At 44.0% G+C, this 144,179-nt stretch overlaps 1 protein-coding gene, 1 long non-coding RNA gene and 1 pseudogene across 3 annotated transcripts; all 3 read right to left on the reverse strand.

Annotated features, from left to right (window-relative positions):
- Window positions 1-22,297: 22,297 nt before the first annotated feature.
- LOC118969886 (protein FAM240B-like) lies at window positions 22,298-43,609 on the reverse strand. Of its 2 annotated transcripts, XM_073228833.1 has the most exons (3): window positions 43,093-43,609; window positions 30,703-30,852; window positions 22,298-22,980 (listed from the first exon to the last, which is right to left on the reverse strand). In XM_073228833.1, the coding sequence occupies exons 2-3, from the start codon at window positions 30,843-30,845 to the stop codon at window positions 22,794-22,796; spliced, it is 330 nt and encodes a 109-aa protein (XP_073084934.1). In that variant the 5' UTR covers window positions 30,846-30,852; window positions 43,093-43,609; the 3' UTR covers window positions 22,298-22,793. The 2 variants fall into 2 exon arrangements, 1 of the variants encoding a protein (XP_073084934.1); XR_012127839.1 differs by lacking the exon at window positions 30,703-30,852 and having other exon boundaries at window positions 22,846-22,980.
- Window positions 43,610-72,704: 29,095 nt separating this feature from the next.
- On the reverse strand, window positions 72,705-75,667 carry LOC140845555 (ski-like protein pseudogene; annotated as a pseudogene).
- Window positions 75,668-96,302: 20,635 nt separating this feature from the next.
- On the reverse strand, window positions 96,303-112,352 carry LOC140847734 (uncharacterized). Its single transcript, XR_012127842.1, has 2 exons — window positions 111,116-112,352; window positions 96,303-102,268 (listed from the first exon to the last, which is right to left on the reverse strand). It is a non-coding gene; the product is annotated as an uncharacterized lncRNA (long non-coding RNA).
- Between the last annotated feature and the right edge of the window lie 31,827 nt (window positions 112,353-144,179).

Here is a 144,179-nt window from a genome sequence, read left to right on the forward strand (position 1 = left end):
TCTCGGACCCTAACAGTGTTTTTCCGGGGCCATAGAGGATGAGTAGGACCCCAGAACCACCAGTTAAATTCGTAATATTTCCAGTCTCTAGCAGCTTCTTTACTTAAAAAAAACACAAATTAAAAAAATAAGCAAGGAGAGGAAAACAATTTACCCATGCTAATCTCTGTGTCATTCCAATTTTAGCACATATGCCATCAGTGTGAGCACCGGGTGTTTTCCTTTTTTCAGGCAAAGACAAGTAAAGTCTGAATTAATAATTCTTCTGCTTGAGAAAAGGAAAAAAAGTCTTCACTCTTGGTTTCAGTTTCCCATAGGTGAAGCAATTCCTACTCTGGAATGCAGAACTGCACGGTTTTCTGCAATCATGCTAGAGGCGATCTTCTCGCAGGTAGAACCGCATTTCTTCCTCCAGCCATTCAGCCAGCATTTACCTGGAATGCGCGGAGCTCCTACCGTGTGCCTAGCACTCCCCCAGGCCCTGAGTGCTACCCCGGGAGCTCACAGTCTGATGAGGCAGACTGATACCAGGCAAATGGTCACGTCACTGATGCTGGGCGCTGTGCAGCCAAGGGGATGTGTGACAGGGTCTGTCTGCTCTTGGAAGGCTTCCCTCAGTAAGTGGCTTTTAAACTGAGGTCTGCAGGACACATCAGACATTATAGTCAAAGGAGGGCGTGCTCGCTTCAGCAGCACGGAGTCTAGCATTGAAACAGTACAGAGATTAGCATAGTCCCTGTGCAAATTCATGAAGGGTTCTTCACTTCTACACAATAATGTGAAGGTATTTAATGCCACTGAACTGTGTACTGAAAGTGGTGAAAATGGGAAATTCCATGTTTTGTGTATTTTATCAGAATAAAAAAAAGGGGTGGCGTTGGAAAGTCCTAGGCAGGCAGAGGCAAGAGCAGGGACGCCATCCAGAGGGAAGAGGGGCACGAAGAGGGGAGAGCCAGCAGGGCTGGTTGGTCAGGGTCCAGGGGATGGTGGCCGGAGGCGCAGGTGGGGCCAGAGCTCAGGCCTGAGCCCAGGTGTGGGTCTGTTTCCTGGGCCAGAGGGGTTTGTTGGAGGGCTTTCTTCAGGGTGCTGACATGATTTGTGTTTAAAAAATCACCCTGGACTAGTGTGGCGGTCAGGTGGGGCAGTGGATGTGACAGGCCAGCCAGGAGAATGGCTTCCTCAGGAGAGAGATGTTGCTGTTTGGACGAGGGCACTGGGATGGAGAGAGGCGGAGAGAGCTGAGGAAGGTCAGTGGGCAGAGGGCCGAGCTTGTTGATGGGCTGCTGGGGGCTGAGGCAGGACGCCCTTCAAGTAAGGTCTCCATGCTTCCTGGGTGGACAGTGGCGCCAGCACTGGAAGCACAGAGATGGGGCGTTTGTAGAGGTGGCTCGAGATTCCTGTTCTGGATGTGCTGAGTCTGTGTGGGCCTCAGGAGGGCTGCGGCTGCCAGGGCAGAGGATCTGCACATAGGGTGTTGGCTCAGGGCTCCCTGAGGCCCACACTGATTTCTGTCACAGTCTCCGATGATGCTACCAGGCTCACAGCACATTGCTGTCCTCTGAGGCATGTCTGTCACAGGACAGGTGAGGGCTCAGGGCCATCCCAAGAGAAACCATGGAACACCCAGGCTGCCTCCTGCAGCAGGCTGGACTGCTCCACAGGCAGCTGGCCAACACACCTTCTCCCTTGGAATGGCAGCTCCCAAGGACGGCTGCTGGCTCTGTGGCAGAATCTTGACTAAACTGTGTGGTGTGGGTGGCGGATAAAATGCGGCTGGGTGCAGGCTGCTGGGACGCCATCTGTGTGTCCGATGCCACCCTGTGGACTTAGAGCGAGCCGTCATTGGAGCGCTTCTGAAATGCCAGCTTAGCAGGCAGGTGCTGGGTGCTGAGTGACTGAAGTTAAGTGCCCCATCCAGCCTCAGGCTGGAGTCACGGCAACAGCTGTCGTTTCATTTAAAGATCTTGGAAAATCAAAGACATACACGTCACTATCAGTCCAAGGCAGGAGAAGCAGTGTGTTTGAGCTCTCCTCCCTGGCCCTGGCCTCTCTGTGGTCCCCAGGCCTATTCTGAAGTAATCCCATTCTTTACTCATGTCCCACTGATGAAAGACATGCAAAGGCTTCAACTGAAGAATCAAATGTCAAGAAACCACGTTTTAAAAGGCTCTGGCTTTGGGACATACCATCCAGGCAGCTAATCATGTAGTAAATGCCTGCCATTAGTCACACATGCCTCCAGAAGTGCACACTGGCTTCTTTTAATGGCAACTGTTAATCATGCCCATGGACTGAGTTCTCCCACAGGGCGCAAAGATATAAGGCCAGAAATATGATGCTCTGGAATGGGCTGGTTACAATCAACTTACAATTGAATAAGAGTATGAGATAAACCCTCAGGTGTGATGGTAAATATTACAGAGGAAAATTGCTAAATCTTGGTCAACAAAGGTCAACCAAGATGACCTGAACATATCCTCACAAGGATACAATGTGATGTAAGTGAGGCTACCTATAGACAGGTAAATATGATGAGCAGTCTAAGGAATGCATACTATTATGAAAATACAGGGGTGGTGGTATATCTGGAATGCAGAGAAAAGGTCAAAAAGCAGGACTGTAGCATTTTGCTGCTGGTTCCATGGTCACCATATGCTGTTCCCTTATTCATTTGGTCTGGATGCTGGCTTTACGGCAGGTGGAGAGAGCAACCACCAAGCTGGCACAAGGATTCTGAACCAACTAATCAAAACATTTTATTTCTTATTGTACATCACTACATTATTTTTCAGATTTACATAAACTCTGCTAGATTTGCTTGGGCCAGTTAGTTTCACAGCCTCGAAACTGCTGTGATCTTCCTCAATCTTCCTCATGAGTAAGTCTGTGGGACGGTAGGACACTTTAGACCTGCCAGTGAACAGTTATTTTTAATTTGAGCGTTTGGTCTATTTGAAGTCTCATCCAGCAACAGGGCTGGTTTAAACATTCTCTTCTGTATGGTCTTAGACAACAGCTCAGTCGCTGAGATGTCACCCTCCTCCCTTTCCTCTCCTACAGCATGGTGTCCCAGAGTATGAAGCTTGTTGGATAATGAAGCATTTGCCTGGCCTTTGTCTCAGGTTCCTGGGAGGGAGACTAACCCCTAGGAATTTCCGGAGTGATCAGAGTGTGTCTGTTGCTCCTGAGCCCCTTGACTCACACCAGTTCATCCTAACAAGCTGACTCAACATGGAGGCTGGTCCCCAGGAAGACCCCGTGTGTGACTGGAAGGTTGGGGCTCTGAGCCAGCCTGGCCTCGGGGAGAGGAGGGGAGCTGCTGATTGAGCTCAGTCATGTGGCCGATAATTCCATCAACCATGACTGCATAAGGAAACTCCAATAAAAACTCTGGACAGAGCTTCGCAGAGCTTCCTGGCTGGTGACCAAGCTAGTGTCAGCCGGTCAGGCAATGCACCCTGATTCCATGGGGAGAGGGCATGGCAGCCCTGTGCTCATGACTCTTCAGAACCTGCCCTGTGGACACCTTCATTTGTCTGGTCCTGATTTAAATCCTTTACTGTAAAACTACATTTATAAGTATAGTGCTTTCCAGAGATCTGGAAGTCGTTCTAGTGAATTATTGAAACTAAGTGGCGGGGGAGGGGATGTGTCATGGGAACCTCCTGAACTGGTAGCTATTTGGTCAGAAGTGTAGGTGGCCTGGTGGTCCCCAAACTTGTGGCTGGCATCTCAAGTGGGGACAGCCTTGTTGCGGATGGTGCCCTCTAACCTCTGGAGGCTGTTGCTAACTCCAAGAGTACTGAACTGTGTTGTACAAAAATTGTATTTATACACAAAGGCTGCACTGAGGGTAGGGAGAAGATGGACCTGCCCTGGTTTGGTGGCCTCTGGATTCTTGCTGGGCCACTTCTCCCAGGTGAGTTAGCTTCTCTTAACTTCATTTCCTTCCATGTCCTGGGTGCCCAGAGGCCCATGCATCTTGGGCACTTTTGGTTACTGTTATGCATTGAGAGAGCCTGTAGCTTTTCTAAGTAGTTAAAAAGTCAAAACTTTTCAAATAAAAAATTATATTTTCTGAAAAAATATATTTCCAACTTGTGGTGTTCTATGCATCCAGTGTTGGGTGGTTATTGGATGATACTGAGCTAAGAGATGCCAGTGCCCTTCTCTGAGAAACTAATTCCAGGATCGAGCATTGAAGGGGGCAGAGAAAGCGCCCATGGATGCAGAAGCTCTGCTGCCTTAAGAAACAAACTCCTCCCAGCTCGTCACTCAGAGAAGGTAGAGGGCAGGACCGGTCGTCCACACCACTGTTGCTCTGTCTGTTCTACAAGACTCCTTGGGCACATGGGATCTGCTGAGGGCTCTTCTGCTCCACCTCTGGGGCATCTGTTCTCCTTGGGAGCAGCAGATGCTCTTGGGCAGCAGTGGTCAGCCTCAACCTCAGCACAGGTGCAGCTTCAAACCTAGCTACAGGTGACAGTCACCAGGGGAGGTTGGATAAAAGGCCCACAGCTGTCCCTGCCTTCAGACTCTTGCTCACCCCGGTGAGGTAACTCTCATGGGCTCTGCAGGGCATGGTCCTGCAAGGCCCTGTGTCCTGCTCTTGCCCTTGCCTGCTGGCTTGGTTGAGACACCAGGGAGAGAATTCCTCGCCCTGGCTGTGTCTCCTGATGCACTCTCAGGCCAGGCAAATTTCATCTCCCTCTGAGCTTTTTCAACTAGAGGGTCATCTGCCTGAAATGCTTCACTGAGTTTTGCAGTTCCAATTAAGCATCTTCAAATTAATAACAAAGCCAACAACTACCATACTGAATGAGAACTTACATGTGCTAAAGGTTTTGTATGCATTTTCTTTTTCTTACCCTTCTTATTATATAAAAAAGACAAACACACAGAGTCTAAAAAGCAAAAGTATATATCTGGGAGAATTACCCCAAAGCAAACACTCATGTAACCATTGCTTAAGTTCAAAAAGACATAACATGGCTAGCACCCCAGAAACTACCCCATTGCCCCTTTTCCCACTAAGCCATCATTCCCCATAAAGGTAGCCTCCACCCTGACATTTAAGGTGATCTCTTCCCTGTCGCTGTCCATCACCAAATGTATATATCTTCAAAGTTGAGTTTTGTCTTGCTGTTCGTGCATTTCACACACACGAAATCTCACTGTGTGTGTTTTTGTGTGTCCAACTTTTGTTCAACATCACGTTGAGATTCACCCATGCTGCTGTATGTAGCTGCAATCCATTCATCTTCATTGCCCTGTAACATTCCATTGCATGAAAAAATCTATTTATCTGCTCTTTTGCTAAATAGCACCAAAGCCAATTCCAGGTTATGGTCATGGCTGCAGTGCTACCATGAACATACCAGCACACGTCTCCTGATGCACCAGAAAGTGCCAGGCCCTGGGCCACATGCCTCCTCCACTCTAGTAGACGGTGCTGAGTCATCTTCCACAGCGGCTGTATCAGTTGACACTCCTGTACTCCGTACGCTTGCCAGTCCTTGGTATTGCCAGTCATTTTCCGTCAGCTGTGCTGGTGAGTGTGGGCTGGCTTGGCATTCCCCTGTGCAGTGAGGCTGCACACCCACCCTCTTACACATTCTTTGGCCACCTTGGTTTCTTCCCCTGAAAAATGTCTACTTGGCTCTTTTGCTCATTCCTCCATTGGATTATTTCTCATCTCTGAGGGTTCTCAGGATGTTCTGGATGCAAGCCCTCTTTGTTACAGACAACAAAACATCCCTCCACTCAAGGCCTGACTCCTCCTCCCAAATGATGCATCCCATGCACCGAGGCTCCAATTTAAAAGTAGACCATGTATTGTTCTCATGCAACCCTTCCAAATTCCTGTGAAGTGGAATTACTGCCTGTCCTGAGGGCAGGAATCTGGTGCTCACAGAAGGTGGCCAGTGTGCTTAGTAAGAAGCAGACCTGAGATTAGACATCAGCCTGCCTGACTCCAGAGCTCCTGCACTTAATCCCTGGGCTCTGTGAATGACTTCATGTTTGAGTCTCAGCCCCAGTCCCAGCAGGCAACCCTTGAAAGCCAGATTTCTCCATTTCTGTTCCCTTGTTGACTGTGCTCCCGAACACTGCTCGACACTGCACAGAGGCACTTGAACTGTCCACTGTTAGTTACTATTTTAAAAACACTGTGAATTTAATCCTGGGAAGAGTTGTGGAAGAGGAATATTAGGACACCCTTGGGAAAAAGTTAGCACTAGTTACCTCTTTTATATACTTTTAGCCAAGTTTTAACACTCAAACTCAGACTTGGCAGGGCCGTCCTCATCATAAGACCGGGCTGGGGAAAGATCAAACATGACAATTGAAGTGACTTCTGGGCCTCCCCCATGTCTGCTCAGCACCACAGTGTCCTTGTCATGCCACATCTGTGGGTCCTTAGGTGGCCGCACCCCACCTGCCAGCCACAGTGCTCTCACTCCCTGGCACCCACTCAGAGGAGGAGTCTCTGCATTCTAATTTATTTTCAAATGGTCTTACAAGAAGGCTTAAGGTTCTTCCCTTTTGCTTCTGGGTAAAGGAGGGCCGAGCTTGACGGTGACACTCTGCTAGTGTGAGGTCAAGGAGAGAAGGTTCAGCTTGGACCTGACCTTGAGGTGTTGTCATTGATTCTGAGGTTTTGCACCAAGATTCATTTCTCTCGGGACCCTGCTCTGTTCTGAGATCCTCAGAGTCAGATTCTTATGTGTTAAATTAAACTCCAGAGGTGAAGCCAGGATGGCGGCGTGAGTAGAGCAGCGGAAATCTCCTCCCAAAACCACATATATCTATGAAAATATAACAAAGACAACTCTTCCTAAAACAGAGACCAGAGGACACAGGACAACATCCAGACCACATCTACACCTGTGAGAACCCAGCGCCTCGCAAAGGGGGTAAGATACAAGCCCCGGCCCAGCGGGTCCCGAGTGCCCCTCCCCCCAGCTCCCGGCAGTAGGAGAGAGGTCTGAGCGGGAGGGAGAAGGAGCCCAGGACTGCTGAACACGCAGCCCCAGCCATCTGGACCAGAGCGCAGACACAGTGCATGCATGGGGCTCTTGATACTAGGGAAACAGGGCAGCAAGAATGGTGAGCAGGTACCAGAGGCTGGCACCGGAGGACAAAAGAAAAGCGAGCGGCCATCTTTTTTTTTTGTTGTTGTTTTTGTTGCGGTTGTTTTCTTGCAATGAGTACGCTTTGGAAGTCTTAAAGGGACAGGGACCCAAATATGAGGCAAACAGGGCAGCAAGACCGGCGAGCGGGTATCGGAGACCGGCGCCAGAGAACAAAAGAAATGCGAGCGGCCACCTTTTTCTCTTTTTTACTTTTTTTTGTTGTTGTTGTTTTGTTTCGGCGAGCACTTTCTGGAAGTTTTAAAGGGATAGGGACCCCAATACTAGGGAAACAGGGCAGCAAGTCTGGTGAGTGGGTGCCCAAGGCTGGTGCCAGAGAATAAAGAAAAACGAGCAGCCATTTATTTATTTATTTTTTGTGGTCGTTGTTTCCTTTTGGTGGGTGCTTTTTGGAAGTTTTAAAGGGGCAGGGCAGGACACTTAGTCCAGAGGTAGGGAATCCCGGGATCTCTGGGCACTCTAATCCCCTGGGCTGCAGGGAGCATGGAGGCCCCTTACAGAGATAAATAGCCTCCCGGTCGCTCCCCCTCCAACTGCAAATCCACCACTTTGGAGCAGCAGCCCAAACCAGGCCACGCCCACAGCAACAGCAGAGATAAACTCCATAGAAGCCAGGCAGGAAGAAGAAGCCCTGTCTGTGTTCAGCTACCCAGCACAAGCCACTAGAGGTCGCTATTCTCCCAGGAGAGGAAGGCCACAAACCAACAAGAAGGAACGTTCTTCCAGCCGTCACTAGTCCCAGCTCTGCAAACTATTCCTATCACCATGAAAAGACAAAATTACAGGCAAACCAAGATCACAGAGACAATAGAGAAGGAGACAGACCTAGCCAGTCTTCCTGACAAAAAATTCAAAATAAAAATCATAAACATGCTGACAGAGATGCAGAGAAATATGCAAGAGAAATGGGATGAAGTCTGGAGGGAGATCACAGATGCCAGAAAGCAGATCACAGAAATGAAACAAACTCTGGAAGGATTTATAAGCAGAATGGATAAGATGCAAGAGGCCATTGATGGAATTGAAACCAGAGAACAGGAACGCATAGAAGCTGACATAGAGAGAGATAAAAGGATCTCCAGGAATGAAACAATATTAAGAGAACTGTGTGACCAATCCAAAAGGAACAATATCCGTATTATAGGGGTACCAGAAGAAAAAGAGAGAGGAAAAGAGACGGAAAGTATCTTGGAAGAAATAATTGCTGAAAACTTCCCCAAACTGGGGGAGGAAATAATCGAACAGACCATGGAAATACACAGAACTCCCAACAGAAAGATTCCAAGGAGGACATCACCAAGACACATAATAATTAAAATGGCAAAGATCAAGGACAAGGAAAGAGTTTTAAAGGCAGCTAGAGAGAAAAAGGTCACCTATAAAGGAAAACCCATCAGGCTATCATCAGACTTCTCGACAGAAACCCTACAGGCCAGAAGAAAATGGCATGATATATTTAATGCAATGAAACAGAAGGGCCTTGAACCAAGGACACTGTATCCAGCACGACTATCATTTAAATATGATGGTGGGATTAAACAGTTCCCAGACAAGCAAAAGCTGAGGGAATTTGCTTCCCACAAACCATCTCTACAGGGCATCTTATAGGGACTGCTCTAGATGGGAGCACTCTTAGAAAGAGCACAGAACAAAACACCCAACATATGAAGAAGGGAGAAGGAGGAATAAGAACGGAGAGAAGAAAAGAATCTCCAGACAGTGTATATAACAGCTCAATAAGTGAGCTAAGTTAGGTGGTAAGATACTAAAGGGGCCAAAGCTTGAACCTTTAGTAACCACGAATTTAAAGCCTGCAATGGCAATAAGTACATATCTTTCAATAGTCACATAAATGTAAATGGACTGAATGCACCAATCAAAAGACACAGAGTAATAGAATGGATAAAAAAGCAAGACCCATCTATATGCTGCTTACAAGAAACTCACCTCAAACCCAAAGACATGTACAGACTAAAAGTCAAGGGATGGAAAAACATATTTCAGGCAAACAACAGCGAGAAGAAAGCAGGGGTTGCAGTACTAATATCAGACAAAATAGACTTCAAAACAAAGAAAGTAACAAGACATAAAGAAGGACACTATATAATGATAAAGGGCTCAGTCCAACAAGAGGATATAACCATTCTAAATATATATGTACCCAACAGAGGAGTACCAGCATATGTGAAACAAATACTAACAGAACTAAAGGGGGAAATAGACTGCAATGCATTCATCTTAGGAGACTTCAACACACCACTCTCCCGAAAAGAGAGATCCACCGGGAAGAAAATAAGTAAGGACACAGAAGCACTGAACAACACCGTAGAGCAGATGGACCTAATAGACATCTATAGAACTCTACATCCAAAAGCAACAGGATATAAATTCTTCTCAAGTGCACATGGAACATTCTCCAGAATAGACCACATACTAGCCCACAAAAAGAGCCTCAGCAAAATCCAAAATATTGAAATTCTACCAAGCAATTTTTCAGACCACAAAGGTATAAAAGTAGAAATAAATTCTACAAAGAAAACAAAAAGGCTCAAAACATGGAGGCTTAACAACATGCTCCTAAATAATCAGTGGATCAATGAACAAATTAAAATAGAGATCAAGAAATATATAGAAACAAATTACAACAACAACACAAAGCTCCAACTTCTGTGGGACGCAGTGAAAGCAGTCCTAAGAGGAAAGTATATAGCGATCCAGGCACACTTGAAGAAGGAAGAACAATCCCAAATGAATAGTCTAACATCACAATGATCAAAATTGGAAAAAGAAGAACAAATGAGGTCTAAAGTCAGCAGGAGGGACATAATAAAGATCAGAGAAGAAATAAACAAAATTGAGAAGAATAAAACACTAGCAAAAATCAATGGAACCAAGAGCTGGTTCTTTGAGAAAATAGACAAAATAGATAAGCCTCTAGCGAAACTTATTAAGAGAAAAAGAGATCAACACAAATCAACAGAATCAGAAATGAGAATGGAAAAATCACGACAGACTCCACAGAAATACAAAGAATTATTAAAGACTACTATGAAAACCTATATGCCAACAAGCTGGAAAACATAGAAGAAATGGACAACTTCCTAGAAAAATACAACCTTCCAAGACTGACCAAGGAAGAAACACAAAAGTTAAACAAACCAATTACGAGCAAAGAAATTGAAATGGTAATCAAAAACTACCCAAGAACAAAGCACCCAGGCTGGACAGACTTACCTCGGATTTTTATCAGACACACAAAGAAGACATAATACCCATTCTCCTTAACGTTTTCCAAAAAATAGAAGAGGAGGGAATACTCCCAAACTCATTCTATGAAGCCAACATCACCCTAATACCAAAACCAGGCAAAGACCCCACCAAAAAAGAAAACTACAGACCAATATCCCTGATGAATGTAGACGCAAAAATACTTCATAAAATATTAGCAAACCGAATTCAAAAGTATATCAAAAGGATTATACACCATGACCAAGTGGGATTCATCCCAGGGATGCAAGGATGGTACAACATTCGAAAATCCATCAACATCATCCACCACATCAACAAAAAGAAAGACAAAAACCACATGATCATCTCCATAGATGCTGAAAAAGCATTTGACAAACTTCAACATCCATTCATGATAAAAACTCTCAGCAAAATGGGAATAGAGGGCAAGTACCTCAACATAATAAAGGCCATATATCATAAACCCACAGCCAACATTATACTGAACAGCAAGAAGCTGAAAGCTTTTCCTCTGAGATCGGGAACTAGACAGGGATGCCCACTCTCCCCACTGCTATTTAACATAGTACTGGAGGTCCTAGCCACGGCAATCAGACAAAACAAAGAAATACAAGGAATCCAGATTGGTAAAGAAGTTAAACTGTCACTATTTGCAGCTGACATGATATTGTACATAAAAAACCCTAAAGACTCCACCCCAAAACTACTAGAACTGATATCAGAATACAGCAAAGTTGCAGGATACAAAATTAACACACAGAAATCTGTAGCTTTCCTATACACTAACAATGAACCAATAGAAAGAGAAATCAGGAAAACAATTCCATTCACAATTGCATCAAAAAGAATAAAATATCTAGGAATAAACCTAACCAAAGAAGTGAAAGACTTATACTCTGAAAACTACAAGTCACTCTTAAGAGAAATTAAAGGGGACACTAACAAATGGAAACTCATCCCATGCTCATGGCTAGGAAGCATTAATATTGTCAAAATGGCCATCCTGCCCAAAGCAATATACAGATTTGATGCAATCCCTCTCAAATTACCAGCAACATTCTTCAATGAACTGGAACAAATAATTCAAAAATTCTTATGGAAACACCAAAGACCCCGAATAGCCAAAGCAATCCTGAGAAAGAAGAATAAAGTAGGGGGGATCTCACTCCCCAACTTCAAGCTCTAGTATAAAGCCATAGTAATCAAGACAATTTGGTACTGGCACAAGAACAGAGCCACAGACCAGTGGAACAGACTAGAGACTCCAGACATTAACCCAAATATATATGGTCAATTAATATTTGATAAAGGAGCCATGGACATACAATGGGGAAATGACAGTCTCTTCAACAGATGGTGCTGGCAAAACTGGACAGCTACATGTAGGAGAATGAAACTGGACCATTGTCTAACCCCATATACAAAAGTAAATTCAAAATGGATCAAAGACCTGAATGTAAGTCATGAAACCATTAAACTCAAGGAAAAAAACACAGGCGAAAACCTCTTAGACATAAACATCAGTGACCTCTTCTTGAACATATCTCCCTGGGCAAGGAAAACAAGAGCAAAAATGAACAAGTGGGACTACATTAAGCTGAAAAGCTTCTGTACAGCAAAAGACATCATCAATAGAACAAAAAGGAACCCTACGGTATGGGAGAATATATTTTTAAATGACAGATCCGATAAAGGCTTGATGTCCAAAATATATAAAGAACTGACACACCTCAACAAACAAAAAGACAGATGCACCCCTATGTTTATCACAGCACTATTTGCAATAGCCAAGAATTGGAAGCAACCTAAATGTCCATTTGTAGATGAATGAATAAAGGAGATGTGGTACATATACAGAATGGAATACTACTCAGCCATAAGAAGAGGCCAAATCCTACCATTTGCAGCAACATGGATGGACCTGGAGGGTATTATGCTCAGTGAAATAAGCCAAGTAGAGAAAGAGAAATACCAAATGATTTCACTCATCTGTGTAGTATAAGAACAAAGAAAAACTGAAGGAACAAAACAGCAGCAGAATCACAGAACCCAAGAATGGACTAACAGGTACCAAAGGGAAAGGGACTGGGGAGGATGGGTGGGTAGGGAGGGATAAGGGGGGGAAGAAAAAGAGGGGTATTAAGATTAGCATGCATGGGGGGGTGGCAGAAAGGAGAGGGCTATACAAGACAGAGAAGACAAGTAGTGATTCTCCATTTTGCTATGCTGATGGACAGTGACTGTAAAGGGGCTTATAGGGGAGACCTGGTATAGGGGAGAGCCTAGTAAACATAATATTCTTCATGTAAGTGTATATTAAAGATAACAAAAAAAAGAAAGAAAGAAAAGGGGGATTACTCCCTGATAGGATAAAACTAACTGTAAATTAATGATTAATGCATGCTTTAAATATCCTTAATTTTGATCACTTAAAGGGTGTCAGAGGATTGGCTATGGATGTACACTTTTCTGATAATATTCCTTTCTCTACACAATGGTATAAAGGGCATATCAAAGTGTGGGCAAAGGGTCTGTTTGTGTTTATACAGAGGATCAAAGCCTAATTTGACTACCTAGAAAATGAACTAAGATACGATATGAAGAAGAACTTCCAACTTCAGCACTCTCTGGAAGAGACATACCAAAAGATGATCATCAAAAAACCTCAACAAAGATCCAAGTGATGCTGCAGGTGTAGCTGCATTCACTCCACTGGTTCCTGGACTGGCCATTGGAATGAAGGAGATATCTAAGCTGGCCTGTGCATACAGTAAAACAACAAATTTGACTGGATCTATACTGTTGGAACTCAACCAAGAATTAGGAGAAGTGCAAGTTGTAGTGCTCCAAAATCTTACAACTACAGACTATCTACTGTTAAAAGAACATATGGGATGTGAACAGTTCCCAGGAATGGGTTGTTTCACTTTGTCTGATTTCTCTCAGACTGTTCAAGTACGGTTGGACAATATCCATTATATCATAGACAAATTTTCACAAATGCCTAGGGTGCCTAACTGGTTTTCTTGGCTTCACTGGAGATAGCTTGTAATTATAGATCTGCTTTGGTTATGTAACTGTATTCCTATTATGTTAATGTGTGTGTGCAATATAATTAGGAGTTTAAAACCTATACATGCTTAAGTTACTCTACAAGAAGATATGTCAAAGAAATAATCAATCTTCCCATGGTTTCTTCCGCCTGCTACCTCTATAGCTTTTCTTCTTCCTTCCTAATTACATCCCTTAAATAGAATTCATGCCTCATATCAAATTCACTGAGTATCATAACTCCTCCAAGTGGTAAAGATACCTCAAGACAAATGCTGGGCATAGAAGCCACAGGGCATAAATCTGCAAAGAAGTAAAAAGCTAACCTTTTCAAACAATATGGCTTCTCTCTCACTTACCAACTTTACATTTCCCTGTATGGCCCCAGAAGATGACTGGTTAGCCAGAGACGGGTAAGATTCCTCAAGGGAGGAACAACCTAAGACAGGCACAGTCGCAGGGGGGCCATCAGGTGAGAAATTGGGGATCAACAGATGTGAGGCTTAGAACCTCACCCTCCCTGTTTTGAGAGAAATCTTCTGCATCCGTGGATGTATTATTGCCCTTGTCTAGCTTGGATTAACACATAGTCTACAGGCACACACCTGATCATCTACATTTGCTCTCTTACAACACTAAACTATGTTTTCTACCTTTATCTTGCATCTACCTACCACTTCAGCATTTATTATTAATAATAATAATAATAAAGGGAGAAATGTGGGATTCACATATAAATCAAGTATAAAAATCAGACGAATATTCATATTTGACCTGATTGTTTATAGTTCATAATGAGTGATCAAAACGAAAGTTTCTGTGATGACTGCCCTTGTACTGTTCACCATGTAAGAACTTATTCACTATGTAAGAATTTGTTCACCATGTAAGAACTTGTTTGTTATGCTTCAGAAGATTGGAGACTGACGAGAATTAGGCTGGGGTGGATTAATGATTGTGCATTTAGCATTGACTCCCCTATACAGAATTTTATTGTTGTTAACAACCATTTGGTCAATAAATATGAGAGATGCCCTCTCAAAAAAAAAATTAAACTCCAGAGGGCAGAGGGGCCTGTATCTGTTGACCTGGAGACAGAGATGGACCAGCCTGGAGGCTCCTCCCTGACGAGGGCAGACTGGCTGGGACCCAGGACCAGAGGCAGCCAGGGCCCCTCTGGGTGGGCTGCCTGCAGGAAGGGAATCCAGCTGAGAAAAGTTAGCTGCTGGGCCTAAAAAGTTGAGCCTGCTCCTCCTCTACTTCTCAGCTCAACTAGAGAAAGGCAAAAAGCGAGAGTACAGAAAAAGAGAGGAAGAGCAGGGAGGGAGGAAAAATCATCGAAGTGCTGATCTTTGGGGGAAGTGGGGTGGGCGTGCGCCTCCCCTCCGCTCCCCCAGCTCCACATGGCAGGCCCGGGAGGGGCTCTGTGTGGAGCCCCATTTGGCGGCACCTTCCTGGGAACACTTCGGACTTTTCCCATGGTACATGCTACTATTTGAATTTGTAAGATGCTGAAATGAATGTGCAACTGCCCAACACTTGTTCAGAGCTCCTGAGCGACAAGGACACCTAAGACACTGATGGGCCCAGAGCGAGGGGACACTGCCCTCCTGTCCTTGCGTAGACTGGGCTCCTAAACCCCTGCTTTTCCAGCACCATAGACCCGAGTCTGACTTGTCTGTACACCATCTCTGTTGGTATTTGCTAAATAATTTTTTTAAATGCTTACTTTCTTTTACTTCAGTAAATGTACTTTAAAAAAAAACCCTTTAAGTAGCTCAGTCAGGTTTTACCTATATGTGAATATGTAGACACGTCAATTAAGCATTTTTAAAAAGACTTTGACCACCATTGGGGCATAAACACTAGTACAAATAGAAAGCAAGGCACCTACCTTCATTTGGGAAAGAAGACCAGAGGCCTCAGGCGAAGCAATAATGCAGAAAGTACCCTGCAGACTTTAACGCTGAAATGTTAAGAGCTAACATCTACTGCGCACTTCTGATGTTTCAGGCACTGTTCAGGTCCTTTGCTTACATAATCATCGCCCAGACCTATGAGGCAGGCACTTTAGGGGTGAGGGCACTGAGGCTCAGAGAAGTCACGTGACTTGCCTAGGGTGACTATTGGGAAGGTGCACCAAGGATTCTTCCCAGGCCGCCTGGGGGCTGGCTGACCCCAGGCACCATCTGCCACTACCTTTGGAGAGTCCTGACATCTATTAGCATGCCAAGGAGTCTGGGAAGTTCAGTGTGAGTTCTTTAAAGTGGCGTTGCTTATAGTTCTCCAGTCCAGAGTTTCTCAGGGTGAATTGACAATGAGGGCCTCCCTCCCTGACCACCTTGTACATTGAGGTTATTCCCCAGAATGGGGAAGGGAGACAGTCAGGCCTCTGGGGGCAGCTCTGGGCAGGTGTGGGAGGAGTCCCTCTTTCCAGCTCCACCATCGGCCTGTTTCCCAGCACTGCTGTCTGTGGCCAGCCTGGCTCCAGGAGGCATGAGGCCTGGGACCAAACACTGAGGCCAGACATGGCCAGGCCTGATGACCAGATGTCACCTAGCCAGGGCCCTGGGGCAGTGTCTGAACTGGGGGGCAGGCCCAGGGAAGGACATTTTCCCCTGCTCAGGACTGTTTTAATTATAAGAGAGAAGAAAGACAACCACAGTGATTTAAGAGGAAAAAAATGAAGGAATATATATATATATATGTGTGTGTGTGTGTGTTGTGTGTGTGTGTGTGTGTGTGTGTGTGTGTGTGTGTGTGTGTGTGTGTGTATCAGCTCAAAAAATCAAGAGATTGGGTGGTAAAGCTGGCTCCAGGTCTGCCCGGGTCCAGAGAGAAAACTAACATCTCTCTGTCTGTCTCCCTCTCCCATCTCTCAGCTTTGCCTTCCTGCACGCTGGCTTCATACTTGGACAGCGCCCTCCCTGGGAGGACTGACAGCAGCCCCAGACTCTGTCGGCTTTACTGCTGGCAGACCTTTCAGCTCAGCCAGGGCCCTGCTGCTCCCTATTTGGGTACTGGGCTCCCTGAGCCAATCTCTGGCACTCCTTGGATTGGCCAGGCTTGTGCCACATATCTAGGAGTGCGGCCAGTGCCCCCTTTATCACATGGAAGGTGAGCTGGGCATGGGCATCTCCCCTCAGCCTGTTTAATAAGGCAAGTGTGAACCGACGTGCTCAGCCCAAACCAAGGGCTCCAGGATGGGGGTCCTTGTGGGCTAGGACTTGTCTACTCTGTGGCTCACCATCTGATAGAGCGATTCTGTTTCTCAGAGTTTATCCTGAGTGGATAACTGGACAATGAAAAAAAATGGATGTCCAAATGCACACATATATATATAATGTTCACTGAAATGTTGCTCATTGTAGTGAAAAACTAGAAAGTCTGCCAAAAGGTAAATATTTAAATTAATTATTCACTTCCAAATATCATGCAGAAGACAGAAAGATGATGTTGATCTGTAATTCTAAACTTCTAAATGTCTGAAACATAGTGTTGCTGAAACAGTTTACACAAATCATTTGTGGTAATGAGACAGGGAAGGTGGGCTTAGAGTAGGGTGAGGACCTCCGGAAAAAAAACCAAAGCAAAATAATCCATTGTGGAATTTGCTTTGGCCTCCTGGGGGGCCCAGCTTATTTTTTTACTTTACCTGGTGCTGCTTTTCCTCCTCCAGCCCTAATCAAGTGATTTGCAATTAGGCCAATTGATTTAGCAAGCAAGACCAAAACAACATAGTAAAAACAGGAAGGATTCCATCTCGAAGACAAGATTGTATTTTAAAACCTAATTAGTTAAAAAGTAAGTTTCCTAAAATACTCTTTTAACAAACAGACAATAACGCAGCCTACCTTGGGAGCAAAGCAGGCAGCCTTGAGTGATATGCTCCCAGACCAGGAAGCTGCTATCCTGGGAGGAAATCAGAGCAGTAAATTTCTTGAAAATAACTGGGAAGACTAAAAAGAAACTTAATGTCTCTTCAAAGATTTGGGACCAATCAGCAGGTGTGCATCCCTAGTCATTTGTCCCTCAACAGCCTGTAAACCCCCTAGACAACGCACCACCCCCGGGCTCTCTTGTCCCCTCCTGGCCTGAGCCAGGAGCTCTGTCCTCTCGCTTTCTCTCTAAATAAAGCCTCTCCTTTGCTCTCCTACCTTGAGTGTTTGCCAAGTTCATTCTTCAACTCCCCAAATAAGAACCCCAGCATCAGTAAGATTAATTTTCAGAATATTGGCCATGTTTATTGCTGGCTGGTGGACTTTTTTCTTTCCTGAATTTATACCACAAACACATATATTTTTGTAACCAGGAAAAGACAATTATTCATTGTTTTCAAAGAGGACTCTTCTTATTTTCTAAGCTGAGGTAAGAGGCATGGTGTGGGAAGACCCAGATGCTCCCCTTGGGTGGCTGTGTGGTCTCCGCGGAGCGGAGGCTCAGCCATGGCCCTGAGCTCCCTGTTCTCTGTCCTTGTCATGGTCGTCCAGGAGGCCTGGCTCTGTGCCGTGCTTGCACTTTAGCAGTGCTTAGTGCCACGGAATTTGGGTGAGGTGGCCAGTGCTGTGAGTGATCCTCTGATTTACGCAGTGGTCTCTGGGTGCTGCCATCTAGTCTGAATGCCTGAGACAGTAAGTCTTTCCTAACCAGCGCTGTCCTCCCTCTCCCTCCTCCCTCCCCATCTAAGATGTCTCTGCAGCAAAGCCCCTATGTGCCATTGTGTCTCCTGGCTGGGCACGAGCAATGCAGCTGGTCTGCATCCCAAGGGCTTGGGCACGGGTCTGGAAGCCTGGAGCTCTTCCCAATTTTAGTAGTAAATTGGCTTGTGGAAAGAAACCCTTTCTACTTTGACTGCATCATTTGTCTAGGCAAAAGGACCTTCTGTTGCTACTAACTCTCAAATATAAATAAAGCTGTGGATGAAGATTTTCCTATTTTCCCATCTACATGTCACACGAGATTATTAGAGGAAAAGTGCTCATTCATTTTAAAATAAAAAGCTGGAAGTTTAAAGTGTTTCCCCTGAGTCACAGATAAGGCAAATGTACCCTGTGCTTCCCTATATCCACCCCTAGACCACACTCCTATTTGTACTTCACTCACCTTGAACAGAGTGGAGGACCACACAGTGGCCACAATTGTCAAATCGGGCTGTTTGAATAGTCAGATGATCCCTGCCATCCGTAGAGTGCATTCTGTACCCTGCTGCCAGGGTGGTTCTATTCAGGTCCCAAGACAGGTTCTTAGCAAGTCACTGTCCCACTTAAAAACCTTCAATGACTCTCCATTGCCTTTGTGATAAAGTCCAAACTCCTTAGGCAGCATTTCAAAGCCCCCTCCCTCTGCCAAAGCCCACCCTGCCTCTCCTTTCCCTCCCTCCACTCCCCATGCTGACTGCACAGCTGAGTCCCTCTTTCAAGGCCTCAGCTGGCCCTGCTGTGAGACCTCCTCGCATCCCAGCAGACTCCACAGCCTCTGACATGCCCTTGCTACACCTGTGCTGTATGGACTCAGTTTCCCCCTCCTTACTGAAGGTTAATGACAAATAAAAATGGTGTATATTCAATATATTCAAGGGTACAGGGTGATGCTTTGACTCACATATACTTTGTGACATGATTACCACAATCAAGCTAATTAGCGTTTCCATCAGCTCTCATGGTTACCTTGTTGTGTGTGTGTGTGGTAAGAAGGCTTTAAGATCTACTCTCTTAGCAAATGTCATGCATACAAAACAGTGTTAGAAACTACAGTGGTGGCCAAGGGCTGGGCTTGGGGAAATGTGGAGATGGTGGCCAAAGGGCATAGTTCCGGCTGTGCCAGATGCCTGGGTTCTGGAGAGCACATGCACAGCCCGGCGACTGGCTCAGTTCCCTTGTCTGTCTTCCCCACAAGGTCCTGTGCTGTCTGGGAAAGCTGTCCCCAAGTCTGGCTACACATCAGGATCTTGTGGGCAGCTTGGTAAAAATAGAGAAATTCCTGAGCCCCACCCATGCCAGGCCAGTAGAAGTAGAATTTCTGGAAGTGGAGCCCAGGGATCCATGACTTTTAAAAAGTTTTCCAGGTGATTCTGACCAGCAAGCAGTGTGGTAACCACTAACCACTGCCCAGGAGGATGGGACAAGGCAGAGGCTGAGGTTCGTGGAGGCCTGGCTTTGGACCAGAGGCTTTGCATCTGCTCATTTAACCTCAGTCATCCGGAAAAACAGATGATGGTGCCAAAGAACCATACAGCTCAGGGGACAGGCCCTTGTCTGGAGCCTCCCCTGGTAGCACAACCAGCTCCGCTGTCTCTCTGGGCGTATATTCTTCCTACTCAAGTCTCATCAATTAAATGTTAGTTAAAATGCATTGACATCTATACTTTCAGAGTCTCCATGCCTTGCTCCCCGGGGTTCAATCCTCCTGCAAGACCTATCCACCCTGTCTGCTCCTCTCCACTCTGCCACGCAGACCTCAGAAATGACCTCCTAATTCATCTCTCATCATCTCCCACCATCTCCCCTCTAATCCATTTTCTCACCTCAACTGATGGATCATTTAAACTTTCAAATCTGCCGAGACCACTGCTTAGGGTGCCTTTCATCATGTAGAGCTTTTCATTCTTACACACACAGATATGTCTATGTTTTTCCTTTATAGCTTCCGGGGTTTCAGACTTGATAATGGTTGTTTAAGCAAGACATGGGTGTACCCTGTGCTTCCCTATATCCACCCCTAGACCACACTCCTATTTGTACTTCACTCACCTTGAACAGAGTGGAGGACCACACAGTGGCCACAATTGTCAAATCGGGCTGTTTGAATAGTCAGATGATCCCTGCCATCCGTAGAGTGCATTCTGTACCCTGCTGCCAGGGTGGTTCTATTCAGGTCCCATGTGCTCTAGATTTCTGTTGCAGAGGACAATCTAGGGGTTCTTTATAATGTATAAGAGGTTTATGCACATGACACAGAAGGGCCAACCTTAGTAAAACAGGCAATAGTAAGCGACTCACAGATGAGGACATTAAACTGATAAACAAACAAATGAAAAGAAAGCCCCCATCACTAGTGGTCAAAAAAACAAAGTAATGTCACTCTACGCCCATCATATTAGAAAAAATTAAAAACAGCTATGACACTTATTGATGGCAGGGAGGTGGAGAGAAGGGTGCTCTAGTGAATTACTGGTTCAAGTGGGAATTTGCCAGCCTTTTTGAAAGCATTCTAGTAACATTTTAAAAGTAGGAGCTGCAATACTGTTTGTTCTCACTTCCCATTCCTCAGAGTCTATTTTCCAGCACAAAACATAGACTAAAGGACCTTGGACAAAAGAATTCACCACTACAGTGTTTGAATGGCAAACTCCTGGAAATTACATGACCGTCTCAAACAAATTATTGACTTTATTATGGAACATCCACATAGGGGTGCAATATGATTCCATTAAAAATGTGATTCAGAGCTTAATTGACCCAAAAACATTTGTATGAGGAATGGCTGAGTGAGGAAAGCAGGATGCAGAAAGATATGATATGGTTATACCTTGTAAAGCTTTACAACACAACAAAACAAAAACTTTACTACACAAACAAAAGCTCTTCAGATGTAGTGTGTATGAGTGTGTGTGTGTCTGTGCACGGCTCTGTGGACTCCAGGAGGACCCTCACTAGGTCAGTAACCCTGGGTCAGGGACCGGCATTGCTGCTGGTGGGGTGGGCAGAAGAAAGGGAGCAAGCAAGCCAGGAGAGCAAGGACCAGTAAGAAACTGTGATAAAAAAGTGTCATAAAATCACATCAGCATGTATGATACAGTCACATTTATGCACTTAAAATTAAATACATGTGTGTATGTATTATTATGAAATACATAGGAAACAATTAAAAATGCAAATCGAATCACTTCATTCTTCTACCTACCATCTGTCAGTGGCTCCCAGTTTCCCTGTGGATCATTCCAGAGCCTGTAGGCTGAGCTCCAGAGGCCACTGCTCACCTCTCCTCCTCCTGTCAGACAGCGCCCCTCACTCTGTGTCACAGACACCGTGTTCTGGTTCTTGCCCCCCCCGGCTCCAGGCCCTCTCCGCCATGAAGTCCTCCTGTCCTCTCAGGCTCTTCACATAGGTTTTTCCCTCTGCCCCAGACAGGACACCCTTCATATTTTCCTGGATGACTTAATAATTTTTCTAAGAGGTCTCAGCTTAAACATCAGTTTCTCAGGGGCTTCCCTGACTCCTGGTGTTGTTAGGTATCCCGATATATAACCCCATGGTTCTCTGTCCTTACTAAAATTATATTTTATTACTATCCTCCTTTCCCAAACTTTGCTCAGATTTTCCCAGCTGTAGTTTACTGCTTACGTATTGTATCTGAATTGGATAAGAGGCCGCAGCAGAAGTCTGAGCACAGTACCTGGGATCTCAGAACTGTGGGGGTGTGGATGGACTCGCCTCTCCAACCCCCTTGCCACCCAAGGCTCTCTCAGCTGTGAGGAGCCCTTTTAGTTTCCCAAGGGAAGCAGTTTATGCCAGCACATGGCACCCAGGAGGGCTGGGCACTGCCAGATTATCTCCCACCTTCTCCCAGGTCCCCTGGCCATCTGTGTTCCTCGGTGCCCACGGCTCCCCTCTCCACTTCTGTCCCCAGGGAGGAATCCTGAGGCTGAGAAGCCCTAGTTACTGTAACTGATAGAGTACCTGCTGCCCTGCAACTGTGCGTTAGGTCTGAGACGAGGCCACAGTGAGGGTGGCTTTAAATTCCAGAACGTGTCTGGGGGCAGGTGGAGCTGACACTTGCATAGCACCAAGAAGGAACCCGGGCGGGTGTGAGGAGTTAACGCAGAACACACACCAGTGAAGGCGCAAGTTTATTGAGCATTATCTTGCTTTCAGTGCATGTTTCCAATTAAATGTTTATGAAAAAAATTACATGAAGAGAAAAAATTTATTTCAGTTAATTTCAAACCATATTGCTAATAAATTATTCTTTTCATATTAACAGCTTTATTTTTGTAAGTAGTTGCCAAAGAGCAGGGACAAGAAGAAAAGATTGTATGACTTTGTTTTTCCAGAAGATCCAGGGGGCCAGAGTCTGTCCAGGTCATTACCCTTGGTAAGCTCAGACAGAACATTCAGATTTCAAAATGAGAAGAAAATATGGCAGTAGAGTACACTACATGGATAATTGAAAGCTCTGGTGTGCTAATTCCAAGAGCTTTTGCATTAAATACCTGGGCTTCCTGTCCCATTGGCAGTCACCCCTCCCTGTGCAGAAAGGACTGGGCTGGATAATAACTCCCCAGCCCTGGGGGAGGTTCGTAGGCAAACCCCCTCACGTACGGCAGAGAAGGGAGTGTCCTGCTTAGTAAGTCAGTGAAACTTTGGCGTTAGTTTTTTCTCCTAGAAGAGTGCCCTTGGCAGCTCCTTTCCACCGAGTGGATTGGGCAGGAGGCTGACAGCCCGTGGTGCTTGACTGCGTGTCCTGCTCGTCAGCCTTGTCCGTCATCTGCAGCCTTTTGTCTAGGTGTTGCTTCCATTCTTCTCTGAGCCTGAGGAGCAAAGTAATGCTCAAGATTAGTGCATTGTTTCCACATCTGCCGGCCCAGTGACATTTCTTCTTCCTCCTTCTCAGGAATATTTTAAAGTGAAACCCATGGCTTTTGCAAATTAGTGAAAAAAAGTCATAGACAAATTAAGCAAAGTCTATGAATATGCATTTCTCCCCCAAATTTATTCCTTCCTAAATTGATATATGGGTTCAATGTAATCTCAGTCAAAACTTCAGCCAGACCTTTCAGTAGATACCAACAAGTTCATTCTGAATTGTATATGGAAAGGAAAAAGAACTAGATTAGACAAAACAATTTTAAAGAAGAAAGTTGGTCCTGGCGTGTGTCCTCATCTCCTGTTCCTATAAGGACACCACTCAGATTGGATGGATTAAAGCCCACCCAATGGTCTTCTTTAACTCAATCACCTCTTGTAAAGGCCCTGTCCCCAAACTGTCCCGTTCTGACCTGCTGGGGCTTAGGACTTCAATATATGATTTTGGGAGAACACGATTCAGCTCAAAAAGGTGCTAATGAGAAGTAATGCATGGTATTACAGGAAAATTAGAGTATTTTCTATAAATAAGAATTAAATAAAGAATAAAGAAAAATTGGATTCAACCTTACTTTTTCACTCTTATAAACAACCCTAAAATGAACATGGTAATACTTAACGCTTTTTCCACATACCAGTCTCCATTCCTTGCAGAACTTTCCAGAGGGTATAAATATTTTGAAGAGTCAAGGCACCTATTCCAAATTGGCTCCAGGAAACTTCTTACTTAAACTCTGCTTGGTTATGGGCCCCAGAAAGAACGGAAAGAATCTGGTGGCCTGTTGCGTGGTGGTGGTTTTGTTTAAGCACATTAGCAACCAAGGATTGAAAGTTCAAATACTGAGAGAAGAATTAGGGACATGAGGGAATGACTTTGAGACTTTGGTTATCATCCTCTTTCTACCTTGACTTTAATTAAAGTGAATGACCAAAAAATATAGTTTGCCTGTATGAAGAGAAAGAAAACATTGAAACTGTAGCTCTCTTGTTAGTAGGCAGCTGCCCCCACAGTCCTTGCAAATTCTACATAAGCAGTTGGATCTACTGAGCTTATATGAATATACATCCATTGATACCCACCTATTAGTGATTTTCATAGCCATATTTCTTTATTATGGTTGTCAGGCATTCATCCTGTATTTTAATTTGTAACCAGCCTCTCCAGTCTGGAGAAGTCCAAGCTCACATGCTCCTCTGGTTGAGCATTTCTGAAAGGTTCTGTGGCTAACTGCCCGCAAATGCAATGACTTGTCCCCTGAGATCTTTTAAGGTGCAGTAATCAGCGCTGCTGCCTGTGTGTTTCACTGAATCTGATGGATGTCTTAGTATGATGTGTGCTCACTCATGAATTAGAGCGGCTCTCACGTGCCTTCCCTGGTGGACACGAAAAGTGTGCAAAGATCCTGCTCTGGGGAGCATCACCGACTTCCCATTTGCCGTCTGCCCCAAGCATCCCATTGAAGCCAAGCTTTTCTTGGGCTCAGCTGGGGACTGAGCCTGTCAGAGGCGCTACTACAGGCCCGTCTCTGCAGGGGGAAGAGCTTCTTTACCAGTTCACCTGGGCTCAAGGACCCCCCACCAGTCTGGCCAGACTATTATTAAGCTGCCCTGCTGCCCACCCACCCCACTTCCTTCCCTTCCCATGTGGAGCTCAAGACCTGCACTGCCTGTCTGATGATGATCCTTAATTTCTCTGGTGACCTCCTAGTGATGTGCTATTGCTTGTGAGGGCAATTATTAACTTCTTAGAATATTGTGCGCTACATTTGTGGTCATTACATAAGGACATTATTAACAGTAAATTATAGAAGTATATAATTAAATTACATTAATAACAAAGTCATAACTATGCTAAATGCATCACTTCCTAATTATTTTACTACATGTTACAATGGTCTGTGCTCTGCATGTTCCTTAGGCCTCTAATGTCTGTGGTGAAAGGACTCTAAGGGAGGCCCTGCCATCCCTGCCTTCTCAACTCACCTTCAGTGATGTCACAGGGGTAGTCTGCAGTAGACCATGGTGGGAATATTTACACTGGGGAAGCTGGCAAACAACATAAACCATGGCTTGATTCAGTGTTCTGTTCCCTGTTTGCTTGTTGTCTGGATGAAGGATTGGCTCTCCGGCAAATCTGGTCAGTTGCCTGTTCTTTGCAAATAAAGTTTTATTGGAATGCAGCTCTCCCCATTTGTTTACACATTCTATGCCTGTTTTCACAGTACAATGGCAGAGCTGAGTAGTTGCAATATAGACCACAGGCCCCCTGAAACATTTGCTGTCTCATCATTTACAGGAAATGTTTCTCAACCCGTGGGCAAGAATTCAGAAAGTGATGGAGAAGATATTACTAAGGCAGACGCCTTAGAAGTGTGCTGTGTCTGTTCGATTATATTGTGAAAAGCAAAAACATTTTTATTTTGGAAATATTCTTTCCAGTACTAGAAAACTAGTATCCTTAATGATCTAACTTGTTTGCTGAATTGGACAGTAATCAAGCATTTATTTGTTGTCTAATTCTGTCAAACCATGATTGAATTGAAGCCATAGATTGGCCACAGATAAGAGATTGGCAAACACCAATAAAAATATAGTATGAGAACCAGCTGGTTATATGGAATTTATTATAAAAAGCATTGTATATTTTCTTATAAATTTTAAATTGTGTGTTACACATCCTTTATAGCAGTACCATTTATGAGAAACTTCTGTACGTGTATATATGTATACATTTTTCCACAGAGGATAGTTGTTAAACATTTATCAGCACACCACAACTTCCCCCCTATTTTTTCCCTCTCAGGTGCACCCCCTTACTAAATCTCATACCCATCTAATCTTGCCTTGTGCTCTGCTTCCTGGAGGACCCAGATTAACATATTTGCAACTTTGAATTTATTCTAGGAGTGAGATTTAGGAATCTGGGGTTTATGACACATTTATTCACTTTTTGTAGAAACTATTTCACTATTTATGGCCAGACAGCGAAGGATTCAGGGCTCCATCTACCCAAGTTCCCTTCAAATCCTGTTTTATGAGTATTTAGACTCTTAGCTGCCCTTTTCTGATCAATCTCTCTCATCACTGTGTCACTTCCATTTCTCTTTGGGCTCTCAGTAAACTGGTGAATACAAGTGCATATATGGACCTTTCACTTTGCAGTAAGGAAGGGCAGTGGGAGGAAGATAATGCTGGAAAATTGGTGCACAGGCTCGCATACTGCAGAGGAGCAGTACAACCTGCATTAAAGCTTGAAGAGAACATTTTTTCCTTCAGCCTAGAAATACTGACCTCACTTTTCAAATGGAGACCAAATCACGTTTCCTTTTTACTGTTTGAGATTGATATGATGTGTGGAAGAGCTGTAGTTAATATCCAGGAACACAGATTCTCCTTTGTAAGTATGGGATTTATCTAGAAAGCAGGATTCTTAAACCAGAATCATATTGTTCTTACTGGGAACCAGTGGAGGACAGTCGGGCCCATGATTAGGTTTTTTTCTATCATGTTCTAGGCACTAAATCTATGCATCGGTTTGGGGCCTCCAGATTCAGAGGAGTAGCCCATAAGACACAGAGGGGGAGGGAACTGAGGTGGCTGGGGATAGACTTCAGACTTCCCTTGGCCCGACACCTGTGAAGGGAGACAGGGAAGGAAGGAAGGACTGGATCCCACCCGTCAGCGCAATGCTGAGGCAGCTCAGGCTGGGCTGACGGGCCCCTGAGCACAAGCTGCCTCCCCGAGGAGCCCCATTCTGGGTGATCCGATCGTCCAAGCCTAGTTCCTTCTGCCATGCTCAGTCACTGGCTGGGAGCCGTGGGGTACGTGTGGCCTCAGCTCAAACACCACAGCAGACCCAGAAGGCGGCAGGTAGCGCTCTCGGTCCGCTGTGCCCCTCAGTAACTGACCTGACCAGCTCGATTCACCAGTCACATTCCCACCCCTTCAGTTTGAATAAAGTTAAACTGAATTTTTTCTCATTGGTTGTCCCTTGTAGATTCAATCTTATTTTATAAAAAGTTTGAAGAAATGCTTTCATCTGGCTAGGAGATCATGAGTTGGATACTCTGTTACCTGCAGATCCCGACTTAGACGGTTGATAAGCAGGAATGAGCGCAGCGGGAGGCAAGTGGTCCTGAGATGAGGCTTGGTAAGCCGTCCCCCGCTCAAGCGTAGGAGATTTAATGTCTATCTGGTACTGTGAGTTCTGCCAAATTCTGAAAAGGTGTTGTGAAGACTGTACTTACTGCATTAAACCATTATTTTCTTCATATAAGAACTGGACAATGTCTCAGATATAGTTACAGGCTGGTGATTTAGAATTAGGTATCCACATAATTATTGTCTAAAGTGAGATATTTTTGAAAACACAAGGAAGGCAAATCCCTAATTAAAATGGGTGGAGGCATCCACCTGGCTTGTCCCACTACACTGGGAGTTTTGGTCAGCGCACCTGCATGGCCCTGACCTCTCAACTTGCTCCAAACAGGTGTTTGCAAATAGCTTTTACTACCTCCAGGGGACTAATCCCATCCCTGTTGTGCTGCTTCTTTCTAACAAGACTCTGGGAGAGGAGGGGGCTTCCAGCGCTGGGGCCTCGCATGCTGCCTGCCATTGCACCGCCAGGGCCTTTGCCAGACCCATTAGTTTCCAGGTAAATGGATTCTCTGCAACTCTGACCCCACTGCTTTCAGCGAGTCAGGGAACCTGCAGAAATCTGATAATGAGCATGTTCATGGCAAAACACCTGTTTACATTCCCCAGCAAAACGTGAGAGGAACAGAAGGCAATATTGGCTTCGCTTATCAGCAAAGAGGTGATGGAAACCTTTGAGGTTTTTGTCTTCCACCGTTTCCTTAAAACATTTATTTGTTGTGCAGTAGCTTAAATTTTCTTTTGGCCAATGGAGGGTGGGACTCAAAAAATTGTCATGTCTGACTGTGTGTCAGGAGGGTGCACTTAGATATAGCAGAGTTCAGAAGACATGAGCCCCAGGGCTGGAATTGTGCCTTTTCATTGGTCAGCAAGTATATGCAGGGAGGCACAGTGTTATTCTGTTAGGACACTGTTTTTAATTGTTTACTCAGATCAGCAGGATTTATATACATTTTCTGACATTCTGGATTTTGGTTTGAAAATATTCATCTGGGATATATGTGGGTGTGTTCATTGTTTTCTTTTTGGGTTTTTGGCAAAAATACTAACAAAAACCACTGTTTTTCATTCACTGTTTACCAAATTAAGAAGGCTTTTGGGTGTTCTATTCACAGTTGATAAGGGTAACAGCTCTTGTAAGTGAGACTCAAGAACAGAGGAGGGGACCAAGTGCCTGCACCCCTCGACTCCTGATAACCTTCGGTGCAGAGGCTCAGTCCACATTATTAAGCATTTATTCAGGGGCACAATGATGAGAAGTTTCATGATGAGCACATTTGGAAGGCTTATTCTCTTGGCTACAAGAGAGGAAACTGCCCCAAACTTTGAAGGAGCACATGGCAGCCTACAAAATTATTTGTTTAATGCATTTATTTTAAACAAATAATTGTTTAATTATTTGTAAATGCATCAGCTGCATCAGTAAATGGATCCGCTGCAATCGCTTGCCTTTTCTAACCCTCCCCCCTAATGACAAATGGGCACAATACTGTTGTAGAAACTTTGGAGAAAATAGGAGGGCTCACATACACAAAATCTGCCATTCCACTGGTCAAGAATAATCACTTTTATTTTCTTCTAATCTTTTAGAAGAAGTGTGTTTTCTTCTAATCTTTTTCCTCTATGTACATTTGGTCTACATATATATTTTGACAAGAATCAGATCATATTGCCAACTTGCTTTCAATCCCATTTCCCAGGGCCTCTGGAAGGGAAGATGTAGCACAAGGCTTAGGCTGGGACTGGCTCCCAGGGAGCTTCTGGGCCAGGACTTGTGGAGCAAGATGACAGGGAGCACACAACTGACTTTCCTCATTGCCCTGGAGTCTCCAGGACTGGATGCTCTAAAGTGTGGCTTTTCTACTGTGTAGGGAAGACTGGGCTTGCTTGCTGGGTATACAGATATGTAGCTGCAATGGGGTGGCAAAGCTCTGTTCTGGGTGTGGGGAGAGCCTACTTCCCCTCAGGGTCTTCAGAAAGGTTTTCAGAAGTTAATGTTGGTTCAACACTTGTGAATTACATGTGTTTTCAGGTCAGCATGCTCAGAAACATGGAGGCATGGTGCTGTGCTGGCCAGCAGAACGTCCAGCTACCACTCTACTTGCAAGTGGGCTTCTTGGCAAACAGGCAGCCTGGCTGGGCTCTTGCTGTTTCAGGGACAGGGAGTTCAGTCTCGAAGAGTTGAGCTGGTCTGTCTGGTCTAAGGTGCTGCACGTGTGAGGGCAGGTGCTGGCCTTTTATTCCAAGATGTTGACATGTGTGACACACGTCTTCTGACATACGCATGTGCTCCCCTCAGCAGATTCCTTTTGCTGGAACTCCAAGATCACTTGCCAAAGAGGGGAAGACCGCATTGTCCTTCCCCCAGGAATTGTAATGGATCCATGGGCTTCTTGGTCCAGGACTTGGGGGAGGAACAGGCAAGGACCACACATACTAGAGGGGGTGGATGTATTCACTGATTTCATCCCAGACATGGCACTTTTCATACATGTACATATCTGTTGACTTAACCCTGAAATTTCCTAGATTCTCATGTGCAGGAGGTTGCAACACAGGTGGGGCAGGGAAGAGACTTTTTTTGGTTCATCAAGATGTAAGTAATAGAACCTCATTTTTGCTTATATATAAAAGGTTCATGCTTACCTATAAGTCACTGGTGCTCAGTCTAGGTGACTTTGGCCTCCAGAGGCCATTTGGTAACAAGAGGAGATAGTTTTGGTCATCACAGTGGGGGAGGAAGTCCTGTTGGAATCGAAGGCATTGTAGGGAGCTGCTAAGCATCCCATAAGGCCCAGGACAGCCCCACAACAGGGAGCTGCCTGGCCCTGAATGTCAGCAGTGGGAAGGTAGAGAGACCTGCTATACACGGCGCCAAGACTAAATGAGTGGGTGAAGCACTCATGTCTTGAGTGTTCTATGTTTGGTGGTGGTGTGATGTCTTGAAAGCTTGCTGGCCACAGAGAGACTACCCTTCGCAGGACCAGCCCTTTCTTAGAGATGGCAAAGGCCTTGGCCGCTGGCTTGTCAGCCAATCCCGAGTCTGTGGCCCCAGCTAGCTCCTCATCTAACTCTTGACATGCAACAATATTTCCCTGCCCTAAGTCATCCCAGGGCCACGTACCAGACAGCTAGGGACTGCATCTCTAGCCCAAAGCCCTCTGGAAAACTGACTAGCCAGTCCTAAGCTGTTTATTCTGCTTGACCCAGCCTTTCCTTAGAAACCCCAACAGGCTCTGGCTTACATTTTTCCCTTGCTTCTGTCTTCTGCCCCCTGAGCACAACCCCATGGCCCTACACAGCATGTGGCAGCTCCCTCTGAGACCTGTGAGCAAAATCATCTCCAAGTCTCATTCCTTTCTTCTTGGGGCTACACCAACTTTCCCAACCATACCCAACATTTGCCTTCTTAGAACATTGGACAATGAAAACAACACAGCCTCCCCAGCTTCCTATCTGCTGTATTTCTGGGGAAATCTACTTTAAAAGTAGTAGGGAAAGAATCCACATACTTCCCGAGGGCGCTCCTTCCCTGACGATCTTCCTCCAGTTCCCGGTAACAAGTCTGTTTGCTAATTTCTTTTTCCCAGAAGCTTTTGAGCTCACGACAAGTTTCACAGCAGAAGACTTCCCGACGGACGTACTGATTGTTCATCCCCTCCCTGAAAGATAAGAGAAAAGCCAAAGCCCAGTCCTCAACATAAAGCCACTCTACCTTTGGAGCAATGAAAGATGGGTTTGAATCCGGGCACTGCCATTTACACTTCAGTGACTGTGGACAATTCACACTGTGAATTTTGTTTTCTGAAATGGAGGTGAGGATAGTAACGGTTCTGTCAGATAATACTGTGAAAAACTTTGAAGGGAGCACAAAAAAAAAGTGAGCTCCTCCCAATGCCTCCGATTCCAGCAGGACTCCCTCCCCCACCCATGATAACCGAAACTATCTCCTCCTGTTACCAAAGGCCTCTGGAGGCCAAAGTCACTCGGATTGAGCGCCAGTGACTTATTTCAGAGTATCTGATGCTGCAAGGGCCTGCCCCTTTCACTGTCTCTGCACTATGTTTCAAGTCTGTAAATCACAGAAAAAAATAGTAATGCAAGTAATGCTTGACCACAGAGAATCATCTGGTCGTTTCTGGAGCCACAACTGCCACAACTGGCAAAGCTGTGCCAGGAGCACGGGGAGGCCTTGTGAGAAGGCCAGAGGCCGGCAGGTCGTGGGGGCTCCCCAAGGGCCTGTCATCTGCTCAGGCTCTAGGGCTTCTCACGTATTGTTGCACGGCTCTGTGAGGGCCACTGTATTCTTTTTGCCCATAAGTCAGCTGGTTTCTGAAGCATGAACAGGCCTTGGTGCTATGGCGTAGCCACCAGGGTCCGTGCCGCCCCGGCCGCCGCCTGGGAGGAGGAGGCTGCCTCGGGCTCTCGCTCCGCTCTGGAGGTGCTCCGCGGCCTCGCCTCCCCGCTGCCGGCCACCCCGAGGGGCGCTGGGGCCCAGCAGGGCAATGTTTCTAGAAGAGGGGGCGAGTCTTGCTTTGTCGCTGTCGTTTCGGGTATCTTGATGTGTACAATAGGTGCTCAGTTACGCCTCATTCAATGAAATGAAGTGACTCCTTTCCGAGTTAGTATTTTCCTAAAAGGAGCTGGCTTGGCAATGGTAACGGCCTCTTCGAAGCATCTCAAACAGAGGGAAGCTTTGAGTGGGCATTTTGTGCTTCCTGGGAAGGGGTGTGCTCATTCCACCGGCCCTGGGATGTGCCCCAGGCTGGCGCTGGCGCCTGTGGCCCCCCTGATTCTGCCTGAGCCCTGCTGCGGCTCTGAAGAGCAGAGCAGGGCCCACCCTCTGCTTGGGGGAGCTCATGCTCCATCTTCTAAGGGCACATTTACCACCTCATTTCTCTCTTAGGCTAATGGGTTCATGCACAGAATTCAAACAATTCCTCATGTGACACTGAAAGTGTTGCTAAAAATATATATCAGATTTTACATTTTCATTCATACAATTAGAGGTCGGGATGGGTGCTCCTCTGCAGCAATTATGTTCCCTGCAGGGGTTTCTAAGGCCTCTCCTTCTCCTCGTAGGACCCCTGCCTCTGTAAATGTTAGATAAGAAAATACCACTCGCTTCAGACAGGGAGGAATGTGTAAATGCAGACTTGCAACTTATATGAACAGAAGGACATGTGTGACTGATTCACACATTCCTTTACTACCAAATGCTCCTAAAACTTCAAGTTCATATTAGGTATCTGTTATTCAGAGATAGGATAGTTTGGGTGAATAAGTACTCACTGGAATTTTTTTCTGTTCTTGAAATTTCAAATTAATATTTTATTCTGAAGAGCTTTCTGTTGAACAACCCAACCAAAGAATGTATGAGGCCTCTGCAGGAACAGACTGCCCACACCATGGTGTCATTTCACCCTTGCTCCCTTTGGGCAAAGGTGTGGTGTGGCTGTGGAGGGAGGAGTTATTCTAGCAACCTGTAGTTGCATAATTAAAAGCCAGGTTAAGAGAAACAGCTAAAGCAGGGTGCTGTCCCCACATGCACAGATTCCATGAAATCAGGCAAGCCGGAGGAAATCAGGCAAAGGGCTGTGTAGTAAATTGCAGAACTTCCAGAATCTCCCGCCTAGCCTTGGTTCATTTACATATAAATAGGTGTTTACCGCTGCAGAGCCTCCCAGTGATCTGGGGCAAGGGGTGGAGAGATGGTGGACATTCTCTCCTGTCCTCCATTCCCGGTGAGTAATTGGACTGGCACCTGCCAGTCACCAAGGACCGGCTGCTGGAGTTCCTCCCAGAAAGGGCCCCTGGGAAGTGGAGAGCACACTGTGGGGGCAGAGGGAGAGCAATGGCCAGAGGAGACAGACAGGGCCAGGCCTACCTAGTCAATTCAAGCAAGATGTGAGCAATAAAAAAAGTTTCTCCCAAGCTACCCTTTCACTTGACTTATTTCAGTTTCACCGGTTTCATAGGGGGATTCACCAGGCTGGGGACACTCTCCCCCTGGAGCTACAGGGCTCTGAAGGACTGACACATGCGGGCTCTGCTGTCTGTTCCCTTTGGGCCAGGAGGCACTTCTGGGGCTGTGACCTTCAGGAGGGGTCATGGACTCATACGCTCTTGGCTTTACCTACCAACATAGTACTTGTTTGCCTTCTGGGAGTTCACAGTCTGTTATCTCATCCCTGGTAAGGATCAAAAATGTTGACTGAATTTGAACTACCTCCCCGTCCTTAGTTTGTACCTGATAGTAAATGCTTGGCTCCTTATTGAGTCAGCCCCAGGGCTGGACTGCATACAGAGACACCTTTAGGAAAAGCTCCTGGTGATGAGTCTCATCCTTAACTAATATGCCATGTTATATTTGGAGATCTCTGTGGTCTGACTCTATAACCACATTCACTGAGTGATGCCCAACATATTTAAGAAGTGACTATGGTACTGAAGTTGGCAGTTGCCACTCTGCTAAGAATTAGACTCAATCCCCCCATGTTATTTCACACGTGAACTGTCTTGCAGAACCTGCTGGGAAATTGAACTTCTGCATTTAGCATCCTGACAGCTTGTAAGACCTTCTATAAGGGGAGGCACATTTTGTCTTAGACAAGCTATGCCATCACCCACTCCCTGTTGTTTTTTTCTTGTTTTACATCTGTTGCCCCATTTCCTATCTCACTGCATCAAGGTAGTAACTCGTGTTGTCTGCTTTATACCTTCAAGAAACAGAATCGAAGGCAATTCTAGAAGAGCATTTTTAGGAAACCAGCAAAATAAGGCAGAGAGCAAGAATTGAAAGGGCCCAGTGTCCTTTGGGGCTAAGAGCCGACAGTTACTGTCGCTGTCTACACCTACACCAGGTCCAGCAGAGAAAATCCTCATCTGTAGACCCAACGGGGTGGCACTGCCCTACAGGGCCCCGAGGAGAAGCAGATTACTCTCCTAAGTCATTCACGTGGTGTCATCAGGAGGAAGGGAAAGCTGCTGTGGCCTCCATGGAACAGATGGGTGGGGCTTTTGTGGTCCCAGAAATAGGAAATACTAAGGAATTGTGCAGACATGTAAACCACCCGGTATCTGAAACCTCCTGATTCACTTTTAAAGATCTTTGAAACAGCTCCCATCTCCTATTGAAGAACTTTTCAAACTCCCGTGTCTCCATTCTGTTCTTGTGCAGTTGGTTTCCTTGTAAACCCTAGTTTAGGTCTGGCCCTTGTCCCTTCTGAAACCCACCTTGGGTCCCTCTCACCCTGGTGTCCACAGGGCCAGGGGAACGGATGGCTCAGGAGCGGGTGGTGATTTTGAGGTCTTTTTTTCATTTGTTCTAATCCTGAGATACTCAGAGAGTAGAGGATAACTTCCTTTTCTTGACACCCAGACATCTGTGTTGCCCTTTGCAGATAAAATGAGAGTTCCTGTGGCCAGGATTCTCACCTGGCTGTGGTTGACTAGCTCACTGCACACCTGTGAGCACTACATGGCTGTTGACTCTATAAAAAGAGCTCTGCCCAGTGCTCTGGGTGCAACAGTGTGGCAGGGCCGCAAGGCTGCAGGAGAGCAGAGGCTGGAGTGGTGGCAGTGCCAAGGACAGAGGCCCAGAGGACGGCTGTGTGGTATGACTGTGCAGAGAGGCCCAGAGGACAGCTGTGCAGACAGAGGGGCCCAGAGGCAAAGACCAGCTTGCTGCATACAGACTCACTCTGAGTGAGTGGGGTTCTAGTGACTGACCTGCCACCTGGAAATAAAGTTCGGTATAACCCTTTCACCCCAAAGAGCGTTCTGCTGTCAATTTTCTTTGGTCACATTGAATCCATAGCGAACTTGCCCGGGGCTGGAACCCATTGGAAAGACACCCTTCACCTCCAAAGGCTTAAAACTTAGGAGCAGCATATTTAAATAATTACAGTGGCCAGAAGTTCACAAGAGCAAGTGATTCTGGTGATTTTCATCATGAACACTTATGAATAGTCTCTGCTTCCCCTTCTTCAAATATATCTATCAGATTCACTGCATTCATGTTTTTGTATCCCCAGTTTTGATGAAAACATGGGTGCAGAGATATATGTCTCCTCTTTAAGCAGGACAGCAGGGTACAATTCATCAGCACCAGCAAATGACCAGCATGGTGGGACAACAAGGTGGGCGTGAGCTCAGGGAGGGAGCGGGCTGCCTCCACTAACCGGCCAGGGAAACCTGCTCCCCCTACTGGCTGGTGGGCTGCTGCTCTGCAGCCTCTGGCTTACTTTCATGCTCTCTTGTGAGTACTTACTGAATACTCTTCACTCCTGAAAGCGCGTTCCAATCCACATGTATCAGAGGAGATACAAAGAGGAAGCCATTGCCTGAGGTTTCAGCAGTGGTGGTGGGGCTGGGATTCAGGTCCTGCCCAGCCCCAAGCCTGTGCTCGTCACTGTCCCACCCGGCCCACCAGAAATATGGTGGATCTTGCAAAGAGCCGGTGACTCGAGAAGCACAGGTCCTGGTTAAATTTGTACTGAGCAATGTGCAAATCATCAATTCTTTAAGAAGGCACAACTGGATTACCTTTTTTCCAGGTTATTGCATGTGTATTGCATTGAGACAAACTTCCCCTTCCCTCTCCGCTACTGCGCTCCAAGGCGCCCATTGCTATCAGGTGATGTGTGTCATGACGAGGACCAGCACGCACACACCCAGGCTCTGAGTCCTCCTGCACCAGCTCTTTGTGAAATGTACCCCTCTTCCTGCACACATGCTGGTCCCACTGCCCGGACCTTCTGCCTCTGCAGGGGCCGGGGATACAGCGTCTGTTTCGTCTCAGGTGGACTTTTCACCGGCATTGGAACCACCTGTAGGCAGGCTCTGTCCAGGCCTGCTTGCCAGGAGCTAACCGACTGGGGCCTGAGGCATTTGGATGGTTTCTCCTCCTGACTTCGTGTCCTCCTCTCCTTCCCCCTCCACAATTGGAAGCTGGGCATCGCATGGATGCGGCTCTCCTCAGCTTCCCACTTTCCAGAAACCATTTCTTTTTAAACTCTTCTCTGAAATTCAGTCAGGCTATTTGAATTTGAGACTTGAGCCCCCCCTCCATGGTTTTCCCTCCAAGTGATATCCTACAAAGCCACCTCAGATTTTGCCCAGGGTGTATTTGGGTCTCACTGTACAGGTGAGGTCAGAGTCCGCCTGGGGCAAGCCTAGGGACTTCTTAGGTAGCTGGAAATTTTAACTAGAGGAAGATGTATAAGAAAAAAAAGCTCACATTGAACAAGTCAATAGATTGACTTTGAATAATAATTCAGCCCTGTTGCTTCCTCTGGGGTTTATCTGCATTAACTGGGGTGACACCAGCTCAGGCAGGAGGGACACCAACAATTATCAGGCAAGTGGCTAATAACCCATGGAGTTAAGAAGCTTCGAGTCCATGTGACCTTAAGAAACGTATATAACCTTTCTAAAGTTTAAGCTTCTCATATAAAAAGATGGATTGTTCTGAGAATTAAGTGACATTAGCATCCAGAGTACTGGCACAGTGTCTGGCCTGTGGAAAGCCTCTGTCATCGGTATGGCCACTTATCTCATTAGCTACCTGCATCGGGTGCTGTATCAAATGTTATTCATTTAGCTCTCAGCACCTTGGGGGAAGCTTTACTCTTCCCATATTTGTGGGTGAGGACATGAGCCTGCGTGGGTTAAGTCCCTGAGCTAACAAGGGGAAGAGCCTGGGCTCTAGCTGACTCACCATCTCTCCTCTGCTCCCCACTGGGGGCTGACACCACACACACGTGGCAGTGAGTGAGAGGTCAGGTGTTGCAGTTGTTAACGAGAGCTTGAAACTTATTTAATGGTATCAAGAGATCTGGGAAGTGGGTGTTATCCAGACAAGAGGCCAGGCTGAGGAGGGTAAAGTGCTTATCAAAATCCCAGAACCAGTCGCTGAACTCTGAACCTGTGCTGTCTGATTGCAGAGGCCCTGTCATCCCCTTCTAGAGCCCAAACTATTCTCTCTATTCACAGGCAAAAATTCACCTACCCTAGAGAAAATAAGAACTAGCTAGTATCTGCCTGCAGATAACGTAATTATCCAAGATGTCTGCAGGGGCATTATTCTGACTCATCCAGGTCAAGCCACACTGGCAGCAGGGTGAGGGGCTCTGTGGCTTGGCCTGGGAGCCCTGCTCTCTGTGGCAGACGGCAGCCTTGTGCAGGAGAGGAGCTCCCAGCTGGGGATGAGGAGCAGTAAGGTCAGGAGCTTTCATCCAGGTAGTTTCTCTACTGAAAAATTACATTTCCAAATGTTATAAAGGTCAGTATCAACAAAGGACAAAACTGGAATATGGACAATAACAGGATCGTATCGTTGTCAGATGTCCTAGAGCTGACAGCTGTACTGAGATTGTGGAAGAGATGGGACATGGACACCACGGACATGCTTAGAGGTGAAGGCTCCCGATGAGGCAACTTAGTCTTAGAATAAAACATGTAGTAGAGCAAATAAAACAAAGAGGGTGGTGACAAATGCATCTGGGTTAACAGTATATATGAACTGTTATTGTAATACTTCACTGTCTTGAAATGATGTCCAAATAAAAAGTTAGAGGAATAAAAATTGCTTCTCTCTCCTTTACCCTGCTTTTCTACCATATACCCTGTAACCTCTTATTCAGACCACCAGCCTCTGAAAATAAACCTGCACACACTTTCTCTTTGAAAGTCCTTTGTACCGAGCATTTCTGTACTGCCAGAAAGTTTAAGAAAGAGCGTAAAAATAGATGGGGACATTGCAGAAAGACAAAGTAGCCAACTTGAAAGAGCTCCCAACAGCCAAAGCTGGAGACAGTTTGCACCTCAAAACAAATAACATGATTTTAGTTACAACCCAAAGACCGAATCCAGACTGATAGGCGTATTGAGAGAAATGAACAAAGAGAAGGGACAATATTCCTTTCAGAAGCATTCTGGCAAGCAAGCGTAGAGGAAGAGGGGAGCAGACAGTCCTTGAGAACACCAGGTAATTGCTGCAGGCAGGACCCACTGATGAATGATAAAATTACTGGGTGAAACCTTCAGGAGAAACGGGTTATTTACACAGCCTCAAAAACCTCCCTCCAAAAATTGACTAACTACCGTGGCGGTTTTAACATACGATCACAAGTTCTTGGATAATGTCCCCTCCCCAGGAGGTGGAGCTGAGCCCCCTACCCACCAGCATCTAGGCTGACCTGGTGTCTGAGGGGGAAAATAGTACCTTCACAGGAGAAGCAGACACCACCTTAACCACATCTAGGTTCACAGCACTGGTAATAAATGTTGACATCATGTGGCCCAATATGATGGGACAGAGGGGCACGTGGCCTCTGTGGTATACATCCTCTAACACCAGAAAGGCCAGTCTATTCATGAGAGCGCTGTAGACAAATTCAAGAACATTCTACAGAACACTTGACCACTACTCATTAACAGTGTCAAGGTCAGGAAAGACTGAAAAATGGTCACAGACTGAAGAGTCTGAGGAGGCACGACACATGTCTGTCACACACACCACATAACCATGTAACTGCAGCGTGGTACCCAGATTGGACCCTGGAACAGAGAAAAGGACACCGGAGGAAAGACTGGAGGAATCCGAATAAAGTCTGCAGTGCAATTTATTGTACCAATATTAATTTCATAGTTTTGATAAATGTACCTGGTTAGGTAAGGTGCTAACATTAGAGAAAAGTGGATGACAGATTTGCAACTTCGTCTAAATCTAAGACAGTTTTAAAATGTAAAGGAAATCTTTATAGCAAGTGTGTGCACGCTCCTGACCCCATTGACAGCTGTGAATTATGAACCGGTCTCTACTGAGGGATGTTTTCAAAGTGCAGAGAGACGTCCCATCCTGGAGCCAGCAGCGTCACGGAGCACAGCCCCAGGGGGTTGTGTCTGGAACTCAGAGCCCTGGTCTGGGAGTCAGGAGACCTCCGCATCCCCTAGGGGCAAGTTACATGCTCAACAAGACAACTAAATCTCTGTTTTCTCATCTGTGAAATGGAGCAATATGTACTTTCACAAGGTTATGAGTTTTCAGCTGAGAAAGCTGCTGTGCTAAATGTTTAGCACCTTACTCAGTAAGTGCTTAATGAAATCCCGGTTTGTCTAATTTATATCCATAACATTGATTACCTACAAACCAAGGGCCATAGACTCAGAAGCCTCACATCCAGGTGTGTTTAGGAGGCTCTGTGGCACATTCTAGAATGCATGCCCCTGATATGCAGGCACTGCCACTCACTTAGCTCCAACTAGCTGTGGCCCACGGAGTATGTCGCAGTGTTTCCAAATATTCAAGCTTTTCAAGAGAGTCTAGAAATTCTGATTTTCAGAAATGTGTAATCTCCGTATTTTTAAAATGTTGATAATGAAGTTAAGACATGTTAAAGCATTGTATGGAACATCAGATCATGTCTGTTAGCCAGTTGTGGCCTTCACTAGTTTTTGATCCCTGCATGGACTAATGGGGAAAACCTCCATGCTTCCCGTGGACCATGTAGCTATGCCTTAGATACCACGAGAAACACACCAGGCACATACAAAGTTAAAATACAACACCACGAGTCAAAGCAAGTTGAGGTCAGCCTTCTCCACCTCCCAGGTCGCTGCTGACCCCTGCGGGTTTGTATTGGTCACATACAGGCAATTCCGTTTGATGTCTAGTCTGCCTGACTGGGGCTGGGAGGGAGCTGGGAGGCCATCGGACCATCCTGCTCTGTACAGAGAAGCCCTAGGCCTGCATCTGCCCAACTCTGTCAGAGCACAGAGAGCCTCCTTGCCTGGCCGACTGGGGCCCAGGAGCCAGGTCTCCACAGTTGTCCCATTAACTGGACTCTAAATTACTGCCCCATTAAAAAGACTCTAAACGACCTTGCTTGATAGAGGCCCCTTTACACAGCGTATCACAGACCTGCTTGTCCAATGGACGAAGTGCCTATGATTCCTTCCTGCAGACACCCCTCATTTGGTCAGTGAAAATTCCCCAAGGAAGACTGAGCTAAGAGTGACAACTTCTGCAGCAGATTTTGTAGTCTACTCCTATTAGAAACTTTTAAAGGTAAGTTAACTAAAATACAAAATTTGGCTAAAATAGTTTCTCCCCATTCCCCACTAAAGTCCCAGCCCAGTGACTATTTGACTGTCATTGATCAACATTATTTTTTCCTGAGCAGAAAATGAGCTGCATGTCTTTTAGAAGTGTGGGATCTAGCCAGTGTCTGATTTCCCCAAGTAGTTGTGTTTTCCAGAAACACCTTTTTTTTTTTCTTTTAGAAACTGAGATATCTGGAACAGAGATTCCTTAATCATGTCTCTGGCACTGTTGAGTGGGAATAAAATCATGGTGGTTGTTCCACGGACATGTTTTCTAAATGAGTTGGATCATTGTAATCAATACAGCATGATTCCTTAGAAACTCAAGAAGTGTGAGCTGCAGCTGGGCTAAATGCACAAATGCAGTTTGCCTGGGAGGAGGGAGCCGTGAGCAGGGCTGACGAGGACCCCAGACACAGGGCGGTATTGAAGGAAATGAAACCCTGAGAGCACAACACGGGACGTAGAGCGGCGTTCACATTCCTTCCCCCACTCTGACTGTTGCAAGACAATGTTTTTGTTGCGATGGTCCACATTTTTGGCGATGCGAATGAAGATTACTGCATGCTGTGATTTACACAGCTTTCTCATCAGAAAAGCCCCCAAATAATTTGCTCAACAGGTTATAAGATTTTACACTATTATTAAAGATGCCCTTTAAGGCTGTATTTCAAAAAATTTGAATATAGTATATGTACACAACAAAATATTCCAAAAAGTACTCAAGAGTATAAAACTAAAACCAAAGGTCTTTCTCCTCCTCCCTGCCACTGTCAGCTATCCTTCCCAGATTTCTACTGTTAATGTCTTATTTACATTTCCATTACAATTAGAACATTTGTGTGTATTATATACGTGGTATCACATTTTCTTTCCCCCAAGCAGGACCCTTCTATATACAATTGCTCTGCATTTTTGCTTTTCTTCTCTTATGAAAACACTTTCCTTACCAGCCCACATTGTTTTTCATGTTGCTATTTTCTATGGCTATGCCAAAGTTTATTTAACCATTCTCATGTGGATGGACATTTAAATTACTTACTGTTCGGGTATATTACAAAAAATTGCAGAGGAACTCATACATTTTGCTCACATCTCCATGTGTTTCTGTGGCATTAACTCCTAGAAGTACAACTGGAGGGCAAAGACCATGTACTGAGAAATAATATATGATTCCTTATGGCCCTCAGCAGTTACACGGGTGTTCACATTTACAGACTCAAACCCTCTTCTATAGAGGGACTTCCTGTATCCACGAGGGCAGAATTCAGCAGACTGTCAGTGTATTCGGCTCCCAGCGAAAAGACACAAGCAAGCCTCTTGGCTTTGTCCTCAGGAGAGAACATACTGGAATGAGCCACCCCAAGACAGACCCTGGAGAGTAGGTGGCACTCTAAAAATATTTGTTGAATTAATGAATAAACAAATCATGGCAGTGCCAATACAGACTGAGTATGTGTTTTAATTCAATTATGCTTTAAACACAAGAAGAATGCATCATTTAAAGAAATTAACATAAACTTTAACCAGTTTTATTGGCTTCTAAAGTGGATAGGACAGATATGGAGTGTGAGGTGAGCAAAAGAAATGCTGAAAATTCTAACAGTAGAGAGATATTCTAAATGCCCAGTTATTCCTATTTCTCTTATTTTCTTTGGATGATACTTGGCTTATGTTATTTCAACCATATTATTATAAACAGTTATTTCTTAAGAATGTGTTCAGATGCTTTTTATTTTGTGAGTTTCATTTACTTCATTTAAAAGGTTTCTTTTGTAGATTATGGCAAAGATATTTGATTTCAAGCTTATCTGTGAACTGAGGTGCTTGATTTAGAGATTCGTGGAGGCTGCCTCTGGCTCTAATACCCAGGGAACCCATCAGCATCAAGGTCAAGGGGCTGCTCTGTACCTTCAACATTACAGGGCCTTTGTGTCTCAGTTTCACTTCCAAAGGAGGGTATCTGCTTGCCCTGCACATAGATGAAGGCCAGATATCAATAATGAGGCAGGCCTTTAGCAAAAGGGGACTGTTTGTTGATAAATGGGCAGTGCTATTTCTCTGCATCCCCCATAGCAAAAGCATTTTTTTATACTAGAGTTTATATCTAGTGAAAGAATTAGTATTATTTGCAGTAATTCATTTCCAATTTGGAAATATCACAGTTCCAATGGCAACTCTTCCATGTACTAATTAACTTACACTTAAAGAGTCCTAAAACTCCCTTTCAAATAAATAATATAAATTCAATCAAAGAACATTTATTGAACCTTGGTTCATGTGTAAGGCTCATGTACTTATGTCTGCCTAGCAAGGGCTAGATAATGGTCAATTCTATAAACTAAAACAAAATTTTACAGTTAAATTTCTCGAGTTCCAGGTTACTCTGTGAAATAAATACCCCAAATTAAAGATGAATGCTGACCATCAGCTTTCTGAGAAGCTTCCACAGTTCCGGCACCTTTCATGAATGTTTCCTTGGGACTAACATCTGTCAAACAATGTAGGATATAGTTTGTATTATATTTACTCTTAAGAGGGTCTTGCTCAGTGTTATCAACACTAGTTCACACTCTTTGAGGCTCATACATATTTGACACGTAGAAATCAGAGATAGCAAAACTCTTTAAGCCTATGTACTGCTATTCCCAAACTGGAGCAGGTTACGGTGTTCAAAGTGAAGAGAAAATGAGTCCAAGTGGCCAACAAGGACCCAGGTGCAAGGAGTGTGTCTCAGTTCCCAGCCCCAAGGGAGTTATTCCCACACCTGACAACACAGACGCAACACACTGTACCTTGAAGATGAATTCGCAGATGAGCTGATGTCCTGCGGGGGTGGAAAGGGGGCAAGTCTCAAAGCGCCTCTGTCCACTCCTCAGCTTCAGTTTCTGAAGGCCATGGGCACCGTCCTGACATCTCATTTTTGCAGCTCTTTATATATGGAGGAGAGTTACAGAAATCCCCCAGCCTTTCAAGGTCATTTGAACCAAATTAGCAGCAGAATCAGACAATGTCTTTCCAGGGACACTGCAGCCTTCCCTTGTGGTGAGAGATGATGGCTCTAAACCAATTCCATCTCATTACCCCACCCACCCCAGGGCAGGCAAGCTTCTGTTTTGGCAGAGCCCCTGAGCGCTCTGACTTGGCCTGAACCAAGAGAGGTGACTTACAACATGGACTGGATTACCCAGGTGCCCTGTTCCTCTGAGACTCGTGAAAAGCCATCCTCTGCCCCTTTGCAAAGGGGACTGGAATGGTGGGACAAGCCACTCTTGGGTGTAACATTACAGGAAGACTTAGAGAGGCATCTTGTTCTTTGGAGCCATTAATCCTTGAATGGAATCTGGTGATGACATATCACGGCCTGCTTAGCTCTCTAGCAGCTGGAGCAGGAAATGACTCCTGGTGAGTGTTTTCCAGTAAAATGTATCCAAGTGAGATTGACTTCTCATTTTAGAGTGGCTCTTATCTCATTATGGTGGAGCACATTTCGTCCTTAGGAAAAACATTTAGAATACTAACTCATCTCATAACAAAAACAGCTCTGGTTTTCATCAAATCCTTCTACTATACTACTAATTGCATACCCATTACTTGGTTCAGTGGGTTAGAAATTTATAGCTTACACAGGACAACCTCGTCCAACACTGATGTTTGAATTTTATTTTGCTGAAGTGGTAATATTTAATGTTCAGTTTATGGAAGTACCTTAACAAGCCAGCTTACTTTAAACTGGATGCCTACTTTAATAGCACAACCAAATTTTACAGATGAGATTTTTTTCAGAAGGAGAGGAGTTAATTCTGAAGCCATTTTGCAGGGTACCACATGTACAAAAGCAACAATTTAAAGAGAGAAAAATTTAGTAAAAAATGATTCCAAGAAGTACATTGAAATTACAGAAATGAAGGGTATATAAAATCTCACATTTAAGAAAAGCCAAAAAACTGAGTAACGGGCAGAAGATAGATTACTAGATGAAGATATTTCCCTCCCTCCCTCCATCCCTGGGAGAGTAGTAACTCTACCTGGCTTATAACAATTCTGAAAATTCCTTATCTACTAATATGGAATTTTGCACAATTACTAATTTGTTATACTTCAACAAATGAGCATTTATGTTCTTCCTAGTTCAACTGGGGTTTTAATCTGTGAATATGTGGATGTCCAAATTTTGAGATTACTTTTATATTTTATTTGATTGGGACGGCAGGGACAAAGAGAGCTTAGGTCACACAGCTAGGAAGTGGCCGAATTGGAATTTGAACCCAGGTTGTCCGACTCTCAAGCTCTTACTCAAATGAGAGGTTCAGTTACAAGGAAATATATGCCCGTGTGCCAAGTCCCAAATGCTTCTACTTACTGATAGAAGAAGAAATGGTAGAACATGTGCTCAGGTTAGAGCCCCTATGGGGCCCCTCCTCCTGGAAGGTGGATCAGGGACTGAAGAGCCATGTGGCTGAGGCAGGTCCTCAGAGGGGCAGGTGCAAGGCAGGGGCACCCAGTTAGAGGACCTCTCCAAAAACCCACCTGGGAGCTTGTTTTAAGAATTAAGGTTGGATTCCCCAGCACAGCTCTTGGTATGTAGGAACATCTACTCAATGGACTTTTATTACTATAATTAAGACTATTATTATCATTATTATTATTATTAGCTGGAGACATTCTTCTTTCTGTTTTGAAACAGTGAGTTTATGCCATTTCACTTCTTGAACTTAACTTTTTTGCCTCCCTAAGGTTGCCCCAGAGAGAGAAGGGACATTTCAGGGGTGTCTGAGTGTCACCTGCATTTAGGAGAGGCATGCACAGAGCCTGAGCTCTGAGACCTGGCAGATTAGATGCAAAGAGAGAAGAAAAGGAAAAATACAGCCAGAAGGACAAATGTTCTATTGGGAGAGAATCATGTCCGTATTTATTAAAAACACATCCTCCATGAATCAGGCCAAGAACAGCCCTGCCAGTGAAAAAGGAATTGGAATTGGAACCCTAACTATTTTCTTGAGTATACAACTCTAGGAATTTTAGTTCCAACCTAAAAGATTCACAGATGCACCCCTGGAACCAATCCCTCAGGGACTAGCAAGATAAGGCAGGTTGATGTGGGAGTGGCCATGCAGTGACCCCCGCAGGGGGTGGCGAGGAGAGGCTTGGTATTCATTAGCAAGTAAGTGGAAGGTTGGAAATCTGCCCCTTGTGCTCTATTCCAAACTGCCTGTTTTAAAATCTGGCTCTGCACGATGGCCAATGGCTTAATTGGACCATGGCCCAGACTTTTTTTAAGTTGCCTGGTATTTGACCTTCTCTATTACTTCCATCACCTGTATCTATTCTGAGTTCCAATCTCTGCTTATGCGACAGCCAGTTTCCATTTAGCTGTCAGGTATGTGTTAACTGTACGTGGGACATGTTTTAATCAGGTATGGCAAGACCCACAGACATGGAAATGTCTGCCAGGAAGGAAGAAATTTGTACGCACAGGTCTCTTGAACGAGGAGGCAGGGCAGGGCATGGCACTCAGGACCAATGGGGAAGGACGAGGGCCGGTCAGGAAGCAGAAGCTGAGAGGAGAGAGCAGGGCCTGGAACCTTTATTGGGGTTCTCGAGGGAAGTAGGGGAGGCAGGGCAGGTGGGCTGTGTAAATTTAGGGTTGGCTGGTTTGAGCAGTTGAGTGACTGGGGGCAGTAAGGCAGTGGCCCCTAGTTGTCCAGTGTCTGGCCTGGGGGTGATTCAGAGCAGAAGGAATGTTGACTTGGTCTGTGAGACTTTTTCAAAGGAGACAGTTGGGGATGCGGGATCTGGAATGGTAGGCTCCTATATCAACGGTACATTTGAAAGGAGTCATTTGCTGTCTATAGGAATTAACTAGTCCTAGGAGGGACAGTCTCTCCAGGATCAAGGCCCCAAGGGCCAGAGCATCAATAATATAAAAGTAAAAAAATAAAGCCAATACACTGTGGATAATTTCCATATTCCCTGTTGTCTTGCCAATGGGTTTCAGCCCTGGGCAAGTTTGCTATTGATTCAATGTAACCAAAGAAATGACAGTAGAACGTTCTTGGGGTGAAAGGATCATAACCAACTTTATTTCCAGGTGGCAGGTCAGTCACTAATATCCCATTCACTCAGAGTGGGCCTGCCTGAAGCAAGCTGCTCTCTGCCTCTGGGCCCCTTTGCACGGTCACCCTCTGGGCCTCTCTTCACAGTCGTCCCGCACAACCATGCTCTGGACCTCTGTCCTCTGTGCTGCCACCACTCCAGCCTCTGCTCTGCTCCCCTGCAGCCTTGCAGCCACGCCACCGTGTCCCATGCAGAGCACTGGGCAGAGCTCTAAAAGAGTCAAAAGGTGTGTATTGATCACAGGTGTGCAGTGAGCTAGTCAACCAGGGCCAGGTGAGAATCCTGGCCACAGGAACTCTCATTTTATCCACACCTGTTGCCTCCAACATCTTGCCAGCTGTGCCCAAGGAATGCGGTGTCAGCCCACCATGTTCACTGGCCTTGGCCTGGGCACAGCTGCTGACTGTGGTCAGAGAATCCTGGCCATGGTGACTTTTAGATAAACACTACCTGGGCAGAATCTGACCCTGGGACCCTCTCAGCTTCTCATAAGGACCCTACCCCTTTATTGTCAGTTCTTCCAGCCTTCCCTCAATGATAGTACCTTCCCAGGCTGGGGCCACTTCTCCTTCTGTGGGTAAAATGCCAATATTTCTAGAATCTCTTGCCTGGCCTTAGTCCATCTCCATGTCAACAGGTGATTACAAGGAGGAGTGAGGGCGTATCCGAACCGGAGAGGTTGGGTGGGGTCCCTTTTTGCAGTTGGGTCCTGAGAGACACAGGGGATCAGAAATGGATGAATGCTTATAAGCAATAAACAGGTGTCTCCCACTTTATTTCTCCCTTTGATTGATTTCAGCTTCAAAGGTAATTTGCCCCGGGCTGGGAACATATTTCCCCCCTGGAGTTACACCTTCTTAGCCCCTCAGCCCTGCTGAGCACGTCAACAAGAGGCAGCTGGGGAGGCAGAGGAGCCTGTTGACTCTGGTTAAGCCCCAGCCTCTGCTGGGCTGTGACCTTGGGGAATGTCATATATGTGCATATGTATATTGTTTTTTTCTGAAGAGAAGGTTCACAGCCTTCTTCAAATCCTCAAAGGGCTCCCGGACTCTAAAAGGTGTGCTGACAACAGCAACAATGACAAGAGCACCTAACATCTACTGAATATTTATCATGTTGCAAGCGCGATTTTAAACTGTGAGAATTACCTCGTTCAATCCCCATGCAGAGTTCAGAGCGAGGCACCTTCCTCAGGTCAGGAGAATCACCAGGGATCAGCAAATACGGCCCCCAGGCCAAATCTGGCCCACTGCTTCTTTTTCATTTAAATTTTTTAAAATTTTGTGGTTAAATATACATAACATGAAATTCACCATTTTATTTCTTTTAAAGTGTGCCATTCAGTGGCATTTGGCATGGCACAATCACGATGCTGTGCAACCAATCTGGGACTTTCCATCACTTCTACAGGAAATCCCCATACCCGTTAAGCAGCCAGTCCCTGTGTGGATAAAATGAGAGTTCCTGTAGCCAGGATTCTCACCAGGCCCTGGCTGACTAGCTCACTGCACACCTGTGGGCAATACATGGCTGTTGACTATATATAAAGAGCTCTGCCTAGTACTCTGGATGCAACACAGCGGCAGGGCTGCAAGGCAGCAGGAGAGCAGAGCAGCGGCTGGAATAGTAGCAGTGCTGAGGACAGAGGCCCAGAGGACGGCTGTGCAGGATGACTGTGCAGAGAGGCCCAGAGGATGGCTGTGCTGGACTGCTCTGCAGGCAGAGAGGCCCAGAGGATGACCGTGTGGACAGAGGGGCCCAGGGGCAGAGAACAGCTTGCTGCAGACAGACCTGCTCTGAGTGAACGGGATTTTAGTGACTGACCTGCCACATGGAAATAAAGTTGAGTATAACCCTTTCACCCCAAAAACATATTGCTGTCAATTTCTTTGGTCACATTGAATCCATAGCAAACTTGCCTGGGACTGAAACCCATTGGCAAGACACCCTGTCCTCCACTCCTCCCAGCCCCTGGAATCCCCTATCTACTTTATGTCTCTAAGGGTTTATCTGCAGTTGTCTGTCCCACATTATGTACAGGTTCACTTCCTGGGCTTCAGTCTCCTGAAATCAGCCATGATCTGGAGGCAGCTGACCTTCCTTCTGACATTTGAGAGAGAGACCACATTCACCTAAGTAACTTTTAGTACAGTACATTGTTATGTGTTCTGGCTCATTATTAGCTGTTAATCTCATACTGTGCCTCCTTTATAAATTAAACTTTATCATATATATAGGGGCTTTCCTACGTGTACAGACATAGGGTTTGGTACTAGCTGCAGTTACAGGCATCCACTAGGGGTCTTGGAATGTAGCCACCATCGATAAGGGGGGACTGCTGTGGTCTGGATGTTTCATGTAAATGGAATTGTGAGGTAGAAAGATAGACATGAACAGCAGGGAAGGGAAGACTAGGTTCAAGGAAAAAACCCACCCAACCTGCCCAGGTAGAGGCCCCTCATGGAGACAACAAAGGCCTTGCCGGTAGAGTACTTCTTGCCTATCGGGACCAGGCCAAAGCGGTCCTAAAATGAGATGTATGTGACACATCTGCGTACAGCATGGATAAGGCACAGCATCTGCTGAACGAGGGAGAAGAAGATGTGCATGGTGGTAGGAACTAGGGGCTGCCCAAATGGCTGCTCCCGCTGGGTCCCTGATGGGAGCTCACGTGGGGATTCGTCTCCAAAGGTCAGTTTTCTCTTCTACAAATTGAGTAGATGTAAACAGGTCTCCTAAGATTCCTGAGGACTTCAAAGGCCATGAGTCTAACACTCCACTTGTGTATTCATAAAGTCATAGCACATTCCCTGGCATGTAGAGGGCATATTTTGAGTCTCTGATGTTAGGTTGTATACTTTTATAATTGTTGTATCTTCCAGCTGTTTCAATCATTTTATCACTATGACATTCATAATTGTCTGCTAATATTTTGGCTTAATGTATATGTTGTTAGACATTAATAGCTATTCTAGTTTTCCTACAGTTACTATTTGGATGGCCTATCTTTTTCCATACTTTTACTTCCAATCTATTTTTGTCATTGAGTCTAAAGTGTATCTCTAATAGACAGCATGATTTAGATCTTTTTTCTTATTTTCACCCAGTCTTACAGTCTCTTCAGCTTAAGTTTTTGGTCCATTACTACTTAAAGATTGATGTTGGATTTACATTTTGTTTTGCTATTTGTTTTCTAAACAATTTGTTGAACTTTTATTTTCTGACCTTTCTTCACTGCCTTTTGTCATGCAGATATGTTTTGCATTTATATACCAGTTCAGTTCACTTGTTTTGTTTTTGTTGTTTCACTGTAATTTTTTTGACTTATTTTCTTAGTGGTTGCATTTTAATTTGTCTGATTACAATATGCATTTTAATTTGTCTGATTAATACTAATTTAATGCCTGTAAAATATAGAAATTATGCTTTATGTAGCTGTATTTTCTCCATGTTCTTAGGGTCATATTGTTACATCTATGTTATTAGCCCTAATGTGCAGTTCATAATTTTTGTTTCATGTAATTTTATATATTTTAAGCTAGTGGAAACTGAAGAAAACCACTTGTACCATCAGATATGTGTGGGTACCGTCATATATGTGTGTTACATATACATATTCACTCTGATTTTCTTTTAGTACTCTGAATATGCCCTCCCACTGCCTTTGGGCCACAGTTCCTGGGGCTAAACCACGATCTCTGCAGTGCTTGAACTGCCTGAAGCCAGGCTGCCTCTTGCTGCAGAGAACAGAGAATGGTTCCTACACTGTGTGGAGCTTCATCCTGCTGTGACTTTCCTGCTGCTTTTGGGGGCAGAAGAGCAGCCTCAGGAGCGAGCAAATCAGAGACTCGGCTGGGTCCACCCCCATGGGCCACCCCAGCAGGAGAAGCTTTGGGGAATGTCATCCAGGGGGGAGGAGGGAGTGATTTGCCACATGCACCATTTAAAGGCCTCACTTTCCCACTGGCCAGCACTGCAGGTCCTACCCACGAGGAAGCACAATGGGGAAGGAGTGGTCATGCTGCCCAGCTGTCTGGTAGACAGGCCTCCTCTCCATCCAGGGGGCTGCACCTACTGAGGCTGGAGTAGGGGGTCCCGGCCTGTTGCTGACCCTGTGGAATCGGTCTTCCTCTCTGGATGTAGAAAATGAACCTTACTTAGCACTGTGTGGGGAGCAACTCTTTTATGTCCCAAGGTTGATAATCACATCTCAAATCCTCACGACACATGGACCCCACAGCCCTCCAGGCCGCAGGCCTCAGTCCTTGAGCCGACACAACCCTGTTCCCTACACCTGAAAGGGTCATGCACTCCCTCTCATCTCTCCCTCTCATTGTTCTCATGGTCCTAACTGGTGATGGTGAGGGCAGAGGACAAACTGCCCAGGTCTCAGGACCCCTCACTGTTGGTGTCAAAGACCCAGTCAGGGCTACTGTGACAGAATAGCCACAGCCAGTCCCTGGGGCCTCCAGGCCATCAGCCTGAGGTCCTAGAGGTGATGATCTTACTGTCCTCGGAACCCAATAGTATGGCTCAGTTAAATCCCACCTGTTTATTCAGGGATTGAAGACAAACTCCCAGGGTAACTGGCTGGTCCCAAAGGGAGCCTTCACAACCTTCAGGGGAAATCCTGAACCCAGAGTTAGAGTTCCCTTCCTCCCTCCCTCCTTCCTTCCTTCCCTCCAAAATGTGTTCTCCCACAGTAACAATTCAACAAAACCTTGAATGCAAGTGTGTTACGGGGCCAGTTTCATTAGGAAAAAGAGCATTTGCAGGAGTTGTAATATGTAACTGCTGGGAGAAGTTTCACTCACTTGAAAGTGTGCCAGAACCAGATAAGAATCTGAATTATTTTTATTTCCCTATTTTTTTAAATTATGTTTTAATGGTAATATTAGCTAAGCCTATGGGGGAAAAAACATTTGGAACCAAATAAAATGTTTCTCCTTTAAAACAGAACATCGTTTTCCCCTCTGAATTTCGTAAGGCAATTTTCTCATGTCTATAGTTTATGCCCCTTTGAAAATGATGACAAAATATTGTCTATTCAGTTTCTCATTTATATCCTTAGTGAAATATTTTCATATACTGAATTCAGAGAAAACTGACTGGGTTTCGTGGAAGGGCTTCCCTGGGCTGTGCTGTGACCCCTCTCCGCAAATGACAGTGTGGGAAGGAATGGCTCTCTGCCCCAGTGCCCATCATTATCAGTGACAGCACCTAAGGACCAGCTGGGGTTGTCTGCTGGGGCTCTTGGGCTCTAGCATTGCAGATTTTTTCCTTCATTACCTTTGTATTTCTCTTCTTATTAAAATTAAATTAAATTAAATTAAAATTACTAAAATATAAGCCTGAAGTATGAGGCCCAAAATATTTCAAGAATATGTAATGCATCCATAAAAGTATAAATAAATATTTCAAGAATATGTAATATATCCATAAAAGTATAAAAAATATATTCCCAGTGGATTGCCTATAGCATGAAATTGATCATAAACAGAAGCCTTGAAAATACAAATTTTTATTATTTTTTATGCCTGAAGTTCATAACCTGAAATAAATATACAAGCAATAATTCATGTAAGTATAAACTTACCTAAGTTAGGAGGCTGTAAGCAAGGAAGGGGGGTAGACAGGTAAAGGGAGCTGAGGAAGACAGAATTCAGCTAGTCTTTGTAATCTAAAATGTAGTCTTTGGCAATCAGATTTATCTTAATTTCATCAATTAAAATGCGAGACTCTTGTTGGCTCTTACTATCCTGGTGAAGTTTAGCATTTAAAAATAGTACTTACATTCACTGCTGAATTTTATCAAACATTTAATGGAGACCTAATACCCAACCTCCTTAAAGTCTTCCAAAAAGTAGAAGAGGAGGGAATACTCCCAAATTCATTCTATGAGGCCAACATCACTCTAATACCAAAACCAGGCAAGGACACCACAAAAAAAGAAAATTACAGACCAATATCACTGATGAATGTAGATGCAAAAATATTCAGCAAAATATTAGCAAACCAAATTCAAAAATACATCAAAATATCATCCATCATGATCAAGTGGGTTTCATCCCAGGGATGCAAGGATGGTACATTAGAAAATCCATCAACATCATCCACTACATTAACAAAAAGAAGGACAAAAACTACATTATCACCTCCATAGATGCTGAAAAAGCTTTCAACAAAATTCAACATCCATTCATGATAAAAACTCTCAACAAAATGGGTACACAGGGCAACTACCTCAACATAATAAAGGCCATATAGGACAAACCCACAGCCAACATTACACTTAACAGCAAGAAGCTGAAAGCTTTTCCTTTAAGATTGGGAACAAGACAGAGATGCCCACTCTCCCCACTTTTATTCAACATAGTCTGGAGGTCCTAGCCATGGCAGTCAGAAAACACAAAGAAATAAAAGGCATCCAGATTGGCAAGGAAGAAGTCAAACTGTCACTCTTTGCAGATGACATGATATTGTAAATAAAAAACCCTAAACAATCCTCTCTAAAACTACTAGATCTAATATCTGAAGTTGTGGGATACAAAATTAACACACAGAAATCCCTGTCTTTCCTATACACTAACAATGAACTAATAGAAATGAGGAAAACAATTCCATTCACAATTGCATCAAAAAGAATAAAATACCTAGGAATAAACCTCACCAAGGAGGTGAAAGACCTATACCCTGAAAACTACAAGAAACTCCTAAGGGAAATTAAAAAGGACACTAATAAATGGAAATTCATCCCATGCTCTTGGTTAGAAAGAATTAATACTGTCAAAATGGCCATCCTGCCTAATGCAATCTACAGATTCAGTGCAACCCCTATCAAAATGCCTACAGCATTCTTCAATAAACTAGAGCAAATAGTTCTAAAATTCATATGGAATGACAAAAGACCCCGAATACCCAAAGCCATCTTGAGAAGGAAGAATAAAGAAGGGGGAATTATGTTCCCTGACTGCAAGCTCTTCTACAAAGCCACAGTAATCAAGACAATTTGGTACTGGCACAAGAACAGACACATACACCAGTGGAACAGAATAGAGTGTGCAGATATAAACCCAAGCATATATGGTCAACTAATATACAATAAAGGTGCCATGGACATACAATGGGGAAATGATAGCCTCTTCAATACCTGGTATTGGCAAAATTGGACAACTGCATGTAAGAGAATGAAACTGGATTATTGTCTAACCCCATACAGAAAAGTAAACTCAAAATGGATCAAAGACCTGAATATAAGTCATGAAACCAGCAAACTCTTAGAAGAAAACATAGGCAAAAATCTTTTGGACATAAACATGAGCAACTTCTTCATGAACATATCGCCCTGAGCAAGGGAAACAAAAGTGAAAATGAACAAGTGGGACCATATCAAATTAAAAAGCTTCTGTACAGCAAAGACATCCTACAGTATGGGAGAATATATTCATAAATGACATATCCAATAAAAGGCTGACATCTGAATTACATAAAGAGCTCACACACCTCAACAAAGAAAAAGCAAATAATCTAATTGAAAAATGGGGAGAGGAGCTGAACAGACACTTCTCCAAAGAAGAAATTCAGATGGCCAACAGACAGATGAAAAGATGCTCCACATCACTAATCATCAGAGAAATGCAAATCAAAACCACAATGAGTGGGGAGGAGCCATGATGGCAGTGTGAGAAAGGCAACAGAAATCTCCTCCCAAAACTATCCCTAAAAGACAGACCAGAAGATACAGGACAACAGCCAGGCTACATCTACACCTGAGAGAACCCAGCACCTCATGAAGGGGGTAAGATACAAGCCGCAGAACGGTGGGACCCGAGTGCCAACCCCACCCCAGCTCCCCGGTGGAAGGAGAGGAGTCACAGTGGGGAGGGAGGGGGAGCCCAGGACTGCTGAATACCCAGCCCTAGCCATCCGCACTGGGAGCACAGACACACAGAGTGTGGGGTGCTGGATACTAGGGAAACAGGACAGTAAAACCTGCAAACAGGTCCCCACTGCCGGCACCCCTGGGACAAAGAAAAGCGAGTGCTTTTTTAGAAGTCTTAAAGGGACAGGGAACCCACAGATGGACAGAGGCATCCTGGGACACTCAGCCTAGCAGCTGGGAATCCCGGGGAACTCCGAGTGCCCTAACCCCGTGTGCAGCAGCATGGCTCTGAGGCCCCTCATGGCAATAAACAGCTTCCTGCCCGTTACCCCTCCTGTGTGGCCCCGCCATAGTGGAGCAGGAGCCTGAGACAGGCCATGCCCACAGCAACCACATGCAGAGCTTCCTTCACAGCGGCTGGGCAAGAATCAGAGACCCCATCTGCATGCAGCTGCCCAGCACAAGTGGCTACGGGTTGCCGTTCTCCGATGAGAGGAAGGCCACAAACTAGCAAGAAGGGATGTTATCCCAGCCAACATACAGGCCAGCTCCCCACAACTACCTTTATCACCATGAAAAGGCACAGGAATTTGATACAGACCGAAATCACAGAGACAACCTCTGAGAAGGAGCTTGGAGAGATAGACCTAACAAATCTCCCTGAAAAATAATTCAAAATAAAGGTCATAACCATGCTGATGTAGCTGCAGAGAAAAATGCAAGAGCTAACAGACAAAGTAGGGAGGGGGTCTAAAGAAATAAAACAATCTCTGAAAGGATTTAAAAGCATAGTGGATGAGATGCAAGAGGCCATTGATGGAATGCAAAACAGAGAACAGGAACGCATAGAAGCTGACATAGAGAGAGAGATAAAAGGATCTCCAGGAATGAAACAATATTAAGAGAACTGTGTGACCAATCCAAAAGGAACAATATCCGCATTATAGGGGTACCAGAAGAAGAAGAGAGAGAAAAAGGGATAGAGAGTATCTTTGAAGAAATAATGGCTGAAAACTTCCCCAAACTGGGGGAGGAAATAATAGATCAGACCAAGGAAGTACACAGAACCCCCAACAGAAGGGACCCAAGGAGGACAACACCAAGACACATAACAATTAAAATGGCAAAGATCAAGGACAAGGACAGAGTTTTAAAGGCAGCTAGAGAGAGGAAAAAGGTCACCTACAAAGGAAAACCCACCAGGCTATCATCAGACTTCTCAAAGAAACCTTAAAGGCCAGAAGAGAATGGCATGATATATTTAATGCAATGAAACAGAAGGGCCTTGAACCAAGAATACTGTATCCAGCATGATTATCATTTAAATATGAAGGAGGGATTAAACAATTCCCAGACAAGCAAAAGTTGAGGGAATTTGCCTCCCATAAACCACCTCTACAGGGTATTTTAGAGGGACTGCTATAGATGCGAGCACTTTTAAGGCTAAATATATGTCACCAGAGAAAATAAAATCACAGCAAAGAAAGCAGACCAACCAAATACTAACTAAAGACAAAATTATAAAATCAACTACCCACAAAAGCAGTCAAAGAAAGCACAAAAGGGCACAGAATAAAACAACCAACATATAAATAATGGAGGAGGAGGACTAAGAAGGGAGAGAAATAAAGAATCACCAGGCAGTATTTATAATAGCTCAATAAGCCAGTTAAGTTAGACAGTAAGATACTAAAGAAGTTAACCTTGAATGTTTGGTAACCACGAATCTAAAGCCTGCAATGGCAATAAGATTTTTCAATATTTATTACTCTAAATGTAAATGGACTGAATGCACCAATCAAAAGACACAGAGTAATAGAATAGATAAAAAACCAAGGCCCATCTATATGCTGCTTACAAGAGACTCACCTCAAACCCAAAGACATGCACAGACTAAAAGTCAAGGGATGGAAAAACATATTTCATGCAAACAACAAGGAGAAAAAAGCAGGTGTTGCAGTACTAGTATCAGACTAAATAGACTTCAAAACAAAGAAAGTAACAAGAGATAAAGAAGAACATTATATAATGATAAAGGGGTTAATCCAAAAAGAGGATCTAACGATTATAAATATGTATGTGCCCAATACAGTAGCAACAACATATGTGAAACTAGTACTAACAGAATTAAAGGAGGAAATAGAATGTAATGCACTCATTTTAGGAGACTTCAACACACAACTCACTCCAAATGATAGATCAACCAGAAAAATAAGTAAGGACACAGAGGCACTGAGTAACACACTAGAACAGATGGACCTACTAGACAGCTATGGAACTCTACACCCAAAAACAACAGGATACACATTCTTCTCAAGTGCACATGGAACATTCCCCAGAATAGACCACATACTAGGCCACAAAAATAGCCTCAGTAAATTCAAAAAGATTGAAATCCTACCAACCAACTCTCCGACCACAGAGATATAAACCTAGAAATAAATTGTACAAAGCAAAAAGGCTCACAAACACATGGAGGCTTAACAACATGCTCCTAAATAATCAATGGATAAATGACCAAATTAAAAGAGAGATCAACCAATATATGGAAACAAGTGACAACAACATAAAGCCCCAACTTCTGTGGGATGCAGCGAAAGCAGTCTTAAGAGGAAAGTATATAGCTATCCAGGCATATTTAAAGAAGGAAGAGCAATCCCAAATCAATAGTCTAACATCACAATTATCAAAATTGGAAAAAGAAGAACAAATGAGGCCTAAAGTCAGCAGAAGGAGGGATATAATAAAGATCAGAGAAGAAATAAATAAAACTGAGAAGAATTAAACAATAGAAAAAAATCAATGAAACCAAGAGCTGCTTCTTTGAGAAAATAAACAAAATAGACAAGCCTCTAGTCAGACTAAGAGAAAAAGAGAGTCACCACACATCAACAGAATCAGAAACGAGAAAGGAAAAATCACGACAGACCCCACAGAAATACAAAGAATTATTAGAGAATACTATGAAAATCTATATGCTAACAAGCTGGAAACCCTAGAAGAAATGGACAACTTCCTAGAAAAATACAAGCTTCCAAGACTGACCAAAGAAGAAACAGAAAATCTAAACAAACCCATTACCAGCAAAGAAATTGAGTTGGTAATCAAAAACTACCCAAGAACAAAGCCCCCGGGCCAGGTGGATTTACCTCAGAATTTTATCAGACATACAGAGAAGACATAATACCCATTCTAGTTAAAGTTTTCCAAAAAATAGAAGAGGAGGGAATACTCCCAAACTCATTCTATGAAGCCAACATCACCCTAATACCAAAACCAGGCAAAGACCCCACCAAAAAAGAAAACTACAAACCAATATGCCTGATGAACATAGATGCAAAAATACTCAACAAAATATTAGCAAACCAAATTAAAAAATACATCATTCTGCATCATGACTAAGTGGGATTCATCCCAGGGATGCAAGGATGGTACAACATTAAAAAATTCATCAACATCATCCACGATATAAACAAAAAGAAGGAAAAAAGCACATGATTATCTCCATAGATGCTGAAAAAGCATTTGACAAAATTCAACATCCATTCATGATAAAAACTCTCAGCAAAATGGGAATAGAGGGCAAGTACCTCAACATAATAAAGGCCATATATGATAAACCCACAGCCAACAGCATACTGAACAGCGAGAAGCTGAAAGCTTTTCCTCTGAGATCGGGTACAAGACAGGGATGGCCACTCTCCCCACTGTGATTCAACATAGTACTGGAGGTCCTTGCAACAGCAATTAGACAGAACAAAGAAATACAAGGAATCCAGATTGTTAAAGAAGAAGTTAAACTGTCACTATTTGCAGATGACATGATACTGTACATAAAAAAACCCTAAAGACTCCACTCCAAAACTACTGGAACTAATATAGGAATTCAGAAAAGTTGCAGGATGCAAAATTAACACACAGAAATCTGTGGCTTTTCTGTACACTAACAATAAACCAACAGAAAGAGAAATCAGGAAAACAACTCCATTCACAATTGCATCAAAAGGAATAAAATACCTAGGAATAAACCTAACCAAGGAACTGAAAAACCTATACTCTGAAAACTATAAGACACTCTTAAGAGAAATTAAAGAGGACGCTAACAAATGGAAATTCATCCCATGCTCTTGGCTTGGAAGAAATAATATTGTCAAAATGGCCATCCTGCCCAATGCAATATACAGATTTGATACAATCCCTATCAAATTACCAACATCATTCTTCAAGAAACTGGAAAAAATCGTTCAAAAATTCATATGGAAACACCAAAGACCCCGAATAGCCAAAGCAATCCTGAGAAGGAAGAATAAACTGGGGGGGATTTCACTCCCCAACTTCAAGCTCTACTACAAAGCCTCAGTAATCAAGACAATTTGGCACTGGCACAAGAACAGAGCCACAGACCAGTGGAACAGAACAGAGACTCCAGATATTAACCCAAACATATATGGTCAATTAACATATGATAAAGGAGCCATGGACATACAATGGGGAAATGACAGTCTCTCCAACAGATGGTGCTGGCAAAACTGGACAGCTACATGTAAGAGAATGAAACTGGATCACTGTCTAACGTCATACACAAAAGTAAATTCAAAATGGATCAAACACCTGAATGTAAGTCATGAAACCATAAAACTCTTAGAAAAAAACATACGCAAAAATCTCATGGACATAAACATGAGTGACTTCTTCATGAACATATCTCCCCGGGCAAGGAAACAAAGGCAAAAATGAACAAGTGGGACTATATCAAGCTAAAAAGCTTCTGTACAGCAAAGGACACCATCAAAGAACAAAAAGGTATCCTACAGTATGGGAGAACATATTCATAAATGACATATCTGGTAAGGGGTGGACATCCAAATTATATAAAGAGCTCATGCACCTCAACAAACAAAAAGCAAATAATCCAATTAAAAAATGGGCAGAGGAGCTGAATAGACAGTTCTCTAAAGAAGAAATCCAGATGGCCAACAGGCACATGAAAAGATGCTCCACATCGCTAATCATCAGAGAAATGCAAATTAAAACCACTATGAGACATCACCCGACACCAGTAAGGATCACCATCATCGAAAAGACAAACAACAACAAATGTTGGTGAGGTTGTGGAGAAAGGGGAACCCTCCTACATTGCTGGTGGGAATGTAAACTAGTTCAACCATTGTGGAAAGCAGTATGGAGGTTCCTCAGAATGCTCAAAATAGAAATACCATTTGACCCAGGAATTCCACTTTTAGGAATTTACCCTAAGGATGCAGCGCTCCAGTTTGAAAAAGACAGATGTACCCCTATGTTTATCACAGCACTATTTACAATAGCCAACAAATGGAAGCAACCTAAGTGTCTGTCAGTGGATGAATGGATAAAGGAGATGTGGTACATATGCACAATGGAATATTATTCAGCCATAAGAAGAAAACAAATCCTACCATTTGCAACAACATGGATGGAGCTAGAGGGTATTATGCTCAGTGAAATAAGCCAAGCAGAGAAAGACAAGTACCAAATGATTTCACTCATCTGTGGAGTATAAGAACAAAAGAAAAACTGAAGGAACAAAACAGCAGCAGAATCACAGAACCCAAGAATGGACTAACAGTCACCAAAGGGAAAGAGACTGGGGAGAATGGGAGGGTAGGGAGGGATAAAGGTGGGGAAGAAGGAAGGGGGTATTATGATTAGCATGTATAATGTGGGGGGTGGGGTAAAGGGGAGGGCTTTGTAACACAGAGAAGACAAGTAGTGATTCTACAACATCTTACTATGCTGATGGACAGTGACTATAATGGGGTTTGTGGGGGGGACTTGGGGTAGGGGAGAGCCTAGTAAACATAATGTTCTTCGTATAATTGTAGATTAATGATAACAAAATAAAAAAAAGTAAAAAAAAAAGACATGCACCCCTATGTTTATCGCAGCACTATTTACAATAGCCAAGATATGGAAGCAACTAAGTGTCCTTCAGAAGACGATGGATAAAGAAGATGTGGCACATATACATAATGTAATACTATTCAGCCATAAGAAAGGAACAACTCCTACCATTTGCAACAACATGGATGGAGCTGGAGGATATTATGCTCAGTGAAATAAGCCAGGCAAAGATGGACAAGTACCAAATGATTTCCCTGATGTTTGGAGTATAGCAATGAAGCAAAACTGAAGGAACAAAACAGCACCAGACTCACAGACTCCAAGAAGGGACTAGCAGTTACCAAAGGGGAGGGGAGGGGAAGGGTGGGTGGGAAGGGAGGGAGGAGATTGAGGGGCATTATGTTCAGTACACATGGTGTGGGGGTTCACCGTGAAGACAGTGTAGCATAGAGAAGGCAAATAGTGACTTTGTGGCATCTTACTACACTGATGGACAGTGACTGCAATGGGGTATGTGGAGGACCTTGATAATACGGGTGAATGTAGTAACCACATTTTTTTTTCATGTGAAACCTTCATAAGAGTGTACATCAATAATACCTTAATAAAGAAAATAAATGGATGAAATACAAAAAAAATTAAAAACACAAAAAATGAATGCAGCACTCCAGTTTGAAAAAAACAGATGCACTCCTATGTTTATCGCTGCACTGTTTACAATAGCCAAGATATGGAAGCAACCTAAATGTCCATCAGTAGATGAATGGATAAAGAAGATGTGGTACATATACACAATGGAATACTACGCAGCCATAAGAAAAAAACAGATCCTCCCATTCGCAACAACATGGATGGAGCTAGAGGGTATTATGCTCAGTGAAGTAAGCCAAGCAGAGAAGGACAAGTACCAAATGATTTCACTCATATGTGGAGTATAAGAACAAAGGAAAACTGAAGGAACAAAACAGCAGCAGAATAACAGAACCCAAGAATGGACTAATAGTTACCAAAGGGAAAGGGATTGGGGACGATGGGTGGGAAGGGAGGGATAAGGGTGGGGAAAAAGAAAGAGGGCATCACTATTAGCATGTATACTGTATGGGGGGCACGGGGAGGGCTGCGCAACACAGAGAAGACAAGTAGTGATTTTACAGCATCTTACTATGCAGATGGACAGTGACTGTGAAGGGGTATGTGGGGGGGACTTGGTGAAGGGGGGAACCTAGTAAACAAAATGTTCTTTCTGTAATTGTAGATTAATGATACCAAAATAAAAAAAAATGGATCAAAGACCTGAATGTAAGTCATGAAACCATAAAACTCTTAGGAAAAAACATAGGCAAAAATCTCTTGGACATAAACACGAGTGACTTCTTCATGAACATATGTCTCCAGGCAAGGGAAACAAAAGCAAAAATGAACAAGTGGGACTATATCAAGCTGAAAAGCTTCTGTACAGCAAAGGACACCATCAATAGAACAAAAAGGTACCCTACAGTATGGGAGAATATATTCATAAATGACAGATCTGATAAAGGGTTGTTATCCAAAATATATAAAGAGCTCACGCACCTCAAGAAACAAAAAGCAAATAATCCAATTAAAAAATGGGCAGAGGAGCTGGACAGACAGTTCTCCAAAGAAGAAATTCAGATGGCCAACAGACACATCGCTAGTCATCAGAGAAATGCAAATTGAAACCACAATGAGATATCACCTCCCACCAGTAAGGATGGCTACCATCCAAAAGACGAACAACAGCAAATGTTGGTGAGGTTGTGTAGAGAAAGGGGAACCCTCCTACACTGCTGGTGGGAATGTAAATTAGTTCGACCATTGTGGAAGGCAGTATGGAGGTTCCTCAAAAAGCTCAAAATAGAAATACCATTTGACCCAGGAATTCCACTTCTAGGAATTTACCCTAAGAATGCTTGAGCCCAGTTTGAAAAAGACAGATGCACCCCTATGTTTATCACAGCACTATTTACAAGAGCCAAGAAATGGAAGCAACCCAAGTGTCCATCAGTAGATGAATGGATAAAGAAGATGTGGTACATATGCACAATGGAATATTATTCAGCCATAAGAAGAAAACAAATCCTACCATTTGCAACAACATGGATGGAGCTAGAGGGTATTATGCTCAGTGAAATAAGCCAGGTGGAGAAAGACAAGTATCAGATGATTTCACTCATCTGTGGAGTATAAGAACAAAGATAAAACTGAAGGAACAAAATGGCAGCAGACTCACAGAACCCAAGAATGGACTTACAGTTACCAAAGTGAAAGGGACTGGGGAGGATGGGAGGGAAGGGAGGGATAAGGGGTACAATGGGGCATTGCAATTAGCACACATAATGTAGGGGGGGACACGGGAAAGGCAGTATATACAGAGAGGACAAGTAGTGATTCCATAGCATCTTGCTACGCTGATGGACAGTGACTGTAATGGGGTATGTGGGGGTGATCTGATAATTGGGGGAGTGTAGTAACCATAATGTTGTTTATGTAATTTTACATTAATGATATCAAAATAATAATAATAATACTTACACCTATGTTCACAGCAGCCAGAATGTGGAAGCATACCAAGTGTCCATAGGAAGGGAATTCTGATACATGCCCACCACATGCATTAATCTTGAACATATTATTATAAATGATGTTTGGACCGCTTTCTCAGATCTTAACGGCCTGATGCTTGATGCAATGCAAAGTGAAGGAGAGAGGCAGGGATTCCAAATGCAGGCTGTGCCCAGACAAGAAATGGTCTCTAGTGAGAACATCTCTTGTGCTCTGGGCTCTGTGAACTCAGTCCAGCCTGTGCTGGAAAGCACTTGTCTTTCTCATATTTTCTCATCCCTGACAGTTGTTCCTAGACCAACTTGAGTGAGGCTCCTCTGAGGCCCGTTTTTCACTCCCCTGCCCGCCCCCTTATTCTCCCTTTAAAGGGGCAAATCTCACGCTGGCCTCTTTTCCCAGGTACAATAGCTGTTTCTGATTAAAATCTGTTCTCACCACTTTAATCAGTTGAGGCCTTTGTTTATATACCAACATCCTCTTGGGCCAATTTGTAGATTCAAACAGAAATGTGTCACTATTGATTCAGACCTTATGTAAGAATGAGAAAAATTCCTACTTGTTGGATGATTGGTATATATTCTTACCTTGTGTTTTGGCTGCTACAGTCACTTTCAGGGGTTGCGTGGTGAACAGTGAGGAGTTCACACAGCTCTCATAAAGGCTCCACTTAGCTTTCTGCAGACTTCCCAGCAAGACTGTCTTTCAGTGACATAATCGTGCGATTTTACCTCCTGAATTTGGGTCCATAAACATCTACCAAACACCAACAAGGCTCTGCTCCAGGGACCCAGGAGGCAGAAAACTGAGACACTTGCCCCCAGAGAGCTCACATGTAACACCGGGGGAGAGGACAGAATCTACAGGAAAACTAATGCTGATCTTCTCAGTGTAATTATTTGAGAAACTGCAGGTCTGGAGAGGAGCTGGAACACGTCCTCCCCAGACCCGAGAACATCCACGGCCTCAGGCCCTGCTAACCAAGAGGTGGAAATCCTGGTGCTTGCGGCCTGCCCTTCCCGTCGGAAACATCCGCTCGGCTAAAGACCGATGACTGTAAAACCCTAATACTTTTTCCTTTTGGCACCATGGTCTCTCTGACTCAGCCCTCCACTTCCCCTGCAGGGAAGTCTTCTATTGAACCTACTGTCCACAGTCTGGACTCCTGCATCTCCTTGGCGGTGCTGTGGTGAGGCGTCCACGGGGTGACTCAGGGGGCAGAGGAGAGAGGGATTCTGGGGAGAGAGAATGCTCCGTGTCCCGGTGAGACAGGGACCGAAGGTGTAGTCAGAGCAGGGTGAGGGCCTCTGGAAAAAGACCCCTACCAAAACTCCATATTAAACAATTAAACAAAGACAGAGTCACATTAATTCTCTAAAGTAAAATATCAAACTAGGAATATAAGCATTCTTCAGTGAAGATTAGTTAAAACTAAAAAGCCAGGAATAACCTGGCCGGGAATGTTTGAACATCCCCCAGATAAGAAAATACCTCAGCATAGCCCATGTCTTGTTTGTGTCAATTAAATGAGGCTATTGTAAAATTTACTTTAGCCTGCCAAGAGGCCCAGTTAATCTTTAACTTTACCCAGATGCTGCTTTTCCTCCTCCAGCCCTAATCAAGTCAGTAACTCAGCTCACCTTGAAAGCAAAACAAGCAGCCTTGACTGATATGCTCCCAAACCAAGAAACTGCTATTCTGAGAAAGGATCAAAGCAGTAAATTTCTTATGTTAACTCCACAAAATAGTCTAGAAAACTGATGAGAAACTTAGTGTGTCTTTAAAAATAAACATTTAGAGACCGTCTGGTGGATCTGCATCCAGCTCTTTGTCTCTCAACTGCCCATAAATCCCCTAGACAACGCACCACCACGGACTCTCTTGTCCCCTCCTGGCGTGAGCCGGGAGCTCTGTCCTTTCACTTTATCTCTAAATAAAAGTCTGCACCTTGCTCTCCTACCTTGACTGTTTGTGACGCTCATTCTTCAGCTTCGTGAACAGAACCCCGGCATCACCGGGTGGCAAGGTGTGTGTGAGCTGGGCCTCCTAGCAAGTGAGATTTGATCAAAAGAGAAGAGAGGTTATGTAAGGAGGACACCAGGATGGCAGGGGGATGTGGGTGTGCATTTGGGGTGGATAAGGGACAACAGTGGGGACGGTGTAGGAGGGCAGGAGGTATGAAGTGCGGGCCGGCCATGGGATCATGTCTACTCTGCAGCTGTGGGAACCCACTGTTCCCTGGGGAGGTTTGTGAGGGCGGATGGCCCCATCCGTCCTGAGGGGAGGGAGGATCATGGGTGAGAGGGCAGGTTAGGGCACCAGTCAGGAGGATCCTCAAATAGCGCAGCAGGTCAGCGGCCGGAACAAGGCTGCAGTGCACACGGGATATCCGGGATACTTCTGCACTTCGCCTGGTGCAAATGGAAGGAAAGTCTGGTTCAGTTTCCACTTCAGCTGTGTAATTTCTGCATTTATCAGACTGCTCTAAGTTGGGGCCTCTTAGATTTCTAGGGCTGCCATAAAAAATACCACCGACAGGGTGGGTAAACAGCAGGACTGCATTATCTCCCACCTCAGGAGGCTGGAAGTCCCAGATCAAGGTGTCGGCAGGTGTGGGGTTTCCCGAAGCCCCTCTGCTTGGCTGGCAGACGGCTGCCTTCTCTCTGCGTCCTCACGTCCTCACACAGCCTCTGGAAAGGCCCCATCTCCATCCCCGAGGTACTGGCATTAGGGCTTCGGCATCTGAATTCAGCCCAGAGCAGGACCCGCGATGTATTCTGGGTGGGAGGCAGTAGAGCTTCACGGTGAAACACACGGGTCCAGAGCCGTGTCACTTGGTTTGGATCTTGAAATCCCTTCTCAGGCAAGACACTTGCCCTCTCTGCGCCCCATAGCCTCACCCGTCAGATGGGATGACCGTAATAGTCCCCACCTCATGTCGTCAGGGGTGCAAGGTGACACATACGAAGTGTTCAAACAGAGGCTGGCACACATGAGCTCTGAACGCGAGTTTCCTTTAATTATCATGACTCTGGGCAGTGTGGCAGCAGCTTGGGAACCCAGTCACACCCTGGTCTGAGGCAGACACTGGCCAGAGGGCCACACGGCCTGGTTTCTGTCCTCAGCATTCCCGCTGCACCCACGGAGCAAACCACTTACAGCAGTGGTCCTCAGTCGTGGCTGCAGAACAGACTCATTGTGGAGTTAAAAAACCCCAGTGCCCAGGCTGATGCCCCAGCCGATGAGATCCAAATCTGAGGTGGGACCCAGGCATCAGTGGAGTTTTAAGCTTCCACAGATTTCCAACATACAGCCAAGATTGACAACCGTTGCCTTAAAGCTTTTTTTCCTCAAGAGAACTGGGAAAATGGCTAGGCTGTATGTAAGCTCACTATTCCCCAACAGCACCAGCATCAGCTGTGGGCCCCATCACAGACCCGGGGCTCTGGGAAGCAGTCTGCAGTTAGATGGCTGCTCAGGTGGTCTGTATGCACAGTAAGATGCAAGGATTTAGGCAGCTCTCTGGGACCAAGGTACTCTTCAGGTCCCTTCCTTCTGCTGCAAGAGACCAGATGGCAGCTGCTAACACCCCGTGCAGGGGGGCTGGTTTAGTGGCACATCCTAGTTCTGAGGACAATAAGGTATGTAAACATGGGGGAGGTGGGAAGACCACTGCATTTAGAGTTAGGATAGTCAAAGGAGGTCTCAGCACTGTCTGAAGCAGATCAGTGAGCTTAGGCAAGCCCCTTAGTCTCTTTGAGCTCTGCTTCTTCAAACAGCATGTAATGCTGGTAAGATATTAGAGCCAACAGACCTCCAGAGCAAGCAGAACACTACCCATGCACGCGCGTGCATGCACACAAAGCTCTCAAGGAGCTTACAATGTAGAATAAGGCAATTATTACACACAACAGAGAAGCAAAGTCTAAGGACTTTGGACTCCAAAAGGAGGAAGAGGTGACGTCTGTCTGGGCTTCCTGAAGCCCAGCTACGTACTTGCAAGAGAAGATACTTCTGGTTCTCCCCTCCTGCCTCTACTTTCACAATCATCCTTATTCCCTTCCCAGTCAAAGGCGCATGTCTTATCCATCCAGCATCCTACAGTGGAGCATTGTTCCAGCCTGTGAAGCTTCTGGCAGTCAAACAAACAGGCAATGCAGTAAGGCCTGTGATACAATCACTCTTCTCTTCACTAAAAGATCCATTTCAGTAATTGTTTACCCTTTGTGTTTAAAATGATTAGTTATCACAATATTCACATTGTGTCTATGTTGTTCAGATCAATTAATTATGGCCCAATAATATTTATAATAGTAATGCAGTTCAGAAGAATTTTTTTAACACTTAGAAACTTATGGTCATAGGAAATAAAATCAACAAATTTCAACCTGTGTATATGTATTTTGTTGCAGAAAAATATGATAGGGCTATAAATAAAAGAACTTCAAGCATTAAATTAAATTATGTTAGTATTAAATGTGATGTCGAAAGTGGAATGAAATACAATTTCAAAGAACAATTGTAATTGATATTCTAGTTCTTAAAGAGCTTGCTCATTTTTTTTAAAGAATGGATGAAGGTAGACATGAATTCCATTGGTATTTATCTTATTGATCCACTTAAGAGTGACAGTTTATTTGTAAATGTCAGTATTATGACACATGAGAAATTATATTCTTTGCAACTACTTAAATTGAGGATGAAAAATTTTAGATGTTAACTTAAAACCACCTGAGAGGGATCAAATTCTCTTAGGAAATATGCAAACCTCTGAGATTCTAAAGGAGCTCCAGGTGCAGGGAAACTAGAGTTTTAAGGTGCGATAGACTTGAGGATACTTCTATTTTCAGAGGGAAGAACTAATATTCCCAAGTACACTTGACTTTGTTAGCTCATGGGCCCCAAACTAGGTTTAGGAAATCTCACCCTGTCTCAACCCCCATAAGTCTGCAGGCATCTCCGCCAATACTGGAATACAAACACAAGCAAGCAGGACATCTTCCTTCTGGTTTGGAAAATGCTGAGCACAAGCTGACACCGCGGGAACTTTAAAACACTGGCACTTACTATGTCTGGACTGAATTCACAGCAGTCTGCACCCGTTGGTTCCTTTCTGTTTCCCAGTTAAAGTTCTCATCACCTCCTACCAGCTGGACCAAGGACAGAGGGCGGGAGGAGAATGGAGAAATCACCGCTCTCCTCTCTTGAATAAAATAATTATGCAGATACATTACCAAAGAAAACAATTAGGCTCCTTCAGATGTAAATCTAGAAGTAGCACATTTTAGAAATAGTTTCGACTATTTAAAAAGCGAGTTTTCTGATGTTACCACATAATAACCCCTTATGTCCTTTTCTGGTTTATTGAGGCCTCTGATATGAGAACATAGGGCTGCCTTTACTAATGAGAATCTGTGCTACCAAGATTCGTTTTGGGCTGTACTTCAGATCAATTCAGGGGAGCTGGCTACCTGGCCTTAAACTGCTCACCAAGCCTCAAGGAATTTACAAATTGAGGGAAAACAGGTGAGTGTGTATGTAATTGCTTAAGGCATAAACCTGGGTCTTCACAATATATCTGCAATTATCAAGGAACTGCTGTGCTTCAGACACTGGATGTAAGAAACAAGATGCCTCGTCATTTCATTCACGAGATCCCTACCTGGCCTCCGCTTCCATGACTCACTAGGTAAACCTCTACCCAGGCACCTGGGGATGACAGATGCCCTGGCATGCAGGATGTTTGTGGCTTTGTTAAGCCCAAGCACGTCACCTCTCTGCAGATGATTCCTGCATAAACATAAAGCTCTGAGAATACTCAGTCTGAGGCTCTCTTTCCTGTGCAGAGGTTAATTTTTTGGAAAAACTTATAAATACTTGGACAACTGGTTGATCGGGATTTGTTGAAACAAAAACCTTTAGCTTGCTCTCCTCTTCCTTTCATTTTAAAGTATTTTTAATACTCTTTCAGTGGTAAAGAAAGCATTGTTTGATTTTTCATATCACAGTTAACCTAGGAAGTAGGTATCAATACTTAAACATTGTAACTGGTGGTAAAATAAAGAACATAACATAGTGTGGCTAAATTAAATAAGGTTATTTAAGGGGGAAAACTGGAGCATTGGCTGACTGAATATTGGCTAAAAATGAGTCTTGCATCAGATGGAAAAATCCGATGTGTTTATCACAGAGCTGTATGACTGTCCGTTTGTCCCCTAAGGTGAGGGGATTATTTTCTTCACACTGTGAGTGATTTGAGGGTAGAACTCCAGTGGTACTCTTTCATATGCTGAGTTTGCTTATTGTAGTTTTATTAAATCGGATACAAGGGAAATTTATTTAGTCATGCTGATCATAAAAAACCAAGAGAAGAAAATGTGTTTGGTTTAATGTATTTCCATGGATGAGATAAAAAAAAAAAAAAAAAAGTCATTTCATGCTCTTTCTGGACTTTAAATGTTAGGTTTCAGTGTTACAGAAAGAAAGACATAAAATGTGTTTCTCTCTGGGATATTCATTAGTTCATGGGGATGGCTGGGTAGAGTGGAGTGTGACCCAAAAGAGTACAGATCCATCTTACTTAGTCTTTGTAAAATTCCCCTTTTTCTCCATATCATTTCCTTAGTCACAAATGACTGGGGCCTCCCAGTATTTATGTGGTACAGGATAAAGTTCTGGGTCTGGCATTTGAGACTCATTTTCCCCCCTTGTCTCCCAGGACTTAACACGAGAGATGCCTTTCTAGACACTAGAGCCAATTCACAGACTTCAGTTTCCTACTGTTCCAGGCCTCCGCTCCATGCTAACAGCCCAGTCTGCTCAGACCTGCAAGGCCTGGGGAGGCGGGTGGAAGGGTGGCCGCGAGGGTGGGTGGCGGAGGAGCTCTCTGAGTCATGCCGTCCTTGGAGGGACAGTGTCCAGGTTTGTGTATGAGCCACCTGCTTGATGGAGAGGCAAGCTGGTGGCTGAAGTGAGTCACAGTTCCCACCAGGAAAGAGCTATCCTGCACCTGAGAAATGAGGAAACACGGAACAGAATAATTAAGAGCTGCTCAGGGTGGCGACATGCGCGTGGTAGGTGCTCAATGAAAATGTGTCACTTACTTGGCTTTCAAAGTTGGGAATAAGACGCAAGACAGAGATTTCTTCTAAGAAGGGTTCCTCAGCCTGAGCACACCAATATCTGGGTTGGAAATCCTGTGATGTGGCGTATACTGCACATTGAAAATCCGGACACGTCCTGCAAGCTGAACGGTATTTTGCAGCCTGGCCACTACTCACAAGATGTTGTAGCAGCACTTCCCAAGTCATGACAGTCCAGAGTGTCTGCAAACGTTGCTAAATGTTCCGTGGGGGACAGGACCACCCCAGGTTGGCAGCTAGCGCTGCAAGATGATTTTCTTCCAGTTGCACACACCCATACAGGCTTTGAATTGTTTCCTTTCTTCAGTATCCCTAACAAACAATGGCATCTTGTTCTTCAACCCACCAGATAGTGGCCAGCCCCCGATGTACACTGACCTGCTCCTTGGGAATGATGGGCAAGGCATTTTGCCTGCTCCATGGCCACTCTACTTGAGGTCTTCCCTCATCTGTCATTGCCCCTAAGGTCTCTTCGGCTGTTCCTTATGTGGAATGATGCACTTTGTCGTAACCTTGGCCACCTTCTTTCTGCCTGAGAGCTGTGTGCACCCATCCTCCCTTCCCAGTCATTTTCTCTACCCCAACCTTGACTTTCTATCTGGAGTGAAATGGATACAGTTGACTTATTCCAGAGATACTAAATTCTTGACAGTGGGATGAGAGAAGAGATGTAGTACAGGATAAATGCATGCACTGACTAGATTTCTTAGACTAACTTTTAATTGTAGAAAAGTTTTAGATTTACAGAAAAATTGGAAAGACTGTACAGAGGGCTCCTGTCCACCCTGTTCCTAGTTTCCACTATTATTAATATCTTACATCAGCACGGTACATTTATAACAATTAATGAACTAACATTGATACATTATTAATAATCAAATCCGTATTCTCTCCAGACTTCTTTTGTTTTTTGCCGAAGTCCTGTTTCTATTCCAGGGCACCACGTTCCATTTAGTGACCACGTCTCTTTCAGATTCCTCTGGGAAATCAGTTTCTATGACTTTCCTCATTTTTGATGACCTTGACATTTCTGAGGAGTCTGGGTCAGATATTTCTGTAGGATGCCTCTCTATTGGCATTTGTCTGAATTTGTCTCATGAATGTACTAGGGTTCTGGATTTTCGGGAGAAAGACCACAGAGCTAAAGTGCCATTCTTACCACATCATTCAAGGGTACAAACTATTGACGTGACTGATCACTAGTGATGTTAACCTTGGTCCCCAGGATGAGGCGATGTTTGTCAGATCTCCTCACTGTGAAGTTGCTGTTTTCCCCGTTCAGTGCTGTGCCCTTTGGAAGGAGGTTTACTATGTGTGGCCCCCATTAAAGGAGAGGCATTTTGTTGGCCTTCTCCGGGGTGGGAAGTCTATATAAACTACTGGAATTGTTTTGCATGGGAGACTTGCTTATTTGCTTCCACTTATTTGTTTTTTCAATTATTTGTTTACATCAGTATGGACTCGTGGGCATTTACCTTACACTGTGAGTTACTAAATAGATATTTATTTTGCTATCTTTTTTACACCCACTGAATTGGCTACTTCTTCCTTCCCTGCAAACAAGATAGTTTCTTCTACTTCCTGAAGCAGTCATTCTGTGACCTCTTGACCTTAGTGGAGTCCTGTCTCTCACCCCAGCCCCAGGGACTTTTCATGGTTCTCTTGGCATTTCCAGAGCCCCAGAGTGTTATTTATCAGAGCACAGCAGGGGGTGATCTGGCCCTGGAGAATCACCCAGTCACTTCCTCCCATGTGCCTGGCTTGCTAATGACTAGTGGCAACAGCAATGTAAAGTTTAACTCTTCACAAAGAGTGTCACTAAGTGTCACTAAGCATTTAGTGTCACTAAAACATGGTCACTAAGCATTTTCCTTTTCCTTTTTTTTTTAAGCTTCAAGGTGTTTAATATTTTACAATTTGAAGGAAAACAAACCCATTATATAAATTTCAATAACACCCATAACTATATACAAAAACTGTACAGGAGAATTATGGATTGTATAGAAACTCATGTACATCAATGGTATCAGTTTTTCTTAAGAAGAGTAAAATTTTAACACCACTATTAATGTAAACAGAAGTTCAAAAACCATTACATGTTATACCCTCCAGTTCTGCAGTAAAAAAAAATTCTACGTATTACCACATTTCAACCAAAAAACAAATCACATCTGTTTTCTTTTGTTCAGGAGCAGTTTGTAACAAAGTATGTTAACCTTCCCCATCATGCCCATGAGGTGTGCTATAATCTCATCAACGAAATTTCTCTTTTGAAAAAATGTCTCTTAGGAGGCATTAAAAAGAGAATTGGTGGAAATTATTTCCACAAAGGAACGAAATAAAAGCAAGTTTTGCATTTAATAATGAGTATACTGTTAGAATGTAGATTGTGTTAGTGAAAAAAATGGAGATTCAATTTCTTGAGTAGCTTTGTATATCTGAAACATGAAGCCACCACTGTATCTAAAATTGAGTCTGAAAAATGGGTAACAAAATTAACCATAACAATTTTTCATCACACAATGAAGCTTTTAAAAAGTATACAACTGCTAAATTTGCATTAGAAATATTGGCAGATTATCTAAAACTTTAAACCACATAGTATTGTTACTAAGCTGGTTGGAAAAAATACAAAGAAACATACATTTTCATTCATTTGGAAAATGTCAAATTTTATGTACTAATACACAATCTCTTCACTTTTTTTGATCTACAAATGAACACAATGCCTGGTTATCTTCAGGCAAACACGTTGTTCAGAATTCAATAACCAAAGCAAACAAACAACAATAAACCCTATTGGAAATACACAGATGAATCTCTTTAAAGGTTTCTATTCTTTAGCAATCTTTAATGATTTCAAAACTTGCAGCTTTAAATCTTTTATCATCATCTCTAACTTCTGTCTTGCCTCCTGTTCCTGTCTATGTTCATCTTGGTGTTCTTGTCTATCAGCCTCGGCATGGTCCAATCTGTCTCAGTTCTGCCAACTGTGCTGCATTTTCAGCATCTGTCTTTTTCTAAATTTGAGTCACAGGTACATTTTTGCTTCATTACCTGCTCTAGCTTTTTCTCTAAATCTTACTGTTCAATATAAAATTCCTCCGTTCTTTGTGCATGTTCATTCTGCAAAGACTCAAGCTCTTTGTGCAAATTCTGCTGTTCTTCAGTGAGTTCCTTCATAGCTTTTGAACTACTCAACATTTCAACTTCCATCTGAAGTTGTTGCTTCTCTTGCAAAATTGAGTTCAGTTTCTCCTGTTGTTTTATGTAAGTTCTCATTACTTCTTCCACGACTTTTCCCTTATCATCCTCACAGATGACGTCTCTGACCAGAAGTGGAGATGAGGCCACAGCATCATGGCCAGTCACTGCCTTGCGTGTGTGAGTTGAAACTGGTAGACTCAGGTTTCTTTTCATTTGTAGAATCACTTGAGATTGATGGATCAAAACGGCTACATAATTCTCTACTTGTTTTTAAATCCATTATCTCTTGTTTCTCTAGTGAGACATCTGGATAAGACACAGATTTTTGGTGTTTCCAACTACTATGAGGCTTCTCTGCCTGTCTTGGTCTGATCCTACTTGCCTCTGTCTTTGTGACCTCTTTAGACTGGGATACAGCAGCAGTAGGGGACATATTTGGGGCAACCAGTTTATCACACAGGTACAAATAGTAGCTGGGGTATAAAAATGAATGTGTCTGAGAAACATGGTCACCTTCCTGCTTTATAACAGGATACCATGGCTGTAATTCCATTCCTGATAATGCATCTAACTTGGATTGAATTCTCTTTCCATTTCTCAGGCTAAATTTCTCCTTCATTTCTTCAAAATTATTTTCAGTTTCTTTTCTTCAGGTGTCCCTAAGTACTTCTGCTTCATGTGAAGATAGCAATGCCATTCGGCTGATTCAAAGCCCCAGTGGTAAGTCCTTTTGTCAGGTGATCTATGAGAATGCATCACAAATGTCTGGGGCGCAAACATTCCACAGCATTCCAGATGCTGAATACACGGTGCATCAGGCTGAACATAGAACTGGGGTGCAAATAGACCCTGACATTTGCTGAAGCATTCATGTTCCACTTGAAATGCACTGCCAGTTTCCTTTAACTGGGCCAATGAGTTTTTAGCAGGAAGTATGCTACCACTTTGTGGAAAAGTGCATGGCCGCAATAAAGTGTTACCAAGTCTTTGTGCATTTAGTTAATGTGATCAGTCCACAAGATGGGGCCTTGAATGGAAGTATTCCCCAACCTTTAAGATATGAAGCTGGTCTAAAGTACACCTTGAACAACAGATGTACAATTCATCACAGACTGTATTTATTTGCTGGAGTGAAAATTCTCGGAGAACAGAATTTAAGACTTGGGCAGAGTCTCTTTTTTGCTCCAGCCTGAGTGCAAGATATAGACTCCCCTTCCAACACAGTCTGGGTGAGTTCTGTGGAGCTATCAGAAGGGATGAGGAGTGGACTAGGAAGAACTTGAGATGGGAGAGGGAGAAATACAGTAGGTGACATATGCTTCCTTGGGAATATCGAGCAGAAAATGCTGCTGGTCCACCCAGGGAGTTCTGACTACTTAGATGGAATTGTGCCAAAGTGTGTTTCAAACTGGGATTTAAATGTAAAGCTTCAGGCACAGAAGCACAGGTTCCTTTGACATGCTCCCCATCCGGTTATCATCATTTTTCCATTTACATGAATGTCTGTCATCATTTTTTCACTGGAGGGCTGCTATCATCTCCCGTCTCTTGTCCTGACAGCTGTGTGGCCTTCGAGTGAAGTCCCGTCCATTGCCTTCATTCTCTTCATGACCTAGATGAGTATTTGTGCCCTAAACGGGAAAGGCTAGATAAAAAATATGTCATACAAAGAGTGATAAGCTTGTAAAGAGTGATGACTTGCAGAGGAGTAATGAGCCCTCTACCAGCTGGATTTAACTTCAGATTTATGAATAACTGGTTTACTCTTAGAAGTAAAATTTCACAGCATGCAGCTGATGAATGGCTGGGCTTGCTGATGTGTTTACAGTACCAGTTTTCTTAGTGCAGAAGTACTTGATTCATTAGAGTTTTGTGAAAAACCTGGAACATATTTCCCTATTGAAATGATATAATAAATGGTGGCTAAGCTTCAGAAACCTGCTTAATCCAAAATATGTCTTAGATATACTAATTTTTCCACTTTATTGTCAAGACTCGAGGATGGTGGATCACAAATCATTTAGCTGCACTGTCGGTCTCTGGAACACGATCCTTCCAACACTGTATCCTTCTCTCTTTCCCCCTGCAAGACAAGCACATGTTCCCTCTTTTCTCCCGCATGCAGACGGTGAGAAATCGTTTTTCCTCTTGACATTTTTCCCTCTGACTGAAGGTTATGAAGGAGCTTTTGCTCTCCCCCCAACTGGGTGTTCAAAAGCCCCATTGGACAGGCCTGAGTTTGGGATGGGGGTTCCCAGGGTGGGTTAGTGGGCAGGTCAGGGGTGGAGAGATGGGGCTAACCTCACAGGGGGGGCAAGCAGCCTCACTGTCCCCAGTCTGGGGTGGAAATAACCCAGAGCAGTGTTGATTGGGGCCACCTTGAGTTCATTCAGCCGTATTTCTGAGTAAGTGTACCCAGACACTACACTGCCCCAGAGCAGCTTCTCCAGTAAACTCTAGTTTGTGTGAAAATGACAGTTTGGCGCAGGAGAGCTCAGGGTCAGTTTTCTCTCTGTGGAGCGCACAGCCATGGCTGTCCCTGGCATCAGACAGTCTTCTCATCGCCGCTCCAGATTCCGGCCGGTCAGGAGCTCCCCTTCTGAATGTAACTTGGAGCTCCCACGCACACACAGAAGCTGTGGGGCCCAGGGAGGGAGCCCCCCCCCAGCTCAGACCTAGCTCTGGTTGTTGTTAGCCCTTTGCTTGGACTTGGACCTGGTGTGGACAGTATTTTATATCAAACTAGAAAAACACAAATTGGATTATCTCCCCTCCAATTTTCATTTGGGCTGCTTTGTTTTTTAACTACTTCTAGAAATGGTCATTTTTCTTATCACCCAGCTTCATTCATCACATTTACTAATCTCTTAAATATCTTTTTTTCAGGTTTACAGTGATAGTCTGACAGGATCTAGAGCTAAAGGACACTCAGGTTCTTCACTTATCAAGCCGGATGGCATCCTTAGAGGGAAGGGGGAGTCTAGCTTGGGCTGGTGCTCCTCAGTGTGGTGAAAGGTGTCCCCAAGGAGGGGGAACTGAAAGGGTGTGAGGCAGAGGCCGAGGCAGACAGCGGGACTACTGCACCAGGTGGCCTCTCCCACGTAACCCAACAGCCACATTTCCAGAACATCAGGTAAATCTGTTTGACCATCCCTCTGTCCAACTGAACAGACATACACTGAGTAACAAAAACAAAAATATGAATTTTTTAATACAGTATTTTTAGGGAATAAGGTAGTGATGTTCCCCAGCCAGTGTGAGTAATCAGGGACTGTCTGTGGATCAAACATTGATACAGCCAGTTCCCAGGAAAGCAAAAACCTGGGGATATGTTGAAAATATGTATCATGAATAAGTTATTAATTTCCTGCTCGTCTAAGCAGATTAACCAAAAAATACAGAGAAATGGGAGGATGGCAGCAAAAGAAATAAGCAGGTATTACTGGCAAACACAAAATCATGAATAACTTTGTATTTCTGAGGCAGAGGCAGGGGCATTTCATCTTGGAAAGGTCTCCATGGCTCCCCAGTATTTCTAATAATGGCAGAAAAAATGAAAATTTTCAAAGATACATTGGCACCTCCAAATGGCTGATGGGACTGAGCTGGAGAATGCATTAGGTCACCTACATGCTAACCATTTAGGTTCTCTTTTTATGGGAACTTAACTAAACACCTGTCCATGTCCCCAGCCCTTATTAATATCCCTGGTGAGAGATTCTCTAGGAAAGGTTACAGAGTAAAACGCCACCTAACAGACCTTCAGTAAATCTTCCTCTTCGTTGGGCAAATGGCCAGCTGAAATAAGCCTTTGCATCATTTTGCATTTTAAGAATAAGGCCTTGGCTTTTAAAGTTGATGGTCACAGTAAAGCTAAGAGAAGTGGATAGTGAATGAATAAGAGAAAATTTTTAGAAAGCAAGTTAAAGAACAGTTTTGAACAGGGCAGGTTTTTTCCAATTATTTGATACAGGAAACTGTGAAGCACACATTGGAAAGATTTCTCATTACCAGCCTTGAGGCAATTCACATGCTTTTTGCAAAGCTGTTATAAACTGACAAATAAGATGGATGACGTTGGAACATACACGTAGTGTGAAAACAGTGCAGAAGGCAATGATCCACATCAACTGGGAAAACGTGCAGTTACAGAGATGCCCAGCATCTCCAAGACTTCTGAACGGTGTAGCTTTGATAAGGAATCAAGACCTGACTTTTATATTAATTTTCCTGAAGATGATGCCATCTTCTACTACCTGTCATGCTTCTGTTATTCCTGTCAGGGCCCCTGAGTGAAACTTAAGATGAGTAGCACAGATCATTAATAACTATGTAAGTGAATCCTCTAATTTTAAAGTAGCAGAATGCTAAATTATATTACATGACATTTAATGATATTAAAACAATTGATTCCTACTTCCTTAGACTTCAAAATAATCTCCAGGAAAGTGTAACATCTTCTGACCAGTACAGTTCCGTATCGTCCATGTCAGCACCCCTGTTATTCTAGGATGGTGTTCTGCCCAAACACTGCTCTGCACCCTTGCTGTTCGGCGTGCAGTGCTGGAGTCTGCGTGGGTCTGTCCTTGGGAACATCCACTGTCCTCACCCCTCACCTCCTGAATTCCTGCCCACTGACCCCGTGGACACGCAGAGGGCCTGGAAGGCAGGGTGCATGTGTCGAGCTGGACAGAGGTATACCCAAGATCAGTGAGCCACGGGACGGTCAGACCAGTTCTGCGCCACATTGGGTGAGGGGCTCTGCGCACATCACTTCACTTCTCTGAGCTTTAGTTCCCTCATCCTTAAAATGACTGTAATAAAGCTTATTTTGCATGATGGTTCTAAGACATAAATTGCTTATTAGGGTCTGGTTAAATTATAGCTACAATAAGCATGGTTTAGTTGTGAGTGTGGCAAAATTAGTTGTGCTTACGTCCAGCTGTTTATCCAATTTTAGCTCCCAGGTGAACAAGGCAGATTTCTTTTTAGAGAAGAAAGGGGCTAGAAGTTGTTTTGGTACAGGTGGATCTTAAATTTCAGAACCCACCTTAGCTGGTAAATTGTAAAATTATAAGTCATTTATTTAACTTTATTGAGTCTCAGTTTCTGCTTGTTTCCAATGGTGCCGATAATGGCTGCCTTATCTATTTTACAGCACTGTTCCTGGGGAAGATTAGCAGAGGTAAGTGCTTTGATCAGGTAAAAGCCTTACTGTATATTAATCATATTCCTTTTACTGTTCACAGAGCATATTACAAACACTTAGTATGAAAGGGACAAACTTCTCTGTTTACCCCTTCCCTTCTCCATCTCATTGGAATTAGCTCTTCAATCTTTGGGCCCCTATTATTATTATTTTTTTTTTTTTGAGAGGGCATCTCTCGTATTTATTGATCAAATGGTTGTTAACAACAATAAAATTGTGTATAGGGGAGTCAATGCTCAATGCACAATCATTAATCCATCCCCAGCCTAATTCTCGTCAGTCTCCAATCTTCTGAAGCATAAAGAACAAGTTCTTACATGGTGACCAAATTCTTGCATAGTGAATAAGTTCTTACATGGTGAACAGTACAAGGGCAGTCATCACAAAAACTTTCAGTTTTGATCACTCATTATGAACTATAAACAATCAGGTCAAATATGAATATTCATTTGATTTTTATACTTGATTTATATGTGAATCCCACATTTCTCCCTTTATTAATATTATTATTATTTTCTTAATAAAATGCTGAAGTGGTAGGTAGATGCAAGATAAAGGTAGAAAACATAGTTTAGTGTTGTAAGAGAGCAAATGTAGATGATCAGGTGTGTGCCTGTAGACTATGTGTTAATCCAAGCTAGGCAAGGGCAATAAAACATCCACGGATGCAGAAGATTTCTCTCAAAACTGGGGGGGTGAGGTTCTAAGCCTCACCTCTGTTGATCCCCAATTTCTCACCTGATGGTCCCCCTGCGACTGTGCCTGTCTTAGGTTGTTCCTCCCTTGAGGGATCTTACCCGTCTCTGGCTAACCAGTCATCTTCTGGGGCCATACAGGGAAATGTAAAGTTGGTAAGTGAGAGAGAAGCCATATTGTTTGAAAAGGTTAGCTTTTTACTTCTTTGCAGATTTATGCCCTGTGGCTTCTATGCCCAGCATTTGTCTTGAGGTATCTTTACCACTTGGAGGAGTTACGATACTCGGTGAATTCGATATGAGGCATGAATTCTATTTAAGGGATGTAATTAGGAAGGAAGAAGAAAAGCTATAGAGGTAGCAGACAGAAGGAAACATGGGAAGATTGATTATTTCTTTGACATATCTTCTTGTAGGGTAACTTAAGCATGTATAAGTTTTAAACTACTAATTATATTGCGCACACACATTAACATAATATGAATACAGTTACATAACCAAAGCAGATCTATAATTACCAGCCATATCCAGTGATGCCAAGAAAACCAGTTAGGCACCCTAGGCATTTGTCCACCCTAGGCATTACATCTATGATATAATGGATATTGTCCAACCGTACTTGAACAGTCTGAGAGAAATCAGACAAAGTGAAACAACCCATTCCTGGGAACTGTTCACATCCCATATGTTCTTTTAACAGTGGTTAGTCTGTAGTTGTAAGATTTTGGAGCGCTACAACTTGCACTTCTCCTAATTCTTGGTTGAGTTCCAACAGTATAGATCCAGTCAAATTTGTTGTTTTACTGTATGCACAGGCCAGCTTAGATATCTCCTTCATTCCAACGGCAAGTCCAGGAACCGGTGGGATGAATGCAGCTACAACTGCAGCATCGCCTGGATCTTTGTTGAGGTTTTTTGATGATCATCTTCTGGTATGTCTTTTCCAGAGAGTGCTGATGTTGGAAGTTCTTCTTCATATCGTATCTTAGTTCATTTTCTGGGTAGCCAAATTAGGCTTTGATCCTCTGTATAAACACAAACAGACCCTTTGCCCGCACTTTGATATGCCCTTTATACCATTGTGTAGAACTCATTGGAGGCCACCACACAGGAACTGCTTTTTTTGTTTGTTTTAAGAGAAAGGAATATTATTAGAAAAGTGTACGTCCATAGCCGATCATCTGACATCCTTTAAGTGATCAAAATTAAGGATATTTAAAGGATGCATTAATTGATTTACAGTTAGTTTTATCCTATCATGAGTAATCCCCCTTCTCTTTCTTTCTTTCTTTTCTTTTTTTGGTTATCTTTAATCTACACTTACATGAAGAATATTATGTTCACTAGGCTCTCCCCTATACCAGGTCCCCCCTATAAACCCCTTTACAGTCACTGTCCATCAGCATAGCAAAATGTTGTAAAATCACTACTTGTCTTCTCTGTCTTGTACAGCCCTCCCCTTTCTCCCACCCCCCAATGCATGCTAATCTTAATACCCCTTTTCTTCTTCCCCCACCTCATCCCTCCCTATCCACCCATCCTCCCCAGTCCCTTTCCCTTTGGTACCTGTTAGTCCATTCTTGGGTTCTGTACTTCCACTGCTGTTTTGTTCCTTCAGATTTTCCTTTGTTCTTATACTCCACAGATGAGTGAAATCATTTGGTATTTCTCTTTCTCCGCTTGGCTTATTTCACTGAGCATAATACCCTCCAGCTCCATCCATGTTGCTGCAAATGGTAGGATTTGCCCTCTTCTTATGGCTGAGTAGTATTCCATTGTGTATATGTACCACATCTTCTTTATCCATTCATCTACCGATGGACATTTAGGTTGCTTCCAATTCTTGGCTATTGTAAATAGTGCTGCCATAAACATAGGGGTGCATCTGTCTTTCTCAAACTTGATTGCTGCGTTCTTAGGGTAAATTCCTAGGAGTGGACTTCCTGGGTCAAATGGTAAGTCTGTTTTGAGCTTTCTGATGAACCTCCATACTGCTTACCACAATGGTTGAACTAATTTACATTCCCACCAGCAGTGTAGGAGGGTTCCCCTTTCTCCACAGCCTCGCCAACATTTGTTGTTGTTTGTCTTTTGGATGGCAGCCATCCTTACTGGTGTGTGGTGATACCTCATTGTAGTTTTAATTTGCATTTCTCTGATAATTAGCGATGTGGAGCATCTTTTCATGTGTCTGTTGGCCATCTGTATTTCTTTTTTGGAGAACTGTCTGTTCAGTTCCTCTGCCCATTTTTTAATTGGATTATTTGAGTTTTGTTTGTTGAGGCATGTGAGCTCTTTATCTATTTTGGACGTCAAGCCTTTATCGGATCTGTCATTTACAAATATATTCTCCCATACTGTAGGGTTCCTTTTTGTTCTATTGATGGTGTCTTTTGCTGTACAGAAGCTTTTCAGCTTAATATAGTCCCACTTGTCCATTTTTGCTCTTGTTTTCCTTGCCCGGGGAGGTATGTTCAAGAAGAGGTCACTCATGTTTATGTCTAAGAGGTTTTGCCTATGTTTTTTTCCAAGAGTTTAATGGTTTCATGACTTACATTCAGGTCTTTGATCCATTTTGAATTTACTTTTGTATATGGGGTTAGACAATGGTCCAGTTTCATTCTCCTACATGTAGCTGTCCAGTTTTGCCAGCACCGTCTGTTGAAGAGACTGTCATTTCGCCATTGTATGTCCATGGCTCCTTTATCAAATATTAATTGACCATATATGTTAGGGTTAATGTCTGGAGTCTCTAGTCTGTTCCACTGGTCTGTGGCTCTGTTCTTGTGCCAGTACCAAATTGTCTTGATTACTATGGCTTTATACTAGAGCTTGAAGTTGGGGAGTGAGATCTCCCCTACTTTATTCTTCTTTCTCAGGATTGCTTTGGCTATTCGGGGTCTTTGGTGTTTCCATATGAATTTTTGAATTATTTGTTCCAGTTCATTGAAGAATGTTGCTGGTAATTTGATAGGGATTGCATCAAATCTATATTTTGCTTTGGGTAGGATGGCCATTTTGACGATATTGATTCTTCCCAGCCACGAGCATGGGATGAGTTTCCATTTGTTAGTGTCCCTATTAATTTCTCTTAAGAGTGACTTGTAGTTTTCAGAGTATAGGTCATTCACTTCTTTGGTTAGATTTATTCCTAGGTATTTTATTCTTTTTGATGCAATTGTGAATGGAATTGTTTTCCTGATTTCTCTTTGTATTGGCTCATTGTTAGTGTATAGGAAAGCTACAGATTTCTGTGTGTAAATTTTGTATCCTGCAACTTTGCTGTATTCTGATATCAGTTCTAGTAGTTTTGGGGTGGAGTCTTTAGGGATTTTTATGTACAATATCATGTCAGCTGCAAATAGTGACAGTTTAACTTCTTTTTTACCAATCTGGATGACTTGTATTTCTTTGTTTTGTCTGATTGCTGTGGCTAGGACCTCCAGTACTATGTTAAATAGCAGTGGGGAGAGTGGGCATCCCTGTCTAGTTCCTGATCTCAGAGGAAAGCTTTCAGCTTCTCGCTGTTCAGTATAATGTTGGCTGTGGGTTTATGATATATGGTCTTTATTATGTTGAGGTACTTGCCCTCTATTCCCATTTTCCTGAGAGTTTTTATCATGAATGGATGTTGAAGTTTGTCAAATGATGCTTTTTCAGCATCTATGGAGATGATCATGTGGTTTTTGTCTTTCTTTTTGCTGATGTGGTGGATGATGTTGATGGATTTTCGAATGTTGTACCATCCTTGCATCCCTGGGATGAATCCCACTTGGTCATGGTATATGATCCTTTTGATATACTTTTGAATTTGGTTTGCTAATATTTTGTTGAGTATTTTTGCATCTACGTTCATCAGGGATACTGGTCAGTCATTTTCTTTTTTGGTGGGGTCTTTGCCTGGTTTTGGTATTAGGGTGATGTTCGCTTCATAGAATGAGTTTGGGAATATTCCCTCCTCTTCTATTTTTTGGAACACTTTAAGGAGAATGGGTATTATGTGTTCTCTGTGTGTCTGATAAAATTCCGAGGTAAATCCATCCGGACCCGGGTGCTTTGTTCTTGGGTAATTTTTTGATTACCATTTCAATTTCTTTGCTTGTAATTGGTTTGTTTAACTTTTGTGTTTCTTGCTTGGTCAGTCTTGGAAGGTTGTATTTTTCTAGGAAGTTGTCCATTTCCTCTAGGTTTTTCTGCTTGTTGGCATATAGGTTTTCATAGTAGTCATTAATAATTCTTTGTATTTCTGTGGAGTCTGTCGTGATTTTTCCATTCTCATTTCTGATTCTGTTGATTTGTGTTGATTCTCTTTTTCTCTTAATAACTTTGGCTAGAGGCTTATCTATTTTGTTTATTTTCTCAAAGAATCAGCTCTTGGTTTCATTGATTTTTGCTATTCTTGTATTCTTCACAATTTTGTTTACTTCTTCTCTGGTCTTTATTATGTCCCTCCTTCTGCTGACTTTAGGCCTCATTTGTTCTTCTTTTTCCAATTTCGATAATTGTGATGTTATACTATTCATTTGGGATTGTTCTTCCTTCTTCAAGTGTGCCTGGATCGCTATATAATTTCCTCTTAGGACTGCTTTCGCTGCGTCCCACAGAAGTTGGGGCTTTGTGTTGTTGTTGTCATTTGTTTCTATATATTCCTTGATCTCTATTTTAATTTGTTCATTGATCCATTGATTATTTAGGAGCATGTTGTTAAGCCTCCATGTGTTTGTGAGCCTTTTTGTTTTCTTTGTAGAATTTATTTCTACTTTTATACCTTTGTGGTCTGAAAAATTGCTTGGTAGAATTTCAATATTTTGGATTTTGCTGAGGCTCTTTTTGTGAGCTAGTATGAGGTCTATTCTGGAGAATGTTCCATGTGCACTTGAGAAGAATGTACATCCTGTTGCTTTTGGATGTAGAGTTCTATAGATGTCTGTTAGGTCCATCTGCTCTACTGTGTTGTTCAGTGCTTCCGGGTCCTTACTTATTTTCTGCCCAGTGCATCTATCCTTTGTGGTGAGTGGCGTGTTGAAGTCTCCTAAAATGAATGCATTGCAGTCTATTTCCCCCTTTAGTTCTGTTAGTATTTGTTTCACATATGCTGGTGCTCCTGTGTTGGGTGCATATATATTTAGAATGGTTATGTCCTCTTGTTGGACTGAGCCCTTTATCATTATGTAGTGTCCTTCTTTATCTCTTGTTACTTTCTTTGTTTTGTAGTCTATTTTGTCTGATATTAGTACTGCAACCCCTGCTTTCTTCTCTTTGCTGTTTGCCTGAAATATGTTTTTCCATCCCTTGACTTTTAGTCTGTACATGTCTTTGGGTTTGAGGTGAGTATCCTGTAAGCAGCATATAGATGGGTCTTGCTTTTTTATCCATTCCATTACTCTGTGTCTTTTCATTGGTGCATTCAGTCCATTTACATTTATGTGACTATTGAAAGATATGTACTTATTGCCATTGCAGGCTTTAAATTTATGGTTACCAAAGGTTCAAGGTTAGCCTCTTTAGTATATTACTGCCTAACTTAGCTTGCTTATTGAGCTGTTATATACACTGTCTGGAGATTCTTTTCTTCTCTCCCTTCTTATTCCTCCTCCTCCCTTCTTCATATGTTGGGTGTTTTGTTCTGTGCTCTTTCTAGGAGTGCTCCCATCTAGAGCAGTCCCTATAAGATGCCCTGTAGAGATGGTTTGTGGGAAGCAAATTCCCTCAGCTTTTGCTTGTCTGGGAACTGTTTAATCCCTCCTTCATATTTAAATGATAGTCGTGCTGGATATAGTATCCTTGGTTCAAGGCCCTTCTGTTTCATTGCATTAAATATATCATGCCATTCTCTTCTGGCCTGTAGGGTTTCTGTCGAGAAGTCTGATGATAGCCTGATGGGTTTTCCTTTATAGGTGACCTTTTTCTCTCTAGCTGCCTTTAAAACTCTTTCCTTGTCCTTGATCTTTGCCATTTTAATTATTATGTGTCTTGGTGTTGTCCTCCTTGGACCCTTTCTGTTGGGGGTTCTGTGTTTTCCGTGGTCTGTTTGATTATTTCCTCCCCCAGTTTGGGGAAGTTTTCAGCAATTATTTCTTCCAAGATACTTTCCATCCCTTTCCTCTCTCTTCTTCTTCTGGTACCCCTATAATATGGGTATTGTTCCTTTTGGATTGGTCACACAGTTCTCTTAATATTGTTTCATTCCTGGAGATCCTTTTATCTCTCTCTCTATGTCAGCTTCTATGTGTTCCTGTTCTCTGGTTTCAATTCCATCAATGGCCTCTTGCATCTTATCCATTCTGCTTATAAATCCTTCCAGAGTTTGTTTCATTTCTGTGATCTCCTTTCTGGTATCTGTGATCTCCCTCCAGACTTCATCCCATTTCTCCTGCATATTTCTCTGCATCTCTGTCAGCATGTTTCTGATTTTTATTTTGAATTCTTTGTCAGGAAGACTGGTTAGGTCTGTCTCCTTCTCTGGTGTCTCTGTGATCTTGGTTTGCCTGTAATTTTGTCTTTTCATGGTGATAGGAATAGTTTGCAGAGCTGGGACTAGTGACGGCTGGAAGAACGTTCCTTCTTGTTGGTTTGTGGCCTTCCTCTCCTGGGAGAATAGCGACCTCTAGTGGCTTGTGCTGGGTAGCTGTGCGCAGATAGGGCTTCTGCTTCCTGCCCCACTGCTATGGAGTTTATCTCCGCTGTTGCTGTGGGCGTGGCCTGGCTCGGGCCACTGCTCCAAAGTGGTGGATTTGCGTTGGAGGGGGAGCAGCCGGGAGGCTATTTATCTCTGTAAGGGGCCTCCGTGCTCCCTGTAGCCCAGGGGATTAGAGTGCCCAGAGATCCCCGGATTCCCTACCTCTGGACTAAGTGTCCCGCCCTGCCCCTTTAAAACTTCCAAAAAGCACCCGCCAAAACAAAACAACGACCACAAACAAACAAACAAAAACATGGCTGCTCGTTTTTCTTTATTCTCCGGCACCAGCCTCGGGCACCCGCTCACCAGCCTTGCTGCCCTGTTTCCCTAGTATTGAGGTCCCTATCCCTTTAAGACTTCCAAAAGCACTCGCCAAATCAAAACAACAACAACAACAACAAAAAAGATAAAGAAAAAAAGGTGGCCGCTCACATTTCTTTTGTTCTCCAGTGCCGGCCTCCAATACCCGCTCGCCGGTCTTGCTGCCCTGTTTCCCTAGTATTGGGGTCCCTGTCCCTTTAAGACTTCCAAAAAGCACTCGCCACAACAAAACAACAACAACAACAACAACAACAACAACAACAAAGATGGCTGCTCGCTTTTCTTTTGTCCTCCAGCGCCGGCCTCCAGTACCCGCTCACCGGTCCTGCTGCCCTGTTTCCCTAGTATCCAGGGCCCTGCGCATGCACTATGTCTGCGCTCTGGTCCGGATGGCTGGGGCTGGGTGTTCAGCAGGCCTGGGCTCCTTGTCCCTCCCGTTCAGACCTCTCTCCTCCCGCCGGGAGCTGGGGGGAGGGGCGCTCGGGACCCACTGGGCCGGGGTTTGTATCTTATCCCCTTTGCGAGGCGCTGAGTTCTCGCAGGTGTTGATGTGGTCTGGATGTTGTCCTGTGTCCTCTGGTCTTTATTCTAGGAAGAGTTGTCTTCGTTATATTTTCATAGATATATGTGGTTTTGGGAGGAGATTTCTGCTGCTCTATTCATGCCACCATCCTGGCTCTGCCCCGCCCTGCCCCTATTATTCTTAAGAGCCATGTTTTTCATTCAATGTATCCAACCTAGTGAGTTTATTACTCAGTATATGTCTTCACCTTCCAGTAGGGTATAAGCACTGTGAATGTGGGGAGAGAACTTTACTTAATATTGTCCCATCACTTTAATCCTCAGAACAATACCTCACTCATGATGTGTCCTTCTGTAAATATTTCGTGTGTCGAATTTCTTCTGAGAGATATAGTGGCCTTTCTAAAGGGTTTAACCACTTCTGAACAGCTCAGAGCTTTACCTGTCCATTACCTGTATCAAAGTGATGTTAAGAATGGAACCACAGTAAGTTTGAGATAGAGAAGATCTTGCATATATCATTGAATTCTTTGCCTTCATGTTACAGGTGAAGAGCAAAGCTCAACAAGAAATGAGCCACTCAGTGTCATGTGGCTGGAAAATGATAAAGTAGGATTTGGATTCAGGGTGCCTCACTATCTTTCCAGTGGTCTTTTCTCAGCAAGGGCTCACAAAACATTTAGAATTTTGCACAGAAAATACTAGCTATTTATCAAGTGCATCTAAAAGAGAAAAATGTGAAAAACATACTGAAAATTAGTAAGACTAATGAGGGAAAGATTGTATTGTGAAAAGTGTTTCACTGATAAAATTTAAAGGTTACTGTGGCCATGAGTATTTACTTGTTCAGTTGTCTGGCTTGAGTTAAGTTTAATAGTATTATAAATAGAGTGGCAGTTTTTAGAGGCTGAGCCAATCCCCATTTTGGTTAACGGCAGCTGCAGGGTGTGAGGCTTTCTTTATAAACACTGTTCTTCCCCAGCAGAATGTTAATAAGGCCCAACGTCAAGTTATTCTTCAGGGAATGTGCTTTTGGAGTTGAGTCTAAAAACTCAGAGTGAAATCCAAGCACACCTAGATTTCCCCCCTCGTTACTCTTTTACAATTTCATACGTTTGTATTTTACTTTAAGATTTTGGTCCATTTTGAGTTAATTTTCTGTGAAAGATATGCCCCTGTCTGCGAGCTTCTGTTGCAGCTGCTTGTGGACATCGTCTGAGCACCCTTTATGAGCGAAGCCATCCCTCTTCTATGGGATTTCTTTTACTCCTCTTCAAAGATTAGTTGACTGTATTTGTAGAGGTCGGTATTTGGGTTCTCTGTTCTGTTTTATTGATCCAGGTGTTTATTCTTTTGCTAAACACTACACTTAAAAATATTTATTGAGATATGATTGATAAACAAAAGGCTGTACATATTTAATGAATACAACTTCTTGAGTTTGGAAATAAGTACACACTCATTAGACCATTACCATAGTCAAGACCATAAACTTATCCATCACATCCCAAAGTTTCCTTCCACCCCATTTATTTTTAATTTAAAATATGTGATTACCTTACAGTGTATCTTGAAGTCAGGCAGTGTCAGTTTTCTGACTTTGTTCTTTGCCTTCAATAATGTGTTGGCTATTCTGGGTCTTCTGCTTTTCCATGTAAACCCCAGAATCAGTTTGTTGACATCTACAAAGTAGCTTGCAGGGGTTCTGATAGGGATTACACAGACTATACACCACGGGAGGAATTGACATCTTAATAATATTGAGCCTTCCTAACCATGAACATGGAATATCTCTCTATTTAGATATTCCTTTCTTTCATCAGAGTTCTTGAGTTTTCCACATACAGACCTTACACATATTTTGTTGGATTCATACTTAAGCACTTTTTCATTGTTGTTTGGTGTTATTGTAAGTGATATTGTGTTTTTAATTTCAAATTCCAATTGTGCATTGTGGTGTACATGAATGCAATTGATTTTTGTATTTTAACCATACATCTTATAACCTTATTGTAGTTTCCAGATGTTTTTTGTCTGGAATAGTTGCTTATTAGTTCCAGAAGATTTTTGTCAATTCTTTAGAGTTTTCTGCATAGATAATCATGTCATCTACAAACAAAGTTTTGTTTCTTCCACTCTAGAAGTGTGCTGTTTAATCTCCAGCTATTGGGGGATTCCAGCCACTTTTCTGTTACTGATTTCTAGTTTAATTCCACTGTGGTCTGAGAACATTGTATGATTTCCATTATTTAAATTTTTGAGGTGTGTTTTATGTCCATGAAAGGTCTATCTTGGTGACTATTCCATGTAAGCCTGAAAAGAGCATATATTCTGCTCTTATTGGGTGGGTTTGAGACAGGGACCCTGGGTGTAGTCAGAGTAGGGTGAGGGCCTCCGGAAAAAGCAAGGCAGGATATTACAGTCAGAGCAGTGTAACTACATGCAAGGAAAACCCCTACTAAAACCCTGTGTTAAACATGCAGCTCTAGAGTCATTCTTCAGTGAGATCAGTTAAGATACCCCAGATAAAGGAGAGTAGCACATGTTGATTTTATGCTAATCATTTATAATCATGTGTAAGATTCACTTTAACATGCTAAAAGGCCCAGGCCTATGTGCTGTCTTTCCTCCTTCAGATCTGATGGAGTGATTTTGCAAACCAGGCAAATTAATTTAGCATGCAAGCCCAGCCATAACACAGTAAAAGGCAAGAAGGATTCCACCTTAACGATAAGATTGCACTTACTGACTCTTTAGCAAACATGCCTCAGCCCACCTTGGGGACTGAGCAGGTGGCCCTGTTTCATTGCCACCAGGACCAAGGTATGGGTATCTCTATCTCGGGGAGAAATCAACAGAGTAGGAGGTTACTTGTATCAAGTTCATTGTAAATATCATAGGACCAATTAATAAGTCCACACCCCTAAGCTTTTCTTCAAGTTCTCAAAAAATCCTCATCTGCCTATAAAACCCCCTAGACAACACACCACCCCGGAGTCTCTTGTCCCCTCCTGGCATGAGCCGGAAGTTCTGTCCTTTCACTGTATCTCTAAATAAAAGCCTGTACCTTGCTCTCCTGCCTTGAGTGTTTGCGAAGCTCATTGTTCAGCTTCGTGAACAAGAACTCCGGCATCAGAGTGTTGCATAACTATCAGCTGCACCAAGTTGACTGGTAGTGCTGTTCAGGTCGCTAGAGCCTGGTGGGGGTTCCTGGAGGTAAAAGCGCAAAGTGGCAGTTGGTGGGGGGTCTCCTCAATACTGCAGCCATCATTCTCATTCTCCAAGTCCACACTCCGCCAATACCAATTTATCAAAATCCCCATTGTAATATTCCTACATTTTTGACTCTGGTCCCCGCTTCTGGTAAGCTGATACTAGCTGTGATTTTGCTTTTCTCTCCAGAGTCTGTGGTGGCAATTTGCCCTGTAACCTTATTTCTTGGATGAGTCCAAGAAAAGCAATTGATTTCCAGTTTGTTCAGCCTTTTTCTTACTGTAAGGACAGGAGTGACAACTTCTGAGCTATTTCTGTGTTTGACCTGAAACTGGGAAGTCTCTCATTTTAGAAAAAGGGCTGAATTTCTGGCAATTAACTCTAATGCCTTTTAAAAACCTAATGTGCCATTTTGTTTAGTTACAGGGAGTTAGGAAGTGTTCCATTGTCATTAAATCCAACAAACTAGATAAATAACTAGTTTGGACTGATATAATTTAATTATATTCTAGGAGCTCCCAGATTGACTAAAGGCACAGACCCACCTGAGAGATGCGACTCAATCTGCACAGATATTATGCTGTTTCAAGCAATCGGACTCTTGAAGCTGGCAAAACAGCACTCCCACGTCTCCCCCGGCATTGCTCAGCATCTCTGTGGTTAGCTGTACAACGTGTGCTATTTGGCAGACCCCGCACAACAATTTCTGTGACTGCTGCCTCCAGAGAGAGGCAGAGAGAGGCACAGAGGGCTGCTCTCCTTCATCCATAGGGCTGCCAGTCCCCCTAACAGGCTGGATAGAAACTAGCTCTGCTCTGTCTCTTGACCTAACATTAACTACTTGTAGTAGAGACAGAGGGTTTAAAAAAAATTTTTTTTGTTATTGTTTTATTGTTCTTTTCTAGTTTTGAAAATACTGTTCTCAATATCAAGCCCTTGTCAAGCTCATTTTGACTAGCTGTCATTTTGACATGAAACTTGAAAACTGTCAACCATTTTGTGATTAATGTTGTTCAATCTCTCCATGTTAGCAAAATAGTACAGAGTTACTCTTTTTGTTAGATTATGAAGGTGTGAAAATACAGAAATAAGAAGTTTGAGCTCTGCCTCAAAATTTGTACAGAGAAGACCAGGTCAAGAACATGTTCTTAACAAGTAGGGACTCTGTGGCATCTTACTACACTGATGGACGGTGACTGCAATGGGGTACAGAGTAGAGACTCAGTAATAAGGGTGAAAGTAGTAACCACATTGTTTTGCTTGTGGAACTCATAAGAGTGTATATCAATGATACCCTACTAGAAAAATAAATAAAGAGAAAAAAAAAAGAACACATTTGTAAACAGAGTGATCATTTCCTTCAAGGACCGGTGATCACATAAACATTTTGCTAGGTGCATAAAAATAAAACGGAAGATGTAAGTGCAAGAGAAAATCAATTTGAAGGCACTAATATCTGCTTCGAGTAATTTAAGAAAAGATGCAATTAGGATAACACAAAGCTTATTGGAGAACTTGCTTAATAGTTAAAGATGCTGCAGGTAATGATCTTACTTAATAGGACATGATCTATGTACCTGAGCCATTAAAGATGATCCACTTGGGGCTGTGTCAACTGAGATTTAGTTGTAGACAGAAGGGTCTATTCTCAGAAGTTTAATCAGAAAGGGATTTATCAGAGGAAGTCAAATGGTTACAGATTATTGGGCCTCAGAAAAGGCCATCTGAATTTCTCAGGAATGACTTCCAGAGTCCCACAGCAGAACTGGGCGCCAAGGTAGCTGCTGCCCTGGCCATAATCAAGAAATACAAGTAAACTACCAGCCTCCCAGCACAGCACTGTCACAGTGACTCAGACCCAGGCCCCAAACCACAACTAACCATTCCTAACGTTGTTTCGAATTCAAGTCTTCTGGGAATGCACCTGATGGGTGAAACCTACACAGTCTGAAACTCGAGCCACAAGGAAACCCAAAGAATGTGTTTTAGCTTTCCAGAGGCAGGGAGAAGGACCCCACAGGAACCACCCACAGTATCAGCAGCACGGGATATGGGCATAGGAGATCTCATTGGTTCTGAAAGTCAGGGTCTTATTTTCTTAAGTGAATTTTAATCTATACATACTTAGTAGTATTTTAATAATTTTTCAAATTCCCTATTTTCTGAAAGACCTTTATATTGCCGGCTATTTCTTTGCCAATCACATTTTTTGCCTCAAGAATGAGTTCTCTTTCTTGAGGCATCCTGGCGACATCGTGGTTCCAGTCTGTGAGGATATGTTCTTCTGTTTCCTTTTTTAAAAATATTTCTTTTTATTTTGAGTTGAAGTATAGTTGACATATGCTATAATATTAGTTTCAGGAGTATAGCATAGGTATTAAAAAATTATACACATTACAAAATGCTCACATAATAAAATTAGTTATCTGTCACCATACAAAGTTATTACAATATTACTGACTATATTCCCTGTGCTGTACTTTTCATCCCCATGATGTATTTTTTTATAATGGCAAGTTTGTACCTCTTGCACTATTGGTAGGAATGTAAGCAGGTTCTTCTGTGTAGGGATCGGCAAACTATGGCCAGTTGGTTAAATCTAGTCAGCTGCATGCATTTGAAAATAAAGGGTTTTTTGGGGAACACAACAATACACGTTTACAGTCACTGTCTTGGCCCGAGATTCTTCATTAGTAAAATAAGAGGTCAGAATTCACGATCTTTCAGACATTTGCCAGCTTGAAAATTTCTAGTTAGAATTTTGCTGCGTCACCGTGTGTAGGGAGATGGGGTGTTGGGAGAGGGGCAAAAACAGGAAACCTGAGAGTCATTGGAAATGGCCATGCTGGGTTCCCAGGTGACCAGAGGCCTGGCATCTGCTACAGGACCCCATGTGGCCCACATATGCATGGTCTAGGAGTGTGGGCGACATAACGCCCATGGAGTAAAATTCTGGCCCATGGTAGGGGTACCGCTGGGCAAACTCTTTTCTTCTATACTGAGTTATCCCAGGACATGGCTTATTGGCTTCTGAGGACAAGGCCCGTCATGGTCAAGCAGTTAACTGGTTGAATTAGGGGTGGTTAGCTCAGTGTCCCCTCCACCTTAATGAGGGCCTCCTTCCCTCCCACCTCACTCCCTTGGCTCCTGACTCCTGCAGCCTGCGACTGGACATTGTTATGACATGATAGAGCAAAGCCTAAGCCTTCAGCTCTGCTTTTTGATGAACCCAGGCTAAGAAAACGCTGGATCACATTTATTTTTATTGGTCTCACTGGATATAATGAGGGACCTGTTTCAGAAGCATTTGGAAAATGCTGCTTCCTCTTCAGCATGTCCTGCATACCAGTGGAGTTATTAGCTCAGATTGTTTTGACTACATGTTCATCTTTTCTTAATACAAAACCTGTGGGCATCTAGAAGAATAGCTCCAAATGCATTCTCATGTTTCTCCCCTCTCGTTTCACATTACATTAATACGGGTCAGGTATAAACTCTGACAGACTCTAAATAAAAGGGAAAAAACATAGCCACTGAGACTATCTGCTGGTAAGCAAGAAGGGTAAACCTAGGGCTAGCCAAAAGGCTTTCAGTTATTTTTTTTCATAGCTCAATTTTTACAAAGCAACTCAGGTTATATTCTCTTTAAATTCCCTTTGCAAACTGAAGGAACAAAACAGCAGCAGACTCACAGACTCCAAGAAGGGACTAGTGGTTACCAAAGGGGAGTCGGGGAGAGGGTGGGTGGGGAGGAAGGGAGAAGGGGATTCACATGGTGTGGGGGGGAGGATCACAGGGAAGCACAGAAAAGACAAGTAGTGACTCTGTGGCATCTTACTACACTGATGGACAATGACTTCAGTGGGGTATGGGGGGGACTTGATAATATGGGTGAAGGTAGTAACCACAATGTTTTTCATGTGAAACTTTCATAAGAGTGTATATCAGTGATACCTTAATTAAAAAAAAAGAAAGCAAAAAAAAAAATCCCTTTGCAGCTGTGGCTGTTAAAGGCTGGGGGTGCAGAGTAGAGTGGTAGAGTGGTGGTGGAAGTAACGTAAAATGAAAGGTGGCACACATTTTTCCTCATTATGGGGAAAATTGTATAAGACTTCGCATCAAGCCAATTAGACTAGCGATGTAGTATTTCTCACTCTTTTGGCCGGTCATTATTATTTTCATGTCGTTCAGGTGAAAGAGAATTACTGGATCGTTTAAAGGTAAAAAATAATCCAAAATTCCAGATGAGAACCCCCGGGCCGGTGTGGTGAAGGAGGCAGAACCAGAGCCCTCGGAGGGCCGGGGTCTGAGAGTTGCGTTTGGCGGAGATTAAAGGCAACAGGAACACTGACAGGAGCGAATAACCTAGGAAAGCCCGTGATGACATGTTTACAGGCCATTCAGATAAACATCTTGTGGGGGTGGGGTTGTGGCTCATACTACTTTTTTGTTCCTATTCATTCATTCAACAAACACTTTTCAAGTGTCTACCACGAGACATACGCTGTTTTAAGTTTTGGTGACACAGCAGGAACGGTTTGAACCAATTCCCTGTCCTCATGGAGCTGATATTCTACATGGGGAGATAGCTAATAAAGACAAATTAGGACAATTAACACAGCCAGTTAATTAGTACTGTAATGTAGTGACATTACACTAGTTGTGTACTGTCAGACAGTGATAAGTTCTCTGCAGAAAATCTCCCAGGCCCCTTTGCCATGTGTAGGCTCTGTCCCAATGCTGCATGCTTAGGTAATTACACATACTCTTTGGATGTGTTTTGTTTTGTTCAACTTTTGTTTGTGAGTGCATATTACTGAGTATGACAGTAACCCATTCTTTTTCATTGTTGCATGATATTCCATTCAACTTTTGATGGCTATTTGGATTATTTGCAGCTTTTGGCTCTCAGTGAATAAAACTGCCAAGAAGATTTTTAAACTGAGTTTACTGTCAAAATGGTGACATCTACAAAATAAAGTAAAAGAGGTTTTCATATTGCAATTAACCAATAATTCATGATTATTGTAAAGGTCTGTTTTACTCGACTTCTATCACTTTCTCTTAAGCTGGAAGAACTACATACATTTCTCTTACATAGAAACAAATATTCTTCCAAATATTCTTGCTCAGCCTATAGCAGCTTGCCTATTGGTCACAGTGGGGAACAGTTCAGTGAGATCCCAATTGCTATTTGTGCTTCATCCATACCTATGAAATGAATAGATGAACAGGTATAAATTAATTCAGCACCAAGGAAGCTGAATGAGGATTATTCCTCTCAGACTCTGGTGAGAGTGGGAGCATCTGGGACTTTGATGTTCAATTCATGTAACTGTATCAGAAGAGTTCTTCTATACTGAGAATGTGATGTTGGTTCATTGACGTTTTCTGGGGAGCATTTTTAAATTTACAGTCAGTGACATGGAGGAGCCATGTGGGAGACTCTGACAAACACTGGGCCAGCCAAGCGTCAACACTGCAGGTAGCCCAGGTGTGCTGTTAGGCTGCAAGCCTGAGGGGACAGAGATGTTGTATGCCACCCTTCCTCATCCCTATCTTTTTAAATACTCTTTAAAAGATCTAGAAAACCACTGCAAAGTAAGAAAAATGTCAACACAAACACAGTAAAATAAAAGAAATAGTTTCCGGTTTGGGGGAAGAAATCCAATGACCTCTTGGACAGGTCAAGCGAGAGTAAGCAGCCACACCTCCTCCCCTAAATGCCTCACTAGGCAGAGGAAGGCCCTGGGGCTTCTAGGCTTGTAGCTCTCTTCTCTTGCCTTGACTCCAAGTTTGTGTGGAGTCTGCATGCTAGAAGTGACCTGTCTCCACAACCTGAGGGCCCCACCCCCTTAACTGGCTGCCTCAGGCTCTAGTGTGGCAAGTGGAGCATTGACCTTCAACCAGTTGCTCCTTGGGGTCAAAGGTGGGGTTGTTCACTAGGGCCCTGTTCTCTACATTCTGCAGCCTCTGGGGAACTGGGTCAAGTAACACCCATGTAAACAGATATGTTCCTAAGTGGGAGAAGGAAGCTTTGTCTTGCTTCCTGACATGATTGTTAAGGGTGTTGAATTCAGAGACTATCCTTTGTGGTGTCTCAAATGTATTTCTCAGCAGCTATAGATAAAATTAATTTAATTTAAGGTCATCTCTTTTTACTGGTGATCTCTTCCTAAGCATGGGTATGTAGGATCTGAAAAATCAAAAGTTAGCATAAGTACAGCCATCTTAAAGGCTTAAATACCACCCCCTAACCTAGAAGGAGGAAAATTATTAGAATCTTGAAAAATAAGTTAGTCAGCCAGTGTTAAATGTAGTGACCTTTAGTTAGCTGACCTCAAATCAGTTAATCATACACACCAAGCTTATCTTGCTAGAACCACCCTAAACATTCCGAAGGTAATCTTATCTAACCAGACCCCAGGATGTGGCCCCAGCTAAAGATTAATGTGTCTATGAAAAAACACTGTATTGTGATTGTGGAAAATTGTCCCGTCCCGCGGGATTAACGTGGAGTGTAGCCGGAGACGCCTGCAGAAATGAACAAGCAAGGGACACAAAGAACGACCAGCAAGACAGGATGTCTGATCAAGCTGGCGCAGTTTATTTGCAGCAGGCTTAATTTATACAAGTCAGCAAGGAAGGGGAGGGTCAGAAGATGATTGGTCACCAGGTGGTGCTAGCAGGAATGTGTACAAGGGTGATTGGGTCTTGGTGGGTACTGGCGGGAATAGTAAACCCGGAAAAGAAGCAGGAAATCCTCCATCTTGTGGGTGTGGGCCCTTTTGGTCTCCGGCGTCTCCTCCTTTTCTATTCTTTTAGGAGGGGTTGGGACAGGAACTTGGAGCTATTTATCTACTGGGTAGACGGTGCCTGTCTTAGGTCTAGAGGTTTAGTACCTGGCCTCTGTTTTCAGGAGCTTGCCTCTTTTCGGAGTCGGCCTGGTGTCTTCAGGGGAGCTTGCCCTAATACTGGATCGGCCTATATAAATAGGAGCTTGCCCCAGTATTAGATCGGCCCCTGTTATTTTTACCAGAGGTCTTATGTCTGTCCTGTATTTCTGCAGGTACAACCTCTTAATTACCCGTCATTGACTACCCGCCTAATTGCCCAGAGATGTTGTCAAGGGACAGGACAAAAAACCTTGACATAGCTCCTTCCTGATTCATTTTATTGCCGGCTTAGGGCTCTATGTAAAGATTCATACCTTGATCGGCTAAGGCAAGGCGGTGATAATGAACTTGGATGGGCTTTGCTATGAGGGAGTCAATTTGCTGTTTGACTAACATTGTAAGTTTTTGGAAAGCCCAGGGGCCGAAAGAAAGTACCAGTAGTAATCCTAAAAGAGGGCCTAATATAGGAAGGAGGTACGGGAGGAGTCCATTCAATCCTGTCCAAAGAGGGTTCTTCTGGAGTTCTTTCCTTCTTCTCTCGAGATCTTCTTGGAGAATCTTTATCTTATCCCGAACAATGCCTGACTTGTTGGCGTAGAAGCAGCATTTTTCCTGCAAAGCTAAACAGATACCTCCCTGTTCTGCTGTGAGGAGATCTAAACCTCGACGATTTTGCAAAACTACCTCTGCAAGTGAGTCAATTTGGTCCTGGAGATCATTGATTGTTCCTGAGAGTGTTTGAACATCATTAATTAATTGATGGGATAACTTATGGTAGGAATGTATGGCTATTCCTGCCCCTGCTGTTCCTGTGGCCATTGCGGTAGTAATCCCGAGGCCTACTAGGATTGGGATAAGCTGGATGGCTCTTTTAGAGCGTGAATGCCCTGCCATATACTCAAAGCTGGGTATGGGGATAGGTTCTTCTCCTGGGATAATATCAATATCTGGGAGAATACTGGCTTGCACACATAACCCAGTCCAATTTGAGGGTAAGGCAGTGAAGGCCAGGTTTCCTCCACAGATAAAAACTTGTCCAATAGCGGGGCAGAGAGCTGAGGAATAATTAGAAACTTGGGAGCAATTTGTGAAAGAGGCAAATCCTACGTTCACATCATCACTATTATTCTGGGGCTGCTTTTGTATGCATAGGGATGTGTTAAATCCTACAGGCTGTACTCTAAAGGGTGAGTTAAGAGTACAATTCTGTTCTGGCAGTGTAGTGGTAGCGTTAGTGGGAATTGCGAGGGGCATAGGCGTACCAAGGGTCATGCATAGCCAGCAATTTTCAGCAAGGCTGGGATTAGTAGCGTTTAGTGCGCTATGGGTGGCTTTTAGAATATCAGCAGTCTGGGTGTCAAGATCTATGCCACGAGACTTGGGCAAGGCTAGAGGGTGATACTCTAGGGGAGGGTATATTTCTTTGATAATTTTTTCAATTTTCTTTTGAACTTGGGCTTCTCTCACCTGATCTGTTGGTCCACCACCATCAGATATGTGGATTGGGGCTTGCAGTGGCCAGCAGGTCGCCTTGCCAAGTTTACCATGACAGGAGGCTTGAGCATATTTAGAATGTCCTCGGGGGTTGCTATAGTCATACTCGCCTCCAAAGGAACCAGCATAACCATTTTGTAAGATGGCTGTTAGATATTCTTTGCCATCGGCACTGGTGCACTGTTGGACAGTGCGGTAACAGGTAGAGTGTACTGCAGTGGCCTTTTGGCAGGGGTTGGGACAAGGCCCTGGTTTGCCATCAATTGTAGGTATAATTTTGGGTTTTCTTACACATTTCCAAGACTGGGGAGTCCAACCCACTCCAGATGCAGAGATATCTGCTGTGAGGTATGCTAGTTTGTCTTGGCAGTCTACGGGTCTTCTGGTAATAATTTGACCAGGTAAATATTTTGTCCCTTGAGATGTTATTTGTGTATGTCCTCTCAGGCTAGGTTCTAAATCCATCACTCCTCCCTTACAATCACAAGGGCTTCCATACAGCTGAATGAGGAGTTCTTCCTTATTTGGAGGGGGTCCAAACCCTCCTAGGACAACAGTGACTATTACAGTAGCGATAAGGGAATGGGTAGTAGACATGATGACGTTTTAGGGTTTAAATGAAAATAGGCAAGATCACTGGTAGTGGGCCTACAACTGTGCTAACAAAGGTCAGATGGGCTTACCTTGTCCAATGATGATGAATATTTGTCTTCTCCCTGAAAGGCAAGGAAAAACTGTTCTCAGGGTGGATTCTCCTCCCTGGAATGTATTGAATTATTACAATTTCGTTTTGAAGAAGTATTGATGGGTTTAACAAGGCGTTCGGGTAACCATCGAGGTCCGTTTCCCTGTGTATCATAAACACAGGCGTGACCTCTACCCCAGATAAGAACTGGGTCGGGACCATGCCATTTAAAAGTTAAAGGATCTTTCCATAGGACTTCTGCAAATTGGGTTTTTGTTTCTTGGTGCCACAACCTGTCGGCGGCTGACTTATTGTGGTTATCTATTTGTAAAAAATTGAGTGTAAATAAAGCGTGATTAAGGAGGTTTTTTGGAGAGCCTCTTATAGGGTACACTGTGTTGGTTTTAAGTTTGTTAATAGTATTCTTTATTGTCTGATGGGCCCGCTCGACTATTCCTTGTCCTTGGGGGTTGTACGGGATACCAGTGATATGCTTGATTTGAAATTGGTGACAAAAATTTTGGAACGCTTGCGAAGTGTATCCAGGTCCATTGTCTGTTTTAATAGTCTGAGGCTTACCAATAACAGTAATGCATTGAAGAACATGGGCTATGACATTCTTAGTGGCTTCCCCACTGTGAAGGGTGGCAAATATAAAACCACTGTAAGTATCGATAGTCACATGGGTATATTTAAGAGCTCCAAACTCAGGAATATGGGTAACATCCATTTGCCAGATCTCATTAGGGAGTAAACCTCTCGGGTTGACTCCTAAATGGGGGAGGGGCAGTGAGGTAACACACCCTGAACAATTTTTAACAATCTGCCTAGCTTGTTCTCTGGTGAGTTTAAATAAAAGCCGAAGAGTATGAGCATTCACATGGTGAAGAGCATGATATTGGCTAGCTTTGGTAACTGCATCGGTTGTAACAGAATATGTGAAACGGTCATTCTTGGGTATAACAGTAAGGGGTTCTTTTATGCCTTGACTGTATTTTCCTAAACCTTGGCCAGGCAGATAGCCTTGATTAAGCATTTGTCGGGCAATTATGTCATTTGGGCTGGCCATGACGAGCTTCAATTGGGATAGAATGTCACGGCCCCATAGATTAATGGGCAATCCAGCGACTATGTAAGGTTGGACTTGTCCTGAATTTCCCTCCTTATCCTTCCAAATTAAGATCTTAGAACTTTGCTTTGGGTTAGTAGATTGACCAATGCCTTTGAGATGGGTTATGGACGTACTGCAGGGCCAACTGGGAGGCCACTGTTGGGCTGATATTACTGTAGCATCTGCTCCTGTATCCACTAAACCTTCAAAGGACTTGCCATCCAATTGTAGGGTTAACAATGGCCGTTCAGTGGTAATTTGTTGCACCCAATAAGCATCAGAGGAACCAAAGGCAGCATTCAATCTAAAATTGTTATTGTAACTTTTGTTTGTTAAGTCTAACGGGAGCAATAGGAGTTGGGCTATTCTTTTTCCTTTGTAAATAGATATTGGGCCTGTCGGAGCAGAAGCTAGGGGGGTAATTTGTCCTGTATAATCATTATCAATAACTCCTGGTACAATATGAAGGCCAGCTAATGTAGAGCTCCCCCGTCCTAATATTAGACCAAAGGTATTGGAGGGTAAGGGTCCATAGGTTTCTGTGGGGAGCAACTGAATACCTTGATCGGGTACTAATATTGTGTCGGTGGCGGAACAGAGGTCCAAGCCTGCGCTTCCTGGGGTGGCACGGGAGAGGGAGCTGATGCTTGCGCAGGGAGGATTTGCTGTTGAGCTTGGGGAACGAACCTGATAGCCCCTTGGTTCGTATTCAGTAGTGGGGCCAGGGGCTGGCCCCTCTGGGAGTTTCCCTGGAGTGGCGGGAGGGGGGTACCTTCAATATTCGTTTTAGAACGGCACTCATTAGCCCAATGGAAACCACGCCGACATCGAGGGCATAGGGTTTTGGGGGGAGTACGAGGCAGGGGTGTATGAGGCAGGGAAGTGCGAGGCGGGTGAGGCTGAGTCTCTGCCTGGCACTGGCGAGCAAAATGTCCTGGTTGTTTGCAATTAAAGCAAGTTTTTTGTTTATTACTATCTATTCTGATATCTTTAAGTGCCATTCCTATGGCCAATCCAATTGCATGGGAGGTACCTATACCTGAACAAAGTTTAATATAATCAGTGAGACTGCCACAACGATGGGGTCTTATAGTTTCTTGGCAGGACAGATTAGCATTTTCATAAGCTAGGTGTTTAACCTAGCAAAGGCACTTTCTGTTTCTCCTCCCCCAACTAGTCGCTCAGCAGCATCAGTTAGGCGACTAATGAAATCACTGTAAGGTTCGTCAGGTCCTTGGCGGATTTTTGCTAGGGAGGTAGTGGCGGAGCCTTTGGGAGGGAGGCGTCGCCATGCTTTAAGGGCTGCATTTTGGACTTGAGCTAGGAGACCTGGGGGGAAGGCTGCTTGGGCTTCGTTTGTTTCATAGGGACTTCGCCCAAGAAGCTTATCTCTTGTCCATGAGCGCGAGGTTTTACTTTCACTATTGCGCTGCGCGGTCTCACGGCAGTTCTCAACAAAATCAGTACGCCATAAGACATACTCTCCTCCTGACAAAGCAGCTCGGGCTAGAGAAAGCCAGTCATTAGGGATCAGCCACCGATCACTCAGGCTTTCAATTAACGCCAATGTGAAAGGAGCTACGGGGCCGTAATTGGTAACAGCTGCCCTCTAGGGGAAACTAGGGACAAGTCTCATGGATAAAAGTAAAAAAATACCTAAGGTCTTTTCTTTTAACCCTAATTCCTCGTGTCCTGAGGGACTCCTTGAGTCCAGTAAGGAAAACTTCATGGGAGTTCAGAGAGTTGCCCATCACTATGGCTGCAACCCTTGCACTGTATAAATTTGAATCCTTTCCTCCAATTTAGCCGCAACTACATCAATGTCCTGAAACACTGGAGCTACTCTCATCAGCTCAGACGAGCCCTTGTTTACGTAGGACAGTCGGCAGGTACAATCCGCCTGCTCGGACCCTCTAGGGCAGGGACTCTGGAGTCGGAGTCCCCTGGGTATGCCTTCGAGGTGAACGACCGTTAGCCCAAAGTAAACACAAGGTTTTCAGAGAGGAACAACCAGTGAACAAAACAAGGAATAAATCGCGGCAGCAAACTGGAGGGAAGTGATAAGATCAAACGGACTGCTGAACACCCAAGAGGTTGTTTGGAATCTTGCTTGGGGGATTCGTCTACTCACCTCTCAAGGATCTGTATTATGGACGGGTGAGCCGCAGTGATCCTTCTCCATGCAGAGTCGACATCAGGTCAATACCCGTGCGGTGACTCAAATGAATGCCTGGCCAGGGCTTCCGAGCAGACGTTTCAGCAGGAGTCCCGGGGTGCCCCACGTTGGGCGCCAGTTGTCCCGTCCCGCGGGATTAACGTGGAGTGTAGCCAGAGACGCCTGCAGAAATGAACAAGCGACGCCTGCAGAAATGAACAAGCAAGGGACACAAAGAACGACCAGCAAGACAGGATGTCTGATCAAGCTGGCGCAGTTTATTTGCAGCAGGCTTAATTTATACAAGTCAGCAAGGAAGGGGAGGGTCAGAAGATGATTGGTCACCAGGTGGTGCTAGCAGGAATGTGTACAAGGGTGATTGGGTCTTGGTGGGTACTGGCGGGAATAGTAAACCCGGAAAAGAAGCAGGAAATCCGCCATCTTGTGGGTGTGGGCCCTTTTGGTCTCCGGCAGAAAATGTTGCCCCCTTTGAAAATGCTATAAAACCTTCTGGCTTTGTGTGCTCAGGGTCCTTGTTGAGACCCGCTGTGTCGGGCTGATGCTTGGACCCCAGCTAGCTGGTTCCTGAATAAATTCCTCTTGCTTGTTGCATCAAGAGACGCCTTTCGTGAGTGAATTGGGGCGGCGTCCTTCTCAGGGAGAATCCAACATTTGGGGGTTCCTCCGGGATCGTGCGCTCACCCCGCTTCACTCCCGAAGCCGTTCTTGGAGGAAGAGGTAAGGTTAGTGGTGCCTTGGGTTGTCTGTGTTCTGTTTTCTGTTTTTCAGTGAGACCGGTCAGAATTCTGAAAGGGTACCCGTTGTCTGGCAGCTGTCCCGATCCCATAAAGGGGTTGAGACTGCGGTCGGTAGACGTACTTGGAGCACCGCAGGCTGCAACCCTGGGGGATGCCTCGGGGAGGTTGGAGGGCCAGGGACGCCTGGTAGCCTCTCGTCTGTTTTTCCGGCAAAGTGAACCTGATGAGATAGGGTTGATTTTTGGGCGCCAGGAGTATCAACCCTCCGATTCCTTTCGGTTTCTGTTTGAAAATCTGAGAAAAACAAAAAGCGGCCGCTGTGTGTCTAATTTGTGTGTGTCTCTGTTTTCTGTGTCTTTTACGTGCCTGATTATTGTTATACTGACAATGGGACAGACAGTGACGACCCCCCTTAGCCTGACGTTAGATCATTGGACGGAAGTCAGAGCGAGAGCGCATAACTTGTCAGTAGAAGTAAAAAAGGGACCATGGCAGACTTTCTGTACCTCCGAATGGCCCACCTTCAATGTTGGGTGGCCCTCGGAGGGGACTTTTGATCTCCCCACTTTATTAGCAGTAAAAGCCATTGTCTTCCAGGACTCGCCTCAAGGACACCTGGATCAGCAACCCTATATTGTAGTCTGGCAGGAGTTGGTGAATAACCCACCGCCCTGGGTAAAGCCCTGGGTGCAGAAGAAAACGGGCCCTCGAGTTTTAGCTGCCCAGACCCGACCCCAGAGCAAGGAAAAAGAAACTGCTAAAGTTCACCCTGACACTCAAGATTTGCTTATGGTTGATGATCCCCCTCCCTATCCTCATGCCCCTATGGCACCCCCAGCCCTGGCACCCCTGGCCCTGGCACCCCCGGCCCCGGCACTGCCAGCCCCGGCACCCCCGGAACCACCAGCCCCTGGTGCTGAGGCAGTGGAGCCGGCTCCGGGACCTGCCCAGGGAACTCGGCGCTGCCGAGGGGCCCCCTTGGACCCACCGGGTATTTTTCCTCTCCGGTCTTATGGAGTTCCCATCCTTGGGGAAGAGGGGGACCCGCCTTTCCAACCTCTGCAATATTGGCCATTCTCCTCTGCTGATTTATACAATTGGAAAGCTAACCACCCTCCTTTTTTGGAGGAACCTCAGAGACTAATGGGACTGACAGAGTCCCTGATGTTCTCTCACCAGCGCACTTGGGATGATTGTCAGCAGCTCTTACAGGTACTCTTCACCACGGAAGAAAGAGAAAGGATCCTCCTGGAGGCGCAAAAAAACGTGCCTGGGACTGACGGACGACCATCGCAACTCCCTCATGATATAGAAAGGGGGTTCCCGCTGACCAGACCCAATTGGGACTTTAATTCTCCAGAAGGTAGGGAGCGACTAACCATCTATCGCCAGGCTCTGGTGGCAGGTCTTCGCGGGGCCGCAAGGCGCCCCACCAATTTGGCCAAGGTAAGAGAGGTTAGTCAGGGAGCCGCTGAGGCACCCGCAGTGTTCTTAGAACGCCTGATAGAAGCCTTCAGGCGGTATACTCCTTTTGACCCCACTTCTGAGGAGCACAGTGCTTCAGTGACTCTTGCCTTTATCGGGCAATCAGCACCTGATATTAGAAAACTTCAGAGACTAGAAGGCTTACAGGACTTGTCACTGAGGGACTTGGTGAAAGAAGCTGAGAAAGTTTATCATAAGAGAGAGACTGAGGAAGAGAAGGAATTAAGGAAGGAAAAGGAAAGGGAAAGTAAAGAGGAAAAGAGGGACAGGAAGCATGAGAGAAATTTAACAAAGATCTTGGCCGCAGTAGTAGAAAGTAAGGGACCCCCGCCCTCTAGTGGTAGAACTAGTAAGGCAGGGTCCCTGGGCAACTGACCTCCTTTGGATAAAGATCAGTGTGCGTACTGCAAGGAAAAGGGGCATTGGGTGAAAGAATGCCCTAAGAAACCACCGCGGGGATCTCCGAAGAAGGTGTTGTCTCTGCTGGAAGATGAGGATTAGGGAAGACGGGGCTCGGAGCCCCTCCCCGAGCCTAGGGTAACCCTGAAGGTGGAGGGGCAACCCGTTGAGTTTCTGGTGGATACCGGTGCTCAACATTCTGTACTGACCCAAGCTAGAGGCCCTCTTTCTGGCAAAAAGTCTTGGGTGTTTGGGGCCACGGGCCAGAAACAATATGCATGGACTACTCAAAGAACAGTGGACTTAGGAGTGGGACAAGTAAACCACTCATTCCTTGTCATACCGGAATGCCCCACACCCTTGTTAGGAAGAGACATCTTGACCAAAGTTGGGGCCCAAATATCCTTTCAGGCTGAAGATACCCGAGTGACTGATCGAGAGAAAAAACCTTTGGGCCTAAGTATTCTGTCCATAAGATTAGAAGACAAGTACTGCCTTTTTAAGGAACCAGGACCCTCCCGAGTTAGTCAGGGGTGGCTTAACCAGTTTCTGGGGGCCTGGGCGGAGACGGCGGGTATGGAGCTCGCTGTAAACCAGCCCCCGGTGGTCATAGAATTGAAAGCCTCAGCCTCACCAGTAACTGTGAGACAATATCCAATGAGTAAAGAATCCAGAGATGGAATTAGGCCCCATATCCAGAGGCTCATAGAGCAGGGGATATTAGTAAAATGTAAATCCCCATGGAACACTCCCTTGCTGCCTGTAAAGAAAGCGGGAACAGGAGATTATCGACCAGTGCAAGATTTAAGAGAAGTTAATAAGAGGATACAGGACATTCATCCCACTGTGCCGAACCCTTATAACCTGTTAAGCTCTCTGGCCCCGGAAAACACCTGGTATACAGTCTTAGATTTAAAAGACGCCTTCTTTTGTTTGCGCCTGCACCAGAGTAGCCAACCGCTGTTTGCTTTTGAATGGAAAGACCCCTCCACAGGAACTACTGGACAATTGACCTGGACTCGCTTGCCACAAGGATTCAAGAATTCACCCACCCTCTTCGACGAGGCTTTACATCAGGACTTGGCCTTTTACCGAGCCTCCAACCCACAGGTAACTTTATTACAATATGTTGATGACTTACTGATAGCAGCCCCTACTCAGGAAGCCTGCCAAGAGGCCACTGGAGCCCTTTTGACTGAACTTGCTAAATTGGGGTATAGGGCATCTGCCAAAAAGGCACAGATCTGCCAACAACAAGTGACTTATTTGGGATATTCCCTGAGAGAGGGGAAAAGGTGGCTTACTGAAGCCCGAAAGCAGACTGTGGCGCAGATCCCGGTTCCCACTACTCCGCGCCAAGTTCGCGAGTTTCTGGGGATGGCAGGGTTTTGTAGACTGTGGATACCCGGATATGCCACCTTAGCCGCCCCCCCTGTATCCCCTAACCAAAGGGGAAGCCCCGTTTGTTTGGGGACCTGAACAACAGCAGGCCTTTGATGATATCAAGAAGGCCCTCCTGTCGGCACCCGCTCTGGCCTTGCCAGATGTGACTAAGCCGTTCGTCCTTTTTGTGGATGAACGGAGCGGACTGGCTCGGGGAGTGTTGACCCAACAATGGGGACCTTGGAAGAGACCTGTCGCCTACTTGTCAAAGAAATTGGACCCAGTGAGTAGCGGATGGCCTGCCTGTTTGAGAGTAGTGGCGGCCGTGGCCCTCTTGGTTAAAGATTCTGACAAACTGACACTGGGACAGAAACTCACTGTGGTTGCTCCACATGCGTTGGAAAGTGTAATCTGGCAGCCACCCGAGAGATGGGTGTCGAATGCCAGAATGACTCACTACCAAACCTTACTCCTGAATCGTGATCGTGTAGAGTTTGCCCCCCCTGCCATCCTAAACCCGGCCACTCTGCTCCCCGATTCGGGGAAGGAAGTGCTCCATACCTGCCAGGAAATCCTGGCTGAGGAGACAGGGACCCGCCGGGATTTACAAAATCAGCCCTTAGGAGGACAGGGACTCCTGACTTGGTATACAGACGGGAGCAGTTACATCATGGATGGTAAGAGAATGGCTGGAGCTGCAGTAGTAGATGATGACCGGATCGTGTGGGCCAGTGGACTCCCAATGGGCACTTCTGCACAGCGAGCAGAACTCATCGCCCTGACTCAGGCTCTAAGGATGGCAGAAGGTAAGAGACTTAACGTCTACACTGACAGCCGATACGCCTTTGCCACCGCTCATATACACGGGGCTATTTATAGACAGAGAGGGCTGTTAACTTCTGCCGGGAAAGATGTTAAAAACAAACAAGAAATTTTAGATTTGTTAGAAGCCATCCATAAGCCTAAGGAAGTAGCGATAATACATTGCCCTGGACATCAGAAAGATGACTCTCCAATAGCTCGAGGAAACCGGAGGGCGGACCAAGCTGCAAAGCAAGCAGCTCAGGGAATGAGCATTTTACCCCTCCAAGTGTATCCGGAAGCCACCCACATTAAGAGCTTCCAGTATACACCTGAAGACCTCGCTTGTATAAACAAATTAGGGTTCAAAAATTCCTCGCCCCAAGAGATATACAAGTCTGAAAAAGGGAAAGTTGTCCTGCCCCAGAGAGAGGCAGAAGAATACTTAAGGCAATTACATCAATTGACACATTTGGGAGCAAAAAACCTAAAGACCATGGTTCGAGACTCCCCTTATCATGTTATTAGATTAGGAAAATTGACTGACGAGGTTGTAAAAAATTGTGTTCCCTGTCAATTAGTAAACGTGAGCAAAAATCAAGCAATATCCGGGAAAAGACTTCGAGGAGATCGCCCAGGAGCTTATTGGGAAGTTGACTTCACTGAAATTAAGCCTGCTAAGTATGGATATAAGTACCTTCTAGTTTTCCTAGACACATTTTCAGGATGGACAGAGGCGTTCCCCACCAAAACTGAGACAGCTCAGACGGTGTCTAAAAAGATCCTTGAAGAAATATTTCCCAGGTTTGGGATCCCAAAGGTAATCGGCTCCAACAACGGCCCTGCCTTTGTTGCCCAGGTAAGTCAGGGATTGGCCAAGATCCTGGGGACAGATTGGAAATTGCATTGTGCATACAGGCCCCAGAGCTCAGGACAGGTAGAAAGGATGAACAGAACTCTAAAAGAGACCTTGACTAAATTGTCCATAGAGACTGGCTTATGTGATTGGTTAGTCCTCCTTCCCTTCACCCTGTTTAGAGTCAGGAACACTCCCGGCCGCTTTGGACTAACACCCTTTGAAATAATGTTTGGGGCCCCGGCCCCGCTCCAATCAGCACATCTTCATACATTCCCCGAGTGTGCAACTAATAAGTTTTTGCTTGAAAGGTTACGAGCCTTGGAGGCTGTGCAGAAAGAGGTGTGGGCCTCCATTAAGGAAGCCTATCGGCCAGAGGACCTCTCAGTACCTCACCAGTTCCAGGTGGGAGACCCTGTCTACGTGAGAAGACACCAGACAGGAAACCTCGAGCCACGGTGGAAGGGACCTTTCATCGTCCTCCTGACTACTCCCACAGCCGTGAAAGTGGACAGCGTCTCCTCCTGGATACACGCTTCACATCTAAAGAAGGCACCCCCACTGGACCCGGACTGGCGAGTAACTCGGACTGATAAAACCCTTAAGCTTCGCTTGTGTAGAAAGAACTCTGTTATTAGTGATTCTGATGTTCCTGCTACCTCCAACCCACCAGAACCCTAACCCTCATGAACCCAGGTTACTGACATGGCAAATCATTACCCCAGCTTCCCGCCAAGTAGTAGTCCAGTTAACAGGACAACACCCTAAGGGAACCTGGTGGCCTACCCTCACTGTAGATATATGCACTCTTTTCAAACAAGACCCCTGGTACGAAGATAAAGTTGGGGTACCCGGATGTGGCACTCGGGATTATACAGTGCATTGGGGCCCTGGGACTATGAAAGAGATCCAAAGTACCTGCTTTTATGTATGCCCGGCCCCCTCAACTGATGCCGAGGTCTCACAGTGTGGTGGGCAGACAGATTTTTTTTGTAAAAATTAGGGTTGTGAGCAGACAGGGTCATGCCATTGGCTGACAGGAAGTGCAGGGAGACCTCCTCCAGGCCTCATAAAAATCCAACGGGGTGCCACTCGTGCCCAATGCAGGACTAATCCCACCTGCAATCTTATTGACATCTCCTTCACAGATGCAGGAAAAAGGGCAACAAACTGGGAAAAAGGGCTTACATGGGGACTAAGACTCTACCAGAGTGGCTATGATAATGGAGTCTTGTTCATGCTCAGGCTTAAAGTAGAGACTCTCCCGGCTATCCCAGTGGGACCCAACGTTGTCCTGCGGGATCGGCCGCGTCTCCCAGCCCCAGCCCCCGAGCAGACCCTAGCCCCACCTGTGGACTCTACCACCACTCCCTCTGTCTCCACTCTTGGCCAAGTTACCCCTTTTCCTAGCACAGGACAACGCCTTCTCAACCTCCTTGAAGGGGCTTTTCAGGCCTTAAACACCACCAATCCTAAAACTACTGAATCCTGTTGGTTGTGTTTCTCTTCTGGGCCGCCTTATTATGAAGGATTAGGATTGTTGGGCAGTTTTAACAGGACGACCCGTCACGAGATCTGTAGCTGGGGGAGCCATAGGAAACTAACTCTGACTGAAGTGACTGGAAGAGGAAGAGGTTTAGGTACAGTTCCCCCCACCCATAAAGCTTTGTGTAATGAAACCATAGCTGTAACCTCCTCAGGTGAAAATGAGTATCTAGTCCCTCCTCCCGAGGGATGGTGAGCTTGTAATACTGGAGTGACCCCATGTGTCTCTACTTCTGCCTTCAACTCCTCCCACGATTTCTGTATCATGGTTCAGCTGGTGCCCAGGTTGATGTATCATGATGATCTCTCATTCGTAGCTGAATTTGAACCTAGGCATAGATATAAGAGAGAGCCGGTCTCGCTGACCTTAGCCGTGTTGTTAGGGATAGGAGTCGCAGCCGGAGTGGGAACGGGGGCAGCCGCTATTGTCCAAGGGAACCAACATTATGAAGGACTAAGGACAGCTATTGATGAAGACTTAAAGGCCATAGAGCAGTCCATTACAAAACTTGAAGAATCTCTGACTTCCCTCTCTGAGGTAGTCTTGCAGAATAGACGAGGGCTGGATCTGCTGTTCCTAAAAGAAGGAGGACTGTGTGCAGCTTTAAAAGAAGAATGCTGCTTTTATGCAGATCATTCCAGAATAGTAAGAGATTCAATGTCAAAGCTTAGGGAAAGGCTAGACCAGAGAAAGAAAGAACGGGAAGCCGGCCAAGGGCTATTTGAATCTTGGTTCACTAGATCCCCGTGGTTTACAACCCTGATATCCACTCTGGCTGGGCCCTTACTCATCCTTGTGTTGCTCCTCACTTTAAGACCCTGCATATTAAATCGGCTGATAACTTTTGTTAGAGAAAGAGTGAGTGCTGTTCATGTACTGATGTTGAGGCAACAATATCATTCACTCACCCCACAAGAAGATACAAACATTCCATGATTGGAATGCCCCTAAAGAGAAGTGGGGAAATGTAGGATCTGAAAAATCATAAGTTAGCATAAGTACAGCCATCTTAAAGGCTTAAATACCACTCCCTAACCTAGAAGGAGGAAAATTATTAGAATCTTGAAAAACAAGTTAGTCAGCCAGTGTTAAATGTAGTGACCTTTAGTTAGCTGACCTCAAATCAGTTAATCATACACACCAAGCTTATCTTGCTAGAACCACCCTAAACATTCCGAAGGTAATCTTATCTAACCAGACCCCAGGATGTGGCCCCAGCCAAAGATTTATGTGTCTATGAAAAAACACTGTATTGTGATTGTGGAAAATGTTGCCCCCTTTGAAAATGCTATAAAACCTTCTGGCTTTGTGTGTTCAGGGTCCTTGTTGAGACCCGCTGTGTCGGGCTGATGCTTGGACCCCAGCTAGCTGGTTCCTGAATAAATTCCTCTTGCTTGTTGCATCAAGAGACGCCTTTCGTGAGTGAATTGGGGTGGCGTCCTCCTCAGGGAGAATCCAACAGGTAGAAAAGCTTTAGACTTTCAAAAGGTCTTTGCACTCTCGGCAATGATGTTGCTGGCTTCCTCTTTAGGATTCCACAAAAACACAAGAAGGGGCAGTAAGAAGCCAGCAGGGGCAAGTTAGAAAATTCCAAATGGAAACAATCAAGGACCTTTAACAAAGAGAAGAAGCTGATGGAATTTAAGAGTCAGGCTTGCAGGATTTGCTGAGGTATCAGACCTCTGCAAAATGAATTTTTATACAATTTTAGTACGTGTCTTTATGTTTTTAATGTAAAATGTAAAAAAATAAAATAGGACCAAGAAATTTTTAAAGTGTAATTCTAATAATACCCCACTTACCGAGCTGATGGATTATGAAGAAGCCTGGGGCTGTTGACTGATGCACTCTTGTTTACTGAGCAGGCCATCGGATTGGGATATTTCCAGATCCTTTTATTCACCACTCTCTTCTAAACAAAAGGTGTATACATAGTGATTACTTGTTGAACAAGAAACCTGCAAATTTTCACTACAAAACAACAGGATAGAGTGAAACAATGAGAAAGTAACACATTTCTAGCACCTTATGTTTTTGTTTTGATCAATTTTCCCTCCCCAACCTGTCTCATGGGGAGCTATTTCCCTTAAAAATCTGCTTAACTATGTGATGGTCACTCTTTTTGCAACAATGAAGCTGTTCTGTCACTTTTTTCAAGATTAAAAAGCATAACTTGCAGTATTTTTACTGAGGATGTGGATAATGCTGGGAAAAAGTTGTAACTGTTGTGCTTTTAAAGATTATTTCACAAATGAGATCTTTTATCTTGTTGGAGTTATTGACCAAATATTAATAGGTTTTTTTTTCTTTTTTGTAATGAGCCAGGTTTAGCAATCAGTATGTATACACTCCCAGAGCTCAGAAATTATGATTCTGGTAAACTCTTGAGTACCTTGGTTTCATAGTTAAGGGGCAAAATATATTTTGGAAAATAAAGGTGATAAAAAGACAAGTGTTATTATACCAATCATTCAGTTCTGGGGCAACATTTATTGGTCCCAGGATTATGAAAGAGTAAGCTATTAAGACCTGAGTTGTCCTAAAGGCCGAGCTAAGCGGGCAGAGTACTACTAGAAAACTCAGAAGTCTAAAGTAGACTATTAAAAGGCATTAAGGTGTGAGATATTCCACTTAAAATTTAGTTTGTTAGAGTCAGTATTTCCTGTTTAAGGAGTGTGCCTTATAGTTCTCTCTGCTGAAATTGGTACCTTTAAGCCACCTGCCATATTATCATGTTTCTTGACTCTAATTCTTCAGCTGAGAGTCTCGGCGTGAGGATAATTTGCTTGTCCTGATACTTTTGTTTTACTTTAGCTGCCTGAAAACAGTTCAGTCATTGGAGTTAAGAATTTTGTAGTTGCACATTGAAAAACACAATGAGATAGATATATCTTTTGCCTGTAATTTTGTTTAAAAAAGAAAAGTGAAAAATAAAAATCCCAGTTGGGGAAGCAATCTCTCATATGGTGCTGGTGTTAATTTAAATCCCTAAACCTTCATAAAGGACAGTTTGGCAATAAGAAATACATTTCTAAGTCTTTTATACCTATTGAAATTGTGAATATCTGGAAATTTCCCCTAAAATAATTAAGATGTAGAAAGATTTGGCTATAAGATTGTCACAGCATTATTTATAATAACCTCAAACTGGAAATAATCTGAATTTCCATTGAAAGGGGACTAGTACAATATTCATTAGTAAACAGAATATTGTGGAATATTTAATGGTATAAAAACATGTGTAACAGGATGATATATGAGACTTTGGTCTTTAAATCCCAAAAAGTTGAGAACAAAACAGAAAATGGTAAGCCCTTTCATCATTTAATAAAGTGTGATGCTTACTTATCTTTCTGGGTCTTGCAAAGGAGATGGTAAATAGATTTGCGACTGGTCTTTGGCTCAAGACCCACGCAAAGATATAAAACCACTGGTTGGATGGAGAGATTCCTCAGGATAGAGTTTGGGGTTCTGTGAAATATTTGCTCCCCCACATCCCTGGGAGTTGGTCTCTAAGGAGACTCTTCTGGGAGTTTGAGCTCCCTGGGTTCTGGGGGCAATATAAGGAGCTAGTGTTTGGTCCCTGAAGAGACTAAAGGCTCAAGATAATAAACCCAGGTAAGAAGGAGAAGAGAGGGGGTGCCTACACTGTCACCATTTGTACAACAGGGGTGTGGTATTGTCCTGCGTGAGGGTTTCAGCTCCGGGCAAGTTCCCTCTGGCTTCAGTAAGACTGAATGACAACAACAGAATGTTGGGGGCACCAAGGGGCTCATACCAAGCTTTATTCTCACAGCAGTAGACCGAGCACTGGACCCCATCAGCCTCATGTCTGCCCTGGCTTGGCCTCTGCTCCCCTCTCTCCTACTTCCCTCCCTTCTTAGCACCAGGCAGAGCTCTTCTTACAGCAATACTAGCAGTAATGGCTCATTGCCAACGGGCATACAAGCATGTACCAGCTCAGTGGTCTAAGTATTACCTCATCACACGTACACAGTGGGTAGATTAGGATCAGGTCAGGATCCTGACCATGGAGTTCTCACTTTCCCTATAGCCACTCTCCTGTTGCATTTCTGTGCACTGGCAGGTCAGCCTGGGCTACAGTTTCTCTCTTCCCTTGCAGTTTTTACTGAATTTCTTAGAAGTAGCCAACACAACCAACTACCCCGACATTTTCCACCAAATCCCCTAAAGCTTCGTCCTCAGGCTACACATGGTAATAATTTAACGTATTAGTTACTAAACAGAAACCCGGGTTTGCTTCCTTCCCCAGGTCTAATCAGGGTTCTCTACCATTCCTTGACTCAGCCAGGTCCCTATTTTAGTGTCTGTCACTTGCATCATGTTGTGAGTTGAATACTATCCCTCAGAATTCACGTCCACCCAAAACCTGTGATTGTGACTTTATTTGGAAATAGAGTTATATTGGATTACGGCGGGTTCTACTTATAATGACTGGTGTCCTTGTAAGGAGAGGGAAATTTGAGACACAGAGACAGGGAAGATGGCAGAGATTGGACCCAGAGTCTAACGCTCTCAATTCCTCTCCCAGGCCTCTGCGGAAGGAGCCTTTGGGCTCTTCTCAGTTACTGGGAGGCCTCAGGTGACTCATTCAAGAGAACGTTACAAGCTAGTCTCCTATGGGGTGGCTCAACACACTGGCTTCACAGATCAGCTGACAACTTTCACTGAGGTGAGTGTCTTGACTTGATATGTGGATGTAGCTGGTGGTGCTGGTGAAGTGCCAGAACTGGAGGTGCTTTCAGGTTTTCACTGTTGCCATTCTCTTCTGTGTTCCTTTACTTTGAAGGGACACAAAGAAACATTAACATGGCCAAGCATGAATAAAGCTTAGTGTGACCACTGTTTTTCTCTTAGCAATCAGGCATTATAGATAGTGTGGATTCCTTCACTACCATGTTCTACTTAAAGCTACCCTCTGGCCTGTGGGCCATTTTGAGTAGGCCACATTCTACCAAGAAACCCACTGTGATTACAGGATTTTTTAATCAAACAGAAAACATTGGAACTAAATTACTTGCAGGTGGTCTGGAAAGGTTTTCAACTTTGCATACAAATTCTGATCATTTGTCATTCCTCTTGCAATTTTCTAGCAGTTTTTTGTTGTCCCCGTAGAAGTTCTTGTTCCTGCATTTTTTTGCTTAGATTATATAATTTCTATTAAAAGAAAAAACTTCTGCTGGTACATTGTTATTTTTCTCTATAATATAAATTGAAAAGTATGTAAGAGGGGGAAGCATCTTCAGTATTTAAAATGTCCAAGGCATTTAAAGCTGTTATGAAGATCCGGGTAGAAATACTGTATTGCACATGCTTATTCTTCTCTTCTTTAAGAAAAAACAAAATAGGGCCATTTTAAGTGGGATGTGCTCCATTGAAACACAGGATTGAACCGTGGAGGTGTGTAACCTGTATTTGCTTTCAGTTCCCAGTCTTGTGTCTTGTCAGCTTCACAGTGGTTGTTCAGGCCTTGCATCAAGATACTGTGAAGTGAATCATAGATATGCTTCCGGAGTGCTCTTTGTACAAGTGTATAAAATGTGCTTGACTCTGCTCAGGGCATTGGGGCATTTCCGACCGGTCACAAGCTGCTGAGCTTGGTCCAAGCAGCAGCCTGTGCTGGTTTCTCTGCATGAACAGGAGTTGAAGTATTGAGGACAGAGTTAGCTACTCACGTTGTTGCTAATGATAGGCTCGGTAGAGTGGTCAAAATATGATCAATTGAGCAGAAATTTATTCAGGAGTTTGATACCCATCTGATAGAACCTGGCTCAAAACCTTCTGACAGGTGTCCAGTTTGTAATGAATGAAGTTCCTGCCTTAGCCTGCTCCCTGTTGTCTGACTTAACGCTGTTTTTCCAGACTGTTCTCCTTGTCTCTCTGATCGTACTGGTTTGCAGGCCGCTTGGTGGACATAACGGGAGTCTTCCTACTTTCATATTGTGGCTACACTGTTCTCTTGCCTGAAAACCATTTATTTTCCTCTTTGTCTAACCATAGCCTAACCAACATCCATGCCCTAGAAATGTCACCTCATGTCACCAGGGCCCCTTTCCTCCTCCCAGCCCCATAATTCATCTCTGCCTCCTCTGTCAGTGTCATTAACATCATCTCACATGGCCAGCTCCCCACCTCAAGGCCGGCCCATGCTACACAGGATCGTCATGTTTTCATATTTCCATTCTTATAGCACATGGCATAGAAAAGCCTAGGATCTAGTAGGTATCCGGTAAGAACCTATACAGGAGAATGATGTTTACACAAGTGCATGCGGGTGGCACAGGTGGTGTTGTGCACACGGCCTTACACATACCAGTGAAAGCAAAGAGGAGAGTGTAGTGAGCGAGGCTGCGTGGTCTGGCAGCGTGCCCAGGGACGGGCCGCACAGACACTTCGGCCTCACACTCTGTGATCGTACGTTTGAGCCCACTGGAGCTGAGTAGGCCACTTTACTACTTGAAGCCTCAAGACTTCCTTGTAATTCCAGATTTATTTGTGGAACTTTAAAATTTTTTCTATTTGAATGAGATTGCTTAATGACCCAGGACACTTCTCATTTAGACAGGGCAAACTGGAAACTAAAATAAAAACACTGTTTTCTAGACTAAAATGTTTAGAAAAGAAGTAATGTCATGCCTCTAGCTATATAAGAGTATATAGAAGTATATATTTTATATAACTTTTTTACCTATGTAACCTATAAAAAGTGAACACATGCTCTGATGGGGGCAGTTGGGGCCTGTGACACTAACTTCTGCAGAACTCAATTGGCCAGAACAAAACCAAACCTAGATTTAATTTGCTGGAGTGAGTTGGGTGGTTAGCCACTGGTTAGATCCAGGGGCTACATTGAAAAAAATTAATGGCCCTTATGTATAACATAAAAAAAGCAGTCGTTTTTTATTCTGCCCCATCTATTCCTCAAACTTTTTGATTACAAGAGCTTCTTGAGATCCACACCCATCACATGCCGTCCGGGTCCTGGGGCTGAGACTTCATCGCGGGTCAGACTTACCTTCTACTTCCCCCTTTTATGCTGAACACAGCAGAGCTCCCATTTAATATGGCATTGAAATAGGTTAGCCCTCCCTGTTACAAGGATGTCTGTCAGATGAGGTTTTGAGCTGAGTGAGAGATGAGTTTGTTGAGAACAAGAGGTCAGAAATATGCTGTGTCTTGTCATGTCGGTGCCACACAAAAAAAAGATGGAGGGTGCCCTGCCGCACGGCGGGATGACCCCGTGAGTCAGCAGGAAGTGAGCACAAAGGGACTCGAGCAGTTGTCTGTTGAGGTGACCGTACATGCAACAGAAATCCTGGTGTTTAAATTATGCTGTGGATAAGTTTGAGAATCACAGCCACCCAGTTAAGAAAAAAATAGTGACAAATAATACTGGTCTCTTCATACAATAGGTTTATCTCTCTACCTAAATGACTTACCTTGCAAATAATCTGTGATCTTTTGTTTGTTTGTTTTCAGCAAATATCACAGTTAGTTTACCAATCAAACAACCAGACTGATAGTGTGGCCTGTAAAGCAGTATTAAAAGCAAGATATGTGGAATTGCCTAACACTATCTTTCACTATGCTTGTGCTAGAAAATTCAGTGTATTTAGTAGACTGAATCTTGGCCATCCGAGACTGGGAGATGCGACCTTATTTGAAAAACGGATCTTCGCAGATTTAATTAAGGATCTCAAGGAGAGAAGATTACCCTGGTGGGCCCTAGTTACCACCACAGGTGTCCTTATGAGAATCGGAGGAAGGCAGATAACAGGGGTACAGGACGAAGAAGCAATGTGACCAGAGAGGCAGAAATGGGAGCGTGGGATTCCAGCAGCCCACAGGGGCTGGAAGAAGCAGAGAGCATTCTCCCCTTGAGCCTCCACAGGGAGTGTGGTCCCTCTGACACCTTGATGTTGAACTCTGGCCTCCAGAACTGTGAGAGAATAACTTTTTGTTGTTTTAAGCAACCCTATTGTGATAGTTTGGTAGAGCAGACACAGGAACTAATAGGCCTACTATGTGCCAGTCACTGTGCGGGTCGTGGGGAGGAGGTGAACATGCACGGCCTTTGCATTGCTCCTCTTTCACGGCACTGGGACAGAAGGCTGGGGAGAGAGTTACAGTTACTTATTCAGTATGTCTGATGTCAGCTTTCCATGTGCCAGTCGCTAAGCTAGGCTCCTGGAAAGGAGCCACAAACAAGACAAAGTTCCCTTCCCTCCCTATGGGCCTTACTTTCTAGCAAGTACGAAATAATGCTTAAGGCCATGAGCACAAAGATTGGCGATGACATTAATTCCAATCAGGAGGCTGAGGGAAAATGTTAAGCATGGTGCGTTTGAGATGAAGGTGGCGTGCAAGAGAGAAGGGGCATTCCAAATGGCGGGGTCAAGGCTAGTAATGCCAGACAGTCTGAGGTGCCTTCCGGTCAGCATGACGGAGGGTAGACAGCCAATATCTGTAACACACCCTTTCTAAAATTGTTTGTGATGTTTCTTCATGTGAAAACCATTTCCAAAAATTGCATTTTGGGGAGTTAACAACATCCAGTTTCATGGATTCCAAATTGCATATCCTTGGAAAAGATGCCATGTATGATGTATTCACGCAAGGTCAGGTAGGAGGATCTCAAAGAATTTTTAATGAATCGACACTAAAGTGCTTCTCTCTCTTAGCCTTGGTTTACCTTCACTGGCTCCTGGCTGGCAGATTTGCTGTATTAAATATGGCCTACATGCTGAGTCCAAATAACTTTTGCCTAATGCTATGATTTCCCTTAGAAAATGTACTGTCAGAGTTCTGTGTACACTTTCTTGGATGCAGCTACTGTGAAGGTTTGTAAAAGTCTGTTTGTTCAGGCAATAATGTATGAATTCATGAAAAAGACAGTAAGCTATTTAAGCAATCACCTTCAGGCTGTCTGTCATCCTTTATAGAAGTCTCCTAAGCATGATGGAACAGACTTTAATTTTGTCAGTTTAATGGTGAAGAGTGTCTAATGGATTGCCTAAAAATTGAAATCCCCTTTCAAAAAAACAGGGATATTTCCAAGGGCTTTCTATATTCTGGGTGAGGAATTCAGATGGATTGAAATACTTAAAACAACTCACCAGGGAGACCTATGCAGCTCTTTGCAGCACCTACTTTTCAGTCTCTGAGCAGACCTGCACTTGGGGAAGGGTGCTCTGTCTCCTGCACCGCTCAGGGGTGGGGGTAGAGGCTTCTGACTGAGCTTCCCACATCTGGGGTGGAGGCCCTTCTTTTCCAGTTACACCCACAGCAGTGCTGAATGCTGAATATTCATGTGCCTCAATCCTTGTTTTGGTGAAGTGAACACAAGTACTTAAATGGAGGTTACCAGGGCCCCTTTACTATGATTAAGAATTTGCAACCTGGCTACTATGATCTGAGCTATAATTTTACTGTATATTAATTATAGTTAGAGTGGTTTGGAACCTGAAAATTTTGTTCCATTTAATTTTGTTCCATTGCAAGTTTGCAGCATTAACTCATGTTCTAATTCCAAAAATAGGCAAGAAATCAGCCCAGGTGCATGGACTTCACAGTGTCAGGACAAATCTCATCAGAAACTATGCATTTGTCCTGGCAAGGGGAAAGGCCTCCTAACATCTTTTTTGAGGGAGATTCTTTATCAATTTGTGCTCTTTTTATCCTATAATATTGCCATGTTTCCCATAATGGAATACTATGAAAGGAAATTTAATACAAAATATATATGATTATAGATATAGAGATAGATAGATATAGATATATATATGATTATGTTTCCATAAAAAAAACACATTAAATTTCAGAAGATGTTGCCTGAGCCACCAAACCAACTTCTAGAACATTAAAGAGCCTACTTAGAATCAGGTCGGAACTTTGCTGGAGTTCTTTTGGGAGTTTCCGATACTTCAAAAAATTACCACTTTATTTTTGACATTCCAAAAGGATAAATAAAACCGTGTCAACGAATGAGCCACGTGGTCCATAGGGAGGTGGGAGGAGGTCATTCACTGAAAGAATCCCGCTGAGAAAGGCTTTTTCTTGGCTCAGCAGTTTACTCTGTAATGATACAGGCTGAAGCACATAAATCCGCCCGTCTCTCTTTGTGCCTGCTCAACAAAGGTGGGGAGTTCTAAATATTAAAATTGAGCAGCGACATAAGTTCAGTTTCTTAGTAGGTATGTCACTATTTGAAATTACCTCATGTATTTACTTCTCTATTCTGTTACTTTCTGTGTTAACTCTTGAGACTGTCTCACGAGATCTTGCCTGGTACACAGAACGGTGCCTGGAAGGTGATGAGTGCCCCACAGCTGCTGCACGCAGGCAAATGAGCAAATGAATGAATGAGCTTCTGACTTATTTGTGTGTTATTTGGGAACATTTCGTAACTTCTCTGGCAAAGGCGGTCGTCCAGGGCAAAAGAAATGACACCATAAACGGCCATTAGATTTGGCACCAAGTCTTGTAAAACCTGTTTGCATTTGTGTACGGGGTCCGTCAGCCGGCAGATACTTAATGAGGACAGCTAATAGCAGTTCTCTAATAAGGAGGATGGCACATTGGTTATAACTCCATAGTTTGACTCAGTCCTTCCTCCTTGCAACATTTGGATGGGCAACATGAAACTAAATGGTTTGATCTAAAGTGAGCTTAAAAAAAAATCAAGTGTGTTTAGACTCTGGCTTAGTATTTTTGCCATTTACTTGGTGGGAGTCAGTGGACAGACATTTAAAGTGCTAATGCTACTTTGAATGAGAGGATTTGAAAAGTGAGTCTTTGAGATTTTAAAAATAATATTGAAAGCGGGTGGTATATTGAGTCAATACACACAGTTTATATAAATGTAAGGCTAGCATCTAGCTTGACATTGTGCACATTCATAGAGACAAGCCGATAACTTCATGTCTTCTATTATCATTGAACCAGAGCTGACAGTGACATCAAAACGTTGGCTGTGTTTTGTTTACTGTTGTTATGCATTTGAAGAGTTTTTGGTCACTATCCTTCATTTATTCAACCCTCTAGGGATTGCTCAGTCCATATTCAAACAACTGGCAGTTTTTAGGCTTTATATCCCAGAATAGATGAGAAATAAAAGAAAAATAAAACTTACCAATTCACTGATAATTTGGTTGGCAACAAATTGTGCCGACTGAATACTAAACAGCAGCGTATTTCTGAATCTCTCCCTGCGTGGAATTAAGGGAACCAAACATGCAATGGATGAACTTGAAAAATTGAGATTTTATCCAGGTGTTTCAAAGGCATTTAGTATCACACAGGAAGGAGCTTTTTTTTTTTTTTTTTTTTTTTTACTTTTTTCTCATTATATGTTCATCACCTTTCCCTCTTACAATTGCTGCTAGACCCTTTATAGACCCTTTAGTTCTCTATTAAATGGAAGCAATAAAATTGTGCACACTCACCCTCCTCTTCTTGATTTTTAAAATGAGACTTTTAATGTTTCACTCTTAAATATGATGGCTTTTTTTAGAGATCATTTTTTATAATTTACTATAGTGAACATATATTGAATTTTATGTATGTTTTGTCTATGTTGAAATTTTTCTGTGATTCCATTTTTCTTCCTTCATCTTTAAATTTACTGAGTTGCATAAATGGATTCTCAACTGTTAAACTTTTTCATTTCTGAATCAAATTTAACTTCTTTTGTTTTAATACATTGCTGAATTTGGCTTCAGGGCATTTGTTTAAGATTTCTGCATCTATGCTCTTGAGTAACATTGGCCCCTAACTTTTCTTACATTCTTGTCTGGTTGTGGTAGTAAGGTGTTTATAACCACACCATCATATTGGTGTATGTTCCTTCATTTGCTATTTTATGGGAAAAAAGTAATGTAATATTTTAATTATTTTTCCTGAATGTTTGGCTGAACTAAAGTCTTAGTTTTTAGGGAGATATTAAACAATTGACTCTCTATTGTTTATAGGATTATTTAGGCTATTTATTCCTTATTCATTATCGGCAAGATATAATTTTTCCTTTTAAAAATTTGTTCACTTGGCTAAACATTAAGTGTATTGGTACAGTTTTGTTTCTATCACTTATACTTTCATATTCAAAATATTGTATTAGATTCTTTAGTTTCTTCTTCTTGGTCTTAATTTTGCCAGATCTGTTCACTTGTGCTAACTTTTCAGAGTAGTGATTTCTGAAGTTTTAAATTATCTCTAGTGCTTTTGTTGGTTTGTTTTCTACTGTATCAATTTCAGGTACTTATTACTCCCTTCTCTTCCGCCTGCTCTCTTTGGTTTGTTTTCCCATATATTCTTAATTTGGATTTTTGTATCACTTAATTTTCAGTCTTCGTCCTTTTTTAATCCAAGCTATGCCCGCCCCCTGACAAAACAGACGGGATTGGATGGTCCAATCAGACTGCTGTGGGGCGGGGCTCTGCTCCGCGCCCAGCCCTCTTCAGCGCCGCCGGCGCCGCGGCAGCGCTGTGCTTGCAGGCTCCGCGCCGTAACCCCGTTCCACGGGGTTCCCCGCGCACCCGCGCCGCCGAGGGTCTGTGGGCCGATCCCACGGTCGGCAAGCGTCAGCACCGCCGTCCGCTCCGCAGGCCAGTGCGGGCGGCTACCGGGGAGGACCTAGCGGGCGAGGCCGTCCGCGCAGGAGCCAGGCCAACCCGCTCTAGCCCGGAGTCGCGGAGGCGGCAAGCGCCGGGAGTCGCCCCGCAAACGCGTGCAGGCGCGGAGGAGGACCCGCCTGCCTCCGCGGACGTCCGCCCCGCAGCCACAGCGAGTCAGACGTGCTCTGACCTTGCCAGCCCCGACAGGCCCCACGGCCGCCCCGGCAGGAGCGCCGTCCGCGAGGGCAGGCCGCCCGCGGGCCTCCGGGAACGTGGCGGCGTCCCTGACGTCCCCCAGGGGGCGCTGCAGCACCGAGCGCTCCGAGGCCGGCGGCGTGACACTCTGCGCAGGTGCGGTGCCGAGCCCGCCGCCCCGGGCTCCTGGAGCGCCGCCGCCGGGGAAGGCCCGCGGGAACCCGTGCCTGGTGGCCCGCGCGGGGTGCTGAGCAGGCAGCAGGGCCACGTCGCGACCACCTCAGCTGCAGGCCGAGGGCAGGCGCGCAGGACCTCCCGGCGGACCTTGTGTACAGCATCTCCAAGTCCCAGCGTACAAGCTGAACACTGTGTGTGTGTGTGTGTGAGTGTGTGTGTGTGAACAGGGGAATGGATGAATGTGTGTTAAAGCTAATGTGACCAGAGCAATTATCAATTTATAAAAATTCAATTAACAACAGATCTTGAGATTACCTATAAGATAAGTAATACTTACATGAACAAAAAAGTGACCATATACGTGAGGAGAAAGCATTGTGTTCATACTATGGGCTAAATAAATTTTCTTCCATCAAAAGAAAACTTACAAAGAGCAACAGTATCGATTGGCCTTCGTTACAGCAAGGTTTCTCAGCCTTGATGCAGTTCCACCTGGGTTCAGATGGTGCTTTGCTGGAAGGGCACCTTGTCCTGCGTGTCACAGGACGTTTAGCATCATCATACGCTCGGTGAGGCCACCCCAACCTCTAGTTATGACAACTGGAAACCAATACGAAAATTGGCCTGAGTCAGAACAGAGTAAGTGGAATATTGTCACTTGACATTTGAAGGAAAATAGATTTGAAAATCCATACACAGAATAACACTTCTTGGTTTCATGTTTCAATTGATCTCCAGAGAAACAGTAACATTTAAGTCAAGAACAGCTGATTCCATGTTTTTGTGGATTGTGCCAATTTCAGCATTTACATTAAGGGAGCAAAGCAAGAGGGAGTCCCGGGGGTGCAGTGGTAGCAGATGGCATTCTAGAAACTGGTCATAAGTCCCTTATATTGGGCATATTCTTAGGCTGATAAGAGAAAATTTACAAGGACAGCAACCTAGCGGGTGGCTCCACTCTGTCTCGCACGCCTCCCTCCTCAACAGAAACAACACTGCAAGGACAGTAATTTAGGAGGTGGCTCCCCTCTGCCCCGCCCCCCTCCTCAACCCAAACAAACAAAAAAAACACTCCCTTGGTTTCCCCCAGCACTGGGTCCCAAGGTTTGCTCCCCAAACTCCCTCCCCCTTGCCTGCTCGCTTGCTGTGTACGTAGGAATGTTACAGATAAGGAAGCAGAAAGGTATAAATTTGCTCCCTTTTCCTCTGTGTTCGGGGCTCAGACTTTTTGGGAGATTACTCCCCTCTGAGCCCGCAGGTGTGAAATAAAGCCTCAACACTCCAAGACCTCCGAGTGCCGCTTGGTTTTTTCCGTCAGTGATCCAGTCCAGGCTTTTTTTTCAGTATTTTCTGTAACAAGGTAAGTGGAAGAAAGAGCCTTTTCCCTAAACATCAGACCCTAAGTGTCCTGTCACAGACTTTGAAGAGCTATTTTAACTAATTAAATAATATCTGCTGGTTTTAGGAGTCAAAATTCAGAGCAACAGGAAGAAAACTGTGATATGATCAGAAATAGACAGGCCTTTTCTGTGTTAAGACTGACCTGAAACTGAGTGTTATTCCAAGGAGATAGTGGATAAAAAGACCTGGGGCAGCTGCTTGGCATCACTGACATGGGCCTGTGGTTTTCTATCTCAGCTCCCCAACATCAGATACTGTTTTCCTCTTTACTATATCAGAAGTTAGTTGTTTTGAGGCAAGAATAGACCATCTGATCTGCGTCCAGTTCGATAGCACAACAGAAAAACCAAACCTTAAACATTTCTCTGGTGACAGTTTCGATTTTTTCTGGTGACACCCAGTCCCTGAAGAAAAATGTAGTTTCTGTTGAACCAGTATTTTCCAGTTCTTTCAAAATGATGTCCAAGAGACATAATATGTTTGAATAGAATTACTCAGGTCTGGGTATTTTGATATTGGCCAAATAAGGGAAAAATATATATTATTAAGAAAACACTTTAATATCCAAATTGGAGGTTTAGAAAAATTTGAATAGTTCATGTTAGCGTTTTGGATTGAGTATTCCAAATTAATCCAATACTACTATGACAAATGGATTCTGAGATTTTTTTAAAAGATGACACCCCACTTTAGAATATTTTGAATGTTCAGAGATAGGGTTTCCTGAGTCATTAATCATACTTCGTTTTTTAAGATTTGTGTTAAATAAAAATAAATCAAACTGAACATTTTAGTCTAACCAAGGAAAATGTTATCCTAAGTGGTAAAGACTTGCTGTCTGTGAATAATAGAAAGTGAACTGATAACATTCACTGTATATTGTGAGGAAAAAAAATCAGTTTTTCACAGACATGAAAATGTTCAGAGCTATATATATGACATTTTAAAAACCTATTTTTCTATCTTCAAAATGTTATTTCTAGGATGTATTTTTTATTGGCGTTTGTGCAAATGCTTTTGCAGTTTTGAAAATGATAAAAACTGGATTGTAAGCGAGGTTCCCTGAGGACATCCTCCAGATGTGTAAAAGGCGCTGTGATCAGGGTAACGTCGGTCTTACTCACCCTTAGCTGCCCTCAGCCTCACATCTTTATACAAGACTGGCTGTCAGTATTTAAAATGATCGAGAATTATTTTTTTTAAAAAATGGAGAAATTTTGTAAAACAAAAATCATGCCTTTATAATTTTAGCAGCCACCAGATACATCTTGATATATGGTAGGAAATCAAACATTTTAATAAACAGAATCAATGACCAGGAAGAAAAAAATAAACAAAACCAGTGATTAGGAAGGAAAAAATAATAATGGCTATGTCCTCTGTCATCAGTGAAAGTCCAGATTTGTTATACTCCGTTTTGTGTGCCAAGGGCGTAATCTGCAATCAGATTTCATTATAGGCCTTTGAAAATAATTGTTCATGTTTGCTTAAGTTTCTCCCTTATTTCCTGTTTTTTTTCTTTCCTTAGAACATGTACAGCGTACCTATACCTTAATGATGTAGCTACTGAAAAAAAATGTGCGTATCAAATACCAAGCCTACTTTTGGTTCCATTTTGGGTTTAAACACCAGATTTGAAAAATTAAAGTCAAATTTCAAATCACCCAGTTGGAGAATTTGCAGATATATATTTTAAAAATAGCTTTTTTTTTTTTTTTTTCCTAATTCTATCTTAGAGAAAGAGATTTTAATGGTATTTTAAAGCAACATATTGTGATCAGGTAAGAGACTTAAGTACCATGTTTTGGGGGAAATACAGAGGCAGGTAGAAGCCCACTTTCTGTGATTTCAGCAGGTGACTTAGACCAGAGAGCATGGGAAGGGGTAGTAAAGGACAGAGAAGGCCCCAGGCCATCAGTTTACACTTTGACTTGCCTTTGCGGTGGTGTTGAAGGCTTCTGTACAGAAACTACTGTGGATTAGTATTTATAATCTGAGAAAGTCTTGACTAAGAATCCTTAAGTCCACTGCTGCATTCCAGCAAATTCTATCAGAGTTACGGTATCCAAATTAGGTTATTTTGTATGGTTTTTGTTTTGTTTTGCATGAAAACTGTGAACCACAGAAATTTACCACTTAGTCCTTTTGTTGCTAGGAGGAAAAAAAAGTCCAGCTATCTTCCAGTCAAAACATACTTGAGATTTCCGTGTTAACTAGACTGTTGCGAGCTCAAGCTGGCAGTAATATTAAATATTTCATTTTTAAGTACTCTGAAGTATTAGTCTTGCAGTAAATAAAAGCTCTGAAAGAGATTGAGCTCATAAGATAGGGTTGCATTTCAACAGGTCTTTAACTGAGGCAGTTCAGAAATATACTCAGTTCTCTTAAATGGTACATGATGTGAATAGAATCAAGTTCTGTAGCTGAATTGTTATGCTGCTGCTCAGATGTTGGCATGGGTACTATGCATAATTTAAATAGCTGAGATGTTAAACATTAAGTCTAAAATATAAAGGATGAAATATGCCTATATTGAAACCCTGTTTTGAGACACCTCTGGATATAAAAGCTTTATTATTCCCTCCTGTATGTGACTTTTCATAATAAATACACAGTGTATTTTAAGTGGTCATGTGGGGAGGGTCTCTAGCCTACCTCCTGTGTCACAAAGCTGGCAGAATTTTTAATTTACAGACAACACGGTCTGCATTTACAAATGTCTTTGCTCATTTTATGTACGTAACAAAATTCTGCTGATATTCATTAACCAAATCCCACGCAGAAGAAGACATTTAGGATATATTCAGTTTTTCTGGGAATACATCTTAATTTGGGCGACCACCTTCCTATTATGCATTTATTTGATTCTCTGAAAGTTAATGTTGTGGGTAATCATGTAAATGTTTATGGAAAAAACTACTGAAGTGATTCCATTAGTATTATGTTCTAATACTTGGAGAATAACCTTCATATTTATATATTTCTTTGTTTTCCGGTACAATTGTAAATCCAGGAAATGTGTTCTTTTACAAAAACTAAGTTTTTATTGTAATGTATTTGTAACAATGCAAAGGTGAATCTTATACATGTTCAATAAAAATCGTATCTTAAAAGTAAAAAAAAAAAACACATTACATTAAATTTACCATCTTACCTATTATTTTCTATTAAGGTATCATTGATATACACTCTTATGCAGGTTTCACATGAACAACATTGTGGTTACTACATTCGCCCATATTATCAAGTCCATCTTACCCATTTTTATGGTTCAGTAGTGTTAAGTATATTCACTCTACTGTGCCACAGATCTCTGGGGCTTTGTCATCTTGCAGCACGTGACAAGTCTATAGCATTAAGCAATAATCCCCTCTGCCCCTAGCCCTCGGTAACTACCTCTCTACTTTCTCCTTCTATGGTTGTGACTGCTTGAGGTATTTCACATCAGTGGAATCATACAGTATTTGTCCTTTTGTGCCTGGCTTGATTCATTAGCATAATATCCTCCATGTTCATCCATGTCTTAGCATGTGGCCAGGCTCCCTTCTTTTCTAAGGTTGAATACTAATCCATTGCCTGTCTGTATCATATTTTCTTTATCTGTTCATCTGTTCACAGACATTAGGGTTAGTTTTATCTCTTGGCTATTGTGAATAATGTTGCCATGACCATGACACTACTTTATGTGCTTCTGGATATTTACCCAGAATTAGAGTTGCTAGATGGCGTGGTAACTTTATTTGTAATTATCTGAGGAACCTACATACTGTTTCCTGTATGGCTGCACCATTTAACATTCCCACCACAGTGTATAAGGGTTCCAAGATTTCCCGCATCCCTGTGAACATACTATTTTCTGTTCTTTTCATAGTGTCCATCCTGATACATATGAGGTGGTAGGTATGTGGTTTTGGTTTGTATTTACCTAATGATGAGTGATATTCAGAATCTTCTCAGATACTTATTGGGCCGTTTGCATATCTTCTTTGGAGAATTGTCCATCCAGTCCTTTGCCTATTTTTTAAATTGGATTACTTTGCTGTTGAGTTGTAGAAGTTCCTTATATATGCCTTATATATCCTTAAAATCTTTAGCAAATCCCAAAAAGTGGAGAGACAGGTGAAAACAGAGAATCACAGCCCTCTGCAAGCAAAAGTAGATTCTGGACCCTCATAGGAACACTTCAAGTATAATTGACCAATTGCTGAAAAGTAAATGAGAACAAGCTTGAGAGATTAAAACCTCTAGGCAGCCTTAAGGGAACCTATACCCTTTCGTAAGTTTCAAGTGCACTTTTAATGAGTTGTACTTGTATTTTATGAAGTAAGAGAAAATCTGAATAGACTGATTACTAGTAAGGAGAATGAATCAGTAATCAAAATCCTCCCCACAAATAAAAGTTCAGGACTGGATGGCTTCACTGGCAAATTTTATTCAACATTCAAAGAAGAATTAATGCTAATATTTTTCAAATTCTTCCAAAAAACAGAAGAGGGAGAATACTTCCAAATTCATTTTATGATGACAGCATTACACTGATAACAAACTCAGACAAGGACACCACAAGAAAAGAAAACTACAAGTCAGTAATCCCTGATGAACACAGCTACAAAAACCTTCTATAAATTGTAGCAAACCAAATTCAACAGTACAGTAAAAGGATCATATATCATGATCAAGCGGGATTTTTTCCAGGGATGCAAGAATAGTTCAACATCTGCAAATCAATCACTGTGATAAACCATGTTAATAAAATAAAGGATAAAAATTATATGATCCTCTCAACAGATACAGAAAATATACTTGACAAAATTCAACATCTGCTTATGATAAAAACTCTCAACAAAGTGGGTATACAGGGCATGAACCTCAATAAATAAAGCCATCTATAACTAGCCCACTGCTAACATCTTACTCAATGGTTGAAAGCTTGAAAGCTTTTCCTTTAAGATCAGGACATGATGCCCACTTGAACAGCTTTTATTCAACATACTGTTGGAAGTTCTACTTACCAGAGCAAATAGGCAACACAAAAAAATAAAAGGCATCCAAACTGGAAAGGAAGAGTAAAACTGTCACTATTTACAGATGACATATATATGCAAAACCCTAAAGACTCCACCAAAAACGCATTAGAACTCATAAATGAAGACAGTAAAGTTGCAGGAAAAGAATCAATACATGAAAAACGGTGGCATTTCTATACATTACAAGCTATCAGAAAGAGAAATCAAGAAAACAATCCTATTTACAACTGCATCAAAAAAGAATAAAATACCAAGGAATAAATTTGACCAAGGAGGTAAAAGACCTGTATGCTGCAAACTATAATGCATTGATGAAATAAACTGGGGTTATTCACAAATAAATGCAGTTATTCCATGCTCATAGATTGGAAGAATTCATATTGTTAAAATGTCCATACTCCCCAAAGCAGTCAGCTATCGAATTCGGTACAATCTCTATCACAATACCAATGGCATTTTTTTCACAGAAAGAACAAACAATCCTAAAATTTGTATGGAATCACAAAAGACCCTGAATAGCCACAGCAATCTTGAGCAAAAAGAGCAAAGCTATCATAGACCTTGATTTCAAACTATATTACAAAGCTATAGTAATCAAAACAGTATGGCAGTGGCATAAAAATAGACATATAATTAATGAAACAGGATGGCAGTCCATAAACAAATCCACATATACATGGTCACTTAATTTATGACCGAGGACCTATGAATGCACCACGGGCAAAGAACAGACTCTTCAATAAGTGGTGCTGGGAAAACTGGACAGCCACATGGCAAAGATGAAACTGGACTACTATCTCAGACCATACACAAAAATTAACTCAAGATGGATTAAAGACTTGAATGTAAGACATGAAATTATAAAACTCCTAGAAGAAAACAGTAAGTGTCTTGACACGGTCTTGGTAGTGATTTCTCGGATATGACTCCAAAAGCAAAGGCAACTAAAGGTAAAAGAAACAAGCAGGATGACATCAAACTTGAAAAATCTTCCGCACAGCAAAGGAAGTCAGAAAATAAAAAGGCAACCTGCTGATTGGAAGAAAAAATTTGCCAATCATATATCTCATAAGGGGTAAATATCCAAAACATATAAATACCTCATACAACTCAATAACAAAGCCCCCCCCCAACAATTCAATTACAAAATAGGCAGATCTGACAGACATTTCTTCAAAGAAGACATACAGATGGCCAACAAGTACATGAAAAGGTACTCAACATCAGTAATCATCAGGGGAATGTATCTCAAAACCATAATGAGGTATCACCTCATACGTCACACCTGTTAGAATGGTTATTATCAAAAAGACAAGAAATAACAAGTCTTGTGCACTGCTGATGGGAGTGTAAATTGTATAGGCATATGGAAAACAGAATGGAGGTTCCTTCAAAAATTAAAAATGGAAGTACTATATGATCCAGCAATTTCACGTCTTGGTATTTATCCAAAGAAAACATTAACACTAGTTTGAAAAGGTATCTGTATTCCCATGTTCACCGCAGTATTATGTACAATAACTAAGACAGGGAAACAACTTAAGTGTCCAACCATGCATAAACAGATACAGAAGATGTGGTACATATATTCAATGGAATACTATTCAGACATAAAAAGAATGAAATCTTGCCATTTGTGACAACACGGATGAACATTGAGGGCATTATGCTGAGTGAAATGTCAGAGAAAGACAGATGCTGCATATATCACTTACATGTGGAATCTACAAAACAAAACAAAACAACTTCACAGATAGCTATCAATCTGTGAATTTGTTTTGTTTCACAGGGTGAAATGGGTCCAGGGGGGTCAAAAAGTACAAACTTTCAATTATAAATAAGTCATGGGGATATAATATACAGCATGGTGACTAAGTTAATAATACTGATTTATGTATTTCAAAGTTGCTAAGAAAATAAGTATGAAATGTTTTCATATAATAAAAATGATTTTATAACTGTGTAGAGGGATGGGTGTTTAATTAGACTTAATGTAGTGATCATTTCCTAGTATATCAAAATATCACATCATTAAATTGTACACCTGAAACTAATACAGTGCTAAATGTCAGTTATACCTTAATTTGATAAATTAGATTAAGAAACCTCCCCTTAGGTCACCTTAGGGAATCCAGTACACTTTCCTGAGTTTTACCTGGGGGAGTCCTATCAGGGTAAAAGGAGGAGAAAAGCGCCCTCCTGTTTCCAGCAGGAAGAGGTAAAAAGCTACTCTTTTGAAATGAGCCTAGAACACTCTGCTCTCCTTAAGAACATCCTGACCTGGAGGGAAATTTGTTAATTAAAGCCTAAACAACAGAGGGGAAGGGATATACTGAACAACTTCCCCCTATAGTCTTTCTGTCTCCTTTATGGGAGAGGAAGGAAGCTGAAAAAGCACTTGTGAGGGTCACAGCCCAGGAAAACAGGTTCGCTAAGAGACCATGGCTAATTATAGGAGTACGGGGTACTTCGTCTATTCCCGCACCTTACCTCCACGTCAACAGGACACTTGTATAAGAACAGGGATTGCAGACCAAAGAATTGCAAACCCCAGATGCTTTCTAAGGAGTCTCCAGGGATACCCAAGTGCAACAGGGAGAGAAACAAAAACGACACCCGATGTAATTTTAGCTTTTGATACCACCGCGAGGTCGCCTTGGTCTCCCAGTGCGCAACGACTGGAACTCCGTGCTCCCCCTCGAGTCCTAGCAGCTGCTCCGCGCGCCCCCGCGCCGGCCAGGGCCCCGGCGTTTCTACGGAAACACGATGCGCGGCCACGCCAGCAAAGCTGGAGTCGGCCAGAGCGTGGGAGGGCGCCCGAAGGGCAAAGCCGCGAGGGGGCGCCAGGGCCGTGCCGCCGCGCTCACTGCCCGTTCCTGCTCCCGCTGTATCTGTGCCTTATTTGCTTTAAACACACCTCTTAGGCTGAGAGTGTGATCACAAGGGGGACTGTTAAAACAAGAAAGCCCCAAATGAAGTCATTTGCCACCCACCTCACAACAGCAAAGCAAGACAATTAGTTTTGTTAGGAAAGAGTATAAAACCCAAATGTGATTTATTCCCACTAGGATGTTTAAACATTTTAACAGTATTAACAAAGGGCCACGTGGTGGAAGCTGCTTGAGCTGAGAGTGGGGGTGGGGAAATTGATAAGGGCCTGGCAATACCTGTTTGAGTTTCTTTGAACCTACCACTAAGAATAAGACATGTAAAGGAAAGATGTAACAAGCTTAGGTGACGTCCGGGGAAGACTGTGAACCCTGTAGTACTCAGCCAATGAGGAACCAGGGGAGGGACTCGCGCACTAGGAGATAAATTATTAGCGCCAAACTCCCCAGGTGTTTGATCTTGCACCAGACACCTGATCTTGCAAGATTGTCATTAAAGCCTCGCTCCGCTTGTTCTCTTTGTCTCTGTCTTGCAAGATTGTCATTAAAGCCTCGCTCCGCTTGTTCTCTTGGTCTCTGTGTCCATTTATTGAATTTGGACCAGTGAGTGTGTTTCTCACAATTTGGGGGCTCGTCCGGGATCCTCTTGCCTGTGCGAGGTGGGGGCCCAAGCGGAGTGGGCAGACACGTCCCACCCGGCTTTGGGCGGCCCGCTGTGTTTGGGCGTCTCACCTTCGCACAGAAGCTGAGGGGAGACCCGAGACCGTTGTGCGGAGACAGCGTGACCGACGCAGGGGAGCAAAAGCGGGCACCGCGGCAACCAGGCAACCTCGTGCACGAGCCAAGGTAGAAAAATTGGGCTGTAAGTACTGCCTTGGTGGTTGGGCATTTTCAGAGGTCGAGTGTGTGTAGCTGAGACGTATAATCTCAGAGTGTGTGCAAGAAACTTCCATTACGGGGGGCTGAGTACACAGGGAACTCAGACACAGGGACCTCTTGAAGGATGGGAAACACAAATTCTAGGCCTAGGGAAGCAGAGAAAGGGAACCAGATGAGCTCCCTTGGAATACCCCCCAGATAGCCTGCTGGGGTGAAGGTTGCAGTACTGGAGGGACGCCTCCTGTACTGGGTTAAGGACAAACAGAAGATGATCAAATTGTGCTGTTTTGTCTGGATTAAAGTTAGATCAGATGAAAACTGGCTTTGCCAGGTTTGAGTTATTTTTTTGATGGTAATAAAGCCTCCACTTCACCTGAGGAATCTGTTGGTTACCAAGGGCACTTCCCCTATTTCCCCTCAACACCAGAGAAAGGAAAGCTAGGGAGGAGGAAATACAAGGTACCTCCCAGGACAAGCCCTGGTGTTGGGAGAGCATTGTGTGTTTCCCTCGGTCCCTTTCCCCGCCACAGCCGCAGCGGAGAGTTGAGAGGCGGGGACACGGTGGTGAGGCGGGGTGAGAGTTTTGTTTGGAGTTACCGGGGGAGAGAGAAAGTGCACGCGGCCTTGGTAGGGAGGGGCGCCCTGGGAGGTTGGAGAGAGAAAGTTTTAAGTTAAAAGGTTGTGCACTTTGAGGGTGCTGGCAGCCTCGGAGAGAGGAGCACCCCAGCAGTTGGGGGTTCCCTTTTTAAGGATTCTTTAGGAGTGTGGCTGGCACCTGGAGGTGTAGACTTGTTAGGTGGTCTCAGGTATCTTTGATGAGACATATTTCTTATCAGTCCTCTGGGTAATTCTGCAAAATTAGCTTAACACAAGAAATTTACTGCTTTTAGTCCCCTCCCAGGATGGCAGCTTCCTGGTTTGGGAGCATATCAGGACTGGCTGCCCTTCTTCCAAGGGGGGCAGAGTTATTGTCTGTTTGCTAACCAGTAAGTTGAGAATGTTGCTTCTTGACCTCCTGGGTATTAAAATGCAATCTTTGGGATGAAATCCTTCCTGCCTTTTGCTATGTTGTTTATGGCTGCGGCTGCATGCTAAATTGATTTCCTGAGTTGCAGACTGTTTGGGGTCAGAAAGAAAAATAAAATAGCATATAGGTAAAGTTAAAAAAAAAAAAAAAAAGAAAAGAAGAGGTCGGCCTGTATGATTAACATAATAAAGGCAGACTATGCTGAGGTACCCTCTCCTTTATCTGAGGAATATTCAAACATTCCAGGCCAAGTTGTTCCCGTCTTTTTGAGCTTTAATTAATTAACTCTAGGTCTTTTCAGTGGACTTTCCTGGCCTTTTTCTCTTTCCACCCCACTCATATCTCATATCAACAGGCCTTCAGAGGTGGAAAGTATGGCTTTAGAGCATTTGCATCTTTCCTCAGGGGTGGAGAGAAATTCATCTCCATATCAATGAGTAGTTACCTGGGCAACGAAGGGTTTATCTGTACCTGAGAGGTGAGGGGGAGGGCCAGTTTTTGGCTGATCCAGAGCCTGAAAGAAATGGCCACAGACTGCAGCTTGTGAGTAGTAAATAGATTTTAAACTTTATTTCTCCCTTTGATTTCAGTTTTCAGAGGTGTTTTGCCCCAGGATTTCCTCTCCCCAGACTTAACAATATAAGAAGGACTTAGAGTTTCCCCTTGCCTTCTGGGGAGTCCACCAAGAATCCCAAGATGTTTCCACCGAGAGAGGTCCCACTAAGACAAGGGGAAATTTGTTAATGCTCCCCTCCTGGGTACTGAGGTGAGAAATTTTAAGCATTGCTAGAAGATCCCCTTGGCCTAGTGGGCCAACTAAATCAATTCCTGGGACCTAATATATATACTTAGGTTGAACTGATGTCCATCATGAATATCCCATTCCCTGGTGGTGAGAGGGGGGTGATCAGGAGAGCTGCTGTGTCCATTTGGGAATAAAAACACCTACCGGGCCAGGGTGTCCAGTCAGCGGAACAAAAGTTCCCAAATGTAGATCCTAGATAGGATAATAATCTAGAGGACAATTAAAATGCAGGATCTTTGAGGGCTAATTATAAAGGGAATTAGGGAATTGGCCCTGTAGGATCTGAAGAATCAAAAGTTAGCATAAGCACAGCCATCTTAAAAAGCTTAAACACCACCCTCTAACCTAGAAGGAGGAAAATTATTAGAACCTTGAAAAACAAGTTAGTCAGCCACTGTTAATTGTAGTGACCTTTAGTTAGCTAACCTCAAATCAGTTAATCATACATACCAAGTTTATCTTGCTAGAACCACCCTAAACATTCTGAAAGTGATTTTATCTAACCAGACCCCCAGGATGTGGCGCCAGCCGAAAATTTATGTGTCTATGGAAAAACACTGTATTGTGGTTGTGGGAAATGCTGCCCCTTTGAAAATGCTATAAAAACTTCTGGCTTTGTGTGTTCAGGGTCCTTGTTGAGACCCGCTGCGTCGGGCTAACTTGGACCCCAGCTAGCTGGTTCCTGAATAAATTCCTCTTGCTTGTTGCATCAAGAGATGCCTTTCGTGAGTGATTTGGGGCGGCGTCCTCCTCTGGGAGAATCCAACATTTGGGGGCTCGTCCGGGATCTGCGCTCACCCCGCTTCACTCCCAAGGCCGCTCTTGGAGGAAGAGGTAAGATTAGTGGCGCCTTGAGTTGTCTATGTTCTGTTTTCTGTTTTTCCAGTGAGACCGGTCGAAATTCTGAAAAGGGTACCCTCTGTCTGGCAGTCGTCCCGATCCCGTAAAGGGGTCGAGACTGCGGTCGGTAGACGTACTTGGAGTACCGCAGGCTGCAACCCTGGGGAACGCCTCGGGGAGATTGGAGGGCCAGGGACGCCTGGTGGCCTTTCATCTGTTTTTCCGGCAAAGTGAACCTGATGAGATAGGGTTGATTTTCGGGCGCCAGGAATATCAACCCTCCGATTCCTTTCGGTTTCTGATTGAAAATCTGAGAAAAACCAAAGGCAGCTGCTGTGTGTCTAATGTGTGTGTGTCTTTGTTTTTTGTGTCTTTTACGTGCCTAATTATCGTGGTATTGGCAATGGGACAGACAGTGACGACCCCACTTAGCCTGACACTAGATCATTGGACAGAAGTAAGGACTAGGGCACATAATTTGTCAGTAGAAGTTAAGAAAAGACCTTGGCAGACTTTCTGCATCTCCGAATGGCCCACCTTCAATGTTGGGTGGCCCCCGGAGGGGACTTTTGATCTCTCCACTTTATTAGCAGTAAAAGCTGTTGTCTTCCAGGATTCGTCTCAAGGACACCCGGATCAGCAACCCTACATTGTAGTCTGGCAAGAGTTGGTGGAGAACCCACCGCCCTGGGAAAAGCCCTGGGTGCAAAAGAAAACGGGCCCTCGAGTTTTAGCTGCCCAGACCCAACCTCAGAGCAAGGAAAAAGAAACTACTAAAGTTCACCCTGACACTCAAGATTTGCTTATGGTTGATGATCCCCCTCCTTACCCTCCTGCTCCTACGGCACCCCGGCCCCGGCACTGCCAGCCCCGGCACCCCCAGCACCGCCAGCCCCGGCACCCCCGGCACCCTCAGTCCCTGATGCTGAGGTAGTGGGGCCAGCTCCGGGACCTGCCCAGGGAACTCGGCGCCACCGAGGGGCCACCTTGGACCCACCGGGTATTTTTCCTCTCCGGTCTTATGGAGTTCCCATCCTCGGGGAAGAGGGGGACCCGCCTTTCCAACCTCTGCAATATTGGCCATTTTTCTCTGCCGATTTATATAATTGGAAAGCTAACCACCCTCCCTTTTCAGAGGAACCTCAAAGACTAACTGGGCTGATAGAGTCCCTGATGTTTTCTCACCAGCCCACTTGGGATGACTGTCAGCAGCTTTTGCAGGTGATCTTCACCACGGAAGAGAGAGAGAGGATCCTCCTGGAGGCACGAAAAAACGTGCCTGGAACCGATGGACGACCATCGCAACTTCCTTATGACATAGAGAGGAGTTTCCCGTTGACCAGACCCAACTGAGACTTTAATTCTCCAGAAGGTAGGGAGCGACTAACCATCTATCACCAGGCTCTGGTGGCAGGTCTCCGTGGGGCCGCAAGACGCCCCACCAATTTGGCCAAGGTAAGAGAGGTCAGTCAGGGAGCCACTGAAGCACCCGCAGTGTTCTTAGAACGCCTGATGGAAGCCTTCAGGTGGTATACTCCCTTTGATCCCACTTCTGAGGAGCATAGTGCTTCAGTGGCCCTTGCTTTTATCAGACAGTCGGCACCCGACATTAGAAAAAAGCTTCAGAGATTAGAGGGCTTACAAGATTTGTCATTGAAGGATTTGGTGAAGGAGGCTGAGAAAGTGTATCACAAGAGGGAGATGGAGGAAGAGAAAGAGTTAAGGAAAGAGAAGGAAAGAGAAAGTAAGGAAGAAAAGAGAGACAGGAAGCATGAGAAGAATTTAACAAGGATCTTGGCCGCAGTAGTAGAAGGTAGAGGACGCCCACCTCCTAGTGGCAGAACTAGTAAGACAGGGCACCTGGGCAACCGGACCCCTTTAGAGAAGGATCAATGTGCGTACTGCAAAGAAAAGGGGCATTGGGTGAAAGAATGCCCTAAGAAGCCACCGCGGGGACCTCCGAAGAAGGTGTTATCTCTGCTGGAAGATGAGGATTAGGGAAGATGGGGCTCGGAGCCCCTCCCCGAGCCTAGGGTAACCCTGAAGGTGGAGGGGCAACCCGTTGAGTTTCTGGTAGATACCGGTGCTCAACATTCTGTACTGACCCAAGCTAGGGGTCCCCTCTCTGGCAAAAAGTCTTGGGTGCTCGGGGCTACAGGCCAGAAACAATATGCATGGACTACCCAAAGAACGGTAGACTTAGGAGTGGGACGAGTAAACCACTCATTCCTTGTCATACCGGAATGCCCCACACCCCTGTTAGGAAGAGACATCTTGACCAAAGTCGGGGCCCAAATATCCTTTCAGGCTGAAGACACTCGAGTGACTAATCGGGAGAAAAAACCTTTGGGCCTAAGTATTCTGTCCATAAGATTAGAAGACGAGTACCGCCTTTTTAAGGAACCAGAACCCTCCCGAGTTAGTCAGGGGTGGCTTAACCAGTTTCAGGGGCCTGGGCGGAGACAGCGGGTATGGGGCTTGCTGTAAACCAGCCCCCGGTGGTCATAGAATTAAAAGCCTCAGCCTTACCAGTAACTGTGAGACAATATCCAATGAGTAAAGAATCCAGAGATGGAATTAGGCCCCATATCCAGAGGCTCATAGAGCAGGGGATATTAGTAAAACGTAAATCCCCATGGAACACTCCCTTGCTGCCTGTAAAGAAAGCGGGAACAGGAGATTATCGACCAGTGCAAGATTTAAGAGAAGTTAATAAGAGGATACAGGACATTCATCCCACTGTGCCGAACCCTTATAACCTGTTAAGCTCTCTGGCCCCGGAAAACACCTGGTATACAGTCTTAGATTTAAAAGACGCCTTCTTTTGTTTGCGCCTGCACCAGAGTAGCCAACCGCTGTTTGCTTTTGAATGGAAAGACCCCTCCACAGGAACTACTGGACAATTGACCTGGACTCGCTTGCCACAAGGATTCAAGAATTCACCCACCCTCTTTGACGAGGCTTTACATCAGGACTTGGCCTTTTACCGAGCCTCCAACCCACAGGTAACTTTGTTACAATATGTTGATGACTTACTGATAGCAGCCCCTACTCAGGAAGCCTGCCAAGAGGCCACTGGAGCCCTTTTGACTGAACTTGCTAAATTGGGGTATAGGGCATCTGCCAAGAAGGCACAGATCTGCCAACAACAAGTGACTTATTTGGGATACTCCCTGAGAGAGGGGAAAAGGTGGCTTACTGAAGCCCGAAAGCAGACTGTGATGCAGATCCCGGTTCCCACTACTCCGCGCCAGGTTCGCGAGTTTCTGGGGATGGCAGGGTTTTGTAGACTGTGGATACCCAGATATGCCACCTTAGCCGCCCCTCTGTATCCCCTAACCAAAGGGGCGGTCCCGTTTGTTTGGGGACCTGAACAACAGCAGGCCTTTGATGATGTTAAGAAGGCCCTCCTGTCAGCACCTGCTCTGGCATTGCCAGATGTCACTAAGCCATTTGTCCTCTTTGTGGATGAACGGAGCGGAGTGGCTCGGGGAGTGTTGACCCAACAATGGGGACCCTGGAAGAGGCCTGTCTCCTACTTGTCAAAGAAATTGGACCCAGTGAGTAGCAGATGGCCTGCCTGCTTGAGAGTAGTGGCGGCCGTGGCCCTCTTGGTTAAAGATTCTGACAAACTAACGCTGGGACAAAAGCTCGTTGTGGTTGCTCCACATGCGCTGGAAAGCGTAATTCGGCAACCACCCGAAAGATGGATGTCGAACGCCAGAATGACTCACTACCAAACCTTGCTTCTAAATCGCGATCGTGTGGAATTTGCCCCGCCCGCCATCCTAAACCCGGCTACTCTGCTCCCCGATCCGGGGAAAGAAGTACTCCATACCTGCCAGGAAATCCTGGCTGAGGAGACAGGGACCCGCCGGGACTTACGAGATCAGCCCCTGGAAGGACCAGGACTCCTGACTTGGTACACAGATGGGAGCAGTTACATCATGGGAGGTAAGAGGATGGCGGGAGCTGCAGTAGTGGATGATGACCGGATCGTGTGGGCCAGCGGACTCCCAACGGGCACTTCTGCACAGCGAGCAGAACTCGTCGCCCTGACTCAGGCTCTAAGGATGCCAGAAGGTAAGAGACTTAACGTCTACACTGACAGCCGATACGCCTTTGCCACCGCTCATATACACGGGGCTATTTATAGACAGAGAGGGCTGTTAACTTCTGCCGGGAAAGATGTTAAAAACAAACAGGAAATTTTAGAATTGTTGGAAGCCATCCATAGGCCTAAGGAAGTAGCGATAATACATTGCCCTGGACATCAGAAAGATGACTCTCCAATAGCTCGAGGAAACCGGAGGGCGGACCAAGACGCAAAACAAGCAGCTCAGGGAATGAACTTTTTATCCCTCCAAGTGCACCCGGAAGCAACATGTATCAAGAGCTTCCACTATACACCCGAGGATCTCGCTCGGATGGACAAACTGGGGTTCCAAAAATCTTCACCCCTTGGAACATACAAGTCAGGAGATGGGAAAAATATTCTGCCCCAGAAAGAGGCAGGAGAATATTTGAGGCAATTACATCAATTGACACATTTAGGGGCCAAGAACCTAAAAGCCCTGGTTCGACACTCCCCTTATCATATCATTGGTTTGGAAAAAATGGCAGACGAAGTGGTGAAGAATTGCGTCCCTTGCCAATTAGTAAATGTGAATAAACATCAAATGATATGCGGAAAAAGGCTTCGCGGAGATCGACTGGGAGCTTACTGGGAAGTTGACTTCACTGAAATTAAGCCTGCTAAGTATGGACATAAGTACCTTTTAGTTTTTTTAGATACTTTTTCAGGATGGACGGAGGCTTTCCCCACCAAGACCGAGACAGCCCAGACAGTATCCAAAAAGATACTTGAAGAAATATTTCCAAGGTTCGGAATCCCCAAGGTAATCGGTTCCGATAATGGACCTGCTTTCGTTGCCCAGGTAAGTCAAGGATTGGCCAAGATCCTGGGGACAGATTGGAAATTGCATTGTGCATACAGGCCCCAGAGCTCAGGACAGGGAGAAAGGATGAATAGAACTCTAAAAGAGACCTTGACTAAATTATCCATAGAGACTGGTTTGTGTGATTGGTTGGTCCTCCTTCCCTTCGCTTTATTTCCAGTCCGAAACACGCCCGGCCGCTTTGGGCTAACACCCTTTGAGATAATGTTTGGAGCCCCGGCTCCGCTTGAGTCGGCTCACCTCCACGCACCTCCCGAATGTGTAACTAATAAGTTTCCGCTTGAAAGGTTACGGGCCCTAGAAGTTGTACAGAGAGAAGTGTGGGCCACCATCCGGGAAGCCTATTGGCCGGAAGACCTGTCGGTGCCTCATCAGTTCCAGGTGGGAGACCCCGTTTACATAAGACGACACCGAACAGGAAACCTTGAGCCTCGGTGGAAAGGACCCTTCATCGTCCTCTTGACCACTCCCACAGCCGTGAAAGTAGATGGCATCTCCTCCTGGGTACACGCTTCACATCTGAAGAAAGCGCCCCAGTCGGACACGGATTGGCGAGTAACTCGGACTGATAACCCCCTTAAGCTTCGCTTGTGTAGGAAGAACTATGTTATTAGTGATTCTGATGCTCCTGCTACTTCCAACCCACCAGAACCCTAACCCCCATGAACCCAGGTTACTGACGTGGCAAATCATTACCCCAGCCTCCCGCCAAGTAGTAGTCCAGTTAACAGGACAACATCCTAGGGGAACCTGGTGGCCTACCCTCACTGTAGATATATGCACTCTCTTCAAACAAGACCCTTGGTACGAAGATAAAATTGGGGTACCCGGATGTGGCACTCGGGATTATACAGTGCATTGGGGCTCTGGGACTATGAAAGAGATCCAAAGTACCTGCTTTTATGTGTGCCCAGCCCCCTCAACCGATGCCGAGGTCTCACAGTGTGGTGGGCAGACAGATTTTTTCTGTAAAAATTGGGGTTGTGAACAGACAGGGACATGCCATTGGCTGACAGGAAGTGCAGGGAGACCTCCTCCAGGCCTCATAAAAATCCAACGGAGTGCCGCTCGTGCCCAATGCATGACTAATCCCACCTGCAATCTTATTGACATCTCCTTCACAGATGCAGGAAAAAGGGCAACACACTGGGAAAAAGGGCTCACGTTGGGGACTAAGGCTCTATCAGAGTGGCTATGATGATGGAGTCTTGTTTATGCTCAGGCTTAAGGTAGAGGATCTCCCGACTATCCCAGTAGGACCCAACGCGGTCCTGTGGGATCGGCCGCGTCTCCCAGCCCCAGCCCCAGAGCAGACCTCAGCCCCACCTATGAACTCTGCCACCACTCCCTCTGTCTCCACTCTTGGCCAAGTTACCCCTTTTCCTAGCACAGGACAACGCCTTCTCAACCTCCTTGAAGGGGCTTTTCAGGTCTTAAACACCACCAATCCTAACACTACTGGATCCTGTTGGTTGTGTTTCTCTTCTGGGCCGCCTTATTATGAAGGATTAGGATTGTTGGGCAGTTTTAACAGGATGACCCGTCACGAGAACTGTAGCTGGGGGAGCCATAGGAAACTAACCCTGACCGAAGTAACTGGAAGAGGAAGATGTTTAGGTACAGTTCCCCCCACCCATAAAGCTTTGTGTAATGAAACCATAGCTGTAACCTCCTCAGGTGAAAATGAGTATCTAGTCCCTCCTCCCGAGGGATGGTGGGCTTGTAACACTGGAGTGACCCCATGTGTCTCTACTTCTGCCTTCAACTCCTCCCGCGATTTCTGTATCATGGTTCAGCTGGTGCCCAGGTTGATGTATCATGATGATCTCTCATTCGTAGCTGAATTTGAACCTAGGCATAGATATAAGAGAGAGCCGGTCTCGCTGACCTTAGCCGTGTTGTTAGGGATAGGAGTCGCAGCCGGAGTGGGAACGGGGGCAGCTGCTATTGTCCAAGGGAACCAACATTATGAAGGACTAAGGACAGCTATTGATGAAGACTTAAAGACCATAGAGCAGTCCATTACAAAACTTGAAGAATCTCTGACTTCCCTCTCTGAGGTAGTCTTGCAGAATAGACGAGGGCTGGATCTGCTGTTCCTAAAAGAAGGAGGACTGTGTGCAGCTTTAAAAGAAGAATGCTGCTTTTATGCAGATCATTCCGGAATAGTAAGAGATTCAATGTCAAAGCTTAGGGAAAGGCTAGACCAGAGAAAGAAAGAACGGGAAGCCGGCCAAGGGCTATTTGAATCTTGGTTCACTAGATCCCCGTGGTTTACAACCCTGATATCCACTCTGGCTGGGCCTTTACTCATCCTTGTGTTGCTCCTCACTTTAAGACCCTGCATATTAAATCGGCTGATAACTTTTGTTAGAGAAAGAGTGAGTGCTGTTCATGTACTGATGTTGAGGCAACAATATCATTCACTCACCCCACAAGAAGATACAAACATTCCATGATTGGAATGCCCCTAAAGAGAAGTGGGGAAATGTAGGATCTGAAAAATCATAAGTTAGCATAAGTACAGCCATCTTAAAGGCTTAAATACCACCCCCTAACCTAGAAGGAGGAAAATTATTAGAATCTTGAAAAACAAGTTAGTCAGCCAGTGTTAAATGTAGTGACCTTTAGTTAGCTGACCTCAAATCAGTTAATCATACACACCAAGCTTATCTTGCTAGAACCACCCTAAACATTCCGAAGGTAATCTTATCTAACCAGACCCCAGGATGTGGCCCCAGCCAAAGATTTATGTGTCTATGAAAAAACACTGTATTGTGGTTGTGGGAAATGCTGCCCCTTTGAAAATGCTATAAAACCTTCTGGCTTTGTGTGTTCAGGGTCCTTGTTGAGACCCGCTGCGTCGGGCTAACTTGGACCCCAGCTAGCTGGTTCCTGAATAAATTCCTCTTGCTTGTTGCATCAAGAGACGCCTATCGTGAGTGATTTGGGGTGGCGTCCTCCTCTGCTAGAATCCAACAGCCCCAAGATCTCAGAATGTTTCTAAGGTGATTGAAGTCCAATGGGAAAAGGAAGAGACCCCAACTGCATTTTCATAGAGACTCAGGGACCAGATGAGAAAACATTCAGAACTTGACCCAGAAGCTCAGGTAGGACACGATCTTTTAAAAGTCAATTTTGTGACCAAAAATTGGCCAGATGTATCTAAGAAATTACAGAATGTAGATAGATGGAATGAAAAACCTAGAGAAGAATTACTGAGAGAAGCTCAAAAAGTGTTAGAAGAGAGGCTAGAAGCTTGTATTTCAAATTGTTAGAGGGAGAGCCAGACCCTCTCCAATGGACTCAGTGGAACTGCAAATTCTAGAGGAATTGAAAGCAATCTTTAGTCACTACCCCAGTCCTGGCACTCCCATCATTAGAGAAGCAGTTTCACTACTTTGTTACTGTTGAACAAGGTTCTCTGTAGGGTTTTGACCCAAGCCTGGGGATGAAAGAAACAACCAGTGGCCTTTATGTCTAAACTACTAGACCCTGTCTCTTGAGGATGGACTGAATGCGTTCAGGCCATCACAGCCATGACCTTACTGATGGAAGAGAGCAGGAAATTAACTCGGAGGAACCCTCATAGTCAGTACTCCTCACCAGGTTTGGGTCATGCTTACTTAATCAGTGGGCTGGGCACTGGCTAATAGATTCTCAAATTTTAAAATATGAAGCAAGTTTACTTGAAAAAGATGGAATATGTGCTGGCCATGTCTTCTACCTTACCTTCTTTCAAGCTGAAAGGACCCACACTCCCCCACTTGAGTTCTTCGCTCACTGCTTCCAGCCTAGAGACCTGGTGTTAGTAAAATCCTGGAAAGAAGATGGACTCCAGCCAGCTGGGAAGGCCCCTCCCAAGTGCTCCTGATCGCGGAGACTGCAGTGAGGAAGGCTGGAAAGGGTGGGGCTCATTACACCAGAGAAACTGACTGGGAGATCTGGGGACAAAACAGAATTGGCAAGTGTCCCAGGTGGCTAACCAACCCTTAAGGCTGAAACTAAAAAGAACCTAAAATGTTGATTTTTATCCT

The sequence above is a fragment of the Manis javanica genome, chromosome 2 (genome assembly GCF_040802235.1).
Source record: "Manis javanica isolate MJ-LG chromosome 2, MJ_LKY, whole genome shotgun sequence".
Taxonomy (NCBI): Eukaryota; Metazoa; Chordata; class Mammalia; order Pholidota; family Manidae; genus Manis; species Manis javanica.

Bases quoted from the DNA above. Each gene is read 5' to 3' on its own strand.
- LOC118969886 (XM_073228833.1), bottom strand. From the start codon at position 30,845: ATGAACAATCAGTACGTCCGTCGGGAAGTCTTCTGCTGTGAAACTTGT. The intron at 22,981-30,702 runs GTATGTGGATTC...TTTGCTCCTCAG, and splicing joins GGAAGGAGCGCCCTCGGGAA to GCTCAGAGAAGAATGGAAGC.